General features: G+C 40.4%; 1 protein-coding gene and 2 long non-coding RNA genes across 8 annotated transcripts; 1 reads left to right on the top strand and 2 right to left on the bottom strand.

Annotated features, from left to right (window-relative positions):
• Positions 1–5,544: 5,544 nt before the first annotated feature.
• LOC307020459 lies at positions 5,545–6,257 on the top strand. Its single transcript, XR_013802896.1, has 2 exons — positions 5,545–6,031; positions 6,123–6,257. It is a non-coding gene; the product is annotated as an uncharacterized lncRNA (long non-coding RNA).
• A 24,852-nt stretch (positions 6,258–31,109) lies between these two features.
• clmpa (CXADR like membrane protein a) lies at positions 31,110–121,686 on the bottom strand. Of its 2 annotated transcripts, XM_079650733.1 has the most exons (8): positions 121,107–121,686; positions 91,287–91,372; positions 49,559–49,716; positions 48,626–48,824; positions 38,689–38,856; positions 37,701–37,823; positions 35,231–35,372; positions 31,110–34,852 (listed from the first exon to the last, which is right to left on the bottom strand). In XM_079650733.1, exons 2-8 carry the CDS (start codon positions 91,309–91,311, stop codon positions 34,477–34,479), a joined length of 1,191 nt encoding a protein of 396 aa, XP_079506859.1. In that variant the 5' UTR covers positions 91,312–91,372; positions 121,107–121,686; the 3' UTR covers positions 31,110–34,476. The 2 variants fall into 2 exon arrangements, with proteins under 2 accessions (XP_079506859.1, XP_079506858.1); XM_079650732.1 differs by lacking the exon at positions 91,287–91,372 and having other exon boundaries at positions 121,107–121,685.
• Positions 121,687–130,505: 8,819 nt separating this feature from the next.
• LOC307019445 lies at positions 130,506–133,081 on the bottom strand. Of its 5 annotated transcripts, none has more exons than XR_013802654.1 (5): positions 132,997–133,081; positions 132,546–132,606; positions 132,190–132,445; positions 131,866–131,989; positions 130,506–131,686 (listed from the first exon to the last, which is right to left on the bottom strand). It is a non-coding gene; the product is annotated as an uncharacterized lncRNA (long non-coding RNA). The 5 variants fall into 5 exon arrangements; XR_013802655.1 differs by having other exon boundaries at positions 132,190–132,463; positions 132,997–133,078; XR_013802656.1 differs by lacking the exon at positions 132,997–133,081 and having other exon boundaries at positions 132,190–132,463; positions 132,546–132,751.
• Positions 133,082–144,179: the final 11,098 nt, after the last annotated feature.

The following is a 144,179-nucleotide window of genomic DNA, read 5'->3' as shown; positions in this document are numbered from 1 at the left end:
TTTCAGCGGGACGTTTTATTTTGGTTCCCAGAATGTTCTTCTGAAAGGTAGGATAACGTTCTCTAAAAACATTCTTACAATTTGGTGATAACTCTCTTAAGATGTATGAGCGCATACATCTTAATAAGTGCCGTTCAAATTCTCTACATGATAGGAAAGGAGGTTTCAAACTTCCTTTATAACCTCCTTTAGCTTAGGAACCACTGAACCTCCCTTACCGAAAGGAGAGGAGAAAATGCTGCCCCACAATGCCTTGCAGCCGCAGCATTTGCCATCACACAACCGTCGGCCGTTCACGGAAACAACCGATTATAACGGAGAAATTATATCATGAAACTTACGGTGCTTATTAAGCATTTTAAAACGTATGTGGTAAGTTGCCAAAGTGCTTTGTTTTGAACGTTCATCAGCATTATGATCAAAAAGAGAAATATGAACGTTAGTTTTTACTGAAATGATTAAATAAAGTCAACATTTCACAGAGCTGTGTGGGGTTTGTTCAACTTTTAAAATATGTTTGAATGGTGATATGTACAGTGATAGATGTTAAGGACTAACTATTTGTTCAAATAATGTTCCTATAAGGTTTAAGGTTAACTTAGACATAACGTTTTAACTGCAACATTCAGAGGATGTTTTGAGGATGTTATTGAGGCCTTTCATGTGATATGTTAACAAAGGTGGAACGTTTTGCCTGTAACATTCTAAGGATGTGTTTTGGACGTTGTTGGGGTAACACATTAAAGATGTTCTTTTATAGAACATTCCCTCAACGTTACATGATAACCAAAGAAGAACGTTTTGGAAGCAACATTTGGATAATGTTTTCAGGAGGTTATTATTTTTTTATAAAATGTTCCTGTGATGCTAAATATTAACAGGGTCATGGTCAACGTCAGATTTAGTTGTAGTGCGATTTAAAAAACAAAGTTTTTGCATTTGTTTGAAAAGGATGTTTAAAAGAAATCTGATGTCACCACATTTTCCTTTTTAGAAAAAAACAAGCACGTAATTCATGATATTGCATGTTTGCGTAGGCATGTCTGAGTTCCCAGCTAGACATTGTTGGTTCTAAAAACATTCTGAGAATGTTACCATTCATTGTTCTAGGAATGGTTTCATATAGTCCAGCAGATATGTGAAATATCTGAAAGAATTGTGCTTTTGATGATAAAAGCATGAAATTTGGCACACTGTTAGAGCATGCCCTAAGGAAGATTTTTGGCTATAGCGCCATCGCAAATTTGTCCAATGGCGGCCATTTTGAAAATGGCCGCCATTGGTTGTTATTTTACCAGTAGTTTAGGATCTAGACCACCTAGGATCTTGATTCTGGTGGCTAATCCTACATTTTCAAGAATGGGGAATGCATTGGTACTATTTACAACATGCTACAATGTAGCTAACTATATGTATCTGGTATTCAGGGAACAAAATACACAGTAAACCATTAACATATTTATTATGGTGAAGTCATACATGTTACATAATATATATAAAATATTACAGGTTTTCAACTAAATGCAGAGTTAGTTCTGAAAACGCAGTCCACCACAGTGGCAAAGGGCACTGCACTGAATTGCTGCCTTGACACATTTGCATTGTCCACTGCAACCCTTTTTGCATCCACAGCGGAGGAGTTCACAACAAGCCTGGTAATGTGGTCCAGTAAACTTCCCATCCACCTGTGGCCTTCCTCTTCCACCCCCAGTCACCTGGGGATGGGAGATCAGGGGCTGCAAACATCATCTGTCCCCAGCAGTGACCAGCTTGGAAGGCAGCTCTCTTTGTGTGCAGAATCGATGCTCACTTCTCTACTTCCCCTCTTCTACGACCAGGCCAAATATGTGGCCATGATTCGTCATTCCATCGATGAGGTAAGTCAGGCATTAGAGATTCTGAATCCTGGTCAGATCACTCTGGATCAACCTCTATACGCTGTGGCAAAACAAACCCAGTGGAGCTGGCCAGCATCATTTTATTGTGATGTTTGTTGGGTTTCACATTGAGATGGCAGCACTCAAGGTACTGGGCGACCTCCTGGAGGGGTAGCGGGTGGACAAGAGCAGTGTCATGATCCCAGTTCCACTTCTGGTCTATCATCCTGCGGCTGGAAATAGAGTTGATGATCTATGTGCGATCAATAAGAGAGGCCGACTTCCTACTCTACATAAATGCCTTGACCAAGATTGTGCCTTGGTTCATTTCATTTCATTTCAAACCTTTATTTATGCAGGTGAATCCCATTGAGATCATTGATCTCTTTTTCAAGGGTGACCTGAAGGGTCCTTTCCCTGGGACACACCCAATATGCCGGATGGATACCAGTCCACTTACGTGACATGATTGTGCTAAAAGATAACCATCCTGATGTCCATCAACAGTTTCTGAAAGGAAACTTTTCTGTGAAGAAGACGACACGCAGCTTCTCTGCTATTGTCATTGACCAGGCCCACGAGCAGAACAATGCCTCTGTGAAAGGTGATGGTGGTGCTGTAGGCCTGAAAGAGAACCCTGCAGCTCTGCGATGCTGGATGGTGTCTGGCCCCGAGATGGCATGTGTGGTTGGGGAGTTTGAGGCCTCCAATGAGAAGAGAAAGAAGACTGACACCCTGCACCATGAGCAGACCAAACATGCACAAATGGCATTTGCACAAGATGTTAAAGCACTAATTGGTGCTACATAAGACATGGGCAATCCATTCTGTGAAATAAGCAGTGAATATCTTCTTGTACTGGATACTAGAGACCTTGCAGATGCAGCAGTCATTGACACTCTGAACCAGATTGAGAAACTCGGACAGGACGGGTATGACACCTACAGTGGAGGAAATAAGTATTTGATCCCTTGCCGATTTTGTAAATTCACCCACTTACAAAGAAATGAACAGTCTATAATTTTAATGGTAGGTTTATTTTAACAGTGAGAGTAAGAATATCAAAAAGAAAAACCAGAAAATGAAATTATATAAAAGATAAACAATTATTTGCATTTAACTGTGGGATATAAGTATTTGATCCCCTTGCAAAAAACAAGGATTCTGGCTCCCACAGACCGGTTACATAAATCCATTTCCTTTAGGAAAGTACCCCTCATATCAACTTGTTACCCGTATAAAAGATACCAGTCCACAGAATCATTCAATCAGATTCCAACCTCTCCACCATGGGCAAGACTAAAGAGCTGTCTAAGGACCTCAGGGACAAGATTGTAGACCTGCACTTGGCTGGGGTTGGCTACAAAACCATCAGCAAGCAGCTTGGGGAGAAGGTGACAACTGTTGGTGCGATTATTTGGAAATGGAAGGGAAACAAATGGACATCAATCAACAATCAATCACCCTCGGTCTGGGAATCCACACAAGAACTCGCCCCTTGGGGTATTGATGATCATAAGAAAGGTGAGGTATCAGCCAAGAACTACAAGGGAGGAACTGGTTAATGATCTCAAGGCAGCTGGGACCACAGACCCAAGAAAACTATTGGTAACACACTACACCATAATGGATCAAACCCTGCAGCGCCCGCAAGGTCCCCTGCTCAAGAAGAACATGAAAGGCCCTTCTGAATTTGACAATGAATATCTGAATGATTAAGAGAAGGCTTGGTAGAAGGTGATGTGGTCAGATGACACCAAAATGGAGGTGGAAACATTATAATTTTGGGGTGTTTCTCTGCTAAGGGGACAGGACGACTTCCCTGCATCGAGGAGAGGATGGACGGGGCCATGTACTGTAACATCTTGGCCAATAGCCTCCTTCCCTGAGCCAGGACACTGAAAAGGGTCATGGATGGGTCTTCCAGCAGGACAATACACCTGAACATACGGCCAAGGCAACACAGGAGCTGCTAAAGAAGAAGCACATTTAGGTGATGGATGGGCCTAGCCAGTCTCCAGACCTTAATCCCATAGAAAATCTGTGGAGGGAGCTGAAGTTTTGAGATGCCAAGAATCAGCCTCAACACCTTAAGGATTTGGAGACGATCTTCAGAGAGGAGTGGACCAAAATCCTTCCTGAGATGTGCACAAACCTGGAGACCAACTACAATAAGTGTCTGACCTCTGTGCTGTCCAACAAGGGTTTCTCCACCAAGTACTAACACATGTTTTGCAAAGGGATCAAATACATATTTCCCACAGTTTAATGCATATCAAATTGTATCTTTTATATAATGTACATTTCTGGATTTCTTTTTGATATTCTTACTCTCACTGATAAATTAAACCTACCATTACAATTATAGACTGTTCATTTATTTGTAAGTGGGCAAATGTACAACATCTGCATCAAATACTTATTTCCTCCACTGTATGTCAGTGAGCGCCTGGTCGAACAGAAAAAGCCCATCAAAGATCCCATTAAAAGGAAAAACCTCCCTCTATTCAGCCAGCCTCCAGTCCAAGATAAGTCCAGGTCCCAACAACAGCTCTCATCTCTGAAGAATGACTGTTTTCTGTTCTCTAGGCTGTACATTGTATCTGAGATACGTGATGGAAGTCTGGATGAGTTTTTTGGGATTAATTACGTGAAATATAATAAACTTGAAAACCAGGCATGTCCATCATCATTGTCACAAATGGGCAAACTCAGAACTGGTACCAAGTCAGACTTGGTGGGCTGTTTGGAGGACCTGATTTCTTTACAAGAGAATGCATCCCACCACACAGTTAATGCCTCATCCTTGATCAGGCTACTCTTGTGAACATGCTACGACCTGGTGCTGCTCAGACGTTTTTTTTATTATGCGCAGAAAGCGTTCTCACCATACATCCTGTCTCAGCTGGAGCATGTCAGCAGAATTGATGTCGTGTGGGATGAATATTTCCCCGAAAGTCTGAAGGCTGAAACACGCAGCAAGAGAGGGAAGGGAGTTCATAGACGCGTTGAGCCATCCAGTGTCATTCCTGGAAACTGGCCAGAGTTTCTGCGCATTGAAGAAAAGAAGGCTGAACTGTTCTTCTTCCTGGCAACCAGTGTGACAGCCCTCAACACTGGCAAACAAATAATCAGTACTTGCAACATGCACACATGAGGAGGCTGATACCCGCATCCTACTGCACCTAGGAGATGCTGTGAAGGAAGGGTATAGCAAGGTGTCAATACGCACAGTTGACACGGATGTGGTAGTAGCCTACTGGCAATCACAGCAGCCCAATCGACCCAGGCCTGTCGTGAACTCCTCCTGAAGGTGTCAAGGTAGCAATTCAGTACACTGCCCTTTGCCACTTTGGTGGACTGTGTTTTCAGAACTAAGTCTGCATTTAGTTGAAAACCTGTAATATTTCATATATATTATGTAACATGTATGACTTCACCATAATAAATATGTTAATGATTTACTGTGTATTTTGTTCACTGAATACCAGATACATATAGTTAGCTACATTTTAGCATGTTGTAAATAGTACCAATGCATTCCCCATCCTTGAAAATGTAGGATTAGCCACCAGAATCAAGATCCTAGGTGGTCTAGATCCTAAACTACTGGTAAAATAACAACCAATGGACAAATTTGCAATGGCCCTATAGCCAAAAATCTTCCTTAGGGCATGCTCTAACAGTGTGCCAAATGTCATGCTTTTATCATCAAAAGCACAATTCTTTCACATATCTGCTGGACCAATAGAGAAGTTTTATTTTGGTTCCTAGAATGTACTTCTGAAAGGTAGGATAACGTTCTCTAAAAACATTCTTAAAATGTTTGGTGATAACATTGTTCGAACATCATACCCCAAGTGTTTTTGTTGTTTTTGCACATATGTATCTCTATTGTCCTATGGATCGAATAACACTTAGAAAACCAAAGACAGACATATAGAAGAACGGACCGACTATGACTGCCCGTCCCTGAAACCCCTGTTAGTGTTTGTATGTGTTTCTTTCTACTGTGTGTCTCTCTCTCTGCATGCTGGTATGCTCTACACGGCTGGGAGCAATCTCCAATCAACCACACCTGCAACCTACTCGTCAGCCACACTATGAAAGCCTGCAGCCTGCATTCATTCCCTGCCGGATTGTTACCGTGAACGGTTTGTTGCATGCCACTCTAGCTTTTTACCAGCATATTCTTTGACAACTTTGCCTGCTTTTGCCTCACACTGATTTTTGTGTCTCTCCCAGGAGGAATCCAAGGCCTTCCACACTCCCAAGACCAGCCAGGCCTCTCTACCCACCCTGGAACAACTGTTTCCCACTGCCGCAATAACCAACCTCCACTCCCAGCTCCCCTTTTCTAATAAACAAATGTTACTTTCACCAGCTGATTCCGTGTCATCCTTTTATATGTGTTAATAGTCAAATTCCAATAGTTAAGTAAACTATCATAATCATCCTAATGACCACAGTGGTCAGTCCACTTTCCCAGGGATTTTGAGTTGAAAAATTACAGGAATATTATGTCTTTATGTTCAAATAATGTAAACATATTTTAGTAAATGGTTACCATAGAACATTTGCATAATTTCTTTAACATAAACCATGTTATCCTTCTCTAAAATAATAACATTCTGGCAACATAAAAAATCTAACTTGCAGCTGAAAATGTTTTAAGAACAGTAGGGCATAATGTTCTAACAATGTTATCAACAAATATTTTAAGAATGTTTTTAGAGAACTTTATCCTAACTTTCAGAAGAACATTCTGGGAACCAAAATAAAAGCTTCTGGCGAAAACGTTTTAAGAACAGTAGGGCATAATGTTCTAACAATGTTATCAAAAACATTTTAAGAATGTTTTTAGAGAACGTTATCCTTCCTTTCAGAAGAACATTCTGGGAACCAAAATAAAAACTTCTGCTGAAAACGTTTTAAGAATAGTAGGGCATAATGTTCCAACAATGTTTTCAAAAACATTTTAAGAAGGTTATCACCAAATATTTTAAGAATGTTTTTAAAGAACGTTATCCTACCTTTCAGAAGAACATTCTGGGAACCAAAATAAAAGCTTCTGGCAAAAACGTTTTAAGAACAGTAGGGCATAATGTTCTAACAATGTTATCAAAAAATATTTTAAGAATGTTTTTAGAGAACTTTATCCTAACTTTCAGAAGAACATTCTGGGAACCAAAATAAAAGCTTCTGGCGAAAACGTTTTAAGAACAGTAGGGCATAATGTTCTAACAATGTTATCAAAAACATTTTAAGAATGTTTTTAGAGAACGTTATCCTTCCTTTCAGAAGAACATTCTGGGAACCAAAATAAAAACTTCTGCTGAAAACGTTTTAAGAATAGTAGGGCATAATGTTCCAACAATGTTTTCAAAAACATTTTAAGAAGGTTATCACCAAATATTTTAAGAATGTTTTTAAAGAACGTTATCCTACCTTTCAGAAGAACATTCTTGGAACCAAACAAAATTTCCGACTGAAAACGTTTTAAGATATGGAGGGCATAATTTTCTAACAATGTTATCACCAAACATTTTAAGAATGTTTTTAGAGAACGTTATCCTACCTTTCAGAAGAACGTTCTGGGAACCAAACAAAAACTTCCCGTTGAAAACCTTCCGAGAACAATGATTGTAACATTCTCAGAATGTTTTTAGAACCAAACATTTCTAGCTGGGTAGCCTCTGCTTTAAGATGCGATGATCGACGGTATCAAACACTTTGGAAAGGTCAATAAATAGAGCTGCACAACTCTGCTTATTATCTAAAATACTCGTAATGTCATTCACCACTTTCATTGTGGCAGTGATGGTGCTATGTTGCTTTCTGAAGCCTGACTGATGTTTAGACAGGATGTCATTTGTACATAAAAACACCTTTACCTGTTCACTCACTAGGCATTCAAGAACCTTAGCCAGAACTGATCATTTAGAGATGGGCCTATAATTATTTAATAAAGTGGCCTCCCCACCTTTTAGTAGAGGCAGGACATACGCTGACTTCCACAATTTTGGAATTGTGTGTGTGCTTAGGGAGAGGTTAAAAAGAGTAGTGAGAGGTGGAGCAAATAAATCTGCAGCTATCTTTAAAAAGAAAGGTTCTACGTTGTCCGGGCCGGCCGGTTTCTTAGGATCTAACTTGGTTACAAAACAGGGGGTCCTCCGCAATGAAAAATGTTCTCAATTTAATTCAATTTCCTGCCTTTCTACAAATATATTAGGGACTATGGTGTTAACAAATCCAAGACAAATGTGTAGTGTATATAATGAGTGTGCACACTTATCTAGTATCCTATCCATGTGAACCTGTTTTATTTGTGATGACCTCACATCCTCTAGTCTGGGGTCCGGGGGCATGCACCCCGGGAAGAGTTTTTTCTTAAAATTGAAGTTAAAAGCATCAATCTGGTGCACTTTGAGGGCTACATTAAGAGATGTATGGATAAAGCTCTCAACACTCATATGAAACAGAACTGTATATATTTCAATAAACAAACAATTTTTTTTTTCTAAATATATTAGGGACTATGTTGTTAACAAATCCAAGAAAAATGTGTATATAATGAGTGTGCACACTTATCTAGTATCCTATCCATGTGAACCTGTTTTATTTGTGATGACCTCACATCCTCTAGTCTGGGGTCCGGGGGCATGCACCCCGGGAAGAGTTTTTTCTTAAAATTGAAGTTAAATACATCAATCTGGTGCACTTTGAGGGCTACATTAAGAGATTTATGGATAAAGCTCTCAACACTCATATGAAACAGAACTGTATATATTTCAAAAAACAAAAAAAACATTAGAATATGCTCACAACCAATAACAAATATTTGATAAACTCCTCTCTCCTATCTATATCTTACCTAGTCTGCATTCTTTATTTTTATTTATGCATATTTGACTAATCACTCCCCTTTCAAACTGTGTTTTTTATTTTTGTACTGACCTATAGTAAACATTGGAAGGATTTCTTAACTTATTTTATATACAACTAATATGGAAATATTTGTTTACATAGATGACCAAACCATTTGAGACCCACTGAGATAAGACTTAGACTAAAGTTTACAATCTAATCCCTCAGAGTCCTTTACCTCCCTGAGTTGAAGTTATCTCTCTTAGTCACACAGGAGAGGACTCTCCCTCTCCTTATTGTTGAAACAGCTTCTAATCTCCGTTAGCTCCAGTCCAAGCTAGCACCAAATGCTAACAACAACCCCCGTAACTCTCTCAGTCTCTCTCTCAGTCTCTCTCTCTATCTCTCTCTCTTTCTCTCTCTTTCTCTCTCTCTCGCAGTCTCTCAAAGTCCGACAGGAAAGAGCTCTCCCTCTCCTTATTGTTGAAACAGCTACTAATCTCCTTTAGCTCAGAGCTAGCACCAAATGCTAACAACAACCCCCAAAAGTCTCTCTCTCTCTCTCTCTCTCTCTCTCTCTCTCTCTCTCTCTCTTTCTCTCTCTCGCTGTCTCTCTCTCTCTTTCTATCTCTCTCTCACAAGATGGGCTCGTGCCCCACACACACACAGACGCTCCTCCGTGACGAGGATAATAATAAACACATTTAAAAAGTGGGGGGGACACAAATGTGATTTTGAAAAGTGGGGGGGACATGTCCCCCCTGTCCCCAGTGGAAATTACGCCCGTGCACAGGACACAAAATGCTCATTAAAACAATTTAACATAGTGTAGGGTGACCAGACATCCCTGTTTTCCGGGGACAGTCCCCGTTTGTATTGCCCTGTCCCCGGTTGAAACTGTCCCCGGAAATGTCCCCGTTTTTTTATATATGTTAAAAACACATAGCAACGTGAAATAAAACGTTTCATGTCAGGAAACACTGGGTAAACAGACTGTGGTCAAGCCAGCCCCCACTTCGGAAAACACAGTCAAGCCAGCCCGCACGTTGTATTGCGGTGCGCGAATATCCTATGCATTACGGTAGAGGCCTGTAAAAACTACCTTCAAAATAAAAGCGTTTACTCGGTCAATAACAAATTAAAAAACACACCAAACATATTCATATATGCTGGATCTTAAATTAAGAAATATTTACTACATAATGTGATCAATAATCATTTAAAACAAACTACATATAACTACCACATTATAACTGAGTGAATGTAAAATGTAAGGATACAGTTATGAGGACATATCTGACATTTCCACTGGGTGACTAATTTCAATTGATGTTGACACCATCTCACAACACTACTAAAATAACATTACTTTCTGAAGCACAATTTAAAATGTATGCTGTTTAAAATCTCAAATTAGATCTATTGTCCATCTATATTTTGATTCTTATTTAATGGGAACCGTCCATAATCAAAGAGTCATTCGAAGTCAATCAAATACTTATTTCACTTCAGGGTGATAGCAGGACACCCCATCTAGTCACTCAGAGAGAATCTGGACAATCTGATGTACAGTTTCAAAATAAAACACCTTTGAAGTCTCATATATGAGCTATTGTTCTTCTGTTTGTATCCAACATTTCAAATGTTCGAATTACATTGAACCAGAATTGTCCCCCTTTTTTCTTTAACAGCGAAGAAAATTGGATATGTTAATGAGATTTTGACGCAAAACTCAAAATGTCCCCGGTTTTCCTTTTGAAAATCTGGTCACCTTAACATAGTGGCCCTGTCCGATATAGTGCCAGATGCTGTGGTAATGCACGGAGGTAGCTCATTACGGATATCACCGGTGGATGTCGATGTTATGGCTTTCCAAAGTTTTCCAGTATTATTCAGGTTCTTTGTGGCAACTGACAGATAATACTTAGACTGTCTGTCTGTGCCTGTGTACTCTCATGTTCCGATTAACCCAGCTTCCCCCAAATGTCTTATTGGTGTCTATCTACGCCGGGTTCCTGAGTCGTGGCTGATCCTGTTGCTGCGGTCCTGTTTCCTGGATCCTCTATCCTGAGTTCTGGATTTGAGTCCTGGACTTGGAGTCGTGGCTGAACCTGTCTCTGCGGTCCTGCCTGACTCTCATCATACTACTTCCCTGATGGCTCCCACAGGATTGTTGACATCCTCGTGGATTCATCTTCTTACTATAGACACATGCATTTCCAAACATTTGGTCTACCTATGTTGGAAATGTATTATCTCTTCGATTTACACACGGTAAATGGTAAATGGACTGTACTTATATAGCGCTTTATCCAGTCTTTAAGACCCCTCAAAGCGCTTTACATACTACATGTCATTCACCCATTCACACCCATTCATACAGAGCAGTGTACCTTACTCTAGGACCTAACATTCACACACATTCACACACCGTTGGCCATGCCATCGGGAGCAACTCAGGGTTAAGTATCTTGCCCAAGGATACATCGACATGTTGACTGCATGGGCTGGGATCGAACCCACAACCTTCTGGTTGAAAGACGACCACACTCCCTCACAGCCACAGTCGCCCGGCACGGCATCAATTGCACGTATGTCCATTCTGGGAGAGGGATCCATCCTCTGTTGCTCTCCCTTAGGTTTCTCCCATGTTCCTTAAACTGTGGGGTTTCCTAGGAAGTGTTTCCTTGTACGATGTGAGGGTCAAAGGACAGAGGGTGTCGTATTGTCATACTGATATTCTGTACAAACGGTGAAGTCCACTGAGACAAATGTAACATTTGTGATATTGGGCTATTTAAATAAACATTGATTGATGACTCGCGTTTATGTCCATATCGATCAAATCTAGCTGGAGGCTCCTGCTGGGTGCACTGTCCTGCGAGATACCGGGACCTGGCTCAAAACACTTCGTTGTTGTTGTTGACGAAACACATCAGCAATGACGCGGGTGACACGAGGGTGAGCAGGAGAGGTGGGGAGAGGCAGGGATATGTCGTATAGGGCGTACACACTGAGCCGTTTGAACTCCCAGCAGGGGTCGGCAACCCGCGGCTCTCGAGCCGCATGCGGCTCTTTCAGCCCTCTGCTCTGGCTCCCTTGTGCTTAGACATAAATAAGAAGGAAATAGAATAAAAGTATTTGTAGGACTATTTAAATGTTGTTGCATGTTTGAAAATGTTTCGTATCTTGTATTTTGAGGTGATACTGTGACACATAAATAAAAAACAAAACTGTTTTAATTAGGTCAACTAAAATATGCGTCACATCCTGCTACGGTTTTCTGGCAGGCGAATAACCTGACCCCCGGCTCGATGAGCGAACTATGGATAAATCAAAGAAAATAAAAGTATTGGAGGAACACAGAGGGTTTAATTCTGCGTGGACAGAGTTATATGCTTTCAAGCAAACGATGCTGGCTTACCGGGATGTTTGATAGAGAGAAGTTGTCAAAGGTGCTGCAGCCTTTACGTATCGAGGAGAAAAACACAAGAGGAAGACAGCTGATGATCATCAGTCATAATTCAATCTGTTAACTCTTTTTAGGGTGCAGCTATATGTTTTATTTATTTCAAAGTGGGTCAATTTTAATCATATTTTTTCCCCTGCAAATGTGCAGAGGACTCCCCAAGTGCTGTGTTTAATTTATTTTAAATTGTATTTTTTGTGTTCTCCTTATAAGAGTTCTTTGTTTCTTATTAGAGGTTAACATTTTTATAATGTAATAAATTATAAATGAAAAAAAACTGTAGTTTTTGTCTATGATGTAACAATAAATACATCTTTATAAGCTATCAAATATGTTTTGCGGCTCCAGACAAAACAAATTGTTGGAAAAGGGGGCAAAATTGCTTTTTTAGTCAAAAAGGTTGCAGACCCCTGCCCCAGAGTGTTCCGTCCGCAAATCTACCCACCTTGGGTACCGTTATCGTTTGAGGGGTCCGTTTCCGCGGTTCCGTACACACAAACACACACACTAACACACGCAGACACAAATACACTTGATGGACTTACTGTAACCAAGGAAATGTTTAAAGGTGACCTGTCATGCAAAATGCACTTTTGTACGTCTTTTATACATGAATATGTGTCCCCGGTGTTCCAGGGAACTCACCAAGTGTCAGAAAACACAACCCTCTCTATTTTCCTCCATACCCAAATCTCTTAAAAAGGGGCTGCAATGGATCTGATACAGACTGATCCAGATTTGAACACTTCTGTGACGTCACAGAAGTGGCGCTACGGCTATTGGGACAATTCCACCAATCAGGAGGAGACAGCCACGGACATTGCCGTTCGAAAGCGCTGGAGACGCTGTAGTACATATGCCAGGCCTGTAGATGGTGCTGTTCTCACAGAATCAGCCCATGCAAAGACAGTGTTAAATTGAGCGAAATGAGGAATGGCTAAAATGCATGATCTGTTTGGTATTTTGAAAAATAAAAAGTATAAATGTGCCTTATATAGGTATAGTCCTACACTATATTATTCAAATATAGCATGATAGGTCCACTTTAAGTGGGACGCACTGGGCATTCAACAAACTTCAATGGTAATCCATCTTTACAGCAGCAGCATAAGATACCTAGTAATGTTAAACCAGTGTTTCCCCTATATACAAATAGTGGCGGCGCAGCGCCGCTGCTGTAATATGCGCGCCGCTGCTAAGGGGAGCCAGCCATGTACCCAAAAACATTAAATGGATTTGAAGTACATTTTGTGTTACTGTATGTTTAGTAAAGGTGTATTTCTGCAACATTTTGAGACATTGCCACTATATGCACTAGGGCCGATTTTTGGCGTAGGCTGTTGCCTAGGGCGCCAGATCTGGGGGGCGCTGCGCTGGTAGCTGTGGGAGGGGAAAAAACATTTTTGACCGTTGGCGCTCATCCAAATGTTCAGCCTTGATGTACAGATGTAGCGCTTCATTTCAGACAGTTTGAAATGCGAGGGCCGTGAGTGGTACGTGATCTGCCCTCGCTCAAGGGAAAACCTCCAGCTTGACTTGAGACCTCCCCCGTGATAAATAAATGTAATTATAATGAAGCCAGCTGCAATGGATCATTGATCCACCAGGGGGTGCAGTGTGGTTCCACACTGGAGCTCATATGAAATAAAGTCAGATACAGTACGCTGGATGTATAGTGGAACTTTGTTAAGATCCATATGTCACGGGTATCATACTCTGTGCTAATAAGAGACATGTAATCATTTACAAAACATCACCATGTTGTTATTTAACAAAATAATGTTGTCTAGTCGAAAAAAACGAACGGGAGGAAATGCAGCCCGGCTCTCAATTTTTAATCCTAATTTAATCATCATCTTCACCACGATCATTTGTGTTTATGTTCGCCAAATTGACATGAAATCACTGACACATATGAATATACTGTATTCAAATTCATTAAAACGTTATTAACGTGCCTAAACTCAGTAATTCACTAAAAATATTTATATTTTAATGGAGCCTCGTCGGCAGATCAGGATCCCAAAGTGTAGCGGAGGGATCTTGATCAGCATGAAGGGTGTTATTTTCCCCATAAGGAACAAGTCGCTGCAAATTATACCGCTTATTACGTGGCCACATTCTCAATAAAGTAACGACATGACTCCCAATATTAATTGAAATGCTTTTATGGATTTAGAAAATGTTTTTATTGATTTAAAATATAGTTGTATGCAGGGCAGGAATTTCACGAGGGCCACGAGGGCCAAGAAATCTAGACCGCAAAATAATTAAACAAGCTTGTTTTTCCTGGCCAAGGTCAGGGTCCTTGAACACAACACGAGCCTAACGTGTCATCACGTGGTATATGTCTCGTCTGACAGGAGTGTAGTTCTAACGGAGAGCACCAGAACGCGGCTCCGGCCCGGGACTTCACAAATTGCAATACCCATAAGGAGCCGTACACATGCCGCAGTTTTTGCGTGGCTGTGTCTTTAGTTGAAAGTCCAGTTGCGATCTGTTCATCTGTCAAACTGATCATACAGTCAATAACGTTGTTGTTATTAGCATCTCGTTAGCTAGCTATGCTAACGAATATAAGAAGCTTTTTCTCCAACCAGTGAGGTAAAGGCACATCTTTATATGATCATTATAGTTATAGAAAAATAAGAGAATAAAGTAAACAGGTATACAATACTAATATGACAGTAAAAAAAAGTTGTTATTAATAAACAAGAATACAGTTTAAAAGGGAAGTAATTTGTAAAATATCCATAAAGAAATAAATCTGCTTACAGTTCTGTTTCATATGGGTGTTGAGAGATGTATCCATAGATCTCTTCATGTTGCTCTCAAAGTGCACCAGATTGATGCTTTTAACTTCAACATTTAAAAAAAAATCTTCCTGGTGGTGCATGCCCCAAACCCCCCGAGATGAGGTTAGATCCGCCCCCCACTTAAATCATGTCCACATGGATATGAAACTAAATACATTTGCACACATCTTGTGTCCATATCTTTCTGTTTTGGTGGTCATGCCCAATGCATGAATGTGCGGGTCATGGTCAAATATCTGGATTAAGAGGTTGCTTTTTCTTTGCACAGCATTAAAGAAATGCGAAATGAATGGGCTGTGATTTGAGTTTTTTAAGCAGACGTTGAGTTCAATAATTTGTACGGCCCTCGAAGGATGTTGTCAAAATTGAAATGGCCCTTGAGAGGAAAAAGGTTCCCCACCCCTGGTCTAGGACCTATCTCCGCCCGCCCACCCCCTCACGCGTCCGTGTGCGTAGGACGGTCTAGGACCTAGCTAGCTGATTCTCCGCTCAAGAAAAGGCTGAGGTGAGGTAAGGTTTTGTGATGATCCTGTTTGCCGTTAAGTTTTTCATTTGTCCGGCTTTAAGTGTAATTTTATGGATAACATTAATATTTCTTGCTCGTATGGTAATGCATAATTATAATATTTTGAAGTGTTTTTGTTACTACTTGGATAAGTTATGTTGCAGTTGTGTTCTTTTTTTATTATTATCTAGTGCTAGGCAGTTAGCGCTGTGTTGTTAGCTGTCAAAGACCTCTGTGCAGACTTATTTGACCACCGGCGATCGCAGACGGAAATTCAAAGTTTGCTGCTCGTTTATATCGCCCAATTTTCAAAACGCGATCAAAAGTCCAAATCTCCCTGACTCGTCATCATCTCCATCTTCAAGTGACTCAGAATAAGGACGCACCTTGACGTAGGCCCACTACCACAGTCTCACAGTGAGCCAAACATGTCTGTGCTATAAGAATCCTTTGTAGTTTTAATAAAGAATTAGTTTAATTGCAATTTGGTGTCCATTGAATGCTTAATAAATATATATAAAAGTATTGTAAATGCATATACAATCGTAGTCACTTCATATCGTATGTTAAATCATTGTTTTAATGTATGGCCTTGGTGCCCTGGCTTTTGGCCTTTGTGCCCTTAAAAAATTGACAACTCAAAAGGCCAAGTGGCCTTGCCCCTAAAATGACGAAATTCCAGGCCTGGTTGTATGTATTGATTTAAATTGATATGCATCCGCTAAGAAAAATAGTCCGTTGTTACCGTTTTTTAAACAGTCTGAATGAAACGGCAGCTCTCAGCTGTGTATTTACACAGCTCTCTCCCCCCCTCCCCCCCTCCCCCCCTGATCTTTCTTCTCCAGCAGCTAAATAAACTGTAGGTTACTCTGAGTGACAAGCTTACAGATAGTGACGTAACAACACCATAAAAGCTGGTGGGTTGAAAGCAATACGGGAGGTAAAAAGAACTAGAATAATTGTGATTTATTTATTGTGGCTTTTATTTTTTTAGGTATAAAATATTATGTAATTCAGGCTTATAGTTCACCCTTCTCTAAAAGCCTTCAAAAATGACAATATTCATAGTAATTTCATAAATCCTTCCAACACACATTGTAAAAAATAGCCTACTGTAAGTTATGTACATCTTCTGATGTAACAACAATAACATTATAAATAGTAACATAGCTGAACATGGTATTGCACATTTAGCTTTGAGTGTTACTGACCTGAGATGTTTTTATTATATGAATTAAGGTGACAGAGGCTTTTTAACATAGACGGAGCACAACTGAAACATAACATCTGAAACGATGTCACAACATAATACACTTTTTGGGGATGCAGCTTGGGATGTGAGTAGTTAAGCGGCTTAGAACTGACGTGTCGCCGACTGTCCTGCCAGTGTTAGCAGGACAGGAGAGTGTGTGCACCAGTCTGCCTTCATCTATGAACATGTCCGCGACACTCACTGCTGCCCACATCTGTTTTATAGAAGGAAAACCTCCTTCACTTCATGAAAGTGTTTTAACCACACACACCTCTACACACACACACACACACACACACACAATTGACATGAAATCACTGACAAATATGAATACTGTATTTAACTTCATTAAAACGTTATTATAACGTGCCTAAACTCAGTAATTCACAAAAAATATTTATATTTTAATGGAGCCTCGACGGCAGATCAGGATCCCGACGTGTAGCGGAGGGATCTTGATCAGCATGAAGGGTGTTTCCCCATGAGGAACAAGTCGCTGCACATTATCCTGCTTATTACAAGGCCACATTCTCAACAAAGTAGCAACATGACTCCCAGTATTAATTGAAAGGCTTTTATGGATTTAGAAAATGTTTTTATTGATTGAAAAAATAGTTGTATGTATTGATTTAAATTGACATGCATCCGCTAAGAAAAATAGTCCGTTGTTACCGTTTTTTATGTTTCTATCCTCGTCCTCATCAGGGTCCTGTTCGGTTAACATTCGAAGATGATGACCTTGAGGCGTCAGAACTTATGGTCAGCCAAGTATCCAGCTTTCAAAAGGCTGCAGGAAAAAAGGTAAACTGACCCTTTGTTTTAGTAATACAGAAGGGCTTTTTCTGGGAGATACTGTAAATGCATTCATTATTATATTGTTGAGTGTTGCGTCCCCTTCCTCCAAACCACAAACACATTGGATTCTGTTTATATGGCAACTTCCGCATTCATCTGGGTTAAAGAAGCAGACACTCACGTATTTTGTATTTCCTTGTTTGTATACTTAAATACAAAACGAATTCTTCAAGTCAATCTCCCCTTATCACATTGAGTGGAAAAGCTCCACCAGAGCTGCATTTAAACATAGACAAGCACCAACTCCTGACTTTGGTTACTTGTTGTACAAACGCTTCCCTCATTAACTTGCTAATTAATCGGCATGGCCTTTTTTCATGTGTCCACATGCTCACTCAAAAATCCAGCAACACTCTAAAAGAATACCCCTCCTTAAAAAAGATTTGAAGAACTTGTCAGATGCTTCAGTCATTCAGATAATGACGGTCTGAATGAAACGGCAGCTTTCAGCTGTGTATTTACACAACTAATGGCCCATCAACCACAGCTCTCTCCCCCCCTCCCCCCTGATCTTTCTTCTCCAGCAGCTAAATTAACTGTAGGTTACTCTGAGTGACAAGCTTACAGTAGACACAACACTGTCATTGCAAGTGACCCTCAGTTAGTTTACTTTTATGTTCAACTGCTAAATTCGTTACTGATAAAAACAAGGGCTTCTACTGTACCTAATTACCTTAACACTAGAAACGCCAGAGGTTTTTGTATAGGCTTACCTAAAACCGTCAAACCCCGCTATTAGAATGCAATTTTTAACAAAATAGGGTACTACATAACACACTTTCAGGAAAAGTCACGGACTGGGAGACTTTCATATTTTGTTGAAAAAAAGTTACATTGCACACACACAACACACATCACAAAAATTGACCCGATTGGTGGTTCTAGTGTTAAATAAATTCATTAATTAATGAAACCAGTTCAATACGCATTATTCTTATTCTTCTCATTCTTTATGAGCGCAGAAATAGTCTTAAAATCAGACCTGTTTTTTAAATGAAATCTGACGGCAGGCAGTTAGCTCTGATCACCTATGATAAATGCGCCACACCTAATCGCTGGCCATTCAGGCACAGAGCTCCCTCTATGCAAATCAAACTGTAGACGGTGGGAAGCACCTACAGTATTGTTTTAAATAATGGTCGGAATGTGACCTGTGAGCCTTCTGAATTACCGTGGGACAGACAGCACATTTTAAACAAAAATGTTAAATCAATAAAGTAACATCTTATCTTATCTTAATAATATCTTCATATTAATAATAATAATAAATCATACGTGTCCGAAAGGGAGCAGGAGGAAGCAAACACAAAAATATACAAAAAATATACTGCATATTAAAGCAAACGATTGTAAAGGTAAAAGTATGAGCATAACAAATAAAGAAGTGTAATGTAAACATTTACATTATTATTATGATTATTTAATATATAAAGACTATATATTATTGAATTACAAGATTAGATATACTTTAGCTGATCTAAAATATTGATGTGTTCAAATGCTCTTCAAAACACAACTGAAAGTCCATAAAACTTGTCTTTCTGTATTTGTGAATGAAGCGCCATCTCCTGGTTAAAACCTGAAATTGAAAATCTTGCAACGCCCTCTTGGAAAATAGTGGGAGGGCTTAACATTCCTTGATACTGGTCTTAGGTAGGTCGTAGGCAGGAAGCTGTAAGCTGGAGTCTGAAATGAGGTGCTACATCTGTAACAACATTCATAATTAAGTAAATGTAACACCCTTTTCACCACGGTTACACTTTTCATTTGCCCTGTACGATGGGCGCTGTAAGTGATGAAAGTGGGGGATGTTGGCTTATCAGGCGCCCACAGCTCACAGCCAAAGTGCGAGCGTGGGAGCGAGAGAGCGAGCGAGGGAGCGAGAGAGAGAGAGGGCGCACCGGTACCGACGCTGTTTTTATTAGAATCTGTTGCTAGCTGCGCTAACAGATATAAGAAGTAGATATTTCTACAACCAGGGTGGAGGAGAGCTCTCCTGTCAGACTGAGAGGCTCAGTGAGGTAAAGGACTCTCTGAGTGTTTAGTTAATTTTAGTCTTAAGTTATCTCAGTGGGTCTCAAATGTTTTGACCACAATTTATGTAAACACATATTTCCAAGGCACTCCTTTATAATTATTAGGATAAATAAAAACAGGTTTTAAATTATTCCAATGTATACTATAGGACAGTAATCCAAAAATATCGTTTAAAGTTGGAGAGATACAAAAATATGCATAAATAAATGTTAACTAGGTAAAATAAGATATGAATGAACAACAAAAATAAAATAAGCTACATTTATTTGTTATTAGCTATGGTAGGTTATTGGTTATGTCCACATACAGTACTTATTTGATTATTAAAATGTAAACCAATCTTTTCCATATCGGGGTTTTAAAGTTGTACCTCCTAGATCAGGGGCCGTATTCACAAAGGATCTTGGGGCTAAAAGTAGCTCCTAACTGGCGAATTTAGGAGAAACTCCTAAACATAATGGGCGTGTCAGTCTTAAATTTAGGACTCCTAATTTTATTCACTAAGAGCAATTCACAAAGTATTTTAGGCCTAAAAGTAGCACCTACGTTTAGGAGAGCTTAAAAGTCCTCGAGAGGACTCCTAACTCAGTAAAACCTATTCACAAATAATCTGAAAATGGCTGCGAGACTAAATGTTTTGGAGACAATGGAAGACTGTGAATTGATCAAGAGATATAGGCTAAATCGTGAGGTTATCAAACTTGTTGTGGAATTAGTGCGGGATGCAATAACATCCCCGACTAAAAGGAATAACCCTATTAGTCCGGAAATAAAATGTTTGGCAACACTACGATATTTAGCAACAGGGAAAATGCAACTTTGCAATGCCGACGATTTGTGCCATAAACCAAACCATCAGCGCGCTCTCTAGACCACATATCATCCAAAAGTTTATCCGGTTTCCTTTGGACAATCAACAACTACACAGGATCAAAGCCAACTTCATGGCAATTGCAGGTATGCCCGGTGTGGTCGGTGCTATTGACGGGACGCACATAAAAATAATTGCGCCATCAAAAGATGAGGACGTGTTCGTCAATAGAAAGAAAGTACATTCCATCAACACGCAGATTATTTTCATTCATCATGATAGGGGGACTTGAACGGCGGTATGGGCTGTTATTGAAAGTGTTTAACTGCTGGAAATATGCTCATTGGATAATAGTTTGCAGGGTGCTTTTAATTGCCTCCTTGATCTAATGCAATTTACGTATTTTTATTGTTTGCTCTCTCTCTTTAACGTGCATATACAACGTCATTATCGTGGTCTGCACAAACTTGTCATCATGCGTGTATTCTGCTAACTGCACTGTCCATAACTATTTGATAGGAATACATTTCTAGCCTAGGCTATTTCCTTGTTTTTCGGTGATTTAGTGGGCTCGTTTGTGGGATGTTGCGGATGAGTTTCACCGAGACCGCCTACTCTGAACAACCAATCACCGTACTGACCGCTTCTAAACTCATGCACGAAAATCGACGTAATCGATAGCAACGGCGCGTCACTCTTAGTTCACTCTTAGTTCACTCTTAGTGAGTTATCCTTAGTATGAGTAGGTCTCAGCGGCTTTGTGAATAACTTTTAAGAAAAAACTCCTACGTAAAATGTTTTAGCGCGAGTTAGGAGCACTCCTAGGGGTAAGATAAAATGCTTTGTGAATACGGCCCCAGGTCTCTAGTAATTATGTGCTCAAAGTGCACCAGATTGAAGCATTTTACTTTAAAATGTTCCAAAAAATCTTCCTAGGGGGGCATACCCCCGGACCCCCCTAGAGGATACGACGTCCACCCCCCAATTCAAACATGCACTCCACGCTGACATTACGCTGGGCCCACGTGCCTTAGCACTGCTGCTATGACTCCATCCTATGGGAAACACTGTAACCCAAACCATATTTATCTGAAACCAAACCAAGTGGTGCCAAAAGTTTCAAGATTAGCCATGATACTCTTGGGCAGGCGGCTTCTGTAGAGACGAGTAGGGATGACATCATATCTTTAATTAGCACTATCCCTCCTTCTCCTGTTTCACATGGTGTACTGTAGGCCTCACCGATCTCTCACCATTCCACTTCCCCATTTGATATGTTTAGACACAAAAATCAATGATCTTAATTAGTAGGTAGTGACAGGAAGGTCACAGGTGTAAGGGATATGGAGCTTTTGAGATGCCTCTTTTGTGTTTATCAAGTAACACAACATTTTATAGTGGAAAAGAGTGTATCAACACACAGCTTTCATTATGCTGATTTTAGGAGTTTCTCGGATGACTTTAAATATTTCTCCTCCTCCATTACTGATATAAACAAACATTCATGGCTAAAACAAGACTAGTTGCGCAAGCTTTTTATTTATCCAATATATCTATATATCTCCTCACACATAACAACTGCTGCTAAAATGAGCGGCACACTACTGTGCATAAAAACCACAAGTAACAACCAAGACTGACAACCAATGCAACTTGTGCCATTTTGCTAGTTCAAAATACAGATACTCATAATAAAGATATAATTTGGTGATGTATCAATCATATCAATCAAATAGCATTTACCCAAGGATTTATTATTAAAGATAGGGTTGCACCATGAAATGCAGTTGTAGCTTAACTAATTTTGGTTGGAATCCTTCCATGGTCATCTACCATTGATATGTATAGAAAGCTCTGAAACAGACTTTTTTCTAAGTTAAACTTAATAAGGCAACATTTACGTGCCAAGTTGTTGTTCAATTTTACAGAGAAGCAATAGAATCCTAACCTGGCGCTCCAGATGGTTTATTACAAAGGCTATCTGATGAGCCTTCAAAACACACTAGGCAGGAGAAGCATCGATCAGCATCACAAGCTTCAGAACATGTTAACTCTCAGCACACTGCTCTCCTCTCTATACTGCCCCCCTGTGGGCCAACATTCAAAAAGCAAGCATTGCAGACAAAAGCAAAAATATGTTGTGAGTTGTATGTTTCTTTAATGGACTCTGACAATTAGGTGAACTGAACTCGTTACTGAATACAGATTACTTAGTTACTTTGATTACTCGGTTTATAGGTAAATCCAAGAAAACCTGGTTAATCGAAATGCAGTTGAATTAACATATATATATATTTTTTCATGATTCCATGCGATCATTTAGATACTGTATTATGCGATGAATATAGATTACCAGCACAGAGACTTTAGATTCCTTCCCTCTCATCACACACTCACACATTGACACACAGGTTCAGACTGAGGACAGGGGGACATTCATCACCTTAACAAGGAAGGTTTTAACTCAGCTGTGTCTCTGGAATTCTTTCTTTGAGTTGGTGTAGTCATATAGCTGCATAAAGTATAGATTATTTCAAGATATACTTGAATAATCTGTACTTTATGCAGCTATAGTGGCACAACAACTTTTTGTATTGGATCATTTCCACTATTGCTATAAGTAAGACTGCACCTGGACTGAAGAATATCTCCAAAAACAACAATCTCACCAAAACCAGACAGCTGTTCTCTCCTCAGTAGGAGCATACAGTTGGAAGAGCTAAAGTAGCTTCAGTGCCTCGGAGGAGAACAAACAGCCTGCTTTAGGAAACTTTTTTGAGTGATCAGCAGTAATGTGCTGATGAATATTTCTCACCTCAGCTGTACTGTCCCACTATCAGCCCTATGGGGGGAAAGGAGAAGGTATTAACGCTAATGAGAGAACATAAAAAAGAAATAAATGTTGCTAATCTCATCTATAATTAGTTGAGAAATGGTCCTTGCTAAGAAAGGCATTGATTGTGACCCATGCAGTGTCTCTAGCCTATTCATACAAACACGCTAAACTACAGATTGTGAATGTTATTAATTTAATTAAAAGTGCTTTTAGCCATTACTCAAAACAAAAAACAATACATTAGAGGCAATGTTGACTCATTTTAAGCCTCTGTAGGAATTTAGTGAATGAAAAATATGGGATTTTCTGCCACTAGGAGGCTCTCAATCCAGGTTAAAAAAAGACAGAAAAGGGATGGGAGTTGGTCATTACTTTGAGCTTCTTCCATATATAATGACTTCATTTTTCATAGTTGAGGTCTTATGCCTCAAAAACAAACAGACCAGGGGAATAAAGTTGATAAACACAATAAATAAGGCAGGTTTCATCTTTATACAGTAGTGCTTCTCTGGATGGCAGATCTAAAGGATAACCTATGTTCTCTGAAAACTATCGAATGTGCCTCAAACCTGGATCTAAATATATTCACACAGCTTCTGGCAGACCACCATTACTGACGCTGTGCAAAGGGTGTCAACGCCATTCCATGCAACCAATCGATACGCACCGTTACTGTGATTACTAAAATTACAGATTTCTCTTGGTTTGAGATTTAATGACTTCAACCCGACATGAGTAACTGCAGGATTTAGCAAATCAACACTAGGTATTCCAACTTTAGTTTAAATGCTAATTACATAACACAAGTAAAACGTTCTGAAAGTCAACTGCAGCAATAAATGACTGCACACCATTTTGCTGTTATTATCATCAATGCACAAGATGAATCACATGTACAGGACAGAGATCCAGAAGACTCAAAAGCTTTTAATGTCATATCATATACACAACCACACGGTTATCAGAGGTGGGAAGTAACTAAGTACATTTACTCAAGTACTGTACTTAAGTATCATTTTAAAATACTTCAACTATACTTGAGTATTTCCATTTTATGCTACTTTGTGCTTCTGTCCTACTACACTTGTGTACTTTTACTCCCCTACATCTATTTAATACCTTTAGTTACTTTACAGATCTGGATGAATGATGTGAAATATAATCAAGTGTTGAATCAGACTTTTGTTCCACCTGGAGTAAATTCACAAGCTACCCTGCAGTATACAAAGTCATTCAAACTAGCTGCACCTTTACCAGCTTTGAGAACACTTTCATGATCAATCATTATAAAACATATCATATCTATTATTCTGAAATGGACCAATCTGCACAATGACTACTTTTACTGTCGCTACTTTAACTATATTTGGATGATAATACTTTTGTACTTTTACTTGAGGAACATTTTGAATGCAGGACTTTTACTGAAACAGAGTATTACACTCTGGTACTTCTACTTTTACTCAAGTCCAAGATCTGAGTACTTAATAAAACACTTGGGTCACAGGTTCCTCAACAATGCAACATTTAAAAATATAACACATAAAACAAACAAAAAAGGTAAAAATAATGCAAGCTCAGGCATCACATACATCTCCAGGCAGAGTTAGAGTGAACTCACTTGACCCTGTGGAAGGCCAGCCTCCTCCTCAGAGATGACACCCGAGGGTGACAGCCCCGCTTGACCCCTACACCGCTCTGCACCATCGTGACCCGTTCATTAACCTCAGTTTCACTTTCTAACGCTCACTGGATGGGCCAGGACAGACAGACATCCTCTTCCTCGGCTTCTTTAAGTGGAACCTCTGGTTTCCTCTTCCTCTCACTCCTCACACACTTTAATTTGTTTTGTTATGCACCTCCCTCCTTCCCCTCTCTTCCAGCCATACCAAACCCTCTCCCCTCTCCCCCTCCCTCCTCCTTTTCAAGTGACCCATTTTTCGAGGCCGTCCATTTTATTTTCGATTCGCACCTGCTCACATTCTGCACAGTTGCAGGTACACTGCTGTCCTCCTGCAGCCCACAGGAGACACTGCATCTGTCACAGGGAACATCATTCATCATGAGCTCTCAACCTGTGTGTGTGTGTGTGTGTGTGTGTGTGTGTGTGTGTGTGTGTGTGTGTGTGTGTGTGTGTGTGTGTGTGTGTGTGTGTGTGTGTGTGTGTGTGTGTGTGTGTGTGTGTGTGTGTGTGTGTGTGTGTGTGTGTGTGTGTGTGTGTGTGTGTGTGTGTGTGTGTGTGTGTGTGTGTTTGTGTGAATGCATGCATGTTTTAGCTGTAATAGTCCATATTAGGATGGATCCTTTGTTATCCTCACAGTGGGGACCTTTTTATTGTTACAGCAAAGGAACAGTGCAGATACAATGTTTAAAAAAAATAAAGAAACAAGATTGCAGCATTACAAAATAGTAAAAATATAAAAGTATGAAATGAGCCAATATCAAAATTAATAAATTGTAAACAAAACAAATACGTGTATATTGCACATTGCAGTGTCATTATAATTTTACACGAGTATGGGTATTACACAATTGTACCTATTATTTTCTTAGCAATGCTTACCATACTTAGGGCGACTGTGGCTGTGAGGGAGTGTGGTCGTCTTTCAACCAGAAGGTTGTGGGTTCGATCCCAGCCCATGCAGTCAACATGTCGATGTATCCTTGGGCAAGATACTTAACCCTGAGTTGCTCACGATGGCATGGCCAACGGTGTGTGAATGTGTGTGAATGTTAGGTCCTAAGGTACACTGCTCTGTATGAATGGGTGTGAATGGGTGAATGACATGTAATATGTAAAGCGCTTTGAGGGGTCTTAAAGACTGGATAAAGCGCTATATAAGTACAGTCCATTTACCATTTACTTCACTGATTAAATGTACCTTCATGTCAGAAGGTGAACAAATGGTGCAATACAGTATCATTAAATATGTTTGTTTAAAAAAAATTGCAAAAAGTAATTGCAAGGTACTTTCTAAATATCAAATTATAATCATCTGTTCTAGGACCCCTCTTTGCACACACATGGATATTCAAGCAAACAAATAGGGCTGTAGTACACACACATCTTGTGGACGCACAAAACACACTTCAAGAGGCACACAACAGCAGCAGTAAGCACATTTGCATAAACATAAATCATTAACCTACCTTCATTTCCACCAGAGGAGACGTTGAAGGCAGCCATCCCATAAATAAATGCATCAGCTTTAGTGACTGCTGCACACTTGGCACAGCTCAGCAGCACGACATTAAAATCTCTAAGAACCACTGAACTTCCCCTTTAAAATGTTTGGTCGTATTCATATTTTATATAAATGGCCAACCTTTAGAACGGGACAAAGTAAAAGTATAAAATATAACATAATTTCTTTGAAAAGGTAGAATGAATGCCTGAGAGATACTGGGTTTCATTACATCTTAGCATAGAGGTTTAGAACTTAATGAAGACTCAGAGTCCTTATTTTTATTGTTGTAGTTATATCTACTTCTTTTAGATATTTAAGATACATAACCAGGAGTTGCTCCAGATGGCTCCAAATCCACACACTGTGTGTGAATGTGAGTCTCCCTAAGCAGATGGCATCTTACATGGCTCTGTGTATAAATGTGGGAATGCTGAATTGTTAAAAACAATTGAAATCGTCACAAGACTGGAAATGTGATATATAAATGCAATCCATTTACCCTTTACTGAGAAAAACTACCGGGACATGACCTCGGTGTCCTCAGTAATTCTATCTGTTTAATGATACACGCTCCAGCACTCAGGTCCATGTTCCACCTGATCGATGTGTTCCACACACTTATGCTGAATCATTACTGATTACTCATCCGGATCGCTAAAATGCAGCTCTCTCACTTTTCCTAAAAAATCCCCCAAATATTTACACAATAGAATTCAGTGCAGACCAAACATTTCTGATCAACTCTGCTGTGTGATGGTAAGCAAGATCTCTTCCTGATCCCTCTTCCTGTTTTATACCATAAATAAACCTTGTGCTGTTCATGTCCATCGATCCAGTGTCACATTCAGTTGACGGCAGGGCTGAGGGTTGAATAGTTGCGTGTCTTACTCTTTGAAAGTCGTCATGCAATATGTTAAAATGAGTTTGCTTCGTAATATGATAAAATAATGTTAACACGCATGGCTCATAGTTTGTACATCTGGGGCAGAAGAGACTTGTCTGCCAATGAAGCGACCATGTTCCTCTGTTTAAATAATTACACTGTTTAGAAATCACTACCTGCTGTTGGAGTCCTTTAACCTGGAAACAACTAACATGCTACTTGAAAAAATGAAAGGCTTAATATGAAGATTACTTCAACGTGTTGACTAAGTAAATTATATCTATACTGGTGTTTATTCCAGTTGAAGTATCAACTGTAAATATGTCACACAATTCCAACCTGCATGACGTCTTACAGCCTGAGCCGAGAGCCCTGAGGCTCTGTGACACAGAGGAGAGTTTATTGCTCCGAAGCCTTGAACTGCGGCAGGACAGGGAGCTAATGAAACACTGTCTCTTTGGGGCAATGATGTTCATGTTGGCAGGAAATCATTCAGATGCTTCTAAAAGAAGGTTTCTCCTTTCGACATGGCTACTGTGAAATTCTGCGCTGGACATTTATTGGGCTAAATAAATTAGGATAATCCTTTATTAATCTTTAGAGGGAAAATGTATAAATATATTTAAATCTTTATTTGTTGGTTTCAATTTTTTCATGTATTTATACAAATATTTTTAATTTCTTTTTCTTTTTCTTTTTTCTTTTATTGGACATTATACGTTAACTTCACACGTTTTTATAAATATCTTTATTTTAATTCATCTTTTTTTTTTTTTTTTCATATTTTCACTTTACTATGTTTATATAGTTTTATCCTTTTTTTTATTTTATTCTGAGACAAAACCAAATTCTACAGGGATGAATACAATATTCTGAAAACGTGCAGGTAACTGTGATTTTTAGATTTTATATGTGCACTTATTAACTTTGTTTTTCTGATGAAGTAGGGCTCCACATTTAATAACTTTCTTAATAACTGTGTTGTGGCAATAAGCAGTTTGCCAGTCGTTCCTTTGTTTAATGAGCATTTCTGCTGAACTGGAACTCATAATCCTGCTCAGAGAAAGAGTCAGTCACGGTTTTATCACGCTGCAGAGGAGGAACACAAACCAGGGAGAGGCTGGCCAGGATGAAAGCACAGGTGTGAGGGAAAATAGTCGCACACTCAATGATTAAAGAACTTACAAACGTTCCTTCTTTATCAAGCTGTTAATAGCCAGGCAGCTCTGCACTGAGGGTCTGTCCTCAGGCGGGGATTCATGTCCTGCTTCCTGTTACTGAAGTAACTCTGGCTGAATGAGAAGAAAATGGCTGAACCCAGGAGAACATATCTGCCCTCCATGCTGCCATGTTGCTAAATGTCAAAAGGTGACTCATGTACATCCATAGTACCTTATAATAATGAACATTTATACAGCCATATTCATAAATGTAAAAACATTTACCCTTGATATAACCTGATTTATCTGTTAGAAACATTAACACATGTGTTACATTGACCCAAAACAGATTTTGACATTGCAAACTCATTTTTGTACTTGTCACACTGAAAAAATTGAGATATTGACTTTAATTAAACGTATTATGTCAACAGATTTCACATAACTGTATTAGGTGAGTCGAAAGCAATAATATCAAGTTTAAATACAAAATGTTAGGTTCAACTTAATACTATTGCTTTCAACTAACCTTATACAGTACATTTAATTCAAGTCAACGTTTCAGTTTTTTCAGTTTACCTTCTATCTTTTCATCAATATCTCTTGATATTCTAATGATTGACAGTATTCCACTTGATATCATGTTTTATCTGTTTGTATAACTAACAACAATGGTGCAATAGCAGCCCTTCACCACTAGAGACCAACATTAGCTGCACTATGGATATTGAAACTTTAACTCTGGGCAATGAGTATATAACTCAATTGAACAAACCTTGGTCAAACAGATGGCTGAAATATCAACACGTTGGAGGGTGTTTAAGTAAACTTTGCAGATAGTTTCTCTGTTGCCTACTGCATTACGCCCCTTTAACACTCATCAATGTTAGGTCAACAATCAACCTGTCAACATTACCTTGGATACACCATGGATGTTATAATAAGAACACCTCGGCATTATGAACGTGCCGGGCGGCGCGTTCATAATGCCGAGGAAAATAACTCTCAGAATAACGTTATTAGCACATTTTACAACTTGAGGACCGAATGTTTTTAAGGGCTATACAAATGTTCATACTGGGTAGTTTATTTAGTTTAAAAAAAATTATCCAACGATTTACAGATGTCTCTTTCCCAATGTTAGTCAATGGGAAAAAGTATTTCCGAGCCCAGCGACTGATACGGAAGTGTAGTACCGCCATTTGGCCACAACGAATATTTTCCTCAGAGTCCGGCGCACTTCCTGGGGGCTTGGGATACACATGCAGCTGCTGAATAATGGGCGCCTTTGACCTTAAACCTCAGAGTTCAATATATCAGGTCCTGCTGTTGCTTTATGTCATGTTAATGGTTTCATTTTTAATCATTTTTAATCGACAGTGATTTACAGTGAACGTCATACAGTATGTGAAAGATTATTTTTTTCATAATTCAATTAAGTGATCTACTTTGGATATGTATATATATATATATATATATATATATATATATATATATACATATATATGTAAAAAATATTATAGAAAGAAATAAAGAAAAAAACCGTCATAACAACAATATACGTAAGTCTGCAGTTAGATGAAGAATACCACTTCAAATAAATGAAGTTTGGCGATATCAGCCTGCTATATCAACATTTTTCATGTGTGATTATGCCACAAAACTACTTGGTTAGATTTAGGAAAAGGATCAGCAATTACTCAAGTTTTAAGGCATACTGTAGGACCAAGCTATTCAAATTGCCTTCCGGTTTCACACAGGTTTTTATTGGTTAAATTCCTTTGTCTTTAGAGAATAAGCAGAATAGAGCCCTTACACAGCTTTTTCTTAGATGCAGTACCCTTTGAATCTGTGTCTCAGTGGAGCAGTATGGTTTATATAGCTGGGTGGGGTAAAAATCTAACAAAGATTACATTTTTTGACCAAGAAAAAAACTAGGTCCATGTATAGTCTTTAAGAAGCAGTTGAAATCTCTGGATGAAACTCAGTAGACCTGCAGTTAAAAGTGTCTCACTATTCAACACTCATCAAGTTCAACATTGAATGTCATTATGGCCAACTTTAATATTCAAGATTTACATGTGGTAATCTGAGTTCAACAGGACAATTTCCTGTCGTATTCCATCCTGCAGTATTATGTACTCTTATGTAGAAGCATCCATTAATACAGCACAGAGCTGCATGGCTGCTTCTGATAAAACCACGACAGTTTCTCTCACTGCACAGGACTGTTGCTTCCAGTCCAGTAGAAATGCCGATTCAAAAACAATTAATTGGGAAATTGCTTATTGTCAGAGTATCCTGCCATCCAGAGAAGACCATTCCTGTTAAAAGATGCTGCTACATCAAACTAGCCCATGAATCATTTCCAGGATGCTGAAGAGCAGTCAGAATGTATTTTATTTCCATCCAACCATTTGTTTAGGCCCAGTTATTGTCTGATAAGCAGAGCAAGCTCCTTTATTTAATAGTAGCCACTTAAAAACACAAACTAGGCAGACTGTTAAAAGGAAAAGTGTGTTTTGTGCCAGGAATAAAGACAGTAGCTCTCTGTGTATCTCCATTCAAAGTTTTATTTTTTATAAAAGAACAAAAGAAACAAAAAAACAGCACTGAGTTTCTGTACAAATATTACTCTTTCACCCAAGCAGAGGACTATATAAATGTCTTTTTTGTTCAAGCCCACATCAAAATAAAAGCCTGATATTAATATCATAAGAGACAGTGTCCCCTCTCCTGCGGTGTGTTCACTGTACAGTGAGGACTTTCATATTTACATAAAGAAGTTTCAAGAGGGTACAAATAACTTTGTGGTGAATGCATACAATAAACAAATCCAGAAATGGAAACCAAAAAATATAGATTTATGAATTTACAGATGAATTTCTATGACCATTATATTTTATATCTAAAGGAGTATCATTTATATTCTATATAAGCATTGAGGCAACACAATAATACAATTCTTCCTATAGTTTAGTATCTGTAACATGCATATAACCATCATTCCTCAGCTTTTATTGGTGGATTTTACCCCATAGATTTCTAATAACTTTACATTGTAGGTATCGTAGGACCCCCGGAGGCCCCATTGCATTGATAATGGTGCTTCTTTCCAGTTAAAATGTACATGAATAGAGATATGAGCCTGTAGGTTTTCAACAGAACAAAAGACTATCACTGAAAATGTGACGAATTCCTAACCTGAAGGGCAAAAAGAGAGAAGTTGAAAAAGTTTAATCTTGCGGACCCCTGCACAGCTAAATGTAGGATTGTCTGTTTGTGAAAAGACATAAATAGTCATACACATCCCCCTAATATAACATCAAACAGGTGTGTGGGGGGGATCTGGGGCTATTCAACCCTCTGAAAAGCCATTCTGATGGAGTGTACTGGCCCCTTAACACGTATAATTGTAAATAAGCAAAAGAATATCCACAGAGAAAATTTGGCATCTCTATCTAGCTTCCTTTTAATGGCCGATGTCTGGAGTGATGAGTTGGAGTTCATCCAGTTAGGATGACGCATCTTATTCTTGCTAGGTTTTATCCAAATGTGGTACTCCCAGTACATCTTCACTAAATGTGTGTTGATAGGGAAAGATGGAAATAATACCTCTTGAAGGTCTATGAAAAGTAGAGAAAAACTATTATTTCTGTGTGAATATCCTTGAAACTTTAAAAGAGCTAACACAGCCTCCAGTTCTGGCTTCCAGTTGTTGATGTATGTGTGTATGAATATGTTGAGTACCATTACAACATATTCTGTGAAATAGAAGTGATGTACATCCGTTTCATCCAATGATATTTTTCTGCTTAACTTCAGTGAATGCAATCCTTTGGCTATGGAAAAAGGCTTTTTTTGTTCCTAAATATTGATTGAATTGCTTTCTCACAAAAAAAGCTAATGTTTAATCTAAACTTTACTGAATGCAGTGGAATGTTATAAATACTTTCAGTGATCACATGCACTGAAGTTGGAAAAAGAAGTAGACGCTACTAAAAGCAGTATTCCTATGCTCATCAGTCTTAAGGTGGGCTACGTTTAAACAATCACTCTACAGTCAGAGGTGTGGTAACACCAGCATAATCTGATATTAGGTCAAATGGAATCATACGTGTCTAAGGCCCCGTCCACACGGAGACGAAACGGGTGTTATCCGCGATAGTTCTTTATCGTATGGACGGTTCGTCCACACGAGGCCGTAACGGAACCGCGGAAACGGGGTCATCCAACGATAACGCATCCCAAAGTGGCAAGGTCCGGTAACATAACGCTTGCGGCACCGTGTGTACGCCCCAAACGATCATAGCCCCGCCTCTCCCACCTCTCCTGCTCACCCCGCGTCATTGCTGATGCGTTTCGCAACAACAATGGCGGATCACAGGGTTGCGTTCGTGCTCCAGACGCTACTGACCATGATAAAGATTTTAGGGCAACATTTACAGCCGTGTGGACGGGGCCTAAGTCATTAGACAATAACTTTGGCTTGGAACTCTACAGTTACAAAGCTCTGTCCTTGGATGAATGTTATCTATAACATCAGCCACCATGCAAATAATCAAGATCAGCGTCATGGGAGAAGAGCAAGATGGTGGTGAGAATCACAAGACTAGTTGAAAGGGGAAAAGGGATAAAAGGCAGATTACGCATTGAAGGGAAGGAATGTGATTGAAGACTGAGGAACGGAGAAGGATCAGTATTGTCCTCTGCTGAATGGAAGATGAGGCACAAGGGCGGGATATATTCTATGTGCGGCTGTCTGTCTGCGGGCTGTGGGTGGTATGCAGGAGGTCAGATATAAATGGAGCCCTCCCAGCTAACGTACATTAACTGATTAGTGTTATCCTCCCTGTGAAGGATTTGCAATGTGCTGTCAAAAGAACTGTTTGATCATCACAACGAGCATGGACATGACCAAAGGCACTCTTTAGAGATCATTATTTTAGTTATGTATTAAGAGTGCACAAGGTAATTTACTCTCAATATAAATGATTCAATGAGTGATATAATACTCAACTGAATTCAAAGCAAAGATTTTAACATGGGACTAACTTAATGCTGAGAAAAACACTGTATATAACACATATCATATAGCATCACATTCATACAGTTTTATACTCTTGGATTAAAAAAGAAGTTATACTTTACACAAAAATGAGCAAATAAAAACATAAACCATCACAATGTGGCACTTTCGCAGTCAGGCCTTTACCTAACCCTGTAACAATCAAAAATATAAGTGCTCAATGATCCTGAACATTTACTTCCCCCAAAAAACACACACACTCTCTGAACTCTCTCCGACATGGAGGGTATGAATAGTGTCCCATATGAATCTACACTTAAACTACACTGAAACTGGGAGATGTGCACAAGTACATGATTCATCAGAGGAGGCGGTGAAGTAGGGAATCATGTATGTCCTTACTACAATATGTGTCACATGTATGGATGGATATGTGAAATGTCCAGATAAAGTCTGTTTATACAATCAGACACATTCATCCGGTTTATATACTGTAACAAGGTACGGTTAAACTACTTTCATCAGTTCAGTCACTTGCAACAGGTGTAAAGTGGTGTATTGTATGTAAGAAGGTCTTCAAGATTGTTCCTTTTTTCTATTCCCTTTGGAACTAACCTTTTCATGTGTATCTGTGAACAGTTGACTGCAAAAAGAACGAAGTAGTAATCTAATAATTTTATCAAATGTCACTCTGGCTCACGCTTTTGACTTCACCTTATTTCATAAACTCATCCCATTTGTTCGTGGTTCGATCCCCTAATTTAATGTCCACTAGAAAGCAAACGGTGAAAATTGATCTAAATAATATAATTATGAGAGTCTAACTCTTGGGTTCAGCTATAGTGGCAGTGTCCTGAGGCTGCCATGGTCTTTTCTTCTGTGTCACATCTTCTACACAGTCTGGAAGTCCTTGCTTTGGGCAGGGATCATGACAGGAGTGGCCCCCATGCGGCTCAGGTTTGCAGGACTCAGTTTAGGGGGGGGGCTGGGCTTGCTGTTGGAGGTAGAAATGGAGGTTGGTGTTGAACGGGGTTCGGGAGTCTTGAGAACGGACTGAGTGTAGCCAGGTGGAGACTGTGGGAAGTTTGAGGCATGACAGTTTTCTTTGAGCGCCGCCACAGCAGGAACACAGGCTCGCTGGCCTCGGAGCCCCATGTTGTGCACCATGGACTGAGTGGAGGAGGTGCCTGAGCGAGAGCTGCCAGAGCGGGATGAAGACAGGGAGTTGGGCTTCACCAGTTTGGCTTTGGGAGCCTCTGCATCCTCCCTGAAATGACCACATGGTTGCATGATTTCCAGTTATCACATGCACAATCTCAAGTTATGTGTTTATGAAGACAATAGAAGTTTGTTTGCTTTCAACCCTCTTTTGGCTGGCTACATTATTGATAGGTAGAGACCCCCAGCAGCCTGCATTATTCATCCGGACACTTGCAAATTGCTAACAGTGATTGTTGAGGTTGTGTATGCAAACAAAGAAATAACTAATTGAAAACTAATTATGTTTTAACAAATGGTGCTAACATTTCATGCAGCATTTAGGGAATCATCTCCATGAAGTTCTGGTTGCCCACTTTTGGAACATGGGCAGTCGGACACTTCACTACTCCAGAAGTGCTTTGATGATAGTGCTAAAAGAGTATACCTGATTTCATTTGGGGTCTCTTCTTCTTCATATTTCTTGTTATCCTTTTTTCGAAACACCAACCAGACGATGAGGATGATTAGGAGGACCCCAAAAGACACGCCAACCACCGCCCCTGCTACCACACCCATTCCCCTTACATCTACACACACACAAACACACAAAACACACACAGACAGAAAGTTTGATTAGAAAGAGTATATTGACATTAGGCCTAGAAGGGAAATTGATATTTCTATATCCGCCTTATATAAATAATGGCTGCAATCCTTCTGTGTTGCTATATTTACAGATCTAACCAAGGCATTTGATACATTAAATGGGCCCATGTTAACTAACTTCCTGAATAAGGTTGGTACCAGTTGTAAAGTTGCCAGTTGTTTTCAGAGTTGTTTAACTGATTACATGACATTTGATCAGTTTGGTTTCTGATCCTGTTGTGATACAGAAGGGGGTTCCCCAAGGATCTATCGTGGGGCATCTAGTTTTTCCATAATGCATACATATTTGTGTCTACATAAAACACTCAATGTAGCATATGTATTCTGATGATACGGTGCCGCATTGCAGCATGCTTTGAATCATTTGAAACTGCTTTTAATGCAAACTAAATTAATACTACGTTCATTTTTTACACCTAGGAATACTAAGGAAAATTCCCTCTCTATTAGCACCCTAAATTTAAGACAGGAATAAACCTGTAATCAGACTACAGTGATAGCATTTAAAGAATTGCTTGTCACACTACTTTGGCTTTACTTTGCCCTCTTTCTCATGCTGCTTTGTGATATATGTCAAACTCAATCTACAGGATTCATTACTGTCCATTGGTTGGATTGTCTTTACTTACGACTGTACGCACAGGTCTTTACTTACCAAGCACAGGAATCAACACTGGTATAATTCTTAAGTAAAGGCCATTCTGGGCAGGTTATTAATTCACATTACGAACGAAATACCTATGATCTTCAATCCAATAAATGGCTGGGCTTGAAAGTTCTATGTGTGGACTGACAATGAAGAAGGGGTCTTCCTTAGCCCTTTGTCTCAAAATGACCTCCAGAATACACTCACACTAGAAACCCTCATCTCTCTGGACACTTTTAAGTGAAGGTTGGCTGAGGTTTTTGTCACAGTGTTCTTGTTCTCTTCTTAATGCATCATCTATGCATGTGAAATGTTTTACTGTAACAAAACTGTCTTCTTCGTCAGATCGCTATTGTAAGAGAGATTTCATCAAAATCAGTTTTATCTGTTTAAAAAACCGTTCAATTAATTAATTAAATATTAGAGACATACTTTTAAAGAATCCTTTTTTCCCAGAATTGTAAAAAGCAGAAACAGATTGGACCTCATGTCCCAATAAATACACTTTTATTTGCTGGTGCTTTACTTCCTGACATCCCGCCTTTAGAGGTCTTTGGGCTTAGTGTCGTACCACTTGGGGTAAACTGGTGATTGAGTTGGTGATTGATGGATCTAATCAATAGTAAGGGCAGTAAATCATGCAGGTGACAGCAGCAGTTTGCAATATAGCTGTTGTTTATGGCGAGTGGTCGCCAGTCGTATACAGTACTATATTTACAAGACTACCCTTGAGGGTCCTAAAATGATAAAATTGGCTAAATCAACAAGTCCTTTTGTAAGATATTGTTAGATTAGCGCGCGTTCAAAACAAACCCGCTATTTTCTTAAATAGGATTTAATCAGGTTTGCTGATTAAATCCTATGACATCCAAAACAATCTTGGATTTTACATTCCAATGATTATTTCAGTAGCTTTGATCAGTTTACTGTTGTTAAAGTTATTATTGTCTATGGGGTTTTAGATTAATTTCAGTCGTCACATGTCCATATCTTCCAAATTGGTTGAGATCAGCCTGGAAGATAAGCTCCTGAAGTTCCATGAAAACAAATCAAATCTTCAAATCTTAGTGTAGTTATATTGTCTAGAAATGATTAAAAAACATATAATAGAGCAATACATTGGGTGACATGTTCATTCATTACCATAAACACAGAACACTGTAGTTTATTTTAACTAAAGTGCACACTTTCCTGCTGCCTGACTAGATCATTACACCTGTATTATTCCACCACAGAAAATAGACCCCACAAATAACTCTTTTGAGAAATAAACTAAATATTTGTGAAGTATTTTAAATGATTTATTTATGTCTTTCCCTGGTCTTTCTTGACAATAAGAAAAAAATATCCTCGCCCTTATTTTTGAAATGTCATTGTAAGTACGACTAAATATGGTGGGGCGTAAAGTTTAAAGTGCTTCCAAAACCTGACTTTTAGTCAGCCACGCATTGATTTGGTGAAATCGCAGGTGATGATTATTTGTAAAAATCATTTGTTGGTTTTCAGATGCTGCGTAAACAATGGGTGTGAAAGCTGCATCCTTTTCTGAATGCACATTTGTGGATGTATTGTTGTTTCAGTGTTCACTAGGGTTTCCACTCACAGTGCAGCTTGACCTCCACCATGCAGCTGTCTTCTCCCACATCGTTGCTTGCCGTGCACTTGTAGACCCCGGTGCTCTCCTTCGTCAAGTTCTTCAACGTCACAATCTCTGGGTTTTTCAAATCTGATTGTACCAAAAAGGAAAAAAAAAGTATTCATTGGGTGTATTCATTTCCTGGTCTAAAAGACTGAATGTGTTTTGAATATAATGCTAATTGAGTTAACAGAGCTGTCTGACTGATTCTGACTGGTTTTGTCCCCTTTTGAAGATATATACTGTATGTTAATGACTAGCCAGAAGAACCATCAATTAAAAAAGAAAAAAAATGAGGGGACAGAACCTCTATTTAACCTATAACAGTTGACTGCCCCCGAGTCAGCAGAAAAAGCAATAAAGTCAAAGAGCTGAAATATGTCCGCACAGTCCAGCGATCTCAAACTGAATCCCTGTCCACCAGTGTTTTTGCCTTCAAAGCTGATAAAGAGAGACACTCCACACTCAGCTGATAAATCACAACCCTTTCACTACTACAAATCTGTCACATTGCCTAGTTTTCTCTCTTTCTTTTTCTTTTTTGCTGAAGCATTTATTTTGGATTGAACTCTGAGATTTTAAACAATGCAAGATGAAATACAATTTCTGATACAAAAATTAAATTCCAGAAATAATATTCCTGTTAAGCTAGTTCAAGTGCTGTCTTATAGCAAACCAGGGCTGTCCCAATATATTTCCCCAACATTTCTGGCATGCATGTTTGTTTATTTAGTTTTTGCAGTATTGTGTGGTCAGTAGTTTATTGTGTGTAAAATGTATGTTTTGGTGTCGTGCATTCCTATATTATACATTTAAAAGCCCAACTTGGTACAGGAGTTGAAAATAGGCAATAGATAAAAACTGTCTGTGCTTGACATTACAGAGCTGCTGCAAATTGTCCAAATCAAATCAAAATACCGTCAAATAGAACCTACAGACGTGTTAGCAGACTTACCCACTAGGGCCATTGAAGGCAGCTTCCCACCATATTTGCCCTTGTCCATAACCCTCTCCCATTTGTAGTGGAGGGGATCAGAGCCGTCCGCAGACTTGCAGCTCATCTTGACATCCCCCCCCTCCAACAGTTTCCCCTCCATCCAGCACCGCGGCTTGGACGGCTTTACTGCAGAGAGACAATCAGATACAAGCACAGATATTCTTACACAATGTCTCCTCAGCTCGTTTACCAAACAAGATTGGTGCTCTCCACAGGGGGCTGAAGCATAATGAGACTGTATGTAAGTGGAGATTTGTGTTTATTAGATTTGTGTTGCACTACATCCTTGTATATTATGTTTGATGCTAGATTTATACTTGGACTTCTGTTCATAGTGGGAAATACATAACTAATTAGTCCTGTTAGCCATACAGGGCTTCCCTCAGCTGATCAGTTCTAAATACGATAAGATAAGATAACATGGACCTTTAGTTCAGTTGTACAAGCAGCAACAGGGTAAGTGTGAAAAACAGGACAGCAAAGATTCACACAGATTCATAAAATAAAAAATTAAATCAAGAAATGTTTTTTAAATAATAATGATAATAATAACAGACTATGAAAGGAGATGAGTAAAAATAAGAGTAAAGTAACTGTCAGCATATATACATATTTGGGCATATACATTTTGAAGTATGAAATGAGTTAAAGTGACAAGTGAAAATGGACATCTGTACATATAGTGACATATCTATCTAAATAGTTGGTCTACTACTAATATATTAACATGGTTTGTGGAAACAGTGTATATTTATGTCCAGTGATTTAAAACAAAAATGTTTTTACATTATTGACCCCTTGTTTTGCATTCTGATGGCTACAGGCACAAAGGACTGTCTGAGGCGCTTGGTGCCGTGTCGTGGAGGGATGAGTCTGTGGCTGAACGTACTCCTCATCTTCACAAATACGATCTTCAGTGTTGACATCAAGAGGTTGTTACCTAATAATGTTGGTCTCAAAGTGGAGCTTAAGGTAGTTTTCTCCAACGTGTCAAGGCAACATGGGCAGCTTTGGAGGTCTACCATCGTTCTTTTTTGTAGCGTTTTATTGTTGAGTTAAGTGAATACATCTGAGCAATATTGCAGTGGTGAGGATCAGAATCAGAGGGGCTTTGCTTGGGACAAGGACAACAATAAAGGATGTTTTACAAGTCCATTTACAGCAGTGGAATTGGTTTATTTAAAAAAAAAATCTGAGATAGGTCAGGTTGTGACAGTTTACTTGTTTAGGTTCTTTGGGGTGCCAGTCAGGTCTCTCTCCTGACGTTTGAGATTTGGCTAGTCAGTCAGTTTTAGTAAGTCTGCACAAAGCTGTAAACATCTCACTGCAAACACCCAACATTGAATGACATTAGAAAATATAAGAAAGGACACAACTCAAAATTATAATCACAAATAGCAAGTGTATTTTTGAATACCCCACAAACAATCAAACAATTAGTCTTCCCACAGTTCAATGTTAAATCCAATATGTTCCACTTCGGGTTTTCTTCAAAATAAATAAAACAGTCAATTTACCACGGGAGAATGTCAGTCATTTTTAGCAATCCAGTCGGTTTTGAAAATCCAGTCCTGGTTTTTAAGGTGGTTGGGAGATGACCGGCTCCTTTCAGTTTTGTAAACAATAATCCGGGAAGTGAAGCGACAGAAGGGTATGATGACGGTGCACGGTGGATCAGACAACGGTAACACGGACTTTAAACGACCTAACTGCTGGTCTCTAAACAGATGAGCGTGTTGCTCCACCGATCACTCTTGCTGCACACACCTTTCCCTTCCTGCTCCGTCTAATTAAATAGGGGAAAAAGGAAATGGAGGCGCCAACCAACAGCGAATCCCTGGCTGGGTGGGCGTTACCGTGAGTGACTACCGGTCACATAAAAACCCCGGTTGTTACACTCCTTCCCCCATGAGAGAAGCCTGACATAGGAAGGCTTTTTCATTTTCCTTATCCCTCCTTATTTTATTTCCGATATTGTTGTTCCAACTTTAAGCTGGAAAACCCACAAAATCCTCTTCATCGCTTTCCTCTTCAAAAATCTTGAGGATACGCTGATGTTGCTTTCTGTCCATCTCTTCAGCAGTGGGAAAGCATGGTTTGATTTGAGCCACATTAACAACACAAATGTTCTCTCCAGTCTCTTCTAGGACCACCTCAAAGTTTAAAGGTCCGACTTGCCTGATGACACGATAGGGACCTTTCCACCTAGGTGCCAATTTGGCCATATAGGATTTATCAGCCCTTGAGTAAGGAGGTGCTTTTATCCACACACGATCCTTCTCTGAGAAATCCACATCTCTTCTTCCTTTGTCATAGTTTATTTTTTGTCTCTGCCTTGCTTTTTCCATGTTGCCGTTTACCATTTTCTGAAACTCGGCTATCTGTTTAGCTGTAGTGTAGGCAGAGGTGTCAGGATCACAGAGATGGGGCTTTAGCTCGACATCCAATGGACCTTTCAAAGGACGACAAAGGTTTAACTCTGCAGGGGTGACTCCTGTGGACTCATGCACCGCTGAATTCAGTGCAAAGCGGAATTCTGGTAAGTATTTGTCCCAAGCTTTGTGTTTTTCTTCCACATAGGAAGCTATCATAGCTTTCACATTCCGGTTAACTCTCTCAGTCAGATTGGTTTGAGGGTGGTACGGTGAGGTCCGTTTCTGCTGAAGGTTCCACCGCCTGCATGTTTCTCCAAAAACAGCTGAAACAAACTGGGGACCTTGGTCCGAGAGGATGAAGGTCGGTACACCCCAGCGAGTCAGAATCTCCTTTGTTAATATCTGGGATACTGCCTCTGCTGTTGCTTTACGAAGTGGAAACATCTCAACCCATCTGGTGTAGTAGTCCACAAAGACAATGAGATAGAGGTTACCACTAGAGCTTCTTGGGAAGGGTCTCATGAGATCAACTCCTAACATCTCCCAAGGTCCATGTACCACAGTCTGCTGAAGTTTCCCTGGAGGTTTTCGGGTCTGAGGTTTTCGGGTCTGAGGTTTGTAGAGCTGGCAAACCTGACAACAACGTACATACTCTCTTACATCAATGCTCATTTTAGGCCAATACACAAGGGCTTGTAGTCTTTTATATGTTTTATATCTTCCGAAATGGCCGGACACAGGATCATTATGATAGTGGTGGAGTAGTTGTTGGCGTAGTGAAGCTGGAATATACACCTGGTGTAACGTTTTGTGAGGTAAGTGCACCACTCTGTAAACTTTGTCCTCCAAAACAGTAAACTTGGTAGTTGCGTTTTCAACGACTTCTCCTTTTTCCATGATTGCATCGTACAGAGTCTGGATGACAGAATCCTCCTGCTGGGCTTTCCAGATGTCCTCATCAGTAATTTGGAGGTTTTTATAGGTGTCCCTCTTGGATCGCAGCACAGCAGCACAGGCTGCAGGTTGTGTCTGGGCATCATCCACGGGAGCTCTTGACAGCGCATCTGGAACTGTGTTGTATTTTCCTTTACGGTACTCCACAGTGAAGGAGAATTCCTGGAGACGGAGAGCCCAACGAATAAGTTGAGTGCTGGTTTTTTGCGTTTTGAAAACCCAGACAAGTGAGGAATGATCGCTCACTACTGTAAAGTGTCTGCCTTCCAAGTAGTACCTCCACTTCTCAAGGGCCCATACGACAGCGAGGCATTCTTGCTCTGCGGTCGAGTAGTTCCGCTCTGCCTGGTTTAAAGTTCGGCTGGCAAAAGCCAGGACCTGCTCTGTACCGAGACCAGTCTGTTGAGCCAAGACTGCCCCCAAACCGACATCACTGGCGTCAGTATAGACGATAAAGGGGAGTTTAAAGTCAGGATGACCCAGGATTGGCGGTGAAACCAGATGTTTTTTTAGAACCTCAAAAGCAGTCTAACATTGAGAAGTCCAGAGGAACTTGGCTCCTTTCCGTTTAAGGGCGTTGAGTGGTTCGGTTAACTGTGAGAATCCAGGCACAAAGCGATGATACCATCCAGCCATCCCAAGAACCCTTTGGAGTTCCTTGATGTTCTGGGGAACAGGGAAGTTCTGTACTGCCTTTGTCTTTTCAGGGTCAACTTCAACACAAACAGAGGAAACAACATGGCCCAGAAACTTCAGAGAGGTTCGGAAAAACTGACTCTTTTTCATGTTGACTGTAAGATTAGCCTCACGTAGCTTGTCTAGCACCGATTGTATATCAGATGTGTGTTTTTCGAAGGTGTCAGAATAGATGATGATGTCATCTAAATATACAAAGCATGTCTTTCCCTGTAGGTCCCAAAGTACTATCCCCATCAGCCGTTGGAAAGTAGCTGGGGCGTTCTTAAGTCCAAATGGCATTACTTTGAACTGATACAGGCCAAAAGGGCATATGAAGGCAGTTTTTTCTCGGCTATCCTTATCCATTTGAACTTGCCAGTAGCCACTGTTGAGGTCCAAGGAAGTGAATACTACAGATCCAGCTAATGACTCTAGTATTTCCTGGATGTTTGGTAAGGGATAGGCGTCAGTGTGGGTAGCTGTATTCATCTTTCTGTAGTCCACACAAAACCTTGGTTTGCTATCCTGTTTTTTAGGCACCAGGACAACGGGAGCGGAAGATGGCTCAATAATGTATTTTTCTAACATTTCTTCTACATGTTCTTTTATGACCTGAAGTTTAGATGGGGACACACAATAGGCCTTCTGTTTGATCGGCATATTGTGGGTGAGGAACATTTTGTGTGTCAGAATATTTGTGTTTCCAAGTTTTTCTGTACAAACATCAGAGTTTGCTTGTAGTCGAAGTAACAGTTGTTGTTTTCCGAAATCATCTACGTGAGAAGTGAGGGTTGCAGCCTGTAGGAGGTCAGGGCATGGTGGTAGATCAACCATGCTACCAGGAGGCACAGCAGAGAAGAAGGCAAGTTGTGGTGAAAAACCTGTACTCTGACTTTCTTTTAAGAACTGATACTGGCGCTTCTTATTGCACTTAAACCAGTAACTGTTCTCTGATACATCAAACTGCAAGCCGGAAAAGAAAATGAAGTCAAGCCCGACCACTGCAGGGAAAGCAAGACTGGAAGCAGGCAGGACGACACAAGGCAATGTAACTGTTTGTGTGTTTAATGTGAGGTCCATATCGCTCCATCCTAACGGCTGTCTTGCTTCGCCATCTGCCAAGTACAAGGGTCCCCTTGTCCAGGGTTGGAGCACATCTTGCTGTCCTTTAATTCCTTTCCATATTTTTTCGTTTACCAGGGTGTAAGATGAACCGGTGTCAAGAATTGCAGTTCCCATCCATGGACCAATGTGCAATGGAACCATCAACTGACAGGAAAGAGTGCCCCCTGGTGGTATTGAAGAAGAGTTGGCAGGAGTAGGTGGTCCTCGGAAACCAAGTGTAGCACGGCCATCATGGGGAGTTTTTGGTTGTTGATATGGGGTTTTCTGAGAAGTAGCCCTGTTAGAGTTCCAGTGCGGGCAGGAATCAGGGGCATGACTTCCCTTACAGCGCCAACAGAACACCTGGGGGGGTCGGTTGTGATTAGGTTGGCTTGGTCGGACAGGGTTTTCTCTGTTAGGAGGCATAGTAGCCGATTTAGAGGCAACATGCTGAGGTGTTTTACTTAGCAAATTCTTTCTTTGTTCATATTGCATCTGGTTCTCCCGGTCCTTCTCCAGTTGCTGACCAAGGCGGACAAGTCCATCGACAGAGGTGACTCTGCTTCTTCTCAGCTGACTGGCCAGTTGGGGATTGATGTTTTTCAAAATCAACTTTATGATCTCCTCTTCATCAATATTTGGTTTCCAGCGCTTGCATAATGACTGGTACATGGAGGCAAAGTCTCTGACGTTTTCACCCTCTCCCTGAACTCTATTGCGCACTCTCTCTGCCAGTTCATCCTCATAGTCTTCTGACAGGAAGGCAGCACGGAACTGGTCATGGAATTCTCTCCAAGTGTGAATTTTATGGCGGCCAACATCCCACCAATCTCTTGCAGTCCTGTGAAGCACATTACGCAGGGTGGCCATAAGCTCCTCATCCGTGAGCGGATTTAGAGCCAGGAAATCATCACACCTTTCCAGATATTGGAGAGGGTCAGGTGTATCATTCAGTTTCCCAAATGATGGAAATTGAAGTTTAACAGGACTCTTTCCCATGAACCTGCTCTCTACTTCCTCATGAATGGTAGACCCCGCAGGTGACCCAAAATTGTCTTCTGACAGTCCAGGCTGTACGGTGGATTGTAATCTGGGGCGGTTTGGAATGGGCAGGGGCTTATCTTCCTGTAAAACCACAGGGTGGGTTTGAACACTTACATGGCCAAATGTGGTGCTAACTTTGGCTGAAGTCATTTCTTCTGACAATGTATCTATAGTTTTCTTGCATTTGGAAAGCTCCTCATGTAGGTTAGTTATGGTAACAGACATTGGGGTGAGAGCAGAACAAAGATCCTTGAGCAGGTCAGTATGATAGTGATTTAACCGCCAGCCAATGGATGCATTGAGCTGTGTTTGCAGATATTCAAACTGCTTATCCATATGTTTGACAACTTCTTGTTGTTTTTCATGAAATAGGCCTGTCAGGGCTTTGCTTACTTGTTCATTATGAGTTGTGATTTTGTTTGTCATTTGTTCCATATTATCCTTTAGCTCCTGGCGATGGTGATGTTGTTCCTCAATCATTTTCTGAAGCTGCTGTTGAATCCTAGAGCCAGAATTATTTACCTCTAAGGCAGAAGTTACTGGTTGAGGTCCTCCATTTCCATCCATGTTGTCTTTTACAGCAGTTTGAGGAGTTAAGGGATTAGCCAACTCTGAGAATCCATTGAGCTCCATGTCCAACAGTGAATATGTTGTGGGAGGAGACTCGTGACGGAGAAGGTACTGTATTTGATGTAGGGGACACCACCAATTCTCCTCCCATTTCCTGCAACAAGGATTCTGAATAAGCAGCCATTTTGTTGTCCTTTGTTCTCTTTTTCCCAAAAATAAAAATAAACAAGGTGTATAGGTCTACTAGCCACAGGCGTGGGTTTCTTTATTTAGTTATTTTCTTTTATCTTTGTCATTCAACAACATTTCGTCTTCGGTCCTATCTGGGATGCCATTTTTTATGTGACAGTTTACTTATTTAGGTTCTTTGGGGTGCCAGTCAGGTCTCTCTCCTGACGTTTGAGATTTGGCTAGTCAGTCAGTTTTAGTAAGTCTGCACAAAGGTGTAAACATCTCACTGCAAACACCCAACATTGAATGACATTAGAAAATATAAGAAAGGACACAACTCAAAATTATAATCACAAATAGCAAGTGTATTTTTGGATACCCCACAAACAATCAAACAATTAGTCTTCCCACAGTTCAATGTTAAATCCAAAACGTTCCACTTCGGGTTTTCTTCAAAATAAATAAAACAGTCAATTTACCACGGGAGAATGTCAGTCATTTTTAGCAATCCAGTCGGTTTTGAAAATCCAGTCCTGGTTTTTAAGGTGGTTGGGAGATGACCGGCTCCTTTCAGTTTTGTAAACAATAATCCGGGAAGTGAAGCGACAGAAGGGTATGATGACGGTGGACGGTGGATCAGACAACGGTAACACGGACTTCAAACTACCTAACTGCTGGTCTCTAAACAGATGAGCGTGTTGCTCCACCAATCACTCTTGCTGCACACACCTTTCCCTTCCTGCTCCGTCTAATTAAATAGGGGGAAAAGGAAATGGAGGCGCCAACCAACAGCGAATCCCTGGCTGGGTGGGCGTTACCGTGAGTGACTACCGGTCACATAAAAACCCCGGTTGTTACAAGGTGGTTTAGAGGACTTACAGTACAAACTGTATACAGGTATGTACCAGTGAATAATTGAGGTTGAATTCATTGTAAAGGAGAGTTGATTTGGTGCTGCACCTCGGGATCATGTGATTATTCCCTGTAAATGCAGTAAAGTCTGCTCTATTTTAACTTTGTTTGTCTACTTTCTCTTAAAAAGGACTAAAACTGTGGCTGGGCCATATGACATATCTTCTTTTACGATATAGGGAATTAAACAATTTACAGTATATCACAATATAGCATTTTTTCAGGTAACTCATTTATTAGTGACTTTATAGACAAACAATTTGTAAATATAGCCCTAGCCTAGTGATAGAAACGAAAATGTAAATGATATGTATGATAGACACTTCTATCTGGTTTTGACAATATGATGTGTACAGTGTGATTTCATATTACGCAGCCCTAACCAAGACCAACTATTTGTTTCTAGAAAGTATCTTTCAGACAGACAGTTCATATAAACTCACGATACACCAAGCAGCACATTTGATCTAGTTCTTAAAAATTATGATTTTCAAGATTTTCTTGAAGTGACTATAACATGAAATCATAACTAGCCGGCAGGACAAAAAGAAGGTGTTAGCATCAACAAGTGGTTGTGGATAAAAAATAGAGAGGGGGGAGCTTTCCCTTCAGGGAGGGCGGCTCTATTGTGTAACTTTCTGACCTTGTATGATTGCAGTCAACCATTTGAATCTTGAGCTGTTGTGACATATTTAGGATGAGAGGGAGACCTGCGACAGCCTCTCAGAACAGTGTTGTTGGCTTTCTTTGCCTTCAGTGCATCACACTTCATCTGCTCATACACAAGAAAACCCACTCTGACAATTCCAATATTCAATCAGCAAAGCGATTTCATTGGCTGTCACCTGCGTCACTGCTCCAATGTTAATCTGACTGCTAGAATTGACTGCAGCTGTAAGTGTCTGAATCACGTTTAATATATAGGAAGCAGATTTGATGTAAAGCACTGCAGACACGGCTGAACTTAATACAAATGCCTTTAGTGCTTTAGTAACTTTTTCCATTTAAAAAAGGATGTACTGTGGGGTGGAATGGCACTGCTGTGAGAAGTGACTTGATGCTTAATGTGTGAAGGTTAAGCTGCCTCTGGGAAACGCAGACTGGAAGGGGATGCAATAAATAATTTAAAAAGGGATAGCAGGACAATCTGCTGGGGTTTGTTTATTCCAGTGATGTATTGGATAGTAAAGATGTTTTCTCTTCTTATGGAACTGTATGCATTATAGATGTACTGCGATCTTTTTCAGATTTAATACCAACAGTTTGAGCAATCAATGAGAGCAGATCGTGAGCAGATCATATGTGTACAGAACAACATGCTGATCATAATACTCTGACATGCCTATGCAGTGTGTGGGATTAAACCACTGCCCCTCTGATTGATAGATTAGCTATCAACCTTCTGAGCCACCACATACACAAAATATATATTTTACATAGGTGAAGGTAGAATGTAAAAAAAATACATTTACTTAGTTGAGCACAATTTTGATACTTTACTTACGTATTTCCATGTTATACTACTTAATTTTTTTCTCCACTACATTTATATAGCCTTAGCTTTAGTTACTCATTACTTTCCAGGTTCAGATTATAAACTAATACATAATATAAATAAACTCATAAAATAACCAGCAGAATTGTATAAAGCAATACAAATTAGCTCCACGTTTACCAACTGCGATTAACACATTAATGCATCAATATTCATATTCCAGTGATTTAATATATGTGATTCTAAAATAGGCTATATACTGTAGGTACATAAGTATATATCTTGATGCCAAAAGCTTTACTTGTTTCAGAGTATTTTTACAATTGAGTGTCTAACTTTCACTTAAGTAAAGAATCTGAGCACTTCTTCCATCTTTAGTTCTTTCACAGATAGATGAGAGTGTCACAGGCCAAATCATCATCTGTATATTCCAAATCACATACTTTGGTCTATCGGAATACTTCATGTACCACATGTACATGTGCTGCACTACATTTAACGCTGTGATTCTAAGAGCTTTCTCCAGTGGTCTAGTGTTGTTCTGTGTTCTCACACCCTTTTTCTTATTTAATGGAAGCTGTCTGACACGTACCCAGCACTATGAGGCTGATGGTGCTCCAGTGGTACTGAGCTCCGGTCTTCACTTTGCAGCTGTACTCTCCTGAGTCTATGAGGGACAGGTCACTGATCACCAGGGACGCGTCCCCCTTTAAGTACTCTCCAGCGAAGGATACCCGGCTGCGCTCCACCTCATTGGGGTCGAACACCCGTCCAGCGAAGAAGGTAATCACCTGGTGGGGGGAGGGAGGGGGGTGGGGGGGAAATAATGGGACAAATATGGTTACATGTGTGTAGATTTTTTTGTTCAAAACTAATTAACACACAAAAAAATTACAGAAATGGTTCAGAATTCTACCAATGTCATGGTTATTCCAAAAAAGTGATGTTTAAAAGAACAACTTTTTTTTTATTTAGAATCGAAAATTGAAAGAATATTTGTTTTTGTTTGTTTATTTTTTAAACACAGATAACAAATAATCAGAAGGTGCTGCTAGTTTTAGATTTTTATAAGGCTAGCTGTTGCTATCTTTAGCAATTTAGCAGCTACATTTCACTTGAAATTCTAAAGACTAGTCATTCTCAAGTACTATTCTCAATAAAAGTCAAATAAATGTTTAGGAATTTAACACCCACGGAATACACAAATGTATTCTCCCTTTGAGACTTAATGAGAAATATGTTCTTGTTTCTTTCTTATTTTTCTTTCATATTTATTTTAAGAGGTGTAGTAGATTTGAGGTCTTTGACCAAAAACGGAGTAATTGGATTACTCACACATTTTACGAGCTAGGCTTTCTGCCCTCCTACTTCAACTAACTTTGTTTTACTGTAACATGATTGTAGGTATCAACAATGCATTACTTTAATACAAAATAAAAAAAAAACTACATCAATGGCACAACCATTTTTTATATGGATTTCCAAACTACAGATTCCATTCTTTCAACTTTGGACAGACACTCACCACTCTCTGCCTGTTGGTGGGCTTGAGCAGCAGCCACTCAATATCCAGCGTGGGGTCGTCCCCCACCCAGAACTGATGGTGGCAGGGCAGCGTGGCGTTGTCCCCAACTACCCTTTTCATCTCCGTCTGGGCGCATGTCCCCAGCACACCCAGCAGAACTGCAGAGAGACCAACACAAGATTAATGTTCACTGCATCGGATACAGTATAGAACGTCAATAAAAGGACAGCTCCAAGTATTCATCAGACAACAAACAGCACAACACAGTTGTGGGTTTTAAAATTCTCAAATGAAAAATATTTTTGACTAAAGCAGTCACTTTGAAACTAGGAATGGAAATATCTGAGCTCATGAGTTGCTCTTGAAGGCCACATTATAGGAATTTTCAATTTGCAGCAAATCACGTAATCAGCACTGTTCTCTTTCACACCAACACACATGTAACAGACTTTATTATTGTAAAAGTACATTTAGTTCTAAGCTGTGCTATTGATATTGCAAACTAAATATAATCTAATACTATAACATGTTATGAGCAAGTTCAGATCTCACTCTGTGTTTCTTCTTCCCTCTCCCACACAAAGAAGAGTTGACTCCAACTCAATTGTCTCTTTAGAATCCCGTACAGTCAGGGCAGCCAAGATAACAGAAACAGAGTTAATAATCATTCCTAACTGGATCATAACATATTGGGTATAGGATTATCTTGCAGATGTTACTGTTTAAAATGAGTCCAAACCCCTTGAAAAAGGCCAAAATGTTTCCTGACAAAGATGATCAATCTTCACAATAACTGTATTTACCAGTACAAATATTTGCCAATATGTCCATGCAATGCATTTGTACATATCAGGAGAATGATAACAAATGAATGCCCTGGATTTAAGATGAAAATGAGGAATCTGTTTACTTAAAATCTTTGAATAAAAGAATCAGGTGTAGTTGCCATATTCTGATGATCATCAAAGGAGGAAACAAATGCTAAGCTCAGGAGATCAAACCAGTGTTCGTGTGATTGGAGGACATTTCAACTACAGTAAATATTTAATAGCCAAACACTTTTCCAGGACAGAGTGCCACCACAGATGCATTTAAAACCCACCCACATCATACAGTACATCTACTTTCAACCATATGTAATGGAGAACTATTTAACACAGACACACACACACACACACACACACACACGTGCACACACACACGTGCACACACACACACACACACACACACACACACACACACACACACACACACACACACACACACAATCCCACAGTATGGCGTAGGTTACACTAATAATAACACAAAAAGGATACACGGGACAATGGGTAAGATCCAGAGGGGATATCAGCTTACGGACAGCAGCAGAGTTATACTGGCACTGCTGCTGGGATGGAATTACCAAGAGCTGAGGATGAAAGCCTGAGCTTCCAATTGTTTCCTCTTTCATTTATTTATCCTTCCTTGGACACCGATCAACTGTAGGGACTGTGATGTCCTGCTGGCTGGACACATTTGTTGGAGAGCAAAAATAGAACAGGGAAACGTGTGTGTGTGTGTGGCCTGGGTACAATTGCTTCTCTGTGTGTATATCAGTTTTAAATCGTGTCTGTTTGTGTGCGTTATTAGCAGTTGATCTAAATGTGTCTTCTGTATGTGTGCAGTATGTCAAGGTGTGTTACATACAGCATCAGTGCAAAATTAAGTTACACTGAAAAATCTGAAACATTGAATTTAGTTAATATGAAATCTGTTGACATAATACATTTAATTAAAGTCAACGTTTCAGTTTTTTCAGTGTAATATTTGCATTTTTGTATGTTGATGTGTACGTGCCTGGAGTTGTTTGAACATCGGCATGCATGACATCTAAAAATATGTCCATTAGCTGAAGAATGCATAGATAAGATACAAACAAGCATGTGTCTCTCGAAGTCTGCATGATTATGAACTCAACGTTTCTGAGTGTGTGCTTCTGAATATCAGTGTGTGTGCATGATTGTGGCCCACATGCAGGCACACTGCTGTCTGCGATTATCGCCGCAAAATGTCCGGAGCCTGTTGGCGAAAGTGTCATGGAGAGATTTGTTTTCATGAAGAAGCCCTGGGGTGAGAAGTGCTCCAATAAACTCTCTCCTGCTCCTCCCAGTGGACTTCTCGCGGACCAATTATAGTGGCAGTGGGAGCCAGCGGGGCGCAAAGGGCCCAGTTACCACTTCAAACCGTTGCATATCACACCGCCTTCCTGCCTGCTTGCTCATATGCAAGTCAGCACATCTACTGAACTCTGAGGCTGGTACCACACAATGCTCTGATCTTAGCAAACACAATTAAAATAGAAAGAATAACAAAAGAAAGGAGGGCAAACTCCCTCCAAGATTTCTCCTTGTTCTTCTAATTGTTCCTTTTTTTTATCCGGTTGTCATTATAGCGGAAGAAAGAAGTTTCTTCTTCTCTTTCATGTATGTATGATATGGGGTGTGATTAAATATGTTTATGATATGTGTTCAGACTGGAAGCTCAGCTCTGGAATTATGGTCTGATGCTAAGTGTAAAGTGGAACATGTTTTATACTAAAGATGGGGATTTACATACATAGCCTATGCCAGGGCTAAAACATTATGTAACACACTGGTTATGTCTGAATCTATCTCAATGCCAATTGAAATGCTTGCTTTGCTGTAAGACAGCTAGTTTTGTGTTTAGAAAGACATCTCTAGGTAAAATCTTTTGTACACTGCCTTTCTTATCAAGCTCCACTTTTGTGGAATCAGCTTCCAGTTTGTGTTCGGGCGACAGACAGCCTATCTGTTGACAAAGCTTATAGTTGATAAAATAATCTAATAAGAGTGCATTGACGTAGACACGTGGTGCCTCTTGACCTATAAATCTTAGTTCTTACTCTTTTTCCTTACTGATGGTATGTAATTTGGTTGTGTGTGTAGACGGTGGAAACAGGGAGAGGCATACGTGCTTTGATCCCTGCCGAGTCGACGCACAGCTGTTGATTGGTGTCAGTGCCAAAAAAAAGAAAGAAAGGTGATCCAGAAGGGTAATGATATGTATGAGACTTTTAGTATTTAAATTAGTATCTAGATCATTACTTTTGAAAGGTAGTTAAATATTTTAGGTTTGCTGTTTCATAATTAGGTCAGACAAACATAACAAATCCAGGAAGCTTTCAAGAAAATTGCAAAGGATCTCTAGAAATCAGAATTGTCCAGAATTTGAAGATGCAAGTGAAATGAGACAACATGTAAGATTGATGAGCTTCCTGGTGGCAAGGCCAGTGGTGCTGTGTCGGGAATATATGACAAGTAAAGTGACACATTATTAAGCTTTCCTGGTTATTGGGCCAGCAGTTTACCAATGCCAAAAAACAGCCCAACTGGTAGTTGTAGTGTCGAATTGAGAGCATTTATGTTGATCAACGTTTTGAGTTCTTAGATATATCCTTAATACATGTTGAGTGGGGTTGTTAAGGCAATCCCCCAAGAGTGGGTGATCGTGCAGAAGGAACGTGTGTGAAGGAAACAACAGTTTAAGATATTGCAACTTTAACGGTTTAAGTTATTCCTTTCTCCCACTTTAAAGAAAGATAGGTCAGCCCGCTTTTGTTAACGCACTATGTGAGCCAAGGGAGCTTTTTGAGCAATGGCTGTGTTGACGTGTATGGGTAGAACATGTAAACACAAATCAGATCGTGGGAGGATTCGACCAGCTGGCTGAAAGAGCGGGAAAATTGACTCTTTGTGAAATGTGGAACTTTAGCTTTATGCTTTGCTGTCTGCTCAGATGTATGCTCATTCAAGTCTTCAGTTTTAAGGCCCATCACATCAACTATGGTTATTCAATCAGCTTTTAAAGTGTGTTTATGACATAAGGGTATCAAATACAGCTGAGGGCCTTTGCTGCCTGTTATCTCTGTTCATGTTTCCTGTCAGTCTCTGCTGGGTAAATTCTTATATAAAACTGAAATACAAACAAAGTCATGTGTTCTTGATAGCCTGAAATACATATTTAGGTCAGAGTTGATACAAATATAAGTCTTATTAAGAAAATGCCTCAAGTAATTTCACTTAAGCATCAGGTAGGGCTTTAAGGCCCGGACACACGAAGCTGACAACAAAGAACTGACACAGACGGACCCGACTATTCTGTCGCCTCGCGTCTCTGCGTCTTGGCCATGTGTCGCACTGGAACACACCGCAAAGACTTCAGCTGACGGCCAAGTTGCACATATGAACTGCGCATGCGTGAGTGGCAATAACTCTCCATACCAGCAGTGATAACCGAGAGGAGAAGAACAGACTGCGTGATATAAACAAACAACAAATAGCGTGTGCGTTCCATTTTCACTCTACAGCGAGTAGCTCATGGGGCTTTCCCGAACCTCAGATTTGCCTTCTTAATAGTTTGTTTGGGTCCCTCACTTCCATTTCGCTTCTCATGCACTGATTCGCTAGCTGAACAGCCAATCACAGTGATTTATTTTGCCGACAGCCTTTGGCCGACTGCCCGCCGAATCGGTGGGTTTTCGGCCGAAAAGGTGTCGGCACGGCTGAAAAGACACAATGGTGTGGGACACACCAATCTGAGTAGGGCGTGTCAACGCTCATTGTCGGCCTGACGCCCATCAACGGCCACAATCGGCTTGGTGTGTCCGGGCCTTTATAGACTACACGCTTGAAAAATGAATAAAATATTTTGAACGTTTACCAATCCCCTTTAGCTCACTGCTCATCTTTGCCACAGGCTAGATGCTGCAGGCAACGTTAGCTGCTATGAGAAAAGTATGCACACGTGTCTGAAAATGCTTTTGAGTTGCATTATCGGAAATGTAGGCGCAAGGTTTTGACAAGGAATAATAAATGTAGGGAATAGAAAAGATGATATCTGGTTTTCATAATAATCGATATTTCCTGATTGAACTTTAGCTGATTAGCACTGTTACAGTATGTACATAAAGAAAAAGAAAGAAAATATACAGCATAAAGTAGCAATGTCATCTCTGTACTTTGGTAAAGCAGACTCAGCAAACATTGAAATACCAACTAAGCTAACAAGACCAAGAACAGCCTGGATGTTTTCATTAAACAGGGTCAACAAAAACAGCACATAGTGTCTTTATGTTCAGCGGACTGCACCACGGCTCTCCTGCAGCATTTTAACCAACAGGTTCCTGGCAGCCTGCCCTCAGTACAGTGCAGAGAGCTTTTGCTACACTGCACCACTGCACAGGACCATGAGGGACACAAAGTAAATGTTGTATCTTAATGAACCAAAGATTAGATGCAACCAAAACAAAAGACCTCTGCCAACACCAACACATCTGCAGCCTCTGGAATAATCCCTCAAACTCTTCCAACATCACCTTCTAAATAAATCTGTCTGCTTAATTTCAGACAAATTCAAGAAAGAGTGAGAATACAACGACAATAGAATGACTGTTTCATTCACTTCAACAACCTGCATAGCTTGATGCCTAACATGGTCAGTGCACTGAAACAACTGGCATGTTTAGTTTAATTAAATGTATTAGGACAGATTTCACATAATTGTATCAGGTTAGTTGAAAGCAATAATATTAAGTTTGAATAGAAACTATTAGGTTCAACTTAATATAATTTCTTTCAACTAACCTAATACAGTTATGTGAAATGTATTGACCTAATACATTTAATTGAAGTCAACGTTTCAGTTTTTTTCATTGTGTGAATGTTTGCCACACAGTGTTTCTGACACCCAGTGTGTAATGTATGTATTATGTTGTGTTTTGTGGCGTGCCGCCGCCCTCCTGTACCTGTTCCTCTGCACATTAGCTGCTCTCTGAGGCATGCAATCATTCCTCTGCAGCCTTGAACACTTGAACACTTGAGGATGAGCAGGGGAACTGGCACTCACAATGATTCATCCTTTATGTCTGTTGCTACGACTGCTATTGCTCTGGCCACTGAGAATGAAAAACTCCCCAGTTTATTGCATAATCTGTGCAACAATGGTACACTAAACTGGTGCTTTTCTTTGTAATTTAAGGATTGGTGGGAGGCGAACAATACAATGAGTGTGAACTCACTTATGTATAACGTCATTATGGGAATAGGGAGAATATAATTTATATCCATCCTGTACTGTAAATTGTTATGGTAAAATCGAATGCTTACACTCCAATCGTACTTCCGCTTTCTCTGCTTTTAAAACTGCATCATGCTTGATCTATGCTGATGTCTACATATTTCACCTCACCGCGACTAGAAGAATCCCTTAAAGCCCATAAACCTAGACTCAGGGGCTTCTTGCTTTCTGTTTCTCTCTTTCGAAACTCAAGATGAACAATTTCTCCTCATCAGTAATGTATTCAATGCAATGTGTTACAATAGAAAGCCTATTTTTATTGTTGTAATATATTCATCTTCTTCCGTTTATAAGTGACTGTTATTTTTTATAAATGTACTGTTGTGCCTTTTTATTTATGCCTCTTAAAGTGTGTATATGTAAACATGTGTCTATGTTTGATTATGTGTACATATAAGTGGGTGTACAGTAAGGATGGGTATCGTTTGAGATGTATCGTTTGAGATGTATTGATTCCGATTCCGATTCTGCTTATCGATTCCGGTTCTTATCGATTCTCCGTATCGATTCCAAAATTTTAAAAGAAAGAGGTCAAATGTTTAGATAGCAAAAATATCTTTATTCTTTCAAGCTTTTAACTGCCTACGCCTACGTCCGTGCAGATATGTAGGCTTTCTTTGCAATACTAAAGGGTTAATCTACCGCGTTTATGAACCGTTAAGCAGAACCGAAATTGTGTATTTTGTATGGGTACCCGGTACCCGGCATTTTCTTATCGGTTCTCATCTGGAACCGAATTTCGGTTCCCAACCCTAGTGTACATGTATATGTGTATATTGTTTTATATATTTTTATTTTTATTCCTCGGGATGGCGAGAAACAGCATTTCGATATCCCTGTCTGTATCACACACACAGAATAAATTGACTGATAAAGTTGACTTTGACTATTAATTATTATTATTATTATTATTATATAAATATAGGAGGTTGTGGACATATATAAGATATTGGTTGATTCTGTTGAATTTAGCTTATTTTTGTTTATTACACTCACATGTGTAGGTTTTCTGCTGTGTTTGGCTCGTTTGCAGTGTTTCCTGCAGCAGGTTACATTATACATAAAGATGACACAGTATGCGCCTGACAAATCTTAAGCCTATCAAATATGATATTACACTGTCAGCTCTATCTCTTAGCCACTGTAAGATAGGACTTGCATGTCTTCATCTCCACCAGCCTGACTTGATCCTGCATATTCTGATTAATCTGAAATGTGACACTCAGAAACAGCAGAAAGCAGTCAGCCATGTGTCTCCCCAGCAGTTCCTCCAGCAGCGCTGCGGAAATGTGTGAGTTTCACTTTGCACCGCCTGGAAGATATTTAGTGTGTCCGCTTACAACCATTGCACCAAACTCATCCTTTAAAATAAAAAAGTATATAACCCGTCTAACAAGCAAAAAAAAAAATGACGTTTCAATATTTATTCTAAAATAGAGTTGACATGTATTTGTCTGTTCAATGAACATGTGTTGAAAATGTTTGACAGTACTATAGTCATATTAAAGGCACATGATGTACATAATTCACATATGAACCTGGAAATGAGTATAGACCCAAAACAATGTTCAGTAAAGCTAATCAAATCAGACATAGGCTGGTAAAAAGCAATTTGAATTGGCCTAACATAAAACCTATTTTTTATAAACTGTGAATTTGATCCAATATTTACTCCTGACTTTTGCATCCAAGGAAAACTTCTCCTAGGTTTGACTGTCACCGGGTTTTTGCCTAACTTTGTTGTACTAGGTGGTGAGACCTGCAGTAGAGCCTGCATTGTCGTCACCACTGTGGCTTGATTATTCCATTAAATTATTTCTGACAGAACATTGATTTTTGCTTGTGAGCAAAAATGTACAAAGCCAGCAAATCTAATAAATAATTGATTAGACGTGATAGCCTTGAACAGAGGTGCACTGAATCAAACACATACAAATGTTCTCCTGGTATAAAGCAGATCCACTCACAGAGTCAGAGGGATTTTACCATCTCTTTTTTTGCTTCATTCAGAGATCTTTTATACTCAGGTCTTTAAAAAATCCGGAGAAGAACATGAAGTTTGAAACTTCAGTATGTGTGTATGTCACAGAGGTGGGGACTCGAGTCGCACATTTTTGGAACTGAGACTTGCTTGACTAACATTGATAAAAGACTTGACTTGACTTTGACTTGGTATTCATGACTTGAGACTTGACTTAAGCTTGAGACAGATGACTTGAAAGGACTTGACATTTTAAAATTAAATATTTGCGCTTGTTTTTGTAGTGAGATATTAAGTTTAGTTTTTTGTAAACGTGATTGGGTGATTATAGCGCCATGCGCGCAAACATGGCAACCCACTAGAAGGCAGGAGTGTCAGTTGACATGGCAGCGGCTAGCGTTACTCCACAAATAGTCAAGTTTGGATTCAAGGATTATGTTGTTGATGACGGTAATAACAAGAGGTATGCAGGGTCTGCAGCATAAAGATCAGTGACACGACCACCACAACATCCAACTTCATTCGCCACTACAAAAAAAAAACACAGAGAAAGGTGCGTGCATGTGTTGTTAGCTAGAAAGCTAACGTTAAGTTTAAGCTACGTTAGACTTGGTTTCAAATCGATTTTATTTCTCGTTTATTTCCCCTGTGTTATTATCAGAAGTTACTGTAAACTTTTGAATAATGTAGTTCATCTACTTTTAGTAGTTTGTTGAAATGTTTTAATTATGTTGTTTTTGTTTGTAGAAGTGCATCATTCCTTGATTTATTGTAAAATGAATCCGAACTTTTTGATCTGTTATAATGATAAACTGAAGATATTTCTAAATTAACCCAATTAAGTGAGTTTTAAATCGTCCTACTTAGTTTATAAGGAAATGATGAAGAGGAACAAATTAAATGATTTGAAAATAATATCTACTTAGGTGCTGATTCTGTTGGCGGTTCTAGTGTTAACAGAAATGTAAATTAAATATGTGTAATGGCAAATGCCATATATGATCTTCTTACCTGGAATTTTGCCTTTTTGAACAGACTTTTTGAGTCCTAGCTATATTGTCTGCAGTTCTAGGGTTAATATGAATCTAATATGATTGTCATCGGTCTAAATTAGATTTCAAATGATTAACTGTGTATGTACAACACACTCTCACTCCATAATCGTCCAGGAGCGACGTTTGGTCAGGGTCCCGTGGCGTGCAGTTGTGACGCTCCTAGGCTACTTCAGCTTCATAAAGGGACGCAAATAGCTTTCAACTGATTGCAATGTATTCCCATCTGCGGCGGGATTTGACGCTCATGGAAGCACGGCATTCGTTTGTGTCGGCTGCCCTTAAAGGCAATGTGAGCGTCCATTCCCATTGGATAACGGAGAATTGTACACCCGGAAGTAAGTATTCCCCATGTTGATTGATTTTACAGTGATATCTGCACTACTCATCGACTAAAAAACACCAGATTATCCTTGTTAATTACACAACATTGATTGGTTTAAATTGTGTGCAATGCTTTTGTATTTTTCCCCTTCGATTCGGAGAAACAAATATTTTTTCGGAGTAAAGGATGGCAGAAGACACTACACTACCCAGAATCCCCCAGCTATCGTTTAGGACTACACCTTGTGCTCTGTTTGACAAACCCCATTTTTTTTTTCACGTGATCTTCAAATTTCTCCCTGCAGAAAAAAAAAACATGACCAAACTTCATATTATTCTGGGTGGAAAATGCCTATTTTAAAGTTAGTTTGGCCATTAAAATGCGTTTTAATGTCATTTGATGCGAGAAATATGAGTTGTTATTTCAGATTATGTGTGCATTGGATGTACATGATCTTTAGTTTGCTAGTTATTACGAAGATTAATTCAGGAAATTGCGTCCATATAACGTTTTCATTGTTACCAAGGTGGTTGCTAGGGACGCTGCTATCGATATTATTTCTGTTATGTTGTGTAACTGTTTAATGGTGTTATCTTTATTGCTACCCCCTTCCCCGTCAATGTATAGTGTTGGTCCACAGCGCAAACGTATTAGTTTAACAAAATCCGCATCTAAATATAAGTTATTTTCCCCTGTGCAATTCCAGTCACACATCCAATCACATCGTCATTAACAAATAGACCGAAAACATTTCCAAAAAATAAAATAATACTTTATTCTGAGTGTGCTTGCTTTTCTCTTTGAAAGTCATCACATAACGGCATTGTAGTACACGGTTCGGCGGCATTAAATATTACATATTTGCTGTAGTTCTCTATTTATAGAGCCCTGATGAGAAGACTTCTCGACAAACATGAGGAACTGCCGCCAACACTGAAAACGTGACGTGGATCATAAATATATCAGCAATTAAACAACATCTTAAATGTATTTTCCCACAATACGTCTCTTTGCAGGATCAACACTAATTCGGCTGACTTTTATATTTGATCCAATTGGTAGATAGGCTGTATTTACACCATAAAGGTGCACAGCTGATAGAAAGGGACACCTGGTGGTTAAAGCATGTTATTGAATTTCATTATTTTTATTATTAGATATTAATAGGATCCCTATAAAGTATATTCATTACTCGTTATTCTCTACTAATAGTTAATTAAAGACTGTATATAATGACTATTTTGCACATCCCTTTCAAGATTTCAAGATTTTCTAAGGTTTATTGACTTGCTCATGACTTGCACATGTAGGACTTACTCCCACCTCTGGTATGTCATGTAGATGGAAGATAGAGGGAGGAGGGAGAGTTGGACGTCAAGTAGGTGTATGATATGTGTCCCTCTTGTTTTTACCTGAATGATCAAAGAATTTCATTGCTAAAGTTTTTTTCTCAAAAATGTATTCTGACAGCAAAATCTAATGTTTCTGATGATGTTTTAAATTGATAAAATCCACTGCAGCTGTACGATAAAACATTTAATATAAGGAACCATACAAGCAATGACTGTGGCCTTAATACATTTTACTTTTCAAACCAATGTTTTCACTCACATTCATTCTACTTTAACATTCATATATTCACATCTTCTTTTAAACACTTACTGTATGGTGACAAAATCATATGTGTTGTTTTCAGATGGACTGTCTGATAGCCTCAACATGGGGAAATGTTGACATTACAATTCATATTTGGAAAAGGTAAAAAAGGATCACACTGTTATACTAATAGTTACAAATGATTGTAGTTCCAGTGAAGAGAGTATTGGTATAGCTGTCGACAGCCCTAGTTTCTACAGAATTTCCAAGCTCTTGTTCACAACTAAACATTAGATGCAAGTTTTGACAAACTGGAATTGTGCTTTAAAGTAAAGTTTAAAGCTACAATGTTTCTAATTAGTGTTATTTTCTCGGCAAGTGGAGCAGGGCGAACCAAAATGCAGGAGAGTGAAGGTAACAGGAATGCTAAGAGAAAATGCTTTATTTTCAGGCTTGTTCCACACAAGGCAAAACAGAACAGAACTTCAAATTACAAAACAAGCAAGAATCGAACAACAACTAAACAGAAAACCATTACCTAAATACAAGCTGAACTAATGAGGAGCTAAAGAGCGGGGCTGGTGGGGAACAGGTGCCACTAATACTGTAAGAGCAGGACAGACTATTAGAACAGGCGGGAAAACACACAAAGACAGGAAGTTAAAACGGACACGAAAGGGTGAGAATTATTTTCAAAATAAAACAGGAAATACAAAAACAAAGAACATGACAGTTCACGCAAATACAATCAGATCTCTTTCCACCTTCCTTAGACCCTACTTATTCATGCTATCAGGAAAAAAACAAGAAATATATTTGAATCAATTATATTGTAAGTTATTTCTAATGATGCTAAGAGTAATCAGAGTCAACCGCTCTTCATTTAATCACCAATGTGTTAACGCTGGTGCTAACTACTTTCGATAGGAAATAGTTGGTTACTCTGCATAGGACACATTGATTTAATTTAATGATCATCATGAAGAATATAAACATCTAAAAGTAGTTGGGTGGTGCAATTATTCTTTAGCTATTACTGTGCAAACGTTCACTTCATAATAATAGAGTAAGAGCATTGGCATTAATGTGTCTGTTGCCACTTTAACAAACAAACAGAAGAGGTAAAGTTACGCATTACTCCTGTGTCATGTCAATGACATCGAGAGGTAAAAACAGACTGCAGTTACGTAGATATTGACAAATACATTAGCTGTCATTTTAATTTAATTGTATTCATTACACTTACTGACTTACACTGTCCATTACCATCCCTCCATGCTAAAGTGAGGTTATAGGCCCCTCACGACACACTTATCCACAGCCAATAAGAAGTTGCCATTAGAAGATTAAGAGCCATTCTGATTATTGTGCCAAACGATCATTAGACTCTATGTCTTGATTACATCATTTATTTTATTTTTCAGCAGCGCCAAAGTATGACCAGATTTCCTTATAAGCATTAACATGCCGCACCATGTTTTATATCTGTTTTGCTGACTGTGCAGCCTGTCCAGCTAAAACGATGAAAATTAGTTTTTAGTTATGATCAATATGATCTGGTTGTGAAAAGTTACACCATTTGGCATCACTGATTGTGTGATTCACGCTTTCCATAAAATCTCCCCCCAAATATTAAACACTAAATACAAATGCCATTAAATGTACTGTCAGTGTTTCTCAGTATGATGCACAGCTGCTTTAGGGCAGCGTGTTCCATAGCATTGACCCGCTCCAATCAATGTGTCGAATACACTTTTGGAATGAAAAGTAATTTTTTCTGCAATTTGTAACTTTCCAACTTGCCCATTAAATTGGAAACGCTGACTGTGTGTATATGAAAATGTGTGTGCTATTCTGACACACACTATAACTCTAAATTGCCAATGAACATCCTTTTGAGTCTGGAAGAGATACGACATCAAAAAGCACTATAATGGAATGTGGCTGACACTTATTTTACTGGATTTTGCAGATTCTTATTTTAGGTGTCACATTCCATGTAGTAAAGTTCTCTACCGTCAGAGCAAGATTTAATGTGTTTATAACTAAGGATATATTTGATTGCAGGTCATTTGATTCAGTTTAACAAAAAGAATGCAGTGAATTTTGAGAGCATTTAAAAAGCAACAGATGTGACTGAATTAGAAAACTAAATGCAATCAGGGGTGACGTTAAGTCTTGCACCTGTGATATGCATCTGGTTAGTTTATAACATTTGCATTTCACATTTTTGCATTTACACTTCAACTGATATAAAAGGGCAGTTCATTTGTGAATATTATCCTGCTGATCAAATCTTATTTTCTGCAATATTCCAAAATCCAAATGGAAAAATTCCAATTTTGTCGAGGGGGCTTTTGCGATCGTCCAGGGTCAGCCTATATAAGAATAAGTCATCACTGCCCTCCTCTATAGGCAATCAGTTTAGGGATACTATAACTTACTTAAACTTTGTTCATATAGAGTGATATCCAGTTAATGAAACTTTCTTATGTTGGGCTTGAGTAAGTGATGTTGTTACCTTGAGACACAGCCAATTCAGACTGGAGTCATATCCGTGTGTTTGCAGCAGGAACTCCTGGGATCACAAGCAGCCGTGCTCATTCAGCCATGTGTAGGAACATTGTGAGTGCCAAGTCCATCAGAACTGCTGAGGGGATTTGATTGTCTTGTGTGTTCGGGACATCACAGGTTCAAACAAAGTTGAGCTTAGGGTTCAAATCACTGAACATCAATTGTTCAGTTTAGCTTTCTAAAATCCTCAGAGAGGCAAAGGGAACACTTTTGATTTTGATTTTTTTTAAATGATCAGCGCTTCCTGTCTTATACTAAAGTGAATGTTGACATTTTCAATATCCCACCATAAACAGAATTTATTTACACTTACTTCAACTTTGAGTTACCTAAATATAATGTGAATAGAGTAAATGTAATATACATGAATTCATCTAAGTTTTTGCAGACAAAAATTATGAGACCGTCACCAACACATTTGATGTAGCGATGATTCAGATGTATTCTCAATACACCAGATTGAAAGAAAGACAGGTTCCTCCTTCTTGGCCTTTAAATGAAACATGACTCTTCACATTTAGTGACAAAAGGACAGGTCTTGACTTGCACATGTCAGGAGTCTTTGTGTGCTGATGATGACTTTTTACAGGAAAGGTTGCTGTCAGGAGAGCCTTTCCAAAAGGTTTAATTAAAACATGTTCTCACTAGTGCACATGTGTATATTTAACTGTTTAATACTTACATTTTATGAATCGCAAACATAGTATTATAAATGATGCATTTCTTATGGTTATTTCTGTTTCTCAAAAACCACATTTAGTTTTGGTTTTCATTAAATGTGGTGCAACAGCTCTGGGGCAGCAAGACATTCTTTAACCATTTGCATAAAGCCTTTAAAAAAGAGCGAAACTCTGAGGACAGTGTGGGGTAAAAATATAACCAATTAGAGAAGTTGGCTGGATGGCACCCCAACCAACCGTGAAGTGCACCATACATGGCAGTAAAACAGACCACAGCAATTAGAGAAACACACAACTGACCTGGGGTGACTCTTTGATGAGATGTTCCTTATGCAGCCACTAGGAAGAAAACTATTCTGGCTCACTAACCCAAATCCTAACTACTTTTTTGACCCGTCCACACATACTGAAAAACTGTTTTCTTTTAATGTGAGAATAAGTATCATGTAGTCATTTAGTGGTAGCATTTAACCAAATATATTTTGTTTATGTGTTCATTCAATTCAAGAAATCTATTTTATAACTGCTCATTTACACACACACACACACACACGCACACACACACACACACACACACACACACACACACACACACACACACACACACACACACACACACACACACACACACACACACACACATACACACGCACGCACACACACACACACACACACACACATCCTTGTCTTTGTAGCATTGTGGGAGTACCAGACAAGAGCATCCATTTTGGGGACCACCCCTCTGAAGGTTGTATAGCCAGGGGTGCACACAACTTTCTCAGTGAGGTACTCAGATGAGTACCTGGAGTCAGTGTTTGGTACTCCAACTTCCGGCTCCCCTCAAAGTTCCCATGAAGCCCTCTGTATCGCGAATATCAGCGGGTGGGGGTGCTAGTGGAGTATGATGAAGCCCTCTGTATCGCGAATGTCAACGGGGGGGGGTAGTAGTAGAGTGCAGAGCTTCGTGACCACAGAGCGTGTGAACGTTGTGATCAGCTGTTTTAGCGCAGTGCTGCTGTACAGGCCGACGTTAACAGCAGCCCTGTCTGTGCACACGGAGACCGACTCCGTCGTCCGATGATCTAACCGCCTTCTGGAAAAGCTTCACATATACATCGGTACGCAAATGCGCTTTGTGACACAAGTGACGGTACGCATTTCAGATTGTTGCCGCGCATGCGTACCTGCGTACCAGTTATGTGCACCCCTGTGTATAGCACTACAAATGATCAGGCAGTATCCTTGAGTGGACATAAACAGAGGAGTCACCTCAAATTATGAATCAGTCAAAGTGGAGGTCACTGACCGGAGTAGAACAGCTTTCTGTTCTTGGATCCATATGTGCACAATCTTTGTTTTTTTATGTGAATACTTGGGGTTACTTTACACACATAGGCGAAGTTTGGGGGGGTTCCCGGGGTGCCTGGCACCCCCTGGTGGCCGGAGTCTTTTTTTTTTTTTTTTTAGTTATGATGTACAGATAGTAGGTGGCCTAGATAAATATAACTCTGGAACGCTATATCAATAAATGCAAACTCAATAAACATAATAAATTTAAATCCACAAACATATTGTCTCAGTGTGTACTGCTGTCAGAGACAGAACATTACTCAAAAATGAGTCTACACAGACGATCTGTGCAGCTGCTGCGCCCTCACACGCTGCACGCACATGCGCACTTTGAGCACTCAAATTCAGACAAGTCGAGTCTGCCAGCCGCCAAAACCTGACAGGAGAAGACTAAAAAATTGATATACGCAGGTTCTTCGCAACCAAAACAACTCCAGTTTCGGATTCAAGTTCCAGCGCCACCGTTGCTGCCACCCAAGCTGCACCTGCTCCGGACCCGCCAGTCCCGCCTCGCCCGTCGACCAGCCACCACATCTTGGCGCCGGTCGGCACCGCAGCTCCCGCCGCTTGCAATCCCTGTGAGACAGCCTCTGATGGCGGTCAACTTCCCAGTGACCTAGGAGATAAAAGTGTGGGCCCCAAACAGCCAGTGCTTCCCGTTTTCGCAAGACACAAAATTTGAGATAGAAATCGTTGCTTTTCTGCATTCTTTTATAACAAGCATCCGTGGCTGGAGTACTCGATTTCAAGGGACGCAGTGTTTTGTTTTTGTTGCCGCCACTTTTCCAAGGAGATTGGAGAGGAGGAAGACACACTAGCTAAACAAGGCGGGCGATATTGGAGTAAGCTAACTGAGAGGCTGATAAAGCATAGCTCTTGTGAAAAACACAAGGCCTGCATGAGACTGTGGGAGGGCTACAAGGAAACTGAAAAGCATGGATCTGTCAGAGTCCACTTGTCAACCAGTCACCAGAACACAGTGGATAAAAACAGGGAGTATTTGACAAAGGTCGTGGATGTCGTTAAGCTGCTGTCTCAACTGGGCCTCCCTTTCCGTGGACATCGGGAAATACAATGGAGAAAAAAGGAAATACAAGAAAATAAAAATGAAAAAAAGCACACAAATACAGTCGATACAGAAACAGATAAAAGCAAGCCGGATGATGATGATGATGATGAAACAAAGGGAAACTTTTTGAGTCTGTGCGACTTCCTCGGCAAGTATGACCCAAGTTTCCGCAAAATGCAGGATGAGAAGTACTTTAATTGTACAAGTCCAGATTTTCAAAACGAGGTCATCTCTTTGTGTGCAGAGCTAGTCAGAGAGGAAATAGCCAATGCAGTGCGTGAGACTGGTTTTTTCATGGTTATCGCGGATGAGGCCAAATCATCAAAGTCTGAACAACTGTCTGTTTGTATCAGATATGCAGAAAAGCTACAGGTTAAGGAGCGATTAATCTGCTTCATTGACTGCTCTGCCTCCCGAGATGCTGCTGGGATTGTTGAGGGTATCAAGAAGGGGTTGGAGTCATGTGGACTGCAGGACGTCCCAATAGTCGCACAGTCGTATGATGGGGCCTCAGTTATGTCTGGGCATTTAACTGGAGTGCAGCAGCGTATCAAGGAAGATTACCCCTTTGCCATCTACGTACACTGCAAGGCCCATAAACTTAATCTGGTCCTGGTGGAATCATGCACAGTCAACAGAGACATCAAAATGACGTTAAATGTTATTGATAAGCTGTACTCCGTGTTTTCAGAACCAAGCAACCACCACAGGTTTCTGGCGATGCAGAAAACACTCGAGATGAAGGCAAAGGAAATTGGGCAACCCAGTGACACGCGTTGGGCGAGCAAATGGCGATGCGTCTTTGCGGTTAAATCACATTATGTGCCTATCACACGCTGTCTGAAGGAGATGGTGGATGAAGGAGAGAAATGGTCAGTGGAAGCAAGTGGGTTGTATAATCACATGACCACACCTGGCTTCATCGCCTGCCTCATTATCCTTGAGGACCTACTGCGGGTTGTGCACGTTGTTCACAAGAAACTTCAGTCCAAATCCACAACACTTGCAGATCCTGCCTCCACGATCAACAGTCTGAGAGCACACTTGAGGGAACGCAGAGGAGAGGAGGAAGGTTGGCAAGACATATGGAGCCAGATCAAGCAGTTTGGCGAGGACGTCGGCATGCCAGTTGCCACTGCAGAAAGTGACCCCCCCTCCATGGTAAAGCGAAAAAGAAGTTCAAGACCCCCTTTGTCGCTTTACCAGTATGTAGTGGGGCCCACACTTGGGCAGCGCCAACGAGATGAAAGGAATGAGGAAATAGACGGACAATTTGAGGCTCACGCCATCTACTGTCATTTATATCTCCCTGTGCTGGACAATATGATGGCCGAGTTGGACAGACGGGTTTCAGGTGAAGCCATGGAGCTTGCAGCGGCATGTGATGCTGTGATAAAGTGTGACAAGAAAGGCATTGAACCACTTCTGAGAAAATATGCAAGCCTCAAGATCGTCCATCCACAGCTGGTGACAGCAGAAATGGACCTGATAAAATGTGCTGTCCAATCTCCCATTAACCTGAAGGACCTGCAAAACGAAGTAAGCAAGGAGAGCTATCCAAACTTCTTCCCATTACTCCAGCTTGCACTGACACTGCCCATTGGATCAGCGACATCAGAGAGAAGTTTCTCAGCAATGAGGAGGATCAGAAACTGGCTGAGAACTACAATGATCCAGGAGAGATTTTCTGATCTGGCCCTGCTGCACATTGAGGGAGATTTGACTGCAAAACTGTCAGTTGAGAAGATAGTGGACATCTATGCCAGCCGGAAAAAGAGGCGCCTGATGCTGCACTAGGTAGCCTAAGCCATTCATTCAAATTATTTCGTTTTGTTGAGCTTAAATGCGTAATTGCGCAGCATCTGCATCCGGGGATAGCCAGCTGCAGTAAGCAGCAGACACCGCTCCACGCTCAAACCAAAATCCTCCAAATCCTCCCGTTTGCGTTGTGCTCACATGCTTCGGTCCTGCTAGCGGCCGCTGCTGACAGTTGTGGGGCAGAGACGCTGAATGCATGGAGATCATAATCACTAGATGACGGTGAACAAAAGTCATTACTTTGTTGGTTGGCTTTGTTTTCATCGCTGAAATTAGGTCAAAATGTGATAAAACTGCTGTGCTTATATCCTACAGTTATTAGTTAGTATGCCTATACAGTTCATTAAAAAGTGTGTGAGCATTGGGGAACATTGATCCTACAGACCTCTGTGTTATAGCCTAATTATAGCAGCAGTATGTGCCGCAGCAGCCGTTTTATTTTGCGGCGAGTTCCGCTGCCATAGTAATTTCATCTATTGGGCATATTAGTTATGAAAACACACCTGCAGTAGCCTGTAGGCTATCCTGATCAATTTTCATGTATTAATCCTTGTGTTGCAGCCTATAGCTATACATTACATTTGTAGTTATTTTTTGGCACCCCCAACCTTAAAGTTCAAACTTCGCCCATGTTTACACACTGTCTAACATAAACACACACAAACCAACACATTCCTTCTGGCCTCTTTATCTTGGCAGATGGATTAAGCCCCGGTGGTCTGGACTTTGTTCCCCCTTCACAGAGAGATACAGCCAGGAAGTACTCAGCGGGGTGTGAACAGGTCTTACCCAGGGCCCCTCACTAGCTGGATGCAATAAGGAATATAGCAGCCATGAGTATGTGTTAATGCAAGAGGCAAAAACAAGACACGGTGAAGCTGTAACTACTGGACAGGAAACACAAAGTGTTTTGAAGATGCTAAAGTAGATGTGTTTTTGAGTTTTTTGAGCAGCCAGGACTGTTGGTTGACGACTAAGAAATTTAACAGATCCTCTTCTCATCCCTGGTCAATTATCTGCTTCACTACTATATGACACTTTTATCATTTAAAAGTCAGATGATGAAGCAGCATTACAGATTAAGGTACTGCAGCTGAAGGCAATACTACTTACCAAGCACATGCTGTCTGTTATCATGCTATGTGTTAAATAGTTAGCATGTTAGCATGCCACCGTAAGCAGCCAATTCCATTCTCATGTAATATAGAAGTTACTGTTGATTATTTATAAATACCATCCTAATGCTGCTGGGAATCTGCTATCATGCATTTTTACTTATTAATACCAGAATATGCAATTTCTGAGAAAAGTGCGCTGTGATTGCTGTAGGCTGAAGAGCTCATGCTAAACTGAAATGATGGCTTAAAGGTCTAAGAAGAAGATGAAGAAGCAGTAATGTTCGGATGAGGAATAGGTTAAAAATGAATGAATGTTGGTTACATGTATAAAGAGGTTGAACATTTTAGATTTTAGCTTGAAAAGCTGACAATGTACATTGCTAGATTTAAAAATAAAATCATATAGGAAATAAGGAAAGGGAATCAAAGCAAAAAACACTGCCGATAACAACAATAAAAACAAGTTTGTGCAGCAGAAGAACAGATTGTGAATGCTGACTTAGCATTCACACATTTACATGTGTTAGCCCTTCAGGAGCAACTCTGTCTGTTAAAGTTTAACAACCTTAACAGATAAATAACTGATATGATTTGGAGTTTTAATTCCACCCACTCATTAGTATGGCAATCGTCATATTTGATATGTGCAATGATGAATGTGATTTTTTTTCTAATATAATTGCTCTGTTGGCAATAGGCTACTTTCATGACAACATTGGAAATGTTTGCTTTATTGATATAAAAAATTTGAGCAAATGTCATTCTAAACCTGATGGATTTTCACTGTTGCCTTTGTCTTATTACACAGCCTGACTTCTTCCCTGTAGATATCTCTGGCATACAAACAGCACCAGCATTTGGAGGCCGCTATGCTTGCATACACAACACATTGTGCAAGTTGGCACACCGAAAGACTTCCTACCATGTGAACACACACCAAAACACACATCCCCATGGCAGACGACATCCTTCTCACTCCCCAAACGACACACGCACACACCCCTACACCAGGGTTGCCAACTCTCACGCATATGGCGTGTGACTCACGCTTTCACTCTCAATCTCACGCTCTCACGCTGCTCAAACTATTCTCACGCCAAAAACAAGATGGACCGGCGAACGTTTTTGGTTGGTTATTTACAATGTTGAGTTGACAGCTGCTCAAGCTGTCGATCCGCTCCCTCCCCGCCCCCCACCACTCTTAACAACGTTAACAGACAGCAGAGCAGTGGGAGCCGGTTGGTCAATCCCCAACCCGTATTGCGCATGTGCAGATCTAAGATCCAGTAGAAATTATAAAAAATAAAAGTCTGGTGCTTATTGTTCTACTAGGCCAAAATAGAGTCAAAGAGTGTATGAGAGTGAGAGTGTGTTAATTAATATATTTGGCAGTTTGGAGTAAGTCTGTAGATTTGTTTGTGTGTGTGTTTCATGTATAGGCCTCTCACGATAATTCATTTTGTTGGATACATTTTCCCAGAAATTATTGCGATAAACGATAAGATTGTTGGCACCGTTGTATGACCATTTTAGACCACTGACATAATAATAATATATAATAATAATTAAAGTACATCCTTTCAAACTGCTAGTCACATCCTCATGTAAATGGCAATTTATCGAGGTCATTCTTATTTATCGTACGATAAGTCAATTATTTGCTTATCGCGACAGGCACACAATAAAACAGTGGAAACAAACATGTGTTTGACTTTCATTAGTGAATGAAACTGTGTGCCCTTTATAGTCTGTGTCCAATATTGTGTATTTGTATATATTGTATATATATCCTATATATATGCTAAGGTCCCGCTGCTGACACGATAGCAGTCATTTAGTGCGCATATGTGTAATTAAACCCATGATATCAAAATCTCACTCCAGCCAGGTACCCAAAGTTGGCAACCCTGCCCTACACACACACATATATTCACACATAAACATAGAATGTCTGATCACAGTTCCTGTCCTACATTCAGGCAGTCTGACAGCAGGAGGCTGGAGAGGTGGAGTGATTGGAACCAGATGAATGGTTAGACTGAAGCTTTCCAACACTACACACACCGACACTCTCTCTTCTCCCGTCACTTCCTTTGCTTGCACATCTCAAAGCCCCTACAGCTGATTAAAACAATGTGTGAGATGATGCCTTACCAAAACCTTATCGTCAATGGGCGGTGTGCGTGAGAGAGAGATAGGTGAAAGACACAGGCTGACAGTTTGTGTGTACGTGCATGAATTTGATAAAAGCTATACACGAGCAGAATTGGCTGAAGAAGAGCCAGAAAGAAACACCGTCAAGACTTTCTGTTTGGATTTGGTGATAAATCACACAGCAGACATACCTGTCAAAACCTACCTAGACATATCTATCAACAACGGAGAAAGAGGACTTTCTCCACCCATATTGTACCAAATGGGATTAGAAACAGATGGGCTTAAACTACACCATTAAAATGAAACAGTGATGCATTTGTTAAAAAATGAAAGAGTGGCGAAAGAATAGTAAGGGATTGTACCAATGGAAGCCAAACTCTTTCATTAAACGTCCATGTTTATGGGAGCAGTTTGAATATCCAAATTAGTTCCACCTATTTATTTTCATCTCAATCCCCCCTCTGTGCCTCGGTCCCTTCCTCCTGTGATTAAAATGCATACCTGATCTATTTTCATTAAACTCTGAAGAGGGGTGGGACTTCCCTGTGCCATCCAAGCACTTAAGGTATTATAGCACTTGGAATGTGATCAATACATCAGCCCTTTTAGCTGGAGACGACACTTTGGAGTCCAAAGCAAATGGATTTTCCTTCAGCACCAGGAAGTAAAATCTCATCGCTTGACTTCATGGCGACTTTCTTTCTGTAGCACTTAAGAGAAGAGGAACGAGTACGCTGCCAAAAAAGATGGATGAAAATGAAGAGGCCATTTGAGGTAAGATCGGCACACGGGTTGAGATAATCAAACAATGGAATTTCTGTCCTTAATTTTAATCATATAAGATGACAGACGACCAAACACAGTCCATCTATTTTATTTTAGCTTCCCTAAAGAATTGTTGAAACTTTGGTCAATTGTAGAGAATGTTGCATTGTGATTACGTTTCCAGCTTCTTTCCTACACAATGTTGGTACAAAAACATCAGATCATTCTGGTTCCTTATCAACTTAATACCAATCAAATAAAACAAACTAAAGACAATAGGGGTAGCAATGATCAAACTGTTCTGCTTACGAACAAAGAGGGTAGAATGAGAGCCTGACAAGAATGTTAAATGAATTGGAGTGTGGGGAGATTAAAGACTGAATAAGGAGATCAGTGGCGGGTGAGAGAGGGAGGGGAGGACAAAACAAACCGAGGGGCGCCAGAAACAGAATCCCATCAGTAGTGATCCATCAGTTGGACTTGAGGGGAAACAGAAGAGAAAGTTGGAGCGGGCACACAATCTGCCACACGATGGCTGTGAGACTGCTTCCTGCTTCTATTCTATCCATTCAGCTGCACACCCACCCTCAACCATTACCATGGGCTCACCTGGGATGTGGGAAGTGTCCATCTTGCAGACTGTGCCAAATCTTTTGTTGCCGTCCGTTTTTGGTAGTCCCTGCAGTGTCAACGTATATCAGTATCAACAAATCACAGTGCAGGCTAAGCATAAAACAAAGCTGGGGGGTTAGAAATATGCAGCTTGGTCTTTTAAAAATGACGTTCCCATTCAACAAAACTGCATCGTCAATAACGTTTTGAAATGTAAACTTTAACTTTAACTTTGATTAAATGTAATATGTCAACAAATTACACATAATTGTACTAGGTTAATTGACAGCAATACCATTAGGTTTCAATAAAAAACAATGATGTGTCATTTGTCGACATGATATATTTAATTAAAGCCATTGTTTGAGTTTTTTCAGTGTATGTATCCCTCAAAACGTCATTGAGAAAGAAGTTTAACGTTTAATAATGTTTATCTTGTAGGAGATTGGTTGGCAGGTGACCTTTTGACAGTATCCATGTCCATATCCATAGTATCCCTATGAGATGTTACACTTCTCCTTGAAGAACAGAGGGTTGTTGTATTACAATCAGAGTATGAATCTTGTCAACATCATAATTTCCTAGGCGAGATGATATACTGTCTTATAAAAGTATACCATGAGTTAGCCTCCTTTATATCAGTGTAAACCCTTTGAAACAATATCATCTGTTTGCTGACAGTGTATTTATTCTCAGGAGCTCCCAGCATCCCTTTGCGGGGCGTCCGGCATTGTGCATTGACAAGCAGCAGTCACTGGTGTGTTTACAACAAGTTCTTAAGGTCAGACCAGGGGCCAAACACCCTGAGAGGGTCAAACATCCACCAGAGATACTTAATGAGCTGACAAGCATGTCCATTCACTGCTCCTCTGATAGTTGGCAACAGCCTCAAATAAAAAAGAGCCTAAACAAAGGCCTGAAGCAGAGACAGTGAGGCAGAAAATAAAATGTGTATCGACTTCTTCTGCTCAAACTGTGAGCTACTGCCAACCAGAAGGTAAATAAAGGGTTTCATCCATGTGATTTCTTTCAAATGTTTATTGTTGTTTGCAACATGCTACATTTTCAATGGGTTGTCGATTGGTCATTTTCAATTTTAACAAAACTGGCTGATTTTTCTTTTCACTTTTCACAATGCTTTCATCAAGACTAATACACACATAAAGAAAGCGCTGACCCGGGTTACTGTGTTACCTAACTTATAATTTAAAAAAAACTAAATACCAGAGAAAATAGTGATATACATTTCCATAGTGTTTGTAACATTGTAAATTTGGGTTGCATTACGCTATTATCCAAAGGGACTTCCATAGGATTCAATACCGTAGACGTTATTACGGGACTTTGGGGTTAGGTATCCTGCCCAAGTATACGCCATGTTGACTGGATTGATCCACTGACCCTCCGATTGGTGTGTCAGTGATTGGTGGATAAGTGCAACAACCTCAGCCACAGCTTTCCCAACCTCAAATGATTGTCCAACCTCTAGACTCTTGGAGACAAGATTAGGCTTGTTAAAGTGTGTGAAATCCAAAAACACATGATGACCAGTAGTTGTAAGCACCATATGAATTTACATGGAATGAGTAAAGCATGTCCAGCCCTGACATGATACTGTATCTCTGACCTGTTAATTGTTTCCAAGCCAAGGTAAAATGATATGTCATTGCAGTGAAAAAACGCAGGATTTACAAGAGATAAGAGCATCAACTTTTAGGTTTTACCGCAAAGCCTTTGTAAAGAATCTGGCTGTAGCTCTCACTGCAGTTCTTAGTAAGGATTGTTGGGTAACACATCTTTCAGGCTTTGAATCATTTTTAGTAATCTTGCAATAATATTTTTGTGACGGTGTGTTCACGTGACACTATAAAGGGAAACAGATGAAGCCCAGAGACCGGCGGAGATGTCTCAGACTGCCACTAAAATGTGCCGTGACCCTGTGAATGACCCACACATCCACTATATACACTGTTCTTATCTTCTCCCCGCCACCTCAGATCCTTTTCGCCTCCAGGCATTTCCCCCTTCTCAGAGTTCCATTTACTCAATCTTCTCCCCCTCGTCCATGCTCCAGGTTTTCGTGGATCAACCTTTGTTCTAAACACATTTTACCTGTTCACTTTGATTACCAATCATCTAAGCTCATGTGAAGAAATGCTGTGGAATGTGGGGACAGGATTATTTTTCTTAAAGATCAAAAGATTGACCTGATTAACCTGTGAGGTTCTGCCATCTGGACAGTCCTTTCCATCAGGGCCGCTCCATGACGCCTTTCTGTCCTTTGCCCTTTTGGTTATTTATCCAACATTTGAGTATTAAACGCTAAAAGTGGGACATTTCTAGTTCACTCCTTTTACAGGACAAAGCTAATGGGTGGCATAGTAACTCGTGTTTGACCTATATGGTCCTATTATAATGAGTCAATGAGGGAAGGGGTATGGCCAGAACTGTAGATGTTATATCAAACACTTTATTTGATCATAGAACTGTTAGCAATAGCTGGGCTAATTAAACTTCAACACACACACACTGGGAAACATTTGTCAATAAACAAAGTCTTTGTTATATATAGTACGTCTAAAACTCGGAAATTCTAATGTTACTCCTATTTGTTTCTCTTCTTCTGTTTTTTCCATACATTCACACATAATCAAGAGCACATAGGATCATATTTGCATCAAATAGCTGGTGTTACATGCAGTCTGTGAATAATCTAATATTGGGTCGCATAGGATTTGTTAGAAAATATAATCTTCTTTGCATTAACCTGTTAAAACATATTTTTTTGCCAGATCTCATCCTCCAGATATTTCTGTTTTTAAAGAGTAGTAGGCACATGGGAAGGTGAGAACTGAGGAGGAATTACAGAAACTCTACAGCCTTGATGGTCTTTAATGACTGTTACCTGAACCATTCAATCAGAACCAGAAAGCTAGTGACACAAATTGAAAATACTCAGCTTGAACTCACTATTTAACAAAATAGAAAATTCGCATTTGTATGAAAAACATCCTCCCATTCAGGTCCTTTTGAATCAATGTCCAAACAGAACCTTTCTCAAGTCTGTGCACCTCTGATTGTATTTAATTGATCCAAGTCTTTGGTAATTATCTGATCTGGCAGCAGAACCAGCTGTAAGGTCTGCTTAGGATTCAGAGGCTTTTAATGAGGACAGCCGTGGCATGTCAGCCCCTCATTGACGTCCCCATCATCCCTGCAATCATCACCACTGCCTTCTCCCAGCAGACTTACTCACAGCCTTCTCACGCGACCCGACAGGAACTGACCCTCGGTCAGGGTTCTGAAGGCGGGACGAGGCGCCTTCCATGACTTGATAGGCTGGCACGATGTGCACACGCTCAGGTTTGGTGATAATAATGGAGGGAGATGGATCCTTTGAGTAGGCGATTTGTTCTGAATCACTGGATCCACAGCTCAATAAGAAAGTAGGTTGTTGCTTTGTTAGAAGACCGATAACAGTATAGATGAGTTTTCATTTGAGTAAGCAGCTGATTGGCTGCATAGAACGATGCAAGCACTCACTTCAGTGTAGATAAGTCAAAATATATCATGATAAGTTTAAAAATGAGGTTCAACTTAATATTATTGCTTTCAACTGACCTACAGTAATACAGTTATGTGAAATCTGTTGATATGACACATTTAATTAAAGCAAACATTTCCGTTTTTTCAGTGTACGTATATGAGAAGGCCCTTTCATATTCATTGAAGTATAAAATGGTGGTGCCTGCATGATGCATGAATGTACCTGTCCTGTTGTGAATAAAATTTAAATACAGTTCTGAATATTTGTTTTAAGATCACTGCAAAATGATCAGTTTCTCTGGTTTTACTATTAATAGGTATGTGTTTGAGTAAAATATTTTATTTTTTCATTTTATTCAATAAACTACTGACTACATTTATCTGTGTTGGAATTCAACAGACACTGGGATGGAATGGCTGCCATACATGTAGAGATTGAGATTTAAGAACATTTGGAGTGGTCTCTTAATTTTTTTCAGAGCTGTACTGTATGTCCGTTCTGGATATTTTACAGTGAAAGTACAATGTGTGTATACCCCAGTTTTCTCATAAGATATCTCTCCTCAGGGATTCTAATGTGGGAGTTCAACTAAACCCTTGTAAAACCAGACTGTCATGACATCACTACACATTTACTACAATACTTACATCTTGAAAACATCCACTAAACAATCTGATCAATTCAGGTTGCTTTGAAAGACGATAATACAAATGTAAAATTCATAAACCTATACAAAACAATTAAAGTTGTATTTGGAGAGGAAAAACAAACAACTTTTAACCTATGGGCCAAACTGTAACATAATAACAAAGTTTAACCTACACACAGCAAGATCCTCTGCAGTACATTACCTGTAAAACAGCTGATCTCTACCGGCATTGACCTCACCTTATAACTTCTGAGAGAAAACCGACGTTGTAATTATATCAGAATTCATGTTGTGTGTTCCCTGCATTGTCAATATGGAGAAAACACTCGATGTGATTTCGTCCACCTGAAGAGGAGGGAGCTCGTTTCTCACAGGAGTCATGACTCTCTGTCAGCATGAATAATGTTAATGTGGGCTGAACATGCTGGTGCTCAGGGAGTCATTTGACATTGGAGCAGTGGGTGGTGTGTTCATGAGCCGTTTGACATGAAGGGGAACAAACGTGAAGCGACTCTCATCTCAAAGCATCTTAATGATGTGGCTGCGAGGTGGCCTGTCCTGCCTTCTGCCTCTCACTGCTATCAGGACAACCCTCCCTGCTACACATTTCCCATAATGAGCTATAACTCATATTACACCTTCTGAGCAAAAATGAGACACGATTAGATAAATAGCAAATGGCTCCCAAGGATAGACATGTTCCACTCTTCCTCTCCTCTTTATTTTCTCACTCAGATCACAGTTATATAACTGGATCAGATTCAAGATCTTCCACAGAATACATTTCAAATAGTTTCCTTGTTTGGGATGAAGCAACACAATACATTTCTGTATGCACCTGAAAAACGGAAACTTTGATTTTGACCTTAATTAAATGTATAATATCGACACATTTTAGATCAATCTATTAGGTTAGTTGAAAGCAACAATATTACGTTGAACCTATTTTTGATTTCAACTATTCTAACACAGTTGTGAAATCTGTTGACATCATTAATTTAATTAAAGTCAACATTTCAGTTTTTTCAGTGTATTCTGAAGAGCTGATGCTATTCCCGTGTGAAAGAAAGGGTTTCAGAGGGAAATGCTATCCAGTCAAAGATGATTTGGATGGACATGGCTCTCTTTGACTCGGATATAATTGACTAAAAGGACAGACAAAAGCCTGAGAGAGGGATGAATCCCATCTCCATGTCCATGACCAGAGAGTGCTCAGTGGAACAGTGATTGAACTTGTGTGCTGCAACATGGAGCTGATGGCTTTGGCTTCTCTTTAGGAGAAAAAGATAAGTCTGTTTCAAAGGTGACCACATTTTAGGGAGTCGCATACTTTACATTTTTTAACAAGAAAATAATGTGTAGGGGGGCAAGTTTTCTGTCGTGAACTCTTCATAGGGAGCAGCCATGAAACAACAGTTAAATCTGGGCATTAAATACAGCCCTGTTCAAAAGAAAAGACCAAATCCAACAATGTGTCAGTCTGTCTCACAAACACACTGGGTCCTACTGAAGATGTAAATATAAAAAAAATTGAAAATTGAAAAGAACACAGCTGATCTTTAGTGTTAAGCATAAATGACTCAAACAAAAGTAGAAGTTAATTTGTTTGGAACTATTTTTTAGCTGCACATGAATATGAATTTAATTCTCAAGTATGTATTTCTGGTGTGTTGGGGATTTAGTAGAAAAAACACAGTGTTTGTTCATTGTAATGGAGGAATTGTCACCCAGTGCAATAGTGTTGTAATAGTTGTTGGACATTAGAGCTCTATGACACAGAGGAATATATTTATATATATATATATATATATATATATATATATATATATATATATATATATATATTCTCTGTCAGTAGCCATAGCAAAAATCTGACCTTTTCTCATTTATTGTTTGGACTCAGCAGGACGCTTTATGCTAGCTCGAGGCTTAGTTTTTTCCCCAGCGGCTGCATACTAGCACCTTCCCTCTTTCTCCTTCTCCTCCTGCTCCTCACTCCGCATTGACCCCATCATTCCTCCCCCCCATCCACCCATCCCTGTAGCAATCCTTCTTCCCCTCCCTCCTCCTTCGCTCTGGCACGCTGCTGAGTTATAGACCCATGAATCGCTCTGTTTCCAAGTCTCAGCATTTCTCGCTTGGCCCGCTGACCCTTCTTTATTACCGTGAACCCCCGTCAGTAAATTTGATCAGCCACACCCTGACCGATGAGGATTTATTTCTCATCCCCAGTGAAGATCAATCTAAAGGCTTTCAATAATTCAATAAAGAGACGTTCTTTGAAAAAAAAGGTGTACAGTATCAATGTTGATAAAAAAAGCTAAATTATTTAATAATCTATATTTGAAAAACGACAAATTATTTTCTCTGTCTTTTACTCTCATACACACACATTTAATCTCTTTCATATTTTCTGCCAAGCCTCAAGTTAAAAGTGAACAAGAGTCCGGCTTAATGCTGCAATGCAGTCTGGGAGGTGGGGACATAGAGAGGAGAGGGGGAAAAAAGGAAAAAACACAAATGTGAGTGGAGTCAAATTAAAGTTGCAAAAAGAGTGGGTGGTGGACAGCTTTTGTGTGTGTGTGTGTGTGTGTGTGTGTGTGTGTGTGTGTGTGTGTGTGTGTGTGTGTGTGTGTGTGTGTGTGTGTGTGTGTGTGTGTGTGTGTGTGTGTGTGTGTGTGTGTGTGTGTGTGTGTGTGTGTGTGTGTGTGTGTGTGTGTGTGTGTGTGTGTGTGTGTGTGTGTGTGTGTGTGTGTGTGTGTGTGTGTGTGTGTGTGTGTGTGTGTATGGAGGTGGATTCCCCTTAAGTGTGACCCGGTGACAGACATTAGTGTTCGACACTAAAACACATCTGCTGCAAGAAGTATAGTCAAGTCATTTCAAGGCTGTATGTATGACATTCAGGATGTTATTGAGACAGAAATGAAGCCTTTAACCACAAGGTACACACCAGAGAATTTCCCAGTGTTATAATAATGATTCTTAAAAAGTGTAATATAATCTTAACTCTGTGACAGCCGATGATAGGACATACTGTTCATGCTTATGGCCCACTGCATTCCTGCAATCACCAAACGGCTCAGAGGAATGCACCCTGTGGCTGCTAGCATAACAATATATTATTGTTGGAAGCAGTGAACTATAGAGTTGGGGCAGGTATGAGTCTTAAACCCTGGAATGAGTCAGCATTTCACCAATTATGGGTACCCTTGTCTCCAAGTGAATACATTTTTTAATGTGTTTTTTTGTTAGATGCCTGATATAGTGTCATATCAAGCTGAAGAGATGTACACGTTTTGATATAAAACATGGCCCATCATTCATGACCATAGGTGAGGGTAGGAACGAAAATTGCCCGGTAGACAGAGAGCTTTGCCTTCTGGCTCAGCTCTCTTTTCGTCACAACGGTGCGGTAAAGCGACTGCAGTACCGCTCCCGCTGCTCCGATTCTCCGGCCCATCTCACGCTCCATTGTTCCCTCACTCGAGAACAAGACCCTGAGATACTTGAACTCCTTCAAACCACCACTCCGGTTCAGATCAGGGGGGCCGTTCCTCCCAACCACGCCCCTCCAAGTGTCTCCATCATTGCCCACATGTGCGACAAACAACAAAGAAGCACCCAACCGGGGGCTTGTGAGTATCCCCACACCCGCCCGGCGCCTCACACCTTGGGCAACTCCGGAGAAGAATAGAGTCCAACCCCTATCCAGAAGTAAGGTTCCAGAGCCGACGCTGTGCGTAGAGGTGAGCCCAACCAGATCCAACTGGTAACGCTCCACCTCCCGCACAAGCTCCGACTCCTTCCCCCCCAGAGAGGTGACGTTCCACGTCCCCAAAGCCCGCTTCTGTCGCCCGGGTCTGGTCCGTCGAGACCCTCTGCCTTCACTGCCACCCTTCTAGCAGTGCATCCGACCCATCGCTGTTTCCCGTAGGTGGTGGGCCAGGGGACGGAGAAGCGGAGGTGTTGCCCACGTTGCCTTTTCGGGCTGTGCCCGACCGGGCTCCGTGCCAAGCCAGGCCACCAGACGCTCGCCGACGAGTCCTTCTTCTGGGCCTGGCTCCAGAAGGGGACCCCGGGCTTCCTCACTTCTTAGTTCGCCTTATTCTGGACCCTTGCCTGAGACCAATTTGCCATGGGACAAACCTACCAGGAACACAAGGTTCCAGATAACACAGCCGCCAGGTTCATCAGGGCACACAAACTTCTCTACCACAGTAAGGTGCTGGTTCTTCAGAGAGAAAGAACGAGATCGCGGATACAAGCAGCCGAGATGGGTTTTCTCCGCAGGGTGGCTGGCATCTCCCTTAGGGATAAGGTGAGAAGTTCAGTCATCCGGGAGGTACTCGGAGTTGAACCGCTCTTCCTTCGCGTCGAAAGGAGCCAGTTGAGGTGGTTCAGGCACCTAGTTAGGATGTCACCTGGGCACCTCCCTAGGGAGGTGTTCCAGGCACGTCCAGCTGGGAAGAGACCAAGGGGTAGACCTAGGACCAGGTGGAGGGATTATATGTCTTCGCTGGCCTGGGAGCGCCTTGGAATCCCCCAGTCAGAGCTGGTTGATGTGGCCAGGGAAAGGAAAGTTTGAGGCTCTCTGCTGGAACTGGTACCTCCGCGACCCGACCACGGATAAGCGGGAGAAGATGGATGAATGGACGGATGGATATACAACATAAAATACATCAGGAAATACCCCCCGCAGTCAACTGAAGCTTTTAGGTGTCTTAAAAATGTCACATGGCATCACTTCAAACATTAACTTTAGCTTAGCAGTGCTGACACAAAGTCGTGACTGTAATGTATTTATTTTGGAGCATAACCTAATTTACTTCTTGCCATTGCATTAATCCTCCAAAAATGACAAAAGTGGTGTTAATATGTAAAGATTATTCTGATGAATTAAACATGCAATTATTATGATTGTGTTTTTTATAAATAACCTATATTCCGCAATATTTCCCAAAAAAATCCCATTGCTTTTTGTCAGGGAGACCTAGAGATGCTAACATTTATGTTGCTCCCACAAAAATACATCATCAGTGCACCACTCTACAGAGAGTATCTTGTCATATTGTAAAATCATTTTCTCTCAAGTTGCAGAAATATCTACAAGGAAAGTTCGTAGCTCCTGCACCATCACTCTCCATATTTCTCTCTTGTTAAATACCCTTGTAAACTTCACTTTGAAGCGTGTCATTTGAAGCTTTGCTGCAGTTTCAGTCATTTTTAATAAGATGACATTGAATTCCCAATACAGTTAAGCATATATATCTGGAACCCTACAGTCCCCAGCAGAAACTGTTTTAAACCCAGACATCTATGAATCTCCATCAAATGGAATGTGGATTATCAAAGTCTTTACCATGCAGTTATCATTGTTTGCTTTATGCTATTGAAGAGGCTTCCTTCAGGGTGCTTTGTCCCCTGGATGTGTACATATTCCCCATCACTGTGTATTTTAATCAGGCTGCTGAAGATGGATCCCTGCAGCTCCTCATGTTAACAGTGGGCATCCATCAAAAAGGCCACAGCATTTTGCTCCTGTCAGCACCGGGCCACTCACACACGTATGCGATGTCGGTCGATTGATGTACACACACACTAACACACTCTCCATTGATAGAGATGCCCATAGATCAGAGCCACCCTGCTAGGCTATCCCAGGAGAGAGAGAGAGAGAGAGAGAGAGAGAGAGAGAGAGAGAGAGAGAGAGAGAGAGAGAGAGAGAGAGAGAGAGCTAAAGGATATGGAGGTTGATCAGAGTTGATAATATTTCGAGGAAGTGAGTCCAGTCACATCGGTGTATGAAATATTTCATAAAAACGCAGCTGCAGTACCATGCTGAAGTAGAGGTATATGTTAGTTTTATTTTTACTCAGGTTTGTCAATGGATGGCAAAAACCTGACTTTATGTTTTTGTTTAGCTTTTCATATGTATTATTCTGTCAATGTATCTGTTCTTCTTCATTTCCTATAGCTTTGATATAAAAACATTGATTTATTATTATAGCAACAATGCCCACGAGAGTATTTATTCCTGTAAAATATGAGATGAAGGCTTCTTTTAGCTTTCCGTCTGATCCATTAAGCATGGGCTCAAAAGGTATGGTGGTTTAAAACGTGTCGGAATATGCAGATTGATTTTATCTTTGTGTGCCAAGGATGTAAAATAGTTATCAGTGGAGTCAAACGCTAATGCTCCCAAATATCCACAAGGTAATTAATTTTAATAATGCATGAGAGAGGAAGTGCATGTGGTCACAGGAGTGTTTGCTTCATGCCTCATTATGGTCTGTCGGGGTACCAATTGTATCTGTCCCCTCCCCCCTCTGGTCTGTGGATAGTCAGAAGAGAGATATTTGCTGAGTAGAGTCTTTTAGGGTTAGGGTTACACATAAATTCAAAATAATGTGAATTTGGACAGAAATGTTAAGTGTATAACCTTGTGTAGTCCAGAAATCAATAACTGATTACACTGTCCGAACGCTTCATCTTAAAGCATTAGTTTGCAATTCTGCAGGTCTGTCCTAAACAATAAAGTGGTGTAGGATTGAGTCCAAAAACCCAGAAATGACTTAGCATTTTAGCACTTCCTGTTCCCTTGTCTCGAAGTCAATGGTTTTTTTAACTGGATTTTGAAGTCTGAAATGAGGTCAGTGTAAACACAAGTTTACACGTTTTGTTCTACCAGATATACGTCAGTAAATACCACACTGATGAATGCCACATTTTCTATGTCATGAAAAACTTCATCACAGTGATAATTAGCAGCCTTTAGCTTAGCGGTGTTGAAGCGAAGCCATGCAATTGTGATGTAGTTGGTTGATAGTATGATGTTACCTTTATGTTTCTGACAGCATTTATGCTTAAAAAAATCACAAAGTGGATGAATATGTGGAGATTACCCTGCTGAACAAAACGTCTTAAATATCATAAACGTATGTTTGCCATATAGCTAACTTTCTGCAATATATCGAAATCCAAAGGGTAGATCCCATTGCTTTTTGTCGAGGGAGCCCGTGCAATGGTTACTTCCGAGTCGGCCTACAAAAATAGTGAATTAATTTCAGTGTTTCGCACTCTCGCGGGAGTGTCATTATTGTCTCACTACTATCTACTATCACTACTACTATTACTATTACTACTACTATTTTGTATTGGTTAAGTGGTCCTTGGTATGAAAAAGTTTGAGAAACACTGCTCTAGTGGATTGTCAAAGGGGGAGCCTCATTGCGGGGAAATTGTACAGATGGCTAGTCCGCCCCTGAAAATGTCTATGTAAACGTTATTATTAATAATAATTTTAAAAAAGAATTATAAAAAAAATTAATCAATTTTTTTAAATAATTTTTTTAATTTAATTTTCCATTTTTATTTTGTAATCATCTCGCGACCCCCACTTTGGGAACCCCTGTGCTATGCGACAAACCCCGTGATTAATCTTCAAGCTCTGGGATTTGGATGTTGGAGTGACAGTGCGCCAAGGTTACGCCGAGCGTCAAGCTCTTTGAAATGGAACGAAACTACGGCAGACTATTCAAAACTGAACTCGAACGCTCCCCCAGAACTACACATGCTGGCTATTGTGTTTCGCAACATGTTCTCTGTGGCACGTCTCTACTGGGAATTGTAGTTTTAAAAGACGTTTTTGTTTTTCCCAAAATTAGAAGTTGACAGTATTAACTGTGTACAGCCCTGGAGGTTTAGGCGATAGGACACAAATTGGTGTGTACAAATTTAAAACATGTAATTACTAAATGGGTGAAAATCGCTTGTATCCATAATGGGCAGTATTAATATATACATGACAGCTCATTGTTACTTTGTAATTCTACTCCACTACAATTCAGAGGTTAACCTGGTATTTTTACTCCATAACATTTATTTTAGTTACTTTGCAGATTCTGATTAATGATGTGAAATATAAACAACCCTTAAAGCAGACTTTAGTTACACCTGAGTAAAATTCAGGGAAAGGTGATTGTCAAGTGCCAACAATCAGGAGAGATATTTGATTGTTGGTGCTTGAGAAGATTAAACATTTATGCAGATCTCTATAAAGTATATTCTTTAATCATTATTCTCTACTAATAGTTAATTAAAGACTGTATAATAGCTATTTTGCACATCCCTTTCAAGATTTCAAGATTTTCTAAGGTTTATTGACATATCATACACAACTACGGTGTAGTTATGCAATGAATTAAAAACTTGGGTCACAGGTTCCTCAACAGTGCATTACAAGACATCTATCAATGTGAGTGTTTACTTCCACCATTAAACTGTCAAATTCTGCACATTTCTTATACTATCTACATACATACGAGTATAATTAATGTGTCTAATATCAGTTAAAATAAGTGCTTCAACATAGTTAACATTGCAGGAAAGCAATATATTAGACGTTAAGTACTTTGTCAGGCTTAATATTTATCCGTAGATAGATACCCCCAAAGCTTTTTTCTTATTTGAAAGAAGACCTTAACCTAAAGTATTCTTTAATGTGTGAATAAAGGTTAATTTGTTTGTCTGTTTTGCACATCCTCATATTAATATCTTTGTACATCCAGCACTAAACTGTTTTATTGTAGAGATCACTTACAGCATCTTCTTGATTTTTTATATTCTATATTTCTATCATTGACCTTCTACTTTCCCCCTATGAAAGTATGTACTCTTAAAATATTTTTTTCATCAAATAACATTATTAAACAAAAATAACATTATTCAACTAAAATAATTCAATAACGTACTTTAACCACTAGGCGGTGTACACAAGGTACACACAGCATACTAATAATAACTTTGTATTATTAGTGTAGGACACTTATGTATGTATAACATCTGAAGATATTTCGTTTTATTCATGTTTTTACATAATTTTACAGGATATTGCTATACTATTTCTAATGTTTTACTTCTACACATTAATATCTGATTTGTAAAACATCGCAAACAGACAGGTATATCTGTAATTTAAGGGGAAGCTATTGCAATTGTGATTCCATAGATGTGTCTCCCATCACCCAAATCCCCTGACTATTCTCTCAACTCAGTATTTACATTCTTATATTCAAAGAAAATCAGTAATATCTTTAAAAACGTGCATTGCGGCTAAAACATCCAATCAGCGAGCTGAGGATCTTTCCTACGTCTGTTTCCGGTATTGTTCCTGTAATGAGGGTTCACATTTATGCTACATTGAAGGGTGGAATTGACTACACATCTTCAGAAACATAATTTGGTTCAGATATAAATACATACATACATATAAATACATAGCAAATAAAGTATAAAAATATAAGTAATAAAAAGATAAAACACTGGCATGTAATTTACGTTAGAATAAATAGAATGGTTTTGAATAATAGATGCAGGGGGCGCCGTAAGGGGGTGAAAAGTTAGGACGATCATTTCCATTTCCGTTTTGTTGTCCGTTTACACTTTAATACCCGCTTATTTTGCAGTTGGTACGTATATTTCATAAAAAAATCTGCTGCTTATGTTAATTTTTTTGTTGGAGCATTTTATAAATGACAATATTGGTGTTAATGTTCACTTTATTTTTATTTAAGAGGTCATGTATATTTTAGTTATATTTATTTTGATTTATGAATGTTCCATTCAAAAATGTTATTAAAAAGGCATGTACACCATAAAAGGTGACTATTGAGATCTCTTGTCAGGAATGTTAGTTTTATTATCAAATAGTGAATTATACTGCAGTAGAATGTTGCACGTCTGCACAGTTTTATATGTTTACCGCTCAGTGTCATATATAAATATTGTGCGGTTAGTATTGGACTACAAGATAGATGCAAGCCTGTACATGTAGTTATTTAAAGCATAAATGAGTCGGTTGGGTTCAGGAGGTGTGGTTACAGCAATTGTGCTTGGTTGGTGTGGCCTGTGCCTGGTGGTGGGGCCCAATGTGATATCTTTTCATGCGGCCCAAAATCCCTGGTGGCACCCCTGAATAGATGACAGTAAAATCTACGTCACGTTACAGCCCCGCCCACTTTTGGGGAAACCAATGCTGTTATTTGAACGGCGATCAAGCCTGAAGCCACAGAGATCTTCTTTTACTCTCCTTTCTTCTTAAAGGAAATACAGAAACACGTAACTCTGGATTTGTTTTAATGTTTGAGGTGCAAAAAACGACACAGCAGCTTTTTGGCATGTTAAAACTATTATTTTCTGCCTCGCTCATGAGAGCGAGGCAGCTGGCGAAATTACAGCCTCGCCTACTCACATTGCCTTTAGGAGCTGCCGACATAAACGGGTGCGGTGCTTCCATGAGCGTCAAATACCGCCGCCAATGGGAATACATTGCAATCAGTTGAAAGCTCTTTCCGTCCGTTTATGAAGCTGAAGGAGTCCCAACTGCACGCCACGGGACCCTGACCAAGCGTCGCTCCTGGACGTTTAGGGAGTGAGAGTGTGTTGCATTGTATGCTTAATCATCCAAAATGCTAGCCAGTTTTTTCCTAATTTATAGCAATAGAGGGATACGATAATAGAAAAGGACATTTTTATCCTTAGATTTTTAGCACCTGACATGGAATTAAGTGTAAATCTATTTTAATCCTCATTATCAGTTGTTTCCATTTTATGATTTTATTAGATAAGTGCCGAGAGATGACATCAAATGATGAGAGAGACAAAGAGGTTCATGGTAAGCGCCAACACCACTTGACCATCAGGGAGCGATATCACATGGTTATAAAGTTTTACAATATTTTGTTACTCTATTTGTCAAAGCATTTCCTGATATGCAATTTGCATTAGTTATCAAACATGTAGGTAGGCTCTAGAATCTTACATACAATTGTGCACTTATTTTCTTTTGATCTCCAAATTCACTATTATTCCTCTTTCCCTGTCTTTAAAAAGGCAACACTTTTCAGAACTGCAGCACCGCAAGGATAAATGAAAAACAGTATAAGGGCAGGAACAGTGAGAGGTATGCATATTCTGGAGAAAAAACTATTTTGGCGCAAAGCCCAGAATTCAAAGTAATGACTGTTTCTTAAAAAAAGCCAAATAAAGTCAAAACCACAGCGGAACCACAATCCTTGTTTATAACCGAGCAAACAAAGAGAGGCAGGATGACGCAGATGCGCGCTCACTCTCTCAGAATATGCAGAGTAAAAGACCAACACGACTCCAAAGATGAAATGGTGCAGTGCGTTGGTTACCAATTTATAATGAGGCGCCCATCAGGGGTTTACAAGATGTAACTTATGGCTTTATTAATGTGGATACATAAGTTGACATGTGCTTTAGTCAGTAATAAGCCAGTAATAAGGAAAACATTGCGTGTTGAGAAGCTGCTGTTTATCCTATACAAGCAGAGTATTTGCTTTAGCCTTTTAGCTCTTCTGTTAACTAGGGAGACCTCATCATTTACATGAATATGCACATTTCTTTTTCATCTTGCATGCCAATGTGGCCAATACTGTGTCCAATAGTCAGTCTGACCTCCCTGCCTTATAGCAAAACAGAATAGATAAGTTACAGGACAACACTAGGAGAACAATTTATTTTAGTTTTTGAATTCTTATTCATAATTTCCTTCTTGGTTTTCTCTGTTGGGTTGCTTGAATTGCATTTTTCTTTTCTTTCTTTCTTTTTGACGGAGAATGGAGCATTTGTTGCTTTTTTGTCTTTCTTTTTGACGGAGAATGGAGCATTTGTTGCTTTTCTCTCTTTCTTTTTGACGGAGAATGGAGGCGCACATACTGAAATGTAGTTAATCTGTTCGTATTCAGTATTTGAAAGTATACTGCTAAGCTTCATCAATGATTGAACCTGCTTTGCCTTCACAGTTGTCAGCGTTCATTGGAGACACTTATCAAAAGTAAGCAGACATATGATTCTGTTATCCAGAAACATTTTAAAGCTCCTTTCAGCTTCTAACAGACTCTGCCAAACCTGCTTGCAATGAGATTATAGCCTGATTGTAATGATCAAACCAAATGCAATCGAATGTAAAACAAAAAAGTTATGATTGATGAAAGTAATAAATCGGTCAGATTTGACCCGAAGACAACAGGAGGGTTAGAGGACCTTGATGAACCAGATCAAACATGTTTTGATTTCAAAACCGAGCTTATTGAGAATCAGAATCAGAATACCTTTAATAGTCCCACAGAGCCAAATACTTTATATAATAAGGTCTGTGGTTAGCTAGCATTAGCATTTCAGCACATCAGGTTTGTTTGTCATAAAGTCAATGGACTTTTGAACAGGCTTTTGGTTAGATACCTAAAATAAAGACTGTGGTTAGCACAAGCTAAGAGATTTTCACGTTTTGTGATAAAATACGTCCAATGTTCTGAGTTCTCAGGATAAGACCAAGGATAAGTTGAGGTCACACAGTTATTTTGAAATATAAATTCACATAGTCAAATATTTGATAAAATGTGTTCCTGTCTCAGTGAAAACTCAATAGCTCCAGCATACTGTGCTTCAGACTGTTTAAAAGCAATGTATTTCTATTGGTAGTGTGTTTCGTGCCTGCAACAAAAAAATAAATCCCGTTCAAGTCCAGTTTTGGATAGTCTGCCGTGGTTTCGTTCCATTTCAAAGAGCTGTTTGATGCTCGGCGTAACCTTGGCGCACTGCCACTCCAACATCCAATCCCAGAGCTTGAAGATTAATCACAGGGTTTTTCAAGCAAAGGGACTGTAGTCCCAAACGATAGCTGAGGATTATGGGTAGTGTAGTGTCTTCGGCCTTCCTAAACTCCTAAATGTTTTTCGGATTTCAAATCGCATTAACACCATATCCCAAAGTGCATTGCGGCTAAAAGATCCAATCACCGAGCTTAAACCAGCTGAGGATCTTGGGTAATCAGTTCAGTAGCTGTGTATCGCAATGATGCTCGAAATGTCCCATATAGGCCTACGTCTGTTTCTGGTTATTTTATTTGGAAATTCAGTTCTTGACGGATGCCAAAAAAGCCCGAGATTATAGAATTAAACAAATAAATAAAAACAAGGATAATTGTGTGTTATTGTTGAGTAAATAACAGTGTGTTATTTTGAAAAGAATAACAAATTAGAAGGAAAAAAAGAATCCAAATCGACTTGGTTAAGCTGAGGGAACCAACACAAAAAGGAAGAGAACAGTTTGCCGTGTCAACATTGTCTTGTTTGTATGTTTTTGCTTTGATGCTGTCATTTTTCATTACATGTTAGACGCTTTTATCCAAAGCGATTTACATACTCAATACTGTGGACAATCCCCACAGGAGTGTCTTGCCCAGGGACACAACAACATGCTGACTGCAGTGGGACTCGAACTTGCTATCCTCTGATTCGAAGATCAGCACACTAAACCACTACACCACACGCCTCCCTATACATTAGAGGACTCCAAAGAGCAGCATTGAGATATCTCTCTCTGGTATCCACATCATAATGCAAACAAAGCCGTTTAAGAGGATTTGAACCGAATCCTAATCCTCTAATTGCATAATGAACACAAAATAAATAATCACAGTCATCATCTCATTCGACATATTTACTGTATTTTCCCTAATAGGATTTAGATCATTCTGCAAACAAATAGATAATCAAGCAAATGCATTCAGTGCAGCTCCTGCACATAAAGTCCTTTGATTAATGCAACTGTAGCTTTTCATTAAGATCAGACTGAATATAAATTGAATAGGGGCTTTAACAAATGTAAATCATCAGTAAGCATATAATGCATTATCTTATTCTCAAGGAGCAAAGAGAGTGTGAGAGATGCACAACTCGCCAATTACGCTGGAGCGATACAAAATAATGTTTGATGATGTAAGTAATACTTAGCTTTCTTTTAGCATGTTTTATTTGCATGAGTAATGTGAAGAATGTATGTCAAAGTTAAAAATGTAGGATTCGGAAGGAAATACATATATAAAAAGACTCAACTATAAATCCTTACAATAAACATTGGATTTGTATTCAAAGACGAGGCTTCCAGAAGTTATCTAAAAACGGCATCTCCTACAAATGTAATTATTCGTAGCAGATTGGTAAATTAGCATCCCTATTTCCAAACAAACAACAGCACGTTAAGTGGAATCAGAAAACAAGAGGATCTTCAAAGGACTGCCTGCCGAGTCGCTGGAGAGACGGAGGAAACACAATCCCCACCGACTGACTCAGAAACAACGAGGTTTGCATATCTTAGGACTCAGGGACAAAAGTGCTACTCCATTGAATCTAGCATTCTCTATACATGTAAATTATTGAACTGATTACACTAAAAATAAAAGATCAATTCCTTGGAACAGGTTCAAAAATTCAAACCCTTGATGAGCCACGGCCTCAGCATCTCTTTGATGATTCTTGGCAGATCTGCTGATAATGAGCTGCGTCCTTCGCTGTACAGCGGCCTGGATAAACATTTCAAATTCAACAAATTAGCTCATTAGCTAACAGAGAGAGAGGCAGCAGTGACAGAACAGCAGAAGAAGCAGAGTGTTCCCTGCAGGGCCGGCCCTAGACATTTTGGTGCCCTAGGCGGGATTATGATTTGGTGCCACCCCCCCCTCTCCAAGCAATACACAATAGAATATATAAAGAATAAATACAACAACAACAACAACTGCACATCCTCTAGGGGGGTCCGGGGGTATGCCCCTCGGAAAGATTGTTTTTAACATTTTAAAGTAAAATGCTTCAATCTGGTGCACTTTGAGCAGAATTACTAGAGACTAGATCTAGGAGGTACAACTTCTGCCATATGAAAAAGATCGGCTTACATTTTAATAATCAAATAAGTGAGTGAACATAACCAATAACCTGCCATCGCCAATAACAAATAAATGTAACATATTTTATTGTTGTTTCTCAATCATATCTTATTTTACCTAGTTAACATTTATTTATTCATGCATTTTTTTTTATATCTCCAGTTTTAAACGATATTTGTGGTTAGTGTCCTATAGTAGCCTATACATTGCAATGATTTCAAACCTGTTGTTATTTATCCTAATAATTATAAAGGTGTGCCTTGGAAATATTTGTTTACATAAATTGTGATCAAACCGTTTGAGACCCACTGAGATAACATAGACTAAAGTGAACTATCTAAACACTTTACCTCACTGAGCTGTAGTTATCAGCCTCAATCCAACAACAATCCGCGGTGCCGATGCGCGCTCTCTCTCTCTCTCTCTTGCTCGCTTGGAGGCTCTCTCTCACTTTGGCTGTGAGCTGCGAGCGCCTGATAAGTCAACACCCCCCACTTTCATCCCTTACAGCGCCCATCGTACAGGGCAAATGCAAAATGTTGCTTTGCCGGGGTGCAAAGGGTGTTAATAATTAATTAAATTAATCTTTTTTTTTTAAATAATTTTTATTTTCTCCCAGCCCAGCACCCCTCCAGATCTGGCGCCCTAGGCAACCACATAGTTCGCCAGTGCCAAGGGCCAGCCCTGGTTCCCTGGTCAGGGTCACTGTTTCTCATGCTGCTGATGTGTTACCAACTCTATTTGGCAGAGCACTGCTCCCTGAGTATGAAAAGCAAACACATTGTTAATACGTATTATTTAATTCATATGAGCATGTGTTCAACAATTGCTTTGTATCACAAACTACTTTAATATGTGATATATAGGTGCAATGTACTAGAAGTTGGATATTTTATTAAATATGCATTCACCATTCAAATATTAAACTTTGAGATAGATGTTTTTGAATGTGTAATATCTATTTTAAATGTTTCTGTATCTCCATATCTAGAAAATTTGATTTCTGCAAATATACTTATGTTCACTCGTGGTACTTGTAACAGTACAATGTACTCATATAATATACTATTATTGTTACGATTAGTGTGTTATGTTACATTTTGTATGTCTTGTTTTGGGTGTTATCCTGTTTTCCCTGTCATGTTTTCTTCTTGGTATATTGTCTGGTCCTTTTCCCTGTGTTTTTTCCTCCTGTCGTTAGTCTCCCTGGTGTGTCTAGTTGTCTGATTGTGTTCACCTGTGGCCCTTGTGTTTCTCCTCCCCTGCCCGGCTGTTTCTCGTCTTGTGATTACCCCTCCCTGTATTTAGTCTGGTCTCTTCCTGTGTTCAGTGTTGGTTCTTCTTTTGTTTGTGACTGAGTTCACCGGTGAGTGTTCTGTTTTGTCCAAGTTATTATTTTATCCTTGAAATAAAGGCAATATCAGTGTAATCTGCATTTGGGTCCTGCTTGCTTCACCCACCGTAACAATTATTTTGTTATTAAGCTTTAAAAGTGTTCATATCCCGCTTGTATTTCTTTCTAAGCAAGACCATCTTTTTCCCAAACCTTAACCATATGTTTTTTTTATTGTAACCATGATGTCCAAAATTAAAGCGGAAATAATTTAACCTGAAACATGATTCTAAACTTAACTAAGTGTTAATTTCAACCAAATTTTGGCCTAACCTAAACCCAACCAAAGAAAAAAAAACTTAGCCTTGTCTAATCATAAATTCAAAGTATTTTCCCACAGTGATTTGCCCAATCGTTAAACACGCAATACCGTATAGAGCAGTGGTTCCCAACCTGGGGGGCACTCCAAAGATCGCAGGGGGGGCGCCAGGCCTCAGAGGATTTGAGGCCAAATATCATATTTAAACATTTTTTTTATTTTATTTTTTTTACATATTGTAAAGCAATACATTGTCACTAAAAGCCTTGTCTCTACATTTCTATAAAATATTAAAAATAATTGATTAATTAATTTGAATAACAATTCAAGTTAGTAGCTATAAAGGCATAAAAAGACAGCAATGTATAATTCTTTCTTTAATAGAAATGTTTCTTCTGCCCTCAAAGTGTCCAAACCGGGCTTTTCTGGATAAACGCATTTTTAAAACAGTCATTGTCCATGCCGGTTTCAGTTGGATTATTTGTCTCAGTTGCTCCGATCAGATTGGTCTCCTCCATTTTGTAGGTTATTTACGACTTTTGAATCCACATAAACACATCGGCAAAATCCGGCTTACTTTGAGCATGTGTTTTAAACAGTTTAATCCCTTTGTGAATTATTTCCACTTCCGCGCCGTCCTTTAATTTCTTCATACAGCGGGAATCCAAATGAATGAATCCTGAGTCCGATAACCATCAAAGTCCCTCCAATAGTGCTCCTTAATTACGCTTTCATCCTCCTTTAACAAAATACTACACATTCATCCAGTTTGTGACGGTAGTTGTAGCGTTTTTGAGACTTTTAAACTTTAATTACCGCTGTTGCGCCTCAACAGGAGTCATTTGGGGGGGGGCTCTTGGGAAAAAAGGTTGGGAACCACTGGTATAGAGGAACTGATATAACAGTAAGAGCACGTAAGAATGTGTATACAGTACACATTGGGGAACAGGTGAAGGTGTACATTTCACCAGGATCAGTCTGTAGGGGTTTAGGGGCACAGCAGATACAAACAAGGACTAACTCTAACATTAGAGGCAGAAGAAGAGAGGAAGGACGTAACTGAGGTAAATACACCACCAGCAGCTGAGGCTCACACACCAGCACTGTCCTTGACATAATAATTCATTATAAGGGAAGAAGAAATCAGCTCAACCATCAGATCTCTGGAAATGGAAGACCAGACAGTTAAGGACTGAGCTATAGACCAGAGCTGCATGGTTGTCCTTTTATTCATGAACAAAGAGCAAAGAAGTAACACAGATATATCTGACAATATATAATATAAATGCTGCCAAAGCAAGAGGTTAGAACTGAACACAAACCGACCTGCCAGACTGAGACATATGAAATGGGATTATTTACTTAGTCTTGTATTTGTTGTTTAAAAAAGTCAGTGGTTCAGTTAAGTTAATCTCTTAAATGTTGTATTGTGTACCTCAAAACAATGGCAAATTCCTTGTGAGTGAAAACTTAGATTAGATTTCTGACATCTTCCTGGATCCATCTTTTTCGTATGCGTTCACATGATCATTTATGGAATGCCACAATGCTATTTGATTATCTCCTTTAATAAACACATTTATTGCAGGTTTGTATTTGAAAAACGACAGTGTTGCAGTACACTGTACACACTGCAACCCCCCGTAATATGTGTATACAAAAATACAATGAGATTGATTGATTCATTAGCCGCGTTCACACCAAGTACTTTGCCGTACTTAGTTCCCAGCACTTAGTTCCCCTATGGAACTAAGAGCCGATCGCGTTCACACCGGAATAAGTTCCCTGAGGGAAGATTACGCAAATGAGCCGCTGACATGACTTTGTCTTCTTCTGCTTTGGGTTTACTGGCAGGCCCCAAACAACTTCAGGGCGTATACTGCCACCCGAAGTTCCCGGCCGGAAGTCCCCGGAGTTGGGGACTGGCTTCAGTAGAAGCTGTTGGGAGTCCCAGTAAATCGCCAGAACGTTGATACCTCCTCATCTCCACCGCTCCCATGTTTTCTTTTGTGTTGCCATAAGTTAGTCTCTCTGCGTTTATGCGCTAGGCTAATGCTAATAATGCTAATGCGAGGATAATAAAATGGCGGCTCTACAAAACATTTCAGAGTTTTGCGGGGCGTGGTTTGCAATTCGCACAGTCAATCAGAACCGGGGCACTTTTTCCCCCCAGGAGAGTACCACCTCTCAGCAGGCACTACAAATGGGAATAAAAGTTCCCGGCACTAAGTACTCTTTTTGGTGTGAACGCGACATAAGGGGTACTAACGGAACTAAACGGAAAAGGTACAGGGAAAAGTACTGCTATTATATATATATATATATATATATATATATATATATAGTATTGCTAAACCTAATTCTGATCAGTTGGGTTCAGAAGCTGTCACTTTGGGCCATGCATGGTCTGATCAAATAAATGTGAAAAAGCAAGACTAAATTGGGTATGTTCCCTGAATGCATCAGCCCTGTGTTAGCGTGTTTCTGCATTTAACCTGCAGAACAACTGAATCACAAACCGCTGAGGGTGCTCTCGAGTCTGTATCAGCAGGGGAAACAATACAGGTGGGCAACATGAATGAATAAGGATGAGGAGAAACAAATTGAGGTTATAAATAGCTCAAACAGCGAGACAACAGCGCTTCAAATGAATGCACAGAACAAGCAAAGGAGCACTGCGTTGCTCTCGGCTGCTTGGAACATCTGTCACTCACTTGATGCTGCTTTAATTGAAGCGCTCATATGTTGGAGGAGAGTAACTAATGATCAAGCAATCCACAACTCCAGTAATTAATCAAGTGTAAAGAACACCTAACGTGGACTAACACTGTGTCGCACAATTACGTGACCCTGTCTAATACACTGATCCTATAATAGTAGATGACTGTGGAAACATGTGACCTCTGACCCCCTGTTGTATGTGCGCTGCTGTGTTTATTAAGACTGAGATAAAGATATTCAGGATTAATAATAACTGGATACTGACATTTGAGATGGCCGTGTTCACTTGAGTAAAAATAGCCCACTAAGCGCATAAACCCCCAAAAGTTAACGAGCTTATACATGTGCTCCTGCATTGTGCGCCTCGCTGCACATATGCTCTGATGGACCCCACTCCTCTTTACACAGTTTTAACATTTGGATGACATCACATGCATTAAAGTGGCTTTGCTTCTCTTGCAAACATAAAATTGATTGAAAACTTTAAATGTTCAGAGTTCTTAGTCACCTGGACTGCAGTTCCAGGTGTCTCGTTAAATGCTTTATTTGCATCTCTTTTATAATGGTGGACTACAGGAAACATTATTTTTGGGATAGATGTTAGAACTGTTTTATTTTTTACATATTACTTATGAGTAACATGTCAGCATAGGCAGGATTCGGGTAGAAAACATCAGACAGGAGATTAATGTTCCTTCCCATTTCAAAACATTGACCTTTGACCTAAATCTAATATATTCCTAAACTTAACAAACCTCAATGTCACATCATAAATCTTAATTTATTTTCAGATTTAACGTCATTCTGTAAAGGCCACGGACATATTTGGTAGCAAACTTCAGTATTTGCAAATGCAATGGTTTTTAGACATTACATTTTAAACATAATATCAGTTTGTGAGTAACACCCAGAAGGCAGCACAATAGCACACTGTCATTACATTTAAATCATCTACTAAAAGAGAGTGCCTGTAGTTATCCCGGAACACCTTTTAAACAGGGAGCAGAAGATCAATAAAAAAATTGCTGACAAGGCATGGTGTGTGTGTGTGTGTGTGTGTGTGTGTGTGTGTGTGTGTGTGTGTGTGTGTGTGTGTGTGTGTGTGTGTGTGTGTGTGTGTGTGTGTGTGTGTGTGTGTGTGTGTGTGTGTGTGTGTGTGTGTGTGTGTGTGTGTGTGTGTTTACATGTGCTCCGATTAGAGAGAGGAAGGGAGGCTCTGAACTGCTGCCAATGTCGCCCATGAAGAAGTATATTAACGTTCAGCCAGTTAGTAAAAAGGGTCTTAATGCTGGATGAAACCCTGGTGGGCACTGCTTGCTTTTGTTTTTTTGCAATGCATAAAATGTTTTACAATGCACCTTAAATGAAAAAGAAAGTCTAAAAAAGAGTCACTGAAATATATGCTTTGGTTTTAAAACAGGCAGGTGCTGGCTTATTTGCTGCTGAAGCATTTTCACTGCGTATGCATCTAAATGCCTTCCATATAGATTCATTGGTATGCTGATGATAAATGAGGCCCATTATTATACTGCAAGTACTGCAGATGAAAATTATCCTGTCTGGCAAAATCTGGCACATCTACATGATGGACTCAAGTGCTCATGTTAATTAATGTGCATCTTCTTACAAACAAACATATAATTCCCCTTTAAATCTAAAGATATGCATTTAATCTTCACCGTGTAGTGTGCAAGGGTTTGCTCAATGTGCTGAGAGAAAGGTGCTCACTGGGTGCCACTATTGACTTGAAGTAAGAACTATGACGGTGTGTGTGTGTGTGTGTGTGTGTGTGTGTGTGTGTGTGTGTGTGTGTGTGTGTGTGTGTGTGTGTGTGTGTGTGTGTGTGTGTGTGTGTGTGTGTGTGTGTGTGTGTGTGTGTGTGTGTGTGTGTGTGTGTGTGTGTGTGTGTGTGTGTGTGTGTGTGTGGGGGGGGTGTGTGTGTGTGTGTGTGTGTGTGTGTGTGGGTGTGTGTGTGTATACACTGAAAAAACTGAAACGTTGAATTAAATTAAATGTATTATGTGTACATATTTCACATCAGGTTAGTTGGAAGAAATAATAATAAGTTGAAATAAAAAACAATAGGTTCAACTTAATATTATTGCTTTTTAACTAACCTGACACATTTACAGTATGTTACATTTTTAGACATATTACATTTAATCAGTTACTGTTTCAGTTTCTTCAGAGTGTGTGTGTAGGAGAGGTCCTCCCTACTGACGGTGCAGAACAGGTGGGTGCTACAGAGGAGTGTGCCAGCACTGCAGAGGCTGCATAGACGGAGGGGCAGGGGGGGGGGGGGTTCAGTGAGAGGAGGGAACAGGAAGCACCGCACCGCTAAGGTAGAATGCAAAACACCTTTCTATCTGTTCTTCAATTCCTCTTGTAATGTGTTACTGTTCTCCCTCCATGTTGCCACTCTCCCCCTCTCCTCTCTGAGGTGTGGGGGAGTTTGAGTGATGAAGCTCTGTGGACACGCAGGGCCCAGTAGGCCGGGGACTGTCCCTGTTACGCACCCCTCCACCTCCAAAAATACATTCTCAAGTCAATTAACAATTGGTGCGCCCACTGCAATGCTAGAAAAGTCTAAGTGAGTAATGAGGAAAGTTTTCAGCTACCACTTTTAATTGATGCACTGCACGTAGGGGGTCCTGAGAGATCCACCACCGAGACACTGTGAGGGGGGGCTGCAGCAACAACCAGCACCAGGTGACTGTATCGTTACAAAGTAGTTTTTTTATTGGTCCCTGTTACCCACAATATGATTAGTGAAAATAGTTTTTGAGCAGTGTAAGCTTCATCCTGTAATCGTGGGGAGTTCTAGGGGGGGCCAACAGGGGCCAGTGCCCCTGTATCACAGATCTAGGGCCCCCCTGTGGCCCCCCTCCAAAATAATACATCTATGATTTTTGCAGCCAATACTGAGCTGTGAGGTAACAGGAGTGGAGTTTTTTTCAGTAATGTTATTAAATAAATTGAAACTAAGTTACTGAAATAAATTATGTTACTATAACAAATACCAATACAAATTAAGAAATCAAATAAAAACAATGTTTAGCAGCATAAATAATGTATTTATTACCCCAAACTGCATTAAGGTTAATGGTAACGTAACTAAAATAAGATTGTAACTAAGTAATTGACACAAACTCTGTCATTAAAAACCAATAACTGTATTTTATGTTTTTTGTGTCCTTTGACTTCATACTGAACTGAGAAAGTTTAAATGTTGAACCATTTATTTGTCTTCTTTGTTCCACATGAAATGTGCCCCTCTCAATTAATAACTGGCCCATCATGGCCCCCCAGTAAAATTGGTCTAGAAACGCCATTGCCTATATAATATTAAGTATAGTCCTTTTGTTTTGTCTGTATTGATCTGTTGTGGCAGGAGCACTCAGCAGAAGAGATGCAGCTCTGAAACAACAGCATCTCTTAGAAAGCACTTCCTCGTGTGTGGCTGTCATTTGTAAACTGTCATATTGTTTCGATGTCATGGTGCAGCTACAATGTTATTGCCAATGTTGTAAGAGCTTTGGGAGAGTTAGTTGCACAAAACGGTAATTATGTGTAATTATACAGTATTGCTGTGGTTTGGTGCCCTGGCCAGATCCCACACGTGTTACAGGCATAAATTAGATCAGCAAGGAATTTACTCAGAAGAAATTCTGTGGATCCTGCATAGGATCACTGTAACACCCTTTCACACAATTTCAATAACCCTATTCATTAGTCAACTCCTGAACTCAGTACAACAATGTTGTTGAGCTTACATTTTAAAATTATCTTTAGACAACATTTCTTACAATGTTGGATAATTAACACACACACGGACCCCATGCTGTGATTGTGCTATCATGTTGTGAGCCCCATATTATGATGAAGACACACACACACACACACACACACACACACACACACACACACACACACATACACACACACACACACACACACACACACACACAAACACACACACACACACACACACACACACACACACACACACACACACGTTTCATTTCTTGTTCTGACATATTCTGCATCATTTTTTATGTGAAAAAGCTGAAGTGAACTACAACCAGGTGCTCTTTGTTGAGATGCTCTCCTGAAGGTGCTCTGCTGAGTCTTCTTGCACACAACACATTTGTTTAACTTAAATGTTCTACTCCTTGCATTTCCTTCCCCATAAAACATTTGCAAAGCTGTTCTTTTTATTAATCCTGCATTGTTTACATGTTTCTCACAGACCTAATTGCAGTCTTCTCCTTTACTGCCTTTCTTGGAGCGTTGATTTATCTGTTGGTGTTAATCTGATGCAGGCACATCAAACAGCACACTGTGTAGATGTATGGGATTAGTTTTGTATCATAAAGATAAAGCAACACTTTCTCAGAATAAAGCAAAACTATGAGTTTAAAAGAAAATTAAATACATTTCAAAAATAAAACTATAAGTTGTGAACAAATCATTTGTGTAATCATGTAAACTATAAGTCTTTTTTCTTTGTTTTAACCAAGCGGCAAACTCTGGGGAACAGCCGGGACGCCAATACGGAAGTGCAACACACTGCAGTTCATACATGGGCCGCTAGGGACTGACTGCAGAAAGGAGCAATTTCCATAGACCCCCATGTTAAAATGCCCAACTTTACAGCAGAAAAATCCATGTTTCTACCCATGGATGCAATACATATTATTATCGATATAGTTAGATTCCACCTTCATGATTATGAATCTGTGAGTGAATTGTTTTCTAACACGACCCTTTTATTTATATTAGGTCTTAACGTTTTTGCATAAATTAGGGCGTGGTCACTTTGATGGACATGTGTGCCTCACTGTCAGCTAACAGAAACTTGTCCACTCTGCTAGGCTACCACCATAGAGGCTACAACGTTAGTGAGTCATACTGTACTTGACCCTTTAGCGTTAGCCGTGTTCGTGGTGATTGTGCCTTTTAGGGAATATTGTTACAAATACCAGACAATGAAAATGTCGCATTGTGCGCTTGAATGTACTAACAGAACTTCCAAGAAGTCTAAAATGATAATATTATACATGTTAATCCCGTTTGCAGGTGTTTGTGTGCTTGGTAACTTAGCTTGTTACTTATTAGCCAGCTAAGGACGTAACCCTTTATACATACATTTTAGTTTATGACTCAGCCTTGGGTAAGACTTTTATGGTCTATGGCTATGACGCCCATAATGCTAAACGGGAGCAAATGTCAATAGGGGACCCAATTATCCCAGTGGTGGCCGCCGGAGCTAACGGAGCCGCAGGGGGCTAGCTCCAGCCGGCGTCCTGGAGCTAGCCCACTGCGGCTCCGTTAGGTCCGGGCGATGGAGTCCGTCGTTATAACTGGAGATCAAGGAATGCAGCGAAACGCAGACTTGGTTCGCCTGCTGTAGTATTAGCTAAATAAATTATGTTGAACAAGGCTTATTAAGCTGAACATCGCCACAATTGGTCTGCTATGTATCGGTACTTATTTTCTTAACGTGTGAATGACAAGCATTAAGAATAACAAAATATAGCTAATTCTCTTGCAGATTGTCTCATTTGATTATGAATGTAACGTTTATATAGGGGAACTACACTGTTAGCAGTAACTTGGTATGCATGTATTTCATGTTAGCTTAGCTTCTTAGCCTGAGCTAGCTCTGTTTACTTCCAGTTCGGAGGCAGCAGGTCCCGCCTCGGCTCCGCCTCTTTGCCCTTATTTGGAGCAGGCTGGAGTAGGCGGGAGTTGAACTCTGACGTCACTGTCGAGCCATTAGTGGCCAACTCCGCCTACTAAGGGCTTCTCGGCAACTCTGCAGAATCCTATGGGTGACGTCACGGACACTACGTCCATTTATATACGTATACAGTCTATGGTTTTAACATCGGTTTTTGTTTGCAGTTCTTGTTTCTTATTTCTCAATGATCAGACTTTTGCTCTCGCTGCAGCTTTCTCTTTTGAACTCCTTCATTTTTTGTTTGAGATTTTGAAACAAACCTCCCAGGTGGGCAGGACTTACAGGGGTGCGTCCCCATTGGCTACTCAGTTTTTTAGTGACAGCCCAGTCCTCCAGCGATTGTACAGTGCAGGCAGCTGCGGTGTGGTAGCTGAGCGTGGACAGAAGACCCCCAGAAGAACCAGCATTTCAATTATTATAATAGGGTGAGTTGCCCTAATGTGGGACACGCCCTAATGTGGGACACCTAAGCTCAAATGGGTGTAGGTCTTCCGCAAACAAATGAGAGTCAATGAAACTACGGGATAACACAAGCTGTGGTGTCATGCGAGCAAAACCACATGACTTCTCAAATGTCCAATCACAGATGAGGGTGGAAAAACCGTCAAACAGGAAGTACCCTGTGTGAAGACCACCGAAAGGTCAATGACATAGTGTTTTGACAAATGTAATGTTAAGGTTTTAAATTTGGTATAAATAAAACAATCTTGCAAGTTTTTATCAGGATGTGTTTATGATATGTTTGTTCATCAGAACATATTATAATATGATGCAAATATACTCTATATTTTTTATTTCAATCAAATGTTCCATCGTCCCACTTTAGGAAACATGTTTCGCAAAGTGGGACAGTATGATTTGCCTAATGTGGGACAGTTCTAAAGGGGCATGGATTGTGCAAGAGCAATGGTTATTTACAGGGTTTTAGTCTTCTAATGCATTATTTTAGATATTTAAGGCGAAGGGGAAATTATATTAAATAATTGGGGGTGGCTGCATCTCTGTTAAAATTGTATGACAAAGTCAGGGATAATGTTAGGGATACATTTCTGAGTTTAAAAGATGGCAATTAATTTAAGCCCAAATATTCATAGTAATTTAATAAATCTTTCCACAACACATTGTAAAAAATAGCCTAAGTTAAGAAATCATTCCAATATGTGCTATAGGTCAGTAAAACATTTTTTTAAAACACAGTTTAAAAGGGGAGTGATTAGTCGAATATGCATAAATAAAAAGAAAGAATGCAGGTATGATAAAGATAGGAGAGAGGAGTTGATCAAATATTTGTTATTGCTTGTGAGCATATTCTAATGTTTTTTTGTTTATTGAAATATATACAGTTCTGTTTCATATGAGTGTTGAGAGCTTTCTTAATTTTGCCCTCAAAGTGCACCAGATTGATGCATTCAACTTCAATTTAAAGAAAAACATCTTCTGATGTAACAACAATAACATTATAAATAGTAACATAGCTGAACATGGTATTGCACATTTAGCTTTGAGTGTTACTGACCTGAGATGTTTTTATTACATGAATTAAGGTGACAGAGGCTTTTTAACATACACTTTTCAGTGTCCCACATTTTGCACAGAACTGTCCCACATTAGGAGATGCAGATTATCTGAGACAACTTGGCACTAAGAGTGCTGATATGTCTACCATTTCTTTTATGAGTGTAATATCTGCATTTTCTCTTTTGGTTTGATTAGGACACATCCTGGGGATTTCAGAATGGTACTGGATTTTGATTTATTGTATTGGCTTCATATCGCAATATATTCCCGAAGTCTGAAAGGCAAAACATTTCCCACATTAGGGCAATTCCCCCTACCACAAGTGAAAATATATGTAAGTATTGATATTTTGTGTTGTTTGTGCTGTACTATACGGTCTGTTTCTTTATTGTGGTAAGTGAGAAGTAAAGCTGTGCTATTAAAGTTAGCTTTTGCTACCTTTAGATCCATAACAATGCAATCTAAGTAGCCTAACAGTTAGCTACATAGCTAGCAAAGAGTGAGCGTTCAGACACCGGCGCACACACTCAAACGGACTCGTGTGTCTGACTCTACCAACAGGCTTTCATGATTCTATTTAAAGATATGCAAGTATAAGCCATGATAGCTTATTTTATTAACACGCTAATTTGATATGAAAATCAATGGAGGCTTAGTTAACTTTGTAGGAAAACCTACAGTCCATCACTGCCCCTGAGCTGTGTTTTATTTGTTAACTTCATATTTTTCATTTCCTAAAACATTTATTTTCCTCTCATATTAACAGTGTGGATCATTGAGACAGCGTGGTGTCCAGAGGTCTTCTCCAGTTTTCCCACTTCCTCTGAGGGGACAGCACGGAGGGGGGGCATGAAGAAAGACCTGCACCATCTTCATCCACGCTGGCGTTACTGTTATCACCTGCTTAGTGTCATTTCATTTGACCAAATGTCTTTACATTTAGTAGATTTGATTATTATCCACCTTTTTGTTTTATGTCCTTTTATTTAAAACTTTCTTTGAGACTTCATCTTCTGGTTCAAATTTCAATAAATGTAATTTGTAGAATCACTCTTTTGTCTTTATTCTACATGAAAATGTTAGAGATTCCATTCAAATCTGTTGATTATTCATATCTTCCTCAGGCTATGAATAGTATGTTGAATGTTTAATGCTAAATGTATATCATTTTCTCACAGGGTATATAATGGGACAACACAGTTTGTATCCATTGTGTGTGAATGCTTCAGCTCTTCAGACCAACATAATAAGATGTGAGCATGTTCCTAATTGTGTTGGTATGCAGCCTAGGTCTGGTCTGTTTAATAAAGCAAAGCTGCCACTTTTGTATTGTAGAATTTGTTAAATTAAAGCAGTCTTTAATTGTTTGTCCTAAACAAAGCAATATATGCTTTTGAAATGCAACATGTCTTTAAAAAAATAACAGTATACAGTTTATATTGTGCATCACCTTTAGCTTGAAAATACATAGATGTGTTTTTTTAATCTATAAAATAAATAGATAGACACTTTATCAATCCCAAATTGGGAAATTATTTAACAGCAGCAGTGTGTTCAGGTATTGCAATATTTAAAATTGGAACAAAGTATAAACTACACAACACAAGTATAATGCACAGCAATCCATAAGAGAAGTCCGATATGTTCATGAAAACTCCCCAGGAGACACCAACACTAACGTGGCCGAGTGGACTCCGGAGTTTGCTGCATGAGTTGCACTGTAAAAACTGAGTAGCCAATGGGGACGCACCCCTGAAAGTCCCGCCCACCTGGGAGGTGTGTGTCAGAATCTCAAACAAAAAATGAGGGAGCGCAAAAGAGGAAGCTGCAGCCAGAGCAAAAGTTTGATCATTGAGAAACAAGAAAAAAGAACTGCAAACAAAAACCTATGTTAAAACAAAGAAAAAATACTTATAGTTTACATGATTACACAAATGATTTGTTTGCAACTTATAGTTTTATTTTTGAAATGTATTTTATTTTGCCTGACTCAGTTTTTTTTTCTTTTAATCTGATAGTTTTGCTTTATTCTGAGAAAGTGTTGCTTTATCTTTAAGATACAAAACTAATCCCATACAGATGTAGTTCACCTGGAAAATGTCATAGTAAAAGTCACACCCGTAAAACAGACCCGGGCCTGGGTCCTCAGGCACGGGGCCAGGGTCTGTGGGGGTCCGGTGTTTGCTCCAGAACAGATGAGGATTATTCTGCATGATCTGGTCTAAATGTGGTCAACATCTCGATCAGGGCCATGCTGGATCATTTTGCAGCCATTTGTATTGTTTTCTCTTAATTTTCAGAGGTGAAGGCAGTGAGGCCAAACTTAAAATCACACATTTACAGAATCTTAAATATGTTTCCCTCCTGCCTTCAGGTCCCCTCCTCTTAGATTCTTACTCCTACTTTTCTCAAATGTATTCCCCCTGCATATTCTCTTCCCACCCAACCCCTACACATTTAATAACATTAATCACATTTTAAAAAAGTAAACAATAAATAGTGAAGTTAACGAAATTACAAAAGGCAAAAAGACATCGTGCTTCCTCTTGGCTGTTGATCCATATATTCATTAATGAATAATCATGTTGTCTGCCATTTTCCATACTTTTTTGTGAGTTGCATTTCCTTTACTATGTTTGTTAAGATAACTAAATCAAACTAAATAAATTATTTTCATTTTGATAACTGCTCTTGTTTGAAACAGTGTCATACTCGACATGCATCATGAATGTGTAAAGTATGTATACTGTAGTGTGGAATGCTATATCCTGCAAAAACCACATCCGGGTCAAATGCCAAGTTTATAGGGAGTACCAATCTCTAAAGTCTCATCATTTTTATTTAACTTTCCAATTTGACTGTCAATAAATAATTAGTATTCTTCATGCATCTTTTGAAATACATCTTTGTGTGTGTATGCACAGAAAAAACTGATATGTGGACTTAAATGTACACTTAAAACTAAATGTATTATGTCAACAAATTGAAGTTGAACCTAGTATAGTGTGTGTTGAACTCCTGCCCTGCAACATGGGAATTGAAACCAGTCTGTATTAAACAAAGCAAATGTTCTGATTGATTGGAGATGCTGTGCTGATGATTCCCTGAAAGCAGATCGTCCAGTAGCTTTGGAAACAGAGAGCTGATCTCTGCTCTGTTTACTCCTGATTTATATTCTGCTCTGTGCACACTGGTTTGATAAATATTGTTCAGACAGCATACGTACTGATAGTCCTGCATGTGAAACACCTCAGAGGAAGGCCTGTGTAGGTTTAATAGGGGCTAACATTTATGCTGTTACATCAATTTATGAGGAAGTATTACACTTAAATTAATACTGGTGAATATGGTACAGCTCATTCTGAGAGAAGGTGTAAACTTCAACATTACAGCAGGCAGCGCACACCGCCCCCTGACATCAAACTCTTTTCCACATCTTCCAAGTGATGTGGAAAGGGAAATGTATCTGCACAACAAGTTGCTCATTTACTCATTCATTCATTCCACTAAACGTTACTGGGCTTAAGTCCCTCCCAGTATGCTTTCGGTGGAATCCAGTCACTACAGTCATGTCAATTCTGATATTTTTTGTCAGAACTCACACATTAGTTTATGTAAATGTATAATATATATTCAGTCACGGTGTCCCAGTTCTCAGATATATATTTGAAAAGTACAATGGTAATCAAGTAAAAACTAAAAAAATACATGGGGAAAGAGAGAGGCAGAGCCATAAACAGCTGACCGACTACTAGATATTACAGAGAAGAATCAACACGCTGTTTGTATGTTCTTATTGTTAACAATTGAGTTATTTAACAGCTATTAAACACATCAGCGATATATCACTGATTGTTCATGTTCTTGCCAAGGTTTTGTGTCGTTATTAATTAATGGACCCTTTTTTGGATGGCTCTTTACGTGGTTCTCACTGTTTGTTAAAATGAAGTCTGAGCCAGAAAATCTGCAACAAAGAGGAATCAGAGGATATAATAGGCAAATATAATTTTTCAAAGAGCAAACTTGGTTCTTGGTGTCTCCAGAGACTCCCAAAGTGAAAACTGAGGAAAGAACAACCTCTTTCTTTTCTCCTTCTCCTTCAGGAAACACATGTGACTACAAGATAGTCGGATTTGAATTTAAACATATACTGTATGTATTCAAAGTATATTAGAATTAACACTTGTAGTCAAATTGTAGTCCAATATCTGCAATAAACTGATTTTTTATCATTGTTGTTTGTAAATGTTTATATCTCTACATATTTAAGATGATGAACTACAAAATGTAGCTTTTTCGTCTTACCACACTCTAATAACCCTGAGGGAAACCTGTTATATAGGTTTGTTCATCTTTAAAAGGCAGAAATTGGGCTATATAATTCAACTTTGATTTGATAGAAGTTGGAGGGGTAGTTCATTTTTCTCGTATTAGATTTCTAGTGATTTTGCGTTACCGGTTTCAAAGAGGCTGCACAGCCCGCCGCTGCAGTTACACCGACAATCATTGTACGGGAACCTAAATTACAAGTATGAACATGACGTACAAATAAGCTTAGTATCATTCCTTGATAACACAACCAAAAAGGATTCAGCTTTTTAATGGTCCTTAATTCTGCAGTCTGAACACCTTCTCTGTTCTTCTCCACAGCCTGCCCTCTTCTTAATGCTAACAGAAAAGGTCAGTAGCTTCCTGCATGACCTTAGGCCCTTCCTGATGCCAAACACCAGGTCATTCAGACGTGTCTCCTCTGGTAAAGCAGAAGCTTATTGGACAAATCAGTCACCCCTTCAGCACATTGACAACCAGAGAAATCAAATGGCTGAGCCGCGAGGGCGCGGCAGAATGAAATCCTGTTTGTAAGCTCTGATCTGCTCGCTTTTGTGAAATCTTTTTTTTATAAAGACTGTTTTCACTCCACTGTGCTGTGGAATTTCAGGACAGCTACCCAATTAATTTCTAGCCACTGGTATGTCAGGCCTATCACTGCAGCCGGCATTACTGTTGACATGTTGGAGAGTGCTTCTGGTACCATGCTTCACCCAGCGCAGCGGACGATAAGCCCTGTGCGTTTTGGGGGACAGAAATCCATTTTCCACATATGTGTTGCCCTGTGCACACGGAATCCACACATTCCTCTCTGTAATAATGCTCTCGACACAAAGGAAGCACAAATGCTCAAGGTTGTGCTCGGCTGTCAGTTATTTTCTCCTTGGATGGGATTACAGCTTCTTAGAAGAAGAAAATGACCTTAAAATATCTGGCGGGGAAGATTACCTGGAACTGAATTATTCAAATGTGTGAATGCAATTTGAGATAAGGCAACAGGAATCTTCCAAATGTCTTTTGGAACAGGTTGAACATGCTAAAGAGATTTTTATTATAACATCTAAGAGGAACAGTCAGCTGCAATACAAGATTACAGTTATAATGAGTCTTTGATCTTGCTTGTCTTTACTGACGCTATTTGATCCATTCATTAGGAAGATACGAACGGGGAAAAGCTGGAGTCGACAACTTCTGAAGTTAAAAGGACAAAACTACAGTTTATATGTTAAGATTCTCATGAGACACATCTGGTATCTTCTGAAAAAATGTGGATTCAATCAAAGTGGTAATATCAGTCATGTATGACATAATTACAAATAAACAATTAAACTCCAAAATAGAAAGGAATGTACATTATTTTAAAAGATCAATTTTGGTCATTAAGGTCTAATTTTTCAATCAGTTTTTTCAAATCAGAGATAAAAACCATTAAACTAATACCTTAGATTCGGGAACTGTTTGACTGGTAACTGATCAAGAAACGCAATCACCCAGAAATCACAGCATGTCATTAAAATGAGAAGTTCCAGTGTACAGGAAAACAGCCTGAGCACAACTGAAGTGTAATTGACAAGCTTCTCCATGATGTAGCTTCCAAGCCTTTTAACCTCATTTTGTCTTTTTTAAAGCTTCAAACTAACTGTCATGACATAAAGGTTGGTGTTAAATAATATCCCCTCACAGCTTTAACTCTCTTCAACCCTAACCCTAAGTTTCTAAAATAAATACGATATATCGCATCCTAGACCTGTAATTTGGTTGTTTGCCTATTCTATTTTGTTCCTTCCTCCAGCTCTTCTATATTGTCTTCTCCCAAATAACATGACACCACACACAAAGCCAAGGTAGGTATCAGAGCAGATAAGGTAGCATTTGGTGTTGTTTTTTTATATTGTAGCCTGCACACTGTGGTTAGGCTGTCAGCCTGCATGAGCACCAAGGTACAAAGGCCAAGAATAGACAGAAGAGAGACAGCTGGTGACAAAAAAAACAGCCAATAAGGGACTTTAGCCTTCCATCCCTCAAAGCACTTTCACACAACAGGAAGGAAACACATCTGCATTACGACCCTTCTGCAGTATCTTCATGTACAATGTTATTCTGTTGTTAAAGTTTTTACTACATTTAAATGAACCTGCATTAGTGTATATTTCTTGCCAAAATTGACCAAAATCACGCCCCGTTTTGAAGCATGAATACTCTAATAGCAAACATTGGTCTTACCTCAGTGGCTGTTTCTGCTATATCAAGCAGAAGCAGTGCAGATATCAAAGGAAGAGAAACTACATTTGTGATCAGTGAAACTTTTACTTATATGCTCACTATCAACATGTTCTTTGTTAACAATGCAAATTAATCTAAAAGAGTGTAATTCCCTGAATCCCCCATAATTATTTTTTCACTTACCCTAATGAACATCAGTTTATCTTTACTGCATTTATATTCGGAAATATATTGTTCTTCAGTGGAAACCGACAAAATCACTCTATGAATGAATGAAAGACTTGCATAAATTAAACATTGAATGTTCGCACACTAAGACAGCTTTCACTGCTACCTGAAGCATGAGTCAGACCCTCACACGTCAGTGCTTCTCTCTGGAGAAACATGTCATGCCACAACAGAACTGATGGGGATCAGGTGGTCTCAAAGTTTAGCAAGAAATAAAGCATTCCTTTGTATTAGCCACTGCTTTCTGCTTTGCATGACTAACATTAGATGGTTACAGGATGTCCAACACCTAGAAAATGTGATGCTGCCATGAGACTAAGCTGCTATTTACACGAGAACGCAAATGGTTGTATCCGCTACTTTTCTCTTTCGTATAGCCCGTTTGTTCACACGAGGCCATAATGGAAACGTGGAAATGGACCCCGCAAACGATAGTGGGTCCCAAGGTGGATAGATCTACAAACAGAATACTCTGGGGTGCGAAACGGCTCAGTGTGTACGTCCTATATGATCATTTCCTGATAACGATGAAGCCATAGCCCCGCCTCTCCCCACCTCTGCTGCTCACTGCTGTAGCATGATCAGTAGCTACTGTAGGTGCTACAGATGTTAGTGCAAAATCTACAGCTCCTCTACCACAACCATCAGCAACAAGTGGACATGGAGAATTGACCTTTCGCAAAGCCACGCCCCTAAATGCCCGTTGTCCAATCATATTCGATCACGTGCGCGGCTCCCTGTGGAAGTCCGACAAGCTTAGCGTTCAAATTCATTGCGAAAATGGTGAAGCGTTGTGCTTATGGTCTTTGCAAATCGGATAGCAGATATCCCATAAGCTTAGAGGGGGGGGGGTGATATTTTACCCGTTTCCTAAACCCAAAACCCGAGAGGAGAGATGCCGCCAGTGGATAAAGAAATGCGGCAGGCCCCTTGCCCAGCTGAATATGGCGAATATCAACAAACACAAATACGTTTGCTCCAAGGTAAATACGTGCTAACGTAGCTAGCTAGCTAGCAAAGATTACATTCACAAATTAACTAACTAATTTAATTAACTAATTTCACTAACTAACGTTAGCTAAAGTCACACGACTACAGCTGTAAGCTGTGTGCTTATAGGTCGTTTTGACCATGTATATCACTTGATGCATAATAATGTCTGAACAGCTGAGCTCCGTTATTAGTCTACCTGTGGTCAAAGTACAAACAAGAAAGCCAACAGGCAATCATTCATTTATATTTTGCTTTAATCTTTGTAGCATTTTGTTAATGGAAAGCCTACTGCCGACTTCCCTAATCCTGCTGCACAAGTGGGCACCCCGACCCCCACAAAGGAACAACAAGGTGGATGCAGAAAGCCACCAAGGAAACGGTAGTTAACTTTGGACAAACTACAACATTTAATGCCTCTTGTGATTGTATTGTTTTATTCCAAAAATAATAATAATAATAATTCCGTCGAATTTGACATACAGCTCATGTGGTTTTTCACTCTTGCACTGCGACCTGTATGCAATTGCCTCTATTGATGTTGTGCCTCCCTCTTTTCTAATGTTTATACTGTGGATATAACCCTCCATAGCGTATTGTAGCCCCTTTTGTCGGGACCTGGAGGATATTGCTGCGTTATTGCTCCAAAATGAGTCTGTTAAGGCGACTCCGACGTTACGGAGACCCTCCATTATGGCTTTGTTTAACGCATCTGGCTCTCAGCTTGTCGGACTAGCAACAGTAACCAAGGGGGGGCGTGGCTTTGCGAAAGGTCAATTACATGAACTACATGTTTCTAAATCCACCGCGGGGCATAAACAGAAGGGCAACCATGGCAACCATGCTCGGGGGGGGGGCAAAAGTACAGCGCCACTTACAGGTCCGTCATATGTACTACAGCGTCTCCAGCACTTTCGAGCGGTCTCGCATGAACGGAATACATTTTTGATATCGTATTCGGTTCGTTTACGTTTCGTATGCGTTTGCGTGTAAATAGGGTCTAAGAATCAGGTTTAATGCAGTGAAAAACTGAAATATTGACTTTAATTACATGTATGAGGTCAAAATATTTAATATAACTATATTAGTTGAGTTGAAAGCGATAATATTACGTTTAAGTAAAAAAAATATTAGGTTAAACCTAATATTATTGCTTTCAACTAACCTAGTACACTTATATGACATTTGTTGACATAATACATTTAATTAAAGTCAAAGTTTTGTTTCTAAAGTAGGTTTAGAATACAGTGAATTATCTATGGTGTATAGGGGGGCATATATAAAAATAGTACGAGGAAATAGGTAGGAAAAACTGAATTACAAACAAAAGAAGACCAAACACCGAGGCAGCCATAAGCATCTTGGCATCTATGATACGTCCGCACTTTACATGTTAAACCATGTTGCCTGATAGCACTATTTAACCATTGACCGACATGGATTATGGGAAACTGAGGGATGAGGATACAGGAGTTTAAGGGCAGACAGAAGCATTTCTCTGAGTCTTATGTTTGCAGGTATGTCAGCCTTCCGGTTCTGACATAACTGCAAAACTGAACATGTCAAAGCAGGCAGGCCATCATCCGGAGACAGTTTACGTTGAGGCGTGATATATTGAGATCAGATTAAGATAACAGTCTAACAGATGTATCCTTAACGTCTGGCTGCATAGGGCTTTATTTTATTCTACTGATTCACAGAGGATGTCTATGAGCAAAATGAAAGGAGAAAACAAAGAGGGACTGCAGGAGTGAAATTCAGGAGGTGTGAGTATGGTCCAGAGATTAAGCATATTGCTTCATAAGCATAGTTCCCTGACCTCAGCTGATAGGGTGATTTGAAATCTTTTGCAAACAGGGATCAATTTACTTTAGTTGCTTTTCATTTCCAAAAGAAATGTGTGCTTCATTCCTGAAACGTTCCAGCCAGAGGATGTAGGGGGAAACTCCGGCCTTCATATCACTCAGCCATCATTCAGTCACTGCAGACATGACTAAGCCAATTAATTAAATCTGCAACACCAACCGTATTAACTACATCTGCAGCACCAACAAATTCATGTTAATGTCTGAATGTGTTTGGTTGTATAGGGATAAGGCTGCTAGACTCAGAGTGTTTGTCTCACAGTTCCTTGAAGTGTGAGGATATGCGCAGCTTTCATCCCGCACAGACAATCTGTTTGACTAAAATTAACAGTGAAGACTAATTAGCTGTCCATGTTGGTCCATCAATCAGCCAGAGCAGATAAAAAAAATAAAAACTCTCGCCAAAGCACGCTGCAGGTGTACACAGTATATTCCATACCACAGCTTTTTAAAGCCGCACGGACAAAACGGAAACGTTGCCTTTTCAAATGTATGTGTTAATTCTAACAGTAGATATAGATCTAAATCACAGGGCAAATGCATGCTAAAGGGTCATTGAGCATATTTCTCTCAGTGATCGTGATGTGCTGTTAAATGTTTGTTCTTCTTGTATCGTGTCTTAATATCTGTCCTTTCCGTTTCTGTTTTTTCAGTGCAGGCCCCCCCTGTCCTCGTGTGGACCCCACTTTGAGAAAAACTTGTCAGACAGCAGACGTGCCCTGCAGCAGCAGTGTCACATTGATCAGATATGTTAGATTCCCAGTGTCAGATTGAAACACTCTGCATCAGTGAAGCCTGCACACACAAACAGGAACACATTTTATTTATTGCAGTACTGCTGCCTTACATTCAAGGTTCAAGGTTCAAGGTGCTTTATTGTCAAACTAACATAGTTACAGAGTAATTATGTCGTTGAAAATCTTAGGTCACAGGAATTCTCCAACAATGCAACACAATAATACAGATAAGCAGACAATAATACAGATAAGCAGAAGAGCAAATAGCAGATTGTTGGTATTGACATGAATGCAGCATCTGATCCAGATAAACCCCGATCTATCCTCAGATGTTCCTGACGGCTCCGGATGAGCCACCAGCCTGAATGCTGCCTCTCATGGATGTTGACTTCTCACAAACAACTCTGTTCTCATTGACAAGCCATCATGAGCACAACGCTACATCACTGCACAGGAAAACGCACCCACATGACAGCCCATAAATCTGCGGGGGAATTAATATCGCAAGACAAATCATTTGGAAATAAGTATTAACCCCATTCTCACAGTGAAAAAATTGAGAACATATGGTCTCCATTACAGGAGGAGTCAAACAAAAGCTCCTCTCAGGTGATGCCTCCTGTCCTCCATCCAGGGAGGCTTTGAAATACTCAAAAGCATTTCAAGGTGTGAAGTCAGCAACATAATGACCTTTTGGAAGACAATTCATTCAGAAATCTTAGAAATATTTAATCCTGTTGCAATAAATACAACGCCTGAAGTTCTATGGACAAAGCTGATTTTAGAAATAGCCACCGGCTCATTTGTTGCATTGCTGCGCCCCATCGTCTCGTGGTCATGCTTTTAGTGATAAAGAGAGATGTTTTGGTTTGTTTTGATGGACGGAGTGAAGGCCGCCAGGGAGGGAGAGAAGGGGTGAGATGTTAAGGGGGTGAGAGGGGAGAGAGACGACGTTGTCACTGTGATTTTTGTCAGCTGGCTGAAGAGGCGCGCAGTCAGGGGAAGTTCCCCCTGCTGCTGCGCTCAGCTAATTAAAACTCACCCTTCACACATGCCTGCGCACGCACGCACGCACGCACGCACGCACACACACACACACACACACACACACACACACACACACACACACACACACGAAGCTCCAGTGACTCACTCGTGGTAGTAAATCCACAGAAAATGTCTTAATACCTAAATTAAAAGTCACAGCGGCTTCCTGTTATTAGTAACAGCTCTGCATTCATTCTGGTTAAAGATGAACACTTGAAAAAACACTTGAAAATAAAAACAATCTAATAACTGAATAACTGAAACCAACACAGGCTTTATATTGAAACCGTATGTGCACTACGCTAAGCTAATGCTTTAGTAAATAAACTTGGTCCTGTCTAGAGCCCTCTAGGGTTGGGTGACTGCACAAATATCTACTGGCCATTGACACTTATTTTGCTAATTTAGCTGTCTGCATTCCATCGAAGAAAGAGGAAAAAAACATGTTGGCATAGTTTCACACCGAACTCGATGAATCATTTAGTGTGCGCAGCGTTTCCGCCAGGGGGGCGTCTTTCCGTCATTTGACGCCCTTATTCGAACCCTGAACTCGAGCAGAGAGCGTCCAAAAATATTAATAATTCTAGAGAAGATCGAGAGTTTTTATCGCTTGAAATGACGAAAAGGAAAAAGGACAAGGACCTCCCTCTGTTGGAGGGGAAAAGGAGTCTGGTTTGATTCTTTTCGGAGTATTGAAGATCGTTTCCCCGACATCGGCGGTCCTGATCCAAATCGTGCATGATTTGGACGCGATGAGCGGTGCTAGTGGAGCACGTGCGTGAGCTGCGAGCACCAGAGCCTCGCAGCGGCAACACTGAGGCTCCGTGGTAAACTTTGGTAACATGAAGAGCCGTTTCGGAGCCTAAACATCCGGCGCTTTAACAGAGCCGAGCCAAATGATCCGGCTCACTAACGTAAAAAGATAGTATCTATAAGGGACGCTCAAGTCAAAATTCAAGCCCCCCCCCGCTCTCGGGGGGGAAGCCCTCTCAGCCCTGGTCTGGCGGAAACACTGAGTGTGGGTAATGTTGGTACAGTGTAAACCGCAACTTGAATTGAAGAAAATTCCGTAATAAACGTTGGGAGGAGCACACACACACACACACACACACATACACAAATACGCAAACACACACACACACCGACACACACACATCAGCTTGAACGTACTGGAATTGGGGGTTGTTGAGCTGATAGTGGCACAACCAGAGTGCAGTTGGCCCAGCCACGTCATGTTGCTTTTATGGAAGCAATCCAACCCCTCAGGGACTGCGTACTCCCAGGTCAGACCAGAAGTTGTCATGATAAAGGAATTTTTTAATTTTGCCTTGTGAGTGTAAGTTGCATACGACAGCTCTGACTAACCTAGAGTGTCTGAAGTGACTGGCACAAAGCGAGAGGCTGGCAAACACACAGAGAGCAGAGCCAAGGTGAATGTGGACTGAGACAAAGAAGAGATGGCATGTGCATCACAGAGAGAGAGATAGAGAGGAGGAGTGAAGTCCATGGACACTCTGGTCCCAAGAACAACAACAAATCTGACCATCTACCTATTTGAGTCTCTGGACTGTCAAAGTCACCTAAGACACACAGCAGAGGCGGAAGGAGGAGACAGGAGGGGAGAGAGATGGAGGAAGGGGAGACATGGGTGGGCGGCTGCTAGAGATTTGAGGCCAGAGCCTGGCAAGATGTCACATCCTAACCTCTGGCTCTGGAGACTTCTCTACACTTGACAGATCCTTCGGCCTGCCGCCGGTGATCTCCTCTATATTTCGAGACAGGGGACAGATAGGGCTCAGCCCTGTCTGTGACTCGCTGCAGAGCATGTCAGGTGCAGTGATGCAAATTAGTCGCTTTTCGGCGCCTCCCGCTTTTTTAACGCTGATTTGGGTGACTTGTGTAATTCGTGGAGAACCGAAGAGTTTTCGTTTTGGGGTGGGCGGGGTCCGTCAGTCCGCCCTTTCTCATTTCTCTAACTCCCCTCCTCGACTCCTATCCTCGACTCCTATCCTCGAGACTTAGTCCCGCCCAAAGGAGATGCAAGCGGAGGAGCCGAGGAGGGGAGCCGAGGAGAGAGGAGGGGAAGCAGCAGGCGGTTAGAGAAATGAGAACTCCTCTCCTCTGAGCGGTCATTTTAAAGAGACGTCCATTAATGATGACAGGAGGCACAGCAGCCCTCTGTCTGATGGACAGATGTGTTCATGACGACTTATATTTACTTTTAATGCATTCACAGTGCGGTATAATGAGACAATAACAGGCTACAGATGCGGACACACACACACACACACGCACACACACACACACACACACACACAACACACACACACACACACACACACACACACACACACACACTTACACACACACACACACACACACACACACACACACACACACACACACACACACACACACTACACACACACACATATATATATATATGTATACATTTTATATAAATATATACAATTTCAGAATCAAACAGAGCACTCTCATAATAACGTAACACTATCAGAGACTGGATATATATATCCCCCCCCCCCCCCCCCCCCCCCCCCCCTCTCTCTGGTCGCTACAATGGGGAATTTAAATTACGGGCCAAACGTTTTATTTAGTTATATTACAAGTAAGCATACGACACCAAACCAACTGAGACCCGTGTGTCCGCCGCATCTACGCATTGTACAACACACACACCTACACACTGTACCACACACACCTACAGCTCCTAAAGCATATAATCAGGCTACAGCCGTTGTGTATGTTATTATGTGAAGTACTAAATGGTTTTAGAAAAATATCGACTCTTTCATCATCATCATCATCATCTTTATTTAAAGAGACTCTTGGTCCATTATTACAAGACATACAACACTCTAATAAAAATGATTTGTTTGTAGATATCTACTAAAGTAAAGCAAATAAAGAGAGTAGACCTGTTATACTGAGTGATATATAATTTACACTGTTCTGCTTTCTGCACGGACTTCACAGCTGTTCTCACTGTAAACATCGCCTCGCGATGAAAGCAGTTAATAAAATAATATCCAGGGGATGCATGCAGAGCTGTCATTGGCTGAGATAAGTCCGGCCGTGCGTCACAACTCTTTGAAACATCTGTTCCCGGAAATGCATCTACGAAGGAGCCGTGGAGGACCGTAGAGGACCCATCAGTGTATCCTCGGTTATAGCTCCTCCAGAGAGCCTCCTCAACGCTCGATCCTCGGTCCTCGAAGTGCATTTAGAGAAATGAGATGTCTTTCAACATGGCGCGCTGAAATTCATTTCCGGGTCACTACCGGAGGACCGAGGAGTCGAGGAGTCGAGGAGGGGGATTTGATTAAATGAGAAAGGGCCAGGGTATATGTCTCGTCTGAAACGAGTATAGACTTAAGTGCTGACAGAGAGCACCGGAACGCCGCTCCAGCTCTTCAAATATTGCAGTACCCATAAGGAGCTGTACACACCGCAGTGTTTGCGTGGCTGTGTCTTTAGTTGTAAGCACAGTGGCGATCTGTTGTTATTAGCATCTGGTTAGCTAGCTATGCTAACAAATTTAAAGAGCTTTTCTACAACCAGGTGGAAGAGAGCTCTCTCCTGAGAGGCTCAAATAACCTCAGCTCAGTGAGGTTAAGGCACACCTTGATATGATCATTATAGTTATTAATGAGACATTAGAGACTAAATAAAAAACAGGTATAAAATACTATATGACAGTAATAAAAAAGTTGTTAAAAATAACAAGAATAGAGTTTAAAAGGGGAGTGATTTGTAAAATATCCAAAAAGAAAAATCTGCTTACAGTTCTGTTTCATATGGGTGTTGAAAGATGTACCCATAGATCTCTTCATTTTGCTCTCAAAGTGCACCAGATTGATGCTATTAACCATATTTAAAAAAACATCTTCCCGGGGGAGCATGCCCCCGGACGCCCCTAGAGGAGTTTAGGTCCCCCCCCAACTTAAATCATGTCCACATGGATAGGAAACTAAATACATGTGCACACATCTTGTGTCCATATCTTTCTGTGTTGGTGGTCATGCCACACCGTGCACATGCATGCATGCGCGAGTGATGGTAAGATATCTGGATTAAGAGGTTGCTTTTTCTTTGCACAGCATGAAAGAAAGGCGAAATGAATTGGCTGTGATTTTAGTTTTTTTAAGCAGAGGTTGAGTTCAATCATTTGTACGGCCCTCGGAGGATGTTGTACAAATTGAAAGGAAAAAGGTTCCCCACCCCTGCTGTAAACAATAATAAAAACCCTTGATTTATAACTTAACATCTCTGTCTCCTATTGATCTGAGTATGTTATAAAGAATATCCAGTTAATTGAAGCATTATAGCACAGGCCTTGTCAGATGGTATATTACGCTGTTTTTTTTCTGCTTCGAATAGTTCTCTCTTTTTTCACCATACGTGTGTTCGCATCACTGCAGGTGACACGGAGGTTCTGGCTCCAGCTGCTCTAGGAGGATATCTGTGATATGTCTCTGTGCTGCGCGGGACAGCAGCCACAAAATATGAGCATCCGAAAGGTCACTTTAAAAGTGTGCTAAAAATGCAGTGTGAAAGAGACTAATCCAAGGGAGGAGATGGAGAGAACATGTCTGGCACAAATGCCTCATCATCCCTCTGGCACATCAGTCATTCATTCAGTCTCTGACAATTAAGAAAACATCCCTTTTCATCAGGCTAGTTTCCAGCATGAATGACGGATAAAAATGATCCTGTAAAAAAAAGCTTTTAATTGTGCCATACTAGCGGGGACACTGTATTACTACCTTCATTCTCAAGGTCACATAGGCAGTGGGATGATAATAGCTGTCACACAGCATGCCTCTGAAATCTTCATAGCTGGGGTGTGAGCTGTACTTCGATGAGGTAAAGTCAGCACAGAAACGCAGACCACCCTAAAATATGTTAATGATTATGTAGAGCTTAGTGGCTACACTCTCCCAGAGAAAACACTGTGTTCATTAAAAACTAAAAACTAATTGAGGCTCCATCAGATTTATTCAGCTGCATTTAATTTGTGACGAAAACGAGGAATAGTTTCCCAGAGTGAAGAGGCAGTGCCATGAGGAAGAATCTGCTGCTCCGCCATGGCCTGTCCAACCAAGCTCCATCAATGCAACTAATGAAAGCTCCCATCACCCCATGGACAACTGCACTAATTGTGATGTCACGGCCCTGCGCTGTTGTTACGGCCGGGCACGGGCTGTGTGCTCACACGTGTGTACAAACACACACACTGGGACGCAACAACGTGCATTTCACGATGGAACTACACATGATATGCTTTGTCAACAAAGTATGGTAAAACAAAAAGAGATACATTTTTCCTTCACACCAAACAAAAGTATATACTGTGTATTGATACTGACATATAACACTTGCAATATATTTGTATCCTTTGGTGAGGAAACGCAAGAAAGAATACTGCACAACCAGCACATTGTAAATAATTCACCTTCACCCTAGTTTTGAGTGAAAACTTAAATCTTCTAGACAAAAAAACATCTCTAGAATGGGGAAGGGGGTTGACTTGAAGAAGTAAAGAAGTAAAAGAATGTCCTCGAACAGAATGTGTCATTCATTCATTCAGAAGGCATAATCCCGATGAAAGTCAGCACGAATTCCAGTTAACAAGGGAACTGCCATTGCTTGTTGTAATAAGACAATTATAAATTCAAACCCCATTGTGGAGTTACGTTCCACAACCTAAAGTGCCAGAACCACAGTACGATTTTAGGTGATGCTTATTCCTCTTAATAATAACACTTAATTTGGATTCATAAAACACACATACAACAATAATATTTCTATATTGATGTGTGTGGGGACTGAGGTACTCAATGGTGACCTTTTAAGAAAGCTCCTGCTACTCACAACTCAAAAGTACTATCACTATAATATTCCTATGATAACACACACATGGGAATCTTACTCAGGTTGTAGTGACCTATAGTAGTTCATGGTGAGGTTATGTTCATTTTCATAATTCTTCAATATTGCCATTTGGACTCCTCGTCCTCCAAAGTGTGTTAACAATAACCTTACTGTATTAGGTGGCATTAACAACACATATGGATCAATGCCAGTACTGCATGTCGTTTATTAAATGAACATTACTTTTTGAAACTGCATTAAATAAGCTCCAACACGGATTACTACAGTTATTTTCATAAGGTTGTACTTAGCAAACAATAAAACAGCACACAGCAAAAACTGTCTCTGAAAACACATCTGGGAGTACACACACACACACACCAATTATTTATTCACAACTGCAGCGGGACTATGAATTGAACTTACCCAAGAACAGTGTGAGGAGAGTCCCAGGCATCCCGGCATCCAGCGACGACATATCCCAGCAGGAGAGGCGAGCAGAGGATCTGTCTGTCTGTGTGTGTGTGTGTGTGTGTGTGTGTGTGTGTGTGTGTGTGTGTGTGTGTGTGTGTGTGTGTGTGTGTGTGTGTGTGTGTGTGTGTGTGTGTGTGTGTGTGTGTGTGTGTGTGTGTGTGTGTGTGTGTGTGTGTGTGTGTGTGTGTGTGTGTGTGTGTGTGTGTGTGTGTGTGTGTGTGTGAGGACAGGCAGGACTTTACAGTAACTACAGTGAGAGCTGGTGGAGGAGTGGACAGATCCGCATGTCTCCGGCACGCAGCGCAGCGTCACTCTCTCACTGATCCGGGAACAGCAGCATCCTGCTCCGGTGCACCGATCAGCAGCTCCTCTCCTTCCGATCACAACTCGCGGGTCTCCCTGACGGACACGAGCCTCTATGTGCGTCCTGTCCCGTGGCACGCTGCGTGGAGGAGAAGAGGAGGTGCAGCAAAGGTGTGCCTGCAGCAGCCAGTAGGAGGAGGACCTCTACAGTCCACAGGGGCGTATACCTCTGTTAGTACAGGATACTGCACCCCCACACAGGCATCCTGCTACGGGACACACACGAGCCCCACTGTTTAATTATATCCATATATCATGGTGTGTAATAATATACAAATGCGTGACATTCATAAAAAAGGCAGTCCCTCCAGTATACTTTGAATATACAGTATCCTATAGTGGTGGAATGTAAAAGTGCATTAAGATTATTAGATCAGATTATTGATCCTAATTTGCATTGCACATAAAAACATAAAATAATCATAATCAGTTGATTTATTAATATTAAAAGGTGAAAGAGACATACAGTATACACAATACATAATATACAAATAATGTTTGCATAAACTAGACCAACATAACAACTTTAAAAGGATATACCTTTACCGTGTAAGTGCAAAGTATCTGCAGTTTAATGCAGCTCTTACTTTTTCTGCATCTCAAAAGTGCAATCACTATAATATTCCTATGATACAAAAGTAATGGGAATTTCTACCTAAAATACACTATAATCCGTAATGCATACCACAGGCTACAACAATTAAATATTTAACCAGTAATTAATAGTTATAGTAAGTCTGTAGAAATCAGATTACTACAGTAGGCTATGCAAAGAGATGAACGCCATAGCATACATTGGTATTAACACTGACCACAACGCCCTGTTAGGTTTACATGTGATGTAATAGTAATAGATCTGAAATTGAATACAGCACACAGTAGGTCCCTCCTGGAATGTTAAGTATGAATCTGTTCTATAGATTTTTTGGGATTGTCTCTTGGGGGAATCACTGTCAGTGCACAGTGAACAGCATATGCATTTAAGGCTTAGACAATTATACATTTAAGAAATTAAGAATTACAAACTATGCAAATCCCTACCACAACAAAAGACTAGAGGCTCGTCTCTTTGAATATTTCACCTCCTCCTTTCCCTCACTCGCGTCCCTTCCTTGCGTCTTAGCTCCTCCTCCGTAAGATGCGAGCAAGAGACACGAGGAGGAGACGCGAGGACAGAGGAGTCCTCGGGTTGGAATGCATTGGGACGTCCTCGTTCACTCAAACGTCACTCTTAAATGACGTCTGTTAACGATGACATGTGCACAGCTGTATCCCCTCTAGGGTTGCAAAATTTCGGGAATTTTCCAAGATGGAAACTTTCCATGGGAATTAACGGGAATTTATGGGACTAAACTGCGAATTTTCAAAATTGAAGGTTGGCTCTTGGTCCAAACATGCTAGGGGGGTTCGGGGGATACCCCCCGATATTCTTGGGATTTTCATGATCTAGTTAGGTACTTTTTAAGTCCTGTGGGGGTCACAAAATGGATAATATATTGATTTCAAACCATGTCAGTGGGCTGCAGCATAAATTATTTTTGAAAGTGTAATACATAAGAATCAGTTGATTGTTACTATGAATGATCTGGACATGCAGAAGAGGCTAAAATGATCATAACACATTGTCAACATTCATTTTCCATGTCTCTCTTCTTTCCATAACCTGCAGCCTCTCTTCCATCTTCTTTAGTCTCTCTGTCTTCCTCCTGTTCATTACTCTCTCTGTCCTCTACTCTTTCTCTTTGTTCAATCTCTCCCTTGTTGTTTACTTTTTGCTCCTCCTCACTTATCGCTCCTGCCAGTGAATCAAAAGCAATTCAGCCATTTGGTTCATTTCACTTGTTTGTTTGCATAATTTTTTTTAATTTAAATCTGTTTTGTTTGATTCTCAAAAGAGAACAAAGATATAAACAAATTGTGTTTATACAATTGCATGTTATTATGACATCATAACTGCAATAGATGTATGTTGTTTAAAAACTATGTCTATTGTCTATGTTGTAAATGAAGACCAAGTTATAGATAGATAGATAGATAGATAGATGGATAGATAGATAGATGGATAGATAGATGGATGGGGTTATTAAGCCTACATTCTTTTGTGTGACTGTACCTGCACTTCCTCCCTGACTTCCATCCCTTCCTCTCTCTCTTTCTCTCTGCCTGTCCTGTCTCTTCCTTTCCAACGCTGAGCTTCGACTGACAAATTATTATATCTGAGTCAGTGTAAAAAGAAAACAATACAATGTTATATCTTCAATGTTTTACTCAAATTGAAATGAAAGAAAAGCATTACAACATGTGTTAAAAGGTAATCCTTCTGACATTGGATGAATGTAATTAACTTTAGCTTTCTAGCTAGTTTATTCACGCAATTTAAACCAAAGTTAGCCTCTGGAGCTCTCCTCCCTGGAGAACAGAAACACAAGCAGCCCGCTGGACACAGATCTCTAGATACCTCATCACTCCTCCGCTGCTCCGGTTCAAGTCCGGGCTGCGTCTATCGTTATAGAGAACCGCAGTGACGCGTCGTAAAACCAGGAAGTAAGTTAGCATTTTTAGCACTTCCGGTTCCTTCCTCAAAAAGCAATGCATTTTTTCCATAGGGTTTTGGAAAATAGCTCGAAATAAGGTCTGTGGTTGACACAAATTTAAGAGATAAGTCACGTTTTGTTCGACGACATTAAATACGTCAGCAGTGACCCCACTGGGGATTTTTGAAGAGTTTACTTGTCTGAAAAACGATGGTTGTTACCGAGTGGCTGAATAGGACTACAGAAATTGTCGAGGCCGTTGTACGTCATTACGCAGAACACGTAAACACTCCCGCTAAGTTTGTTTTCCCCTGTGTTCTGCTTGAAAGCAAGTACCTGCCTATCTTTAGTATCTGTATATCTATATCTGACCATTGGAATCTGTATTTTTGAAATTGTCGTTTTTAAAACAGTAGTTTTACAAATTATAGAATAATTAATTACCAGTGTTTTCCAATTTTACTCGGCAGTTCGTTTCGTTAGCTAACGTTAGATAAAGCTAGCGCTACTAGTTAACTACGCAATGGTTTGTTGCTTTGCTCCGGGTTGCAGCCACAGGTCTTCGCATGAAACGTGCTTGTTCTATCGTTTCCCGGCCAATGTTTTCCAAAGGAGAGTCTGGATTCGTGTCATGAGGTAAGCTGACGTTACATTTTTGTCCATGTCACGGTGAAATGTAAATGATGGGGAGTGACTGTATCGCCGTTTTAGAGATGGCGCTGCTGAAAAGACCGCAACATAAGTAAAGATAATGAATACATCCTATTAAAACCTGTGTGGCTTATATGATAAGTCTAATTAGTACAAGCAGCATAACGTTTCACCATGTAACTAAAGATTGTAGTCAGGGAAATCACTTTGACATATTGAACTAATAACAAATCACCTCTGGCTGGCAGAGAACTCTCTGCTCCATAGCTTCTCTTGGACGTAAAATCACATGTACATTTTACATTTATATTCAATTTAATATTCCATCCCTCACATACTTTTGTATATATAATAACTTATATTTTTGTCTTAATGCTCTTACAGTATATGTGATGGTGTGACTTCCATGAAACTAATATTTTATATCTTCCCAACAGACGAGCTGACAGGAAACCTAACACTCTAACAACCACAACATTGCAAAGGCGAGTAAATTTAAATTAAAAACAATTCACAATTTTTGTATTTCTTCTTCCTTGCAGTGAGGTGAAGCTGACCTTGCACTTGGTGCCAGTAAGGATGTTTCTCACGCAGGCTGAATGTTTCTCCTTCCTTACTGACACAGAAGCCCTTGATTTTCAATGCTTCACTAATTGTTATTTCCCTGGCTCCGTAGGGACACTTTACCTCCAGCACAGCGGAAGACCCTACCAGACCATCTGGAGATGCCCCCAACATTCCTGATAGGGAGAGCCACAAATCTGACTCATGGAACTGCATCTGAGTTGCAGTGGTGAATGCCCTGACGCCCTCACATTCATTCATAGTCCCCCACTGTACAGACAAAACACCATCAAGGGCCTGTTGTTGCCCTAGCACCCTGGCAATAAAGGAAGCAGTCACACGCTTTGACCTCAGGACAGCTCCAAAGTTGCTGGCAGTCAACCTTCCTTTCCTGAACAAATGCCAGTTTGATCTGGTTCGCTGACCAGTGGTAGCCACCTGAATTGCCCTCTGTTGCTCTTCAGACAATGCCATGCTTGCCACAATTGCCTCAGGTCCCTGATGCCCAACAGATTTGATAATTTCAGGAACAGTAAGTGTTTCCAAGCTGTAGTGTTCCTCTTCTGGCTCGGGGGAGAGAAGCCAAGAAATTCCTGAAAACCTGCCCTCGAGTCTGTCCCTCAGCCAGTCACGATCTTCGGATGTGGGCTCTCTTGTCAGCGGGTTAAATTAGTTATTGGTTTCAACAGTCACATTAAAACAGTTACTAAATCAGCTTACTATCACCTAAAGAACATATCTAGGATTAAAAGACTAATGTCACAGCAGGATTTGGAAAAACGTGTCCATGCTTTTATCTTCAGTAGACTGGACTACTGCAATGGTGTCTTCACAGGTCTCACTAAAAAATCTATTAGAAAGCTGCAGCTGATTCAGAACACCGCTGCTCGAGTCCTCACTAACACTAAGAAACTGGATCACATCGCTCATGTTCTGAAGTCTTTACACTGGCTTCCTGTGGGTCAAAGAATAGATTTCAAAAATACTGCTGCTGTTTATAAAGCACTGAATGGTTTAGGACCAAAATGCATTTCTGACCTCCTGCTAAATGATGAACCATCCAGATCTCTCAGGTCTTCAGGGACTGGTCAGCTTTCTGTCCCCAGAGTCAGAGCTAAACATTGTAAAGCAGCGTTCAGTTATTATGCTCCAAATATCTGGAACAAACTCCCAGAAACCTGCAGGTCCGCTGCAACTCTTACTACTTTTAAATCCAGGCTGAAAACTTTTCTTTTTGTCGCTGCTTTTAATTGAACTGTTCATATCTTAGACTGCACTGTAACTTTTATCCATGTATTTTTTCTTTTAATGTTTATTTTATTAGCTTTTCTTTTTAATGACTGATTTTAAATGCCATTTTCTTAATGTCTTTCATTTTTTGTAAAGCACTTTGAATTGCCTTGTGTTGAAAAGTGCTATATAAATAAACTTGCCTTGCCTTGCCTAATAAAGATTTCATGTGACACATACAATTGATTTGTTGATGGGAATTAATGTGAATAAATTAACTCTAGGTTAACGGTACTCTTGCTATCACTACTCACCGACACTATAAACCTTGTCCCTCATGCTAGCCCTGACAACACCGGTAAGCACACCTTCATCTAGGCTGCACTGTTACGTGTCCTGACTTGTAGTGGTTCTCTCCTCTATCTACACTCTTCTTGTCATCTTTGTAAAACAATATCAGACTGGTAATTGACACAGCCATGACTTCTAGTTAAATTCAGTGTGGCTAAAATGAAAAGCTTTGTTAAAATATGCAAGCATGCGAAAGTCAAATTCAGCTTTATTGTCAAAAATTCTACATGTGTTATACATCCAGAAATATCGAAATATCGTTTCCCACAGTGTGACATGTATACATAAAACAAAACAAAAAGGGCCTAGATAAACGTGGTATACATTAAACAAAACAAAAAGGGCCTAGATAACCGGGGTATACAGTTTAAAATGTTAATATATTTAAAGTGTTCAAAGTGCAGTTTCAGTGCAAGTCAGTTGAAACGATCTTAAGTTGGCGTGACGTTGAAGTCGTGCGACCCTGCTGCTGTACTGGCTTGTAGTTCGTTTATAGCATAACGTTAGCATTTCGCTTTTGGCGACTAGATTTATGATTCAGAAATTATAAAAGTAGGGTTGACATGTGGGGATTATCCGGCTGAACAAAACTTGATCCCTCTGTTAAATGTGTGTCAACCACAGACCTTATTTCGAGCTATTTTCAAAAATCCTATGGAGAATTTGCATTGGTTTTTCAAGAAGGAACCGGAAGAAGTTTACTTCCGGGTTTTACGACCCGTCACTGCGGTTCTCTATTCCAACCCAGTTTAGATTGAACCACGCCCACTTCCGCATTACGCAAGAACGTAGCTTTAGCGTCATAGACTTCATCTTCGGCAGTTATAGCCATAGCGGTCGCGGTAAAGCAGGAATAGTTGTTTTTTGTCTTACTGGTGTTTTATCATCTCAGCTGGTGTAAGTATTAGCATTATTTAATGATACTATTTTATATATATATATATAGGCCTACACACATTTATTCATTTATAAACATATATATATATAAACACACACTTATATGTACTCACACATGTATTTATTCATTTATACACACAGATGTTTATTGGTGTTTTATCATCTCAGCTGGTGTAAGTATTAGCATTATTTAATGATACTATTTTATATATATATAGGCCTACACACATTTATTCATGTATAAACATATATATATATTAATGTTAAAATAGAAATGTATAACATATTATAAATGTCTATAAAATATTAAATAAACTTTAACATGTTACATGACAAACAAAAAAACGAAACATTATATATAGGCTATATATACAGATGTTTGCTAATGTATCCCTCTTATATCCATCAGGAATTAATATTAAATGATGAATTAACATTACCTCAGCACTGCATAAGTATGGTCGTCAGTCATATTGACAAAGATATTGTATATTATGCATACAGTCTATGATATTATGCAGCGTTTATAAGGACGGTATTTTGCTTGTCAGATTCATTGTCAGATTCAGATTTCGCGGGTGTGCCGTGTCTACGTAGAGCTACGTCGATCCTTGCGTAATGCGGAAGTGGGCGTGGTTAAATCTAAACTGGGTTGGAATAACGATAGACGCGTCCGGGCCAGCGCCATATAGATAGAAGAGTTACGACATTGCTAATGGTGTTCCTCAAGGTTCTGTTTTAGGTCCACTTTTATTCTCTATATATATCAACAGTTTAGGTGAAAATGTGGATGAAGCTACTTTACATTTTTATGCGGACGATACCGTGATGTATTGTGCAGGTCCCTCCATTCAGGAGGCGGTTGTTAAATTACAGGCTGTTTTTAACATTATTCAGACTCAGCTCTCTGAACTAAAGCTTCTTTTAAATGTGGATAAAACCAAGATAATGCTCTTTTCAAAAGCTAAAAAGTCACCAGAGCCTGTTTTAGATATTGTATCAACGCAAGGAACAAAACTTGAAGTTGTTGCCTGTTACAAATACCTTGGTATCTTGCTTGATGACTGTCTCTCTTTTAAACTTCATGTCAATAACCTGCTTAAAAAACTGAGGGTTAGGCTAGGTTTCTTTTTCAGGAATAAGTCCTGTTTCTCGCTTGAGGCCAGGAAAAGGCTAGTCACTGTGACCTTTTTACCTGTGCTGGACTATGGTGATCTGCTGTATATGAATGCACCTGCCAACTACCTAAGCAAACTAGATGCTGCGTATCATAGTGCTCTGAGATTTGTCACTAACTGTAAAGCACTTACTCATCACTGTACATTGTATACCAAGGCAGGTTTACCATCACTCACTGTACGGAGGCTCAGTCACTGGTACACTTTTATCTATAAAGCTATGTTGGGCAAACTCCCGTATTATATCTGTTCATTGATAAAGCAGAAAGTTGCAAGCAGCTATTGTCTGCGATCACAGGATATAGTCTTGTTAGATGTGCCAAGAGTAAGGACTGTCTTAGGTAAGACAGCTTTTATGTGCGCAGCTCCACTTGCTTGGAACAGTCTACAGGCAAAATTGAAATTGAGCATTTTTATTTCTTTGAATGTATTTAAGGCATGTCTAAATGAAATGCTTTCTGACACTCTGGGTATTTGTAAATGTTGAATATGTAAATATGATATCCTCTGTTGTTTGTATGTTGTTTTTATGTTTCATGTGGAACTAAATGATGCAGGTCTCCCTTGTAAATGAGATCGATGATCTCAAGGGACTAATCTGTCTAAATAAAGGTTTGAAATGAAATGAAATGAAAACGACAGCGGAAGTCCAAAAACGGTTATCGTCACGTGGTTCATGCAGACGAGGATTGTTCCCCGGAAGTTCACGGCGGGCAATGTGAATGCATTGATAACAGGAGATAGAACTACGATTTTTGGTAATTATTAGTGAATAAAGGTTTTGATTTGCAATATTTATACAACAAATCAATATGTGTATGTATTTACATCAATATGTTTTAAAAAATAAAATAGAAATTGCTAATATTAAGTGATAATATTAGGATTAGTGTGAACAACTAGTTTACATGTTAGGCTAACAGTGCCTTGGTTAAAGAGCCTGTTGCTGTTTATTTCTTTAAAACCAATATTATCTTCTTAAACTTGTATGGTAGTCAGGAGCATCACTTTATAATGTTTATTGATATATTTAGAGGGAGGGGATCTAAAGGAATGCTTCAAAATTCAGATTAGATTAATTTCTACCATTTTCTTAAATTCATGGTAGTTTCAGTAATCCCATGGTAATTGAGGACACAAGTTATCTAAATGACTAATGTCATCTTTATGGCTTTCAGAAAGGAAAGGAGACCGACAGGTGACTATCAAAGGACTAGCAGCAGTAGCATGATGATGATGTTAAATGTGTTGTTTTAGGAACATCCATTGCAAATACATGGAATTCAATAAACATTGAATAGCATATCATGCAGTTTGTCTGTGCCTTTTCCTCTGTGTTGTCCTGGTTTGCTGTGCTGCCTCCTAGTCGCCACCATGGTTTGCTGTGCTGCCTGGGGATGCTCAAATCGCTCCGAGAAAGGAGTACGAATGTACGGCTTCCCCACTGACACAGAGCGGAGGAAAAAATGGCTTGCTCAAGTCAGCAGGAGCAATTTCACGACCAACAGCAAAAAAATATGTGAGGATATTATATACAAACACTGCATTTGCACTTTTTCACAAAACGAAAACCACACCATTGGGAAAGCTTAATGTTTTGTTCAATACAAAAAACAGGGAAAGGCTTGAAAAACACAGAGCTGAGACTCAGGGTGCAGGGTGAGGGTCTCAATGCAGGTATTCAGGCTCCATTGAATCCCCCTCTGGTTCTTGTGCTGAAAGAGGGAGTAACAGACAGGAGAAAGGGTTATACACACCTATATAGCACACCTATTGGATGGGAAATTGCCTTGGGGAGATAAGGTGTGGCCTTTGTTCCCAACTGAAGTTATGGAACTTTATTATTTGTGAGTTTAACAAAGTATGACAAATGGCATCAGTAACAGATGTGATATGAATTTCTATAAAGTTGTCTCACATTCTTGGTCATATTTTATATACAGTATGTAATGAGTATAACATGTCCAGTAAGTATAAAGTGTTTCCTAATACTGTGTATTCAACCACTATGGAATATGTATGTGGGCAGACAAAACTGAGTTGTTCTGTGTGTGAAGTAACCTCAAGTCACTCCGCAGGCACATTTTGATGCAGACCAGTTTGTCAAGACAAAAAAGGGCAAGACTAGGCTGAGAGCAGAGGCTATACCCACCATCTTCGTGCATCGCCCTGTGGTCAAAAAGAGAAGGGCCCCTGCACCACGATTCACCCCGGGACCTGTATCTACAAAGCCCATAGCTCATGATCACAGCTATAGTGTGAAAGGTGACACAGGTATAATAAGTATGAACTCTTAGTAACAAAAGTCATATTTCTTATTTTTAAGTGGTATAATATTTTAAATGTTCAAAAATCTACAGTGCCATGTCTTCTACTTACATTAGTCTCAAAGATTGAGGGAAGAAGGGATGAGGAGACTGAGAGAAAGGAAAGTGAGGGTGAAGAAAGAGAGGACATGGCTAGTGAGGAGAGACAGGGAGGGTGGACACCACCCACTCAGCCAGCAGCCAGTCAGCATACGAGGGAACCAACAGCCAGTCAGCATACAAGGGAACCAGCAGCCAGTCAGCATACGAGGGAACCAGCAGCCAGTCAGCATACGAGGGAACCAGCAGCCAGTCAGCATACGAGGGAACCAGCAGCCAGTCAGCATACGAGGGAACCAGCAGCCAGTCAGCATACGAGGGAACCAGCAGCCAGTCAGCGTACGAGGGAACCAGCAGCCAGTCAGCATAAGAGGGAACCAGCAGCCAGTCAAACAGATCTATTAAAAACATTAAAGAGAAAATTAAAGAGACAAGAAGGAATCACCAAAAAAGCAAAGTCTGCACTAAGAAAAATCAGGAAGGAAAATGCAGCTCTCAAGAAAACAATTAAAATTAGGGACAACAAATATAAGAAAACGTTTTCAAAAGACCAACTTAAGGCATTAGGCAGACTCACCACAAAGGGGATGAAATGGAGCAATGAGACAATTAAGAAGGCTTTAAAAATTCGCTTTGCGTGCGGACCAACGGGTTACAAAACTCTGCAGGAATTGCAGATTCCCCTTCCAGGAATAAGGACACTGCAAAGAAGGATGCAATGTGTTAAGTTTGAGCCTGGTGTGTAACAGCTAACATCACTGTCCCTCCACCCGTAACATCACTGCCCCTCCACCCGTAACATCACTGCCCCTCCACCTGCCAACATCACTGCCCTCCACCTACGAGAACCCAGCCAGAGGAGCGCAAACAACAAAAACAAGCAAGGTGTCCCGTCATGTACCTGGAAGTTTGGGTTGGCAAAATGGAGTAAGAGAGGGACTTGAAAAACCTTGGTGGCTCTCTACTCATGTTGTTACAGTTGTCTTGGTTGCAGCTCTCAAGTTTTTTTTTGTTGCCATTTCCACATCTTTAGAAAATATGAAATAAATGAAGTGAAATCAACCTCTTCTCTGGAGAACAAACTTTGATTTCTCTGTCTTGTGAGTTTGCAGTCTTGCAGTTTTGCTCCTCCACCTGTAACATCACTGCCCCTCCACCTGCCATACAGTAGGTTACTAACAAGATTACTTATATAATACAGTGATAGAATACATGTTTAGTATGCTTACTTATATAAAACAGTAGTATTAAACTTACCTTGTGTTTTCACTCTCACTTAAGTCCCTCTCCCTTTGCCATCAATCCAAAATCAGCTGAGCTGCAACATTATACAGACAGGTAATAATCAACATAATCACAAGGACACAATATGGCTCTGCTAAAAACACTCACTCTTACACGCACCAAAGTTATATTTATCCAATATTTAACTCCCTCCACCCCCGCATACAATCCCTTTTAGAAGCCCCTCTTCTCCAATTCAACAACGTTGGACGAAATGACATTAAGAGAACGGAATTTACAATTAAAAGGCTGTTCAACGTGTGTTGCTAACTTGATCCGGAATCCTAGCTTTATCTGTTATCTGTAAACGTTCCCTAAATCTACTAATTTAAGGATAATCCACTGACATCCTTTAATACACATGTTAATTTGAATCAGATGTACTGATAATATCCGCAATATAAATCTTTAAACTTCTTCTTACCTTTAAAAGTCCGTCACGAACGGTCTATTATGCTGCAACTCTACAGCTCTGCTAGCCTTGCCGCTAACTTCCGGGGAACGATTGAGAGGCTCCACGATCCGCCATTGCTGTAAAAAAGTGGTCCATTGGAGTGAACGGAGATGACGTAACTCTCAGTCTATACGGCGCTGGTCCGGGCTGCAGGGTTATGGCTAGAAAGGATCCGTCTAGTGTAAAACTCTCGCGATAGTTTGCAAGTCACGTGGCTGAATGTTTACGTTTGGCAGGCAGCCTTTCAGTTACGATCGTTAACATCAGTGGGCCACAGCAAATGATGGTGAGAAGCTATACCATCTATTAATTATGTCAATGACAGGGAGTGTGATTTGTTGAAATAGGGTGTTAGCGGTCTTGCTGTTCAAAGAAGAATGACAACACTCTAGATCACCAACACTATGGTTTATTTTTTATTCACAGGCAAGTCAACGTTGTCGCAGTAAAAGTCCCAAGATACCTGGTGCAATACAATGTTCCCTTTCAGTGTATTACTATTATGTCTGATGTTTCTCTATTAATATTACTGCTGCATTAATGTGTATGTTGCATGTTACTGCTGTAGGTGTGTTTCCGAGCCGCTCCTTCGAGAGTTACAACGAGAACGTGACGTCATATTTACACAAGACGATTTCGTCTTCTTATGTTTGCTTTAATCGAGACTACGTAGTTATGCAGCGCCCCCCATCGGCATTAAATGGAAGTACTACAAAATACCCTGTTTAGTGCAATTATTTCACAAGTTTTGTTATAGACACAGCTCGAAATAAATTACCGAGGCCCGGACCTTGGTGACCTCAATGGTGGATATGGGCATGGGGGAAAGTATATTTTAGCATAATCTTGACTAAAACAAACAGATGCCATTCAAGTACACTTGAATATCCATGCCATAGCCATTTACTGCATGGCTATTGAAAAACATGCATGCTTGTTCTCAGGAGGGGACATTGACAGAGGAGTACTGGAAAAATACACAGTAAGTACTTCATAATACTTGTGGGGGTAGTTTCACTAGTAGGCCTACTGAGTCCAACAGGATCAATCTCACAAAGAACTAATGGCAACAAAAAAGAATTCCCTCATCAAACTTAGCAGAAGTGGCTTGATTTTGTTCTCAGCAAGGGACTTTGACAGAGTATTTCTCAAACAATACACAGTAAAAGTACTTCAATATATTGTAAGTAGTAGGCTAACTAATACAAAGTCAAACAGTATCAATTTCATTAAGAACTAATGGTAAAACTATATTTGTATCATTCATCAAAGATAGCAGAAAACATGCATTATACTATGGAGGGGACTTTGACAGAGGATTACTCACAAAGTACACAGCAAAAGTACTTTACTTTATTTCTGGTAGAAGTCAAACTAGAACCGAGTCCAACAGTGTCAGTTTTCTTAAGAACTTGTGGTAAAACATGTTTGTATCACTGGTCAAATATAACAGGAATGAAGAGCAGCTGATTTGAAAAAACAAACTCAAGAGGCGGCGGAGTTGACCGCAGTGCAGAATCGCTGTATAGTTTAAATCTCCTAACAACAGTGGCGGCTGGTGGAAAATGTTTTTGGTGGGGCTGTTGATATAGTGAGTGAAACATTTTTTTTGGGAGAAATGACCCCTTAAATTGGTACTTCTGGTGATGTAATGGCCCCATAAAATCGTGGTTCTAGGGCCAGGAACAACCAGGCTGAGTCGGGCTGAGTATGCTAAACTAACTGCGGTCAAGCCAGCCTCCAATCGGGAAAACCTAATCAAGCCAGCCCTCAGGACATTCTGATGTACAGTTTCAAAATAAAAGACCTTTGAAGTCTCATATATGAGCTATCATCCCTGTCCCCAAAGGTATTTTATTTTGAAACTGTACATCAGAATGTCCTGATTTTTTCTGAGTGACTACATGGGGTGTCCTGCTATCACCCTGGACTGAGATGGATCTATGATACTGGACAGTTTTTGTTTTATTCTCATCTAAAAACAGGGATGATAGCTCATATATGAGACTTCAAAGGTCTTTTATTTTGAAACTGTACATCAGAATGTCCTGATTTTTTCTGAGTGACTACATGGGATGTCCTGCTATCACCCTGAAGTGAAATGAGTCTTTGATACTGGACAGTTTTTGTTTTATTTTCATCTAAACACAGAGGGAGGATTTTTTTTTACTCTACCGTAATGCATAGGATATTCGCGCACCGCAATATCACGTTTTATTGATTGATTGATTGAAAAGTTTATTAACAGCTTGTATATTGGGTACAGTACAGTACAGCTCAAAACATACAATTGTTAAGGGGATGCAGATCAGAGAAAGACTTTCGTCTTGTTTACATCAGGGTCCCCCATTTCCAATTCATCATATCAAACGTGAGGGCTGGCTTGACCGTAGTCTAAACTAGAGAGAGAATCGCTGTCAAGGGGGCTACAACTACAACAAGATGAACATATTTGACCGTGATTTAATTGTAATACACGTTTCAAAATGATGCCGAAGTAACAACATACTGATACCGGATAGTAAAAACCATGAATTAAGGCTTTGACAAGTCTGCAGACAGACGGCAGGCGAAAAACCTTTTAAAACGCTTGTTTTCTAATGGAGATTTGGCTAAGCTAACGTTGTAAATGCTCCGACCGTCCACACTCACAACAACGGTCTATACAGACATAAATAAACCAGCGACTGTATTCGCCATGACACAGACAGTATGTGGTTTGTACTTGTTTAACTTTTGTCTAGTTTTTGAAGAGATATGAAGAGCTGTGAGCTCTGAGTACTAAGAGCTAACGGCTGTGTTGTTTTTCTGGGGAGCTCATTGAAGATGACGTCACGGCTCCGCCTACACTGCGTTACTATAGATACTACCCCAGTTCCTCACGAGTCTAAAAAACAACTCACGTCAACGCACGTAAGCAACGTGGGCGCTCTCGTGACCAAAATATTTGACGGCGCTGATTGGCTGAAATTATGTTTCGGCGGCACAGTTTACTATTGAGACTTTTGCAACGTGCTGGTTGCTGCTGTTTGGCTCGGGGGCAGCGCCCCGTAATGATAAACTAATGCCAAAGGCAAGGCCAGGCAGGAAACATGTGACTTATCAGTAACTTTAGACATCGTAACACAATTTTAAACAAGATTTTATTGTAGATTATACATTTTACTGATACCAATTGTATGATATTTACCTTGTTCATTAAAAATAAAAAATATAAAATATATATATTTTTGAAATATATATCTTTTGAAATATATATTTTTTAAATTAATATTTTTTTTAATATTTTTTTTTGTATGTGGGAAGAGGTGGGGCGGCGCCCCTAGCGCCCCTATGGGCCGGCCACCACTGCCTAACAATGTTGTCCATTTTAGACAGAGGCTTATTATATTTACAGCCCTTAATAACATCCATTTTCTGGGCTCAATATGTGTCTTGGCCGTTTTCGTTGTGATCGCTAAATTCAACTTGTTTCCCTTTGTTTATAATATTATCACCGCTTTGTTTTGAAATCACATCCATGAGTTTCGCCCCGCCCCTCGCTCCAATGACCATTAGACCATTTAGTAAGGTAAAAAGCAAAAAGGCCTCTCAGACGCTCTTCCGTTTACGTATTTAATAAAGAAAAACAATTGGACAGTAGATACGTACCGCCCCCTACACCCTACCCCTCCGTTTGCGCGTTCACGCGGAGGTTCCGCCATATTGAGGGCTGTTCCAAACCAACGAGTGTGGAGCGGTGTGGAGGGGGAGTGAGCTATCAAGCCCTCAAACAGCGAGGCTGCAGCGGTGCTGACTTGAGACCAGTCTCTACCTGACCGGAGTCACGCTGTGTGTGTCCGTCAGGAAACAAAACACGCTGTTTACAAGTAGTTCCAGCAAACATCCACTGATAAATTGCAATGTTAACAACCTCATGATAACCTCATATGTGTTTAACTTAGGATCATACCTGTGTTTAGTCTAGAAAAAGGTAAATGTGTGCATTTTATTATAAAGTTGTGTATATTTACAGACCGTTGCAAAAACTAAGAAGCTTATAAACATCAGGTTTAAAACTAAAAGAGCTTTGAAACACAATGAAAGATGTTTGGAGTTTTATTTGAGTTATTCATTTAAACTTTTTGTCTAAGAGATGCTGATTTGAAACCGTTGTTACATACAGTTACGGCATTTCCTGTTTCTGCCGGAGAGAGGGGAGGCCGTCCCAAAGCTTGCTGCTGTATTTACTCCCTCCATCTGACAGGAGGGAGGCTTGTTGAGCTGCGAGTGTGGTTACAGACGGAGTTCACTCCGTCACGGAGGGGTAGGGTCGAGGGAGTGGTTTGGGATTGGGCCTAAATGGTAAAATGGTCCTTGGAACGAGGGGCGGGGCGAAACTCACTGAAGAGATTTCAAAACAAAAGCACTCGTTTGCTAAAATCACACTTGAATCACTACAGTATCCTGCTGAAGGAACGGTGATTATTATAAACAAGGTGAATTTAGCAATCACAACGAGAACGGCCAAGACACATATTGAGCCCGGAAAATGGATGTTATTAAGGGCTGTAAATATAATAAGGCTATGTCTAACATGGACAACATTGTTAGGAGATTTAAACTATACAGCGGTTCGAAAAAAAGATTTAAAAAAATACAGATTTCAGTATTCTGAGGCTCTGAGCCCCATTTCTTTTCCTCACAGACGACAAAAAAAGTCAGACATTATACGATTTAAAATAAAAACAATAATCGTGGCTTGATATTGAGTAAGAACATGTTTTTGTGAACCCCACAGCTTCCGGTCTTCCAAGACCTGAACGGACGAAAAGATGTGCTGCAGGCACGAAGCTGTTACAAACTCAGACATTTAGGATGTCGGACCCAATTGCATGACCCGGGAGACAGAGGTAAAGTATTTGTAAGATACTTTATTTTCCAATACAGCAGTAAACAACAAAAAGGGTAACTATCAATCTCTAGCCAAGATGACAAAAATAGCGAACAAAAAATGAAAGCGCTCACGTAGTGAGGAATGAAACTTTTCACGAGCACAAGAAAAATCAACCTGACCATAGCATAAGACAATAGCACACAGACCTGAACATGACAAGAGACGAAAAACGAATTGACACTGAACACTGGGAGACAGGGGAATTTAAACACAGGGTAACAACACACAGGTGGGAATAATCAGGGGCGGGAATGACGCTGATTAGCACAGGAGACACAGAAGGGGTGACAGGTGAAAACAATCAGGAAATTAGACACACCAGGGAAAACTAATGACAGACAGGAAAACATGGGGAGAAAGACCAGAAAATACACAGGGAGGAAAACATGACAAGGAGAACAGAAAAACACCCACCACCAGACACACAAACTTAAAACCGTGACAGAACCCCCCCCTCAAGGGACGGATTCTAGACGTCCAAAAATATCCAAAATCCAAAAGGGTGGGTGGAGGGGGTCCGGAGGACGGGTCCGGAACAACAACCCAGAGGCAAAACACAGTCCATGGGTGTGTCGGGCGGACGACCCAGGGGCAAGACAGAGTTCATGATGGAGCCCTCGGGTGGACGGTCCGGGGTCAAGGCAGAGTCTATGATGGAGCTCTCGGGCGGAAGGCTGGGGGGACAAGGCAGAGTCCATGATGGAGCTCTCGGGCGGACGGCCCGGGGGCAAAGCAGAGTCCATGATTGAGCCCTCGGGCGGACGGCCCGGGGGCAAGGCAGAGTTCATAATGGAGTCCTCGGGCGGACGGCCCGGGGACAAGGCAGTAGCTGGTGGAATCTCTGGCGGGTCCGGCGTAGACGAGACCCTGGACGGAATAGGGCATAGGGTTGGCAGGACCCCCGGCAGAAGAGCAGTCGGCGGAATCCCCAATGGGACAGGACATCAAATTGGCAGGACCCACAACAAAACAGGTGTCGGTTGGACCTCCAACGGCACAGGACATAGGGCTGGCAGGACCCCCGGCAGAAGAATAGTTGTTGGGGCCTCCAACCGCACAGGGCATAGGGTTGGCAGGACCCCCGGCAGAAGAGTAGTCGGCGCGGCCTCCAACAGCACAGGAAATAGGGTTGGCAGGAAACCCCGGCAGAACAGTAGTCGTTGGGGCCTCCAACGGCACAGGACATAGGGTTGGCAGGACCACCGGCAGAACAGTCGTCGTCGGGGCCTCCAACGGCACAGGGTTGGCAGGACCCCAGCGGAACCTCCAACGGACCAGGACATTGGGTAGGGACTTGAGAGGGAACTCGAGAGGAGGCTCGAGAGGTTACTTGAGAGGGTACTCAAGGGATGAATTGAAAGGGAACTCGAGAGGTGACTTGAGCGGGGACTCGAGGGGGAAACTGAGAGGTGGCTTGAGAGGGAACTCGAGAGGTGACTCGAGAGGAGTCTTGAGAGGAGACTTGAAAGATGACTCGAGAGGGGACTGGAGGGGTGACTTGAGAGGGGACTCGAGAAGTGTCTTGAAAGGGGACTCGAGAGGGGACTTGAGAAGAGACTTGAGAAGTGTCATGAAAGGGGAATCGAGAGGGGACTTGAGAGGGGACTTGATAGGGAACTGGAGAGGAGACTTGAGAGATGACTTGAGAGGAGACTCGAGAGAGGACTTGAGAGGAGACTTGAGAGGGAACTGGAGAGGTGACTTGAGACGGTCGGTACGCCGACAGGACACGGGGAGCTGGCGTCGGCTGGACAGCCAACAGGAGACGAGGTGCTGGAGTTGGCCGGTACGTTGAAAGGAGACTAGGTGCTGGAGTCGGCCGGTATGCCGACAGGACTCGGGGAGCTGGCGTCGGCTGGAGAGCCAACAGGAGACGAGGTGCCGGAGTCGGGACCATGGCTGCTGGGCCCGGTAATAGAGCCGGAACTATGGCTGGAACTGGGGCCGGAACCATGGCCGCTGGGCCCGGTACTTGAGCCGGATTCATGGCTGGAAGTGGAGCCGGAACCACGGCTGTATGGGCCGGTTCTGGAGCAGGGACCATGGCTGCATGGGCCGGTTCTGGAGCCAGAACCATGGCTGTGGGAACCGGAACTGAAGCCTGGATCATGGCCGTGTGGGCCGGTTTTGGTGCCGGAAACATGGCTGTAAGGTCTGGTTCTGGAGCAGGGACCATGGCTGCTGGGGTCGGCACTGGAGCCGGAACCATGGCTGCTGGGCAAGGAACCGGAACATGGAACCATGGCTGTGTGGGATGGTACTGGAGCACGGTACCAGGGCTGTGTGGGCCGGCACTGGAGCACAGAACCATGGCTGCCGGGGCCGGCACTGGAGCCAGAACCATGGCTGTCGGGCGCGGAGCAGAAGCCTGGACCCTGGCTTTGTAAGCCAGGTAATGGAGCAAGGAAGCAAAGCTGCGTGGGCCGGTACTGAAGCCGGAACCATGGCTGCTGGGGCCACGGCTGGAATCCTGGCCTTGCGTCTCCTAGAGACCTTTTGGAGGCTCCGTGGACCTCCTAAGGCAAGGCGGGATCCCAAGAAGGGGTTTGAGGCTTGAGGCTGGCACTCAGGGCTTCTTGTAAAATCCTTGAGCCTCTCGGGCAACAAGCTCCAGAGCCAGGGCTTGCGAGCAACCTCCTGACGTGCCTCCTTCAACGCAGCCTCTTTACCCCGCCTAGATGAGGCATCATTCCAAGTATAACAAAGGGACTCCAGAGAGTACTCAAGACGTTCCGCCTGTAGCATTAAAGGGCTGCTGGGTCCATAATGGTCAGTTCGTTCTGTTACGAACTCAGACACTTAGGATGTAGGACCCAATTGCACGACCCGGGAGACAGAGGTAAAGTATTTGTAAGATATTTTATTTTCCAATACAGCAGTGAACAACTAAAAGGGTAACTATCAATCTCTAACCGAGATGACAAAAATAGCGAACAAAAAATGAAAGCGCTCACGTAGTGAGGAATGAAACTTTTCATGAGCACAAGAAACATCGACCTGACCATAGCATAAGACAATAGCACACAGACCTGAACATGACAAGAGACGAAAAACGAAATGACACTGAACACTGGGAGACAGGGGAATTTAAACACAGGGTAACAAGACACAGGTGGGAATAATCAGGGGCGGGACTGACGCTGATTAGCACAGGAGACACAGAAGGGGTGACAGGTGAAAACAATCAGGAAATTAGACACACCAGGGAAAACTAACGACAGACAGGAAAACACAGGGAAAAAAGACCAGACAATATACAGGGGGGAAAACGTGACAAGGAGAACAGAAAAACACCCACTACCAGACACACAAACTTAAAACCATGACAGAAACATACTACGAATAGAAATACATTGCTTTTAAAATCGTTCTGTGTGACACGAAAAAAAGGGGAAAATCGTGTTGGTGAACACGAATCAATAGATTAAATGTTGTGACTATAACACGAAATGCCGCGAGACTGGGTTGACATGACGCAGCAGCACCAACACCGCACCAGAGCTGCAACACAGCGACGAACAGAGAACACAGAGACAACAGCAGGCAACAGAACATAATATTACAAGGACAAGGATTTATTTGCTTTTAGGACTTATTTGAGCAAATAATGGCACCCAGAAAGAGGCTGTATAAGCTTGAAGACGCCATGGAAATGGTTTTCGCTGACTCTCCATCAGAAGATGAGGATCTACTTCAGCCACAATCAGACCCTGATTATGAACTTCGGGAAAGGTATGTACTCTCTCTGTTTGAATCTATTAGTTATGTATTTGGTGTATGTGTTGCCTCTCCAGGCATTTAATATTATTACATTTATTTCTTAAATAATTACTTTACAGTTTAAATTAGCTAATGTAAAAATTAATATTATTTTGTTGTTTTAGTTTTTGCAACGACGTCACTTCCGGTTTAGTCACTTCCGGTTCAGTCTCTTCCGGCGATCTTCCTGTTGAACTTAGCTGGGTAGAAAGAATGGCCGACATGTGCATCGGAACATAATCAATCAGCATCCACTTGGAGGCATCAGAGTGGCAATGCCGTGAGTTGTTTGATTGTTAAAGGACATGTTGAAGATGTTATATTATGATGGATTTAGTTCGAAAAACTGTTTGATGTGTTGTTTAGGGCGATTTGAGTTGTAGTTGTATACAAGCTAAAAAGTGATGCAATTGTCAATCAGAATGCCTCATTTCAGTATTGGACAGTTTCTGTTATTTATAACTATGCATAACGTGATGTTAGTCATAAGGTTGTCATAAATAGACACAATATTTTTGTATTATTGTATTTGCAGTTTTCACCGTCTGTTGATGAAGAAGTGAAAGTAAAAGGTCAAGCTTACTACGACTTTGTCTCATTGGCTACGGTTTAACTCAGTGTTTAGTCAGAGTTTCGACACACTGCACGAGAACATTACAGTGAAAAGGCAGCATTGGATGTTTTGAAGTGGTCGCGATGGCAACAAGCAACAGGTCGGCTGTCGGCAGTGCTAGGAGCAGCAAAACATCAGCATCATCAGTAAGGGCAGCCCATGCTCGGGCTGAAGCAGAAGCAGCAAAGGTGAGAGCTTCATATGCTAGCCAGGAGGCTAAGCTAAAATTGGAAAAGGCTGCTAGAGAAGCAGAAAGAGCTACTAGAGACGCTCAAAATAAATTGGAAACTATAAGGTTAGACACAGAGTTGGAAGTGCTAACCCTTCATAGAGAAGCTGACGCAGCCATAGTGACAGCTCGAGTGTTGGAAGACGCAGAGGCGATGCAGTCTGTTATCGAAGACGGGAAATCTGAATCCGAAAAGGGGAAAATCGAACGCACCAGTGAATACGTTCTATCCCAGATCAGCCTTAAAAATCGTTCTCCTTCCTCACCCTTACCCGTTGCTCCCTCACTCAAAGCAAGGTCACATGACAGCTTCATATCATGGCATCCACCTGTGGAAGACGATTCACAATTACAACCTGTCAGCAGGGAAAATGCATACATCAAGCAACCGTCTCCACCAGAATTATTTGACCCAACTAAAACTGAAACAAAGGCTAAGGTTAGTAGAGCCAACCCCACCATGAATGCTCATGCTCCGTCGTATACTCCACGACATTTCCCTCAAACTGGCACACCCACGTCCAATTTAGGGGAGCCTTTGGCACAGTATTTGGTACGAAGAGACCTTGTGACTTCAGGGCTGTACCAGTTTGATGACAAGCCCGAGAATTATCGTGCATGGTACTCCTCCTTCTCAAGTGCAGCTAACGAAGTCAACCTAACAGCAACCCAACAGTTGGACCTCATGACCAAATGGCTTGGAAAAGAATCTAGTGAACAGGTTAAACGCATGCGATCGGTGCATGTCAACAACCCCAATCTGGCTCTAGACAAAGCATGGGAACGGTTGCGTGAATCTTATGCTGCCCCCGAAGTCATCGAAAAGTCAATGTTCCAGCGCCTGGACAACTTTCCTAAGATTTCAGCCAAGGATCACTTGAAGTTACGTGAGCTTGGGGATCTACTTGCAGAGATCCAAGGTGCTAAAGAAGATGGATATCTGACCGGCTTGTCCTATCTGGACACCTCTCGCGGGATAGGACCAATTGTGGACAAACTCCCTTACGGGCTTCAGGAGAAGTGGGTGTCCGCAGGGTCACGGTACAAAGAAGGAAGCGACGGGCGTTTCCCCCCCTTCGAGTATTTTTGCAACTTTGTTAGCTACGAGGCAAAAAAGCGTAGCGACCCTAGCTTCATTCATCAAGGCAGCACCACAACACCCACCAAACCTGACAAACCATTTTCACGGAACTTTAACACCAACAAACCCATCTCAGTGCACAAAACGGATCTTTCCACAACCAACGACCCTTACAAGAACTGCCCGTTACATAACAAACCCCATCCCCTTAAAAGGTGTAGAACATTCAGGAATAAACTCCTTGATGATAGAAAGGCCTTCCTCAGAGAGAAAGGAATATGTTTTAAGTGTTGCGCCTCCATCTCTCACCTTGCCAAAGACTGCAGGTTCTCTGTGAAGTGCTTTGAATGCAACAGCACCAGTCATGATACAGCCATGCACCCTGGCCCACCTCCTCAAACCGTCAAGGCTCCTTCACCGTCACGAGAGTACTGCGGGGAGGGAGAAGATGATCCCGACATTGCTGTCGTTGGAGCAAGCTGCACAGAAGTTTGCAGTCCAGGCCAGTGGAGCCGCTCATGCTCAAAGATGTGTC

Source organism: Notothenia rossii (genome assembly GCF_949606895.1).
Source record: "Notothenia rossii genome assembly, chromosome: 9".
Lineage (NCBI taxonomy): Eukaryota > Metazoa > Chordata > Actinopteri > Perciformes > Nototheniidae > Notothenia > Notothenia rossii.
Note: the sequence above shows the minus strand (reverse complement) of the source record. Positions and strands in the feature narration are given on the sequence as shown.

Bases quoted from the DNA above. Each gene is read 5' to 3' on its own strand.
- clmpa (XM_079650732.1), bottom strand. From the start codon at position 121,158: ATGTCGTCGCTGGATGCCGGGATGCCTGGGACTCTCCTCACACTGTTC. The intron at 38,857-48,625 runs GTACGTGTCAGA...GTCTCTCTGCAG, and splicing joins CATCAGCCTCATAGTGCTGG to TAAAGCCGTCCAAGCCGCGG. The intron at 37,824-38,688 runs GTAAGTCTGCTA...TGGTACAATCAG, and splicing joins GCCTTCAATGGCCCTAGTGG to ATTTGAAAAACCCAGAGATT.